Here is a 144,179-nt window from a genome sequence, read left to right on the forward strand (position 1 = left end):
TTAAAAAGGAAATTCTTAAATCAGCAGAAGCAAACTTAGGCGGAATAAAGAGAACTGGTAGAAAACCTTGGGTTTCAGAAGATATATTGCAGCTGATGGATGAACGTAGAAAATATAAGAATGCTAATGATGAAGAAAGTAAAAGGAACTATCGGCAATTAAGAAATGCTATAAACAGGAAGTGCAAACTGGCGAAAGAAGAGTGGATTAAAGAAAAGTGTTCAGAAGTGGAAAGAGAAATGAACATTGGTAAAATAGACGGAGCATACAGGAAAGTTAAGGAAAATTTTGGGGTACATAAATTAAAATCTAATAATGTGTTAAACAAAGATGGTACACCTATATATAATACGAAAGGTAAAGTCGATAGATGGGTGGAATATATTGAAGAGTTATACGGAGGAAATGAATTAGAAAATGGTTTTATAGAGGAAGAAGAGGAAGTTGAGGAGGATGAAATGGGAGAAACAATACTGAGATCTGAATTTAAGAGAGCATTAAAAGATTTAAATGGCAGAAAGGCTCCTGGAATAGACGGAATATCTGTAGAATTACTGCGCAGTGCAGGGGAGGAGGCGATTGATAGATTATACAAACTGGTGTGTAATATTTATGAAAAAGGGGAATTTCCGTCAGACTTCAAAAAAAGGGTTATAGTAATGATACCAAAGAAATCAGGGGCAGATAAATGTGAAGAATACAGAACAATTAGTTTAACTAGTCATGCATCAAAAATCTTAACTAGAATTCTATACAGAAGAATTGAGAGGAGAGTAGAGGAAGTGTTAGGAGAAGACCAATTTGGTTTCAGGAAAAGTATAGGGACAAGGGAAGCAATTTTAGGCCTCAGATTAATAGTAGAAGGAAGATTAAAGAAAAACAAACCAACATACTTGGCGTTTATAGACCTAGAAAAGGCATTCGATAACGTAGACTGGAATAAAATGTTCAGCATTTTAAAAAAATTAGGGTTCAAATACAGAGATAGAAGAACAATTGCTAACATGTACAGGAACTAAACAGCAACAGTAGCAATTGAAGAACATAAGAAAGAAGCCATAATAAGAAAGGGAGTCCGACAAGGATGTTCTCTATCCCCGTTACTTTTTAATCTTTACATGGAACTAGCAGTTAATGATGTTAAAGAACAATTTAGATTCGGAGTAACAGTACAAGGTGAAAAGATAAAGATGCTACGATTTGCTGATGATATAGTAATTCTAGCCGAGAGTAAAAAGGATTTAAAAGAAACAATGAACGGCATAGATGAAGTCCTACGCAAGAACTATCGCATGAAAATAAACAAGAACAAAACAAAAGTAATGAAATGTAGTAGAAATAACAAAGATGGACCACTGAATGTGAAAATAGGAGGAGAAAAGATTATGGAGGTAGAAGAATTTTGTTATTTGGGAAGTAGAATTACTAAAGATGGACGAAGCAGGAGCGATATAAAATGCCGAATAGCACAAGCTAAACGAGCCTTCAGTAAGAAATATAAGTTGTTTACATCAAAAATTAATTTAAATGTCAGGAAAAGATTTTTGAAAGTGTATGTTTGGAGTGTCGCTTTATATGGAAGTGAAACTTGGACAATCGGAGTATCTGAGAAGAAAAGGTTAGAAGCTTTTGAAATGTGGTGCTATAGGAGAATGTTAAAAATCAGATGGGTGGATAAAGTGACAAATGAGGAGGTATTGCGGCAAATAGATGAAGAAAGAAGCATTTGGAAAATTATAGTTAAAAGAAGAGACAGACTTATAGGCCACATACTAAGGCATCCTGGAATAGTCGCTTTATGTGTTTTAATACATATAAACAAAAGTAATACATCACGTAACATTCAAAGAACTTGACAATCTCAGAAGGTGCTGCGTAATTTTCTTAAAATGAATTGAATTGTAAATTAAAAGGAAATTCTCTTCATAATACAAACAGTTGTTGGTCATAAGATTCGATCTGACATTGAATAGCGTTTTACTTCATCATCTGTAATAATAAAAAAAAAAAACCATTAACTGGTTAGTTACAGTCCATTTGTTTTTTATAGAATTTCTATAAAAGGTCTGAAAAAAACAAAAAAACAATAAAGCTGTTGCGGTATGCTGAAAACTGTTTTAAATTCAATTATTTCAGTGAATTTAAGATTAGAATATTTTTATATACTGACAAGGTACTTTTTTCTTACTGTTCTTACTGATAACAGATTTTTGAAAGAATGGTCTTTAGTAATGCCAATAAAAATATATTTAAAAAAAATAAATTTAATGTAAAATTAAGTTTAACAAAATTAAATAAATATGAGCTAGAGCAGTGCAGGTGAGGAAGCGATTGATAGATTATACAAACTGGTGTGTAATATTTATGAAAATGGGGAATTTCCATCAGACTTCAAAAAAAGTGTTATAATTATGATACCAAAGAAAGCAGGGGCAGATAAATGTGAAGAATACAGAACAATTAGTTTAACTAGTCATGCATCAAAAATCTTAACTAGAATTTTATACAGAAGAATTGAGAGGAGAGTGGAAGAAGTGTTAGGAGAAGACCAATTTGGTTTCAGGAAAAGTATAGGGACAAGGGAAGCAATTTTAGGCCTCAGATTAATAGTAGAAGGAAGATTAAAGAAAAACAAACCAACATACTTGGCGTTTATAGACCTAGAAAAGGCTTTCGATAACGTAGACTGGAATAAAATGTTCAGCATTTTAAAAAAATTAGGGTTCAAATACAGAGATAGAAGAACAATTGATAACATGTACAGGAACCAAACAGCAACAATAACAATTGAAGAACATAAGAAAGAAGCCCTAATAAGAAAGAAAGTCCGACAAGGATGTTCCCTAACTCCGTTACTTTTTAATCTTTACATGGAACTAGCAGTTAATGATGTTAAAGAACAATTTAGATTCGGAGTAACAGTACAAGGTGAAAAGATAAAGATGCTACGATTTGCTGATGATATAGTAATTCTAGCCGAGAGTAAAAAGGATTTAAAAGAAACAATGAACGGCATAGATGAAGTCCTACGCAAGAACTATCGCATGAAAATAAACAAGAACAAAACAAAAGTAATGAAATGTAGTAGAAATAACAGTCGTTTCATTTCAGTATACCCTCTACATCCTACATCCCTAACAATTTGTTTTACATATTCCAAACGTGGCCTGCCTACACAATTTTTCCCTTCTACCTGTCCTTCCAAAATTAAAGCGACTATTCCAGGATGCCTTAGTATGTGGCCTATAAGTCTGTCTCTTCTTTTAACTATAATTTTCCAAATGCTTCTTTCTTCATCTATTTGCCGCAATACCTCCTCATTTGTCACTTTATCCACCCATCTGATTTTTAACATTCTCCTATAGCACCGCATTTCAAAAGCTTCTAATCTTTTCTTCTCAGATACTCCGATTGTCCAAGTTTCACTTCCATATAAAGCGACACTCCAAACATACACTTTCAAAAATCTTTTCCTGACATTTAAATTAATTTTTGATGTAAACAACTTATATTTCTTACTGAAGGCTCGTTTAGCTTGTGCTATTCGGCATTTTATATCGCTCCTGCTTCGTCCATCTTTAGTAATTCTACTTCCCAAATAACAAAATTCTTCTACCTCCATAATCTTTTCTCCTCCTATTTTCACATTCAGTGGTCCATCTTTGTTATTTCTACTACATTTCATTACTTTTGTTTTGTTCTTGTTTATTTTCATGCGATAGTTCTTGCGTAGGACTTCATCTATGCCGTTCATTGTTTCTTTTAAATCCTTTTTACTCTCGGCTAGAATTACTATGTCATCAGCAAATCGTAGCATCTTTATCTTTTCACCTTGTACTGTTACTCCGAATCTAAATTGTTCTTTAACATCATTAACTGCTAGTTCCATGTAAAGATTAAAAAGTAACGGAGTTAGGGAACATCCTTGTCGGACTTTCTTTCTTATTAGGGCTTCTTTCTTATGTTCTTCAATTGTTATTGTTGCTGTTTGGTTCCTGTACATGTTATCAATTGTTCTTCTATCTCTGTATTTGAACCCTAATTTTTTTAAAATGCTGAACATTTTATTCCAGTCTACGTTATCGAAAGCCTTTTCTAGGTCTATAAACGCCAAGTATGTTGGTTTGTTTTTCTTTAATCTTCCTTCTACTATTAATCTGAGGCCTAAAATTGCTTCCCTTGTCCCTATACTTTTCCTGAAACCAAATTGGTCTTCTCCTAACACTTCTTCCACTCTCCTCTCAATTCTTCTGTATAAAATTCTAGTTAAGATTTTTGATGCATGACTAGTTAAACTAATTGTTCTGTATTCTTCACATTTATCTGCCCCTGCTTTCTTTGGTATCATAATTATAACACTTTTTTTGAAGTCTGATGGAAATTCCCCATTTTCATAAATATTACACACCAGTTTGTATAATCTATCAATCGCTTCCTCACCTGCACTGCTCTAGCTCATATTTATTTAATTTTGTTAAACTTAATTTTACATTAAATTTATTTTTTTTAAATATATTTTTATTGGCATTACTAAAGACCATTCTTTCAAAAATCTGTTATCAGTAAGAACAGTAAGAAAAAAGTACCTTGTCAGTATATAAAAATATTCTAATCTTAAATTCACTGAAATAATTGAATTTAAAACAGTTTTCAGCATACCGCAACAGCTTTATTGTTTTTTTGTTTTTTTCAGACCTTTTATAGAAATTCTATAAAAAACAAATGGACTGTAACTAACCAGTTAATGGTTTTTTTTTTTTATTATTACAGATGATGAAGTAAAACGCTATTCAATGTCAGATCGAATCTTATGACCAACTAGTTTCATAACTGTTTGTATTATGAAGAGAATTTCCTTTTAATTTACAATTCAATTCATTTTAAGAAAATTACGCAGCACCTTCTGAGATTGTCAAGTTCTTTGAATGTTACGTGATGTATTACTTTTGTTTATATGTATTAAAACACATCAAATTGTGATTATTTTTTATTTATCATTGATAAAAATTATAGTGGAGCAAATGCTATCAGGAATAACCTGGTTCAAATCCTGTGTCTGTAACGCAATTTTAATGGAAGTTATAAATTTTGGTTTATTTTTATAAATTTTAATATATTCATTATCATTCATAAAAAGTGTTAATCTTTATCAATAATAGTTAAATTTTATTTTTCTTGTTTATTTTTATTAGTATGATTATATTCTATTTATATATGGTTTTTAACAGTTTATGTTACAAAAATTACATAGTTATCAACACATACTTATATTATTATTTTTAATAATATTGAAAGAAAATGAGATAAATTTTTCAACGTAATCAAAACTAATTAAAAATAACTCAAAAACATCAAAACAAATTCACTTTTCGTAAATAAACAAAAAATGGAAAAAATTAAATGTTATATATGTTGATAAGACTTTTTTACCAGATTTTTTCTAGTTAGTTCAAGCTTAAGTTTTCTGTTTTTACTTGATTCTTAACTGCTGTACAAATTATATTTTTCAAAAAAACAAATTATAAAAGAGAATATATTATTTTTCTGTCGAATATAACTAAATGTGCATTAAAGGGGAAACTATGGTGAACATGTCAAAAATTCGGTATCAGATTTTTCCAAATCTTCATTTTTTAAGGTTTAACTAGTTCATCGAGACCAGAAAGAAACATATCTATTTACGTATGTATGTCGCACTACTTTTGAACTTATATCTCAGGATTGACCAAATTGATTTTCTTCAAATTTAGTACAAATATTTCTATATATGAGGCATTGATCATATTAACTGTGTTTTGTCTTCAATCATTTGACTGGTTTGATACAGTTCTCCAAGATTCCCTATCAAATGCTAGTCGTTTCATTTCGGTATAACTCCTACATCCTACATCCCTAACAAATTGTTTTACATCTCCAAACATTGCCTACCTCCACAATTTTTCCCTTCTACCTGTCCCTCCAATATTAAAGCGATTATTCTCGGATGCCTTAATATGTGGCCTATATGTCTGTCTCTTCTTTTAACTATATTTTTCCAAATGCTTCATTCTTCATCGATTTGTCCCAACACCTCTTCATTTGTCACTTTATCCACCCGTCTGATTTTTAATATTTTCCTGTAGCACCGCATTTCAAAAGCTTCTAATCTTTTCTTTTCAGGTACTCTGATCGTACAAGTTTCACTTCTATATAAAGCTACGCTCCAAACATATACCTTCAAAAATCTTTTTCTGATGTTTAAATTAATTTTTGATGTAAACTAATTATTATTTTATTATTATTATTTTAGAAGGCTCGTTTCACCTGTGCTATTTGGCATTTTATATCGCTCCTGCTTCGTCCATGTTTAGTAATTCTACTTCCCAAATAACAAAATACTTCTACTTCCATAATCTTTTCTCTTCCTATTTTTACATTCAGTGGTTCATATTCGTTATTTCTACTGCATTTCATTACTTTCATTTTGTTCTTGTTTATTTTCATGCGGTAGTTCTTGCATAGGACCTCATCCATGCCGTTCATTGTTCCTGCTAAATCTTTTTTACACTCGGCTAGAATTACTAAATTACCAGAAAATCGTAGCATCTTTATCTTTTCACCTTGTACTGTTACTCCCGATCTAAATTGTTTTTTAACAACATTAACTGCTAGTTCTATGTAAAGATTAAAAAATAACGGGGATAGGGAACATCCTTGTCGGACTTCCTTTCTCATTACAGCTTCTTTCTTATGTTCTTCAATTATTACTGTTGCTGTTTAGTTCCTGTAAAAGCATACACTGATAACAAAAAAAAATTAAAAATGAACCCCACAACTTGAAATTAAACTATATATATTTATTTTTTTTTATGAATTTTGTCCCTTCAGTTTTAAAATTTTTAAACAATTTTTTTAAAGTTTATAACTTCTTACACAGAGCTATCAAGAAATGTTTACAATTATTTTTTTAAAATTATATACCACGAATCTAAAATGCAATTTTTTTTTCTTTTTAGTCTTTATTGAATGAGGGTGTTAGATTAAGAGATAACTTTACTTAAGCAAATTTATTAATCTTAACCTTATATATGAATATTTTTAGAAAAAAATTCTTATAATTATTGTAACATATATTATATTGTAATTATTGTAAATTATTGTAACAGGACCAGGATAACGGATTTCTTCCAATTCAGAAGAAAAGAAAGTAAAAATAATAATGAAAAGTAGAATCCAGAAGGAACTAAAAGGAATTCTTTTCTCAGAGGTCCGTTTAACAATTTATTCTTTGTAATAGAAACAATATTTCCAAAAGCTGTTTGACCAGATGGGTTATCGGATCGGAAAAAGAAGTTATAGAACGTAAGGGCGCGGACGATGAAAATTATTATAACTCAACAATTAAAAAGACAAGTCGAGTAGATAAAAAACTCGGAAGTTTTTTTTATTTTTTCGATCTCAAAGTTTATAAAACTAATTCTGGTAATATTAGCTTATTTAAAAGATTATTTTAGTATTTTTAATGCGACCAAAACTATGCTAAACATATGACATTTTAAGGGTATTTTATTTTACAATTTCGTATAATTTTTTGACGATTTTATTTTTTTACTAGTTTGTTTTATATGTTTTTTTTTTTTTATTATTCTTTTTATAAATATGTAAATTTTTATTTTACACTATTTTAACATTTTTATGATTTTATAGAATAGAAATCATGATATACTTTGCCATCTTTTTTTAAATACTTTTATTACATAAAAGGGTAAACTTTTTGTAGAAAAACAAAACCTACTTGTTTTTTAGAGTTCTACTGAATCGATTTTCTATTTTATCGATTTCTCTGTTGTTCGAAACCTTTCTTGAGTATAATTCAGAAATGTTTAAAATGCAGTTTTTCTTGGAAAATCCATTGGAAAATCTACCTGAATTCTTAACCGTCGAAGATATCGAATAAAGATCTTTTTTGATCGCTTCTTCGAATCACAAACTAGACTACATTACATAAAAAGCATATTTAAAAAAAAAACTTTTTAAAAATTATCTTAAATATTGATGAAGGCCGAAAATAATAAATCTTCGACCTAAGTAGAAACAATGGAAAATTAAATGCCTTTCTTAAAATGTATTCATCTACTTCTCAATTTAATCAATTCCCAACAATTCAAATGTGGTTCATTTTCAAATCAAGCCAATGCTACCTTAGAAGACAAGTTTTACAGAGTTTATTCATTTACTTCCTTCTTTATAAAAGATATTCTATATTAAAAAAATCTTTCAATATGTATGTTAGATTGAAAACAACTATACAAAATGAATGTTGTATGCTAAAAAAAATATATTTTTTAAAACTTTTAAACTCTTAACAATAACAAAAAATCGAAAATAATTTTTAAAAATACAAGAAAAAGTGTATAAAAAAACCATATGAAAGAGGATTCACGACCACTTCCCTGGAAGAATTATCATCTTTCAAACGATCGTGCATATTAAATTGTAATGTTAAGAAATTGTTAACATTTTTCTAGAGCCTTAATGAGCTTTTTAGAGCTTTAATGTTAGTCAAAACACGATTCATATGAACGGTCTATGTACAGTTTTAGGTAGATTTCATAAGAAAGCTACCTATTGTAACGGGTACCATGATTCGAGTTCAGGAAAATTTCGATATATCTTTGCGTTTCACATCCCCCAGACACCAAAACCACCGTCAGTTCAAAACTTTATATATAAAAATATTTCACTTTTTTGTGGACAAGATAACTGCCGTAATTTTGCGCTTATCACTTTCAAATTTAAATATAAAATATATAACGATCCAAAACCTCGGTCTCAGTTTGTTAATGGGCAAAATCGGACCATGAGGTGGAAATGAGGGCTTTTTCGAAAAATATCGCTATAACGTTCTTAAGTAAAATATCGAATTTGTTTAAAGTTCCTATCATTCTTTGGATAAGAGCCTAAAATTTATCTAAGTAATGTTTTTTGATATCACTAACCATTGGTCCAACGAGGTGGAAAAAATGGGGTCTCGAAGACGAAAAAAATCATACCTTCAATAAGCACAGTATCGAATCGGTTTAAAGTGATCGTTAGTCCTCTAATCATTACCTAAAACTTTTGTTTGTAAGAATTTTTGATATGACCAACCCTTACGGCAAGGGATGACCAAAATTTTGGTAGAATTGTAAGAAGATCGGGCTTATCGTATGTTAAACATGTGAAACTTTTTTCACAAGCAACCATTGTTGTATTGAGTAAATTTGAAGTTTTTCTTAGTTTTAAGATGGAAATCTTTTTTATCCCCTACTTAGCACCGGTAAAATCTACCTCCGCCTTCCGGCGTGCCGTAAGGGATTTTTTTTTTTTGATTAATTCTCGTTCAAAAATCTATGAGTTATTTAAATATATTTTTTTTACGGCAAAAATCTTCTTTTTTTAAATATTAAAAATGCAAAGTTGTACTGAAGTAGTGTTTACAATTATAATTAAATTGACTTAAGAACTGTAAACACTATTTAAGTATCCTCAAATTATAATAAATAAAAATAAAAATTTCCTGTTTTTGGTTTGTTTAGTTTATAAAAATCGTAATGTATAAATGATAAGAAACAAATTTTTCTACAGAAAATTAAGAGGTCTATCCTTTTTTATTGGTGCATTATTATTATTATTATTATTATAATTATTATTATTATTATTATTCTCTTGGGCAAGCCCAGTAAAAAGCATCCTGGCCGGCCCATAGGCAAGGCGCAGGAACTATAACTATTGTTCTGACGTGCATTGTATATGGTAACATGAACTATTGAAAACTATGGGTAAAATGTATGAATGAAAGACAAAATACCAGACATAAAAATTTATGAACTGCCAGATGTTAACGGCCATTGTCCCCCGTCTGCAGCTCCATCTGATGACGATCAGGTGGCCCCTCAAGAACAGGCGTTATCCTATCGCTCGAGCTTGTGATGTACCGACGGACCAAGCGGCATGTATCCAGCAACACAGCCTTCTGCACTGGTCGGAACAGATTTGCTGGTGCTCAACAGATCTTAATGAACCATGCAGAGAACGTGGAATCTCTCCCATCGCGCCCAAAACCACCGGGACCACCGTTACGCTCTCCTGGTCCCAAATCTCCCTGACTTGTTCTGCAAGATCCCTATACTTCACTAGTTTTTCCGTGTACTTCTTCACTATGTTGGTGGTCAATGGGATTGTGACATCAATCAGGAAGGTGATTTTTTCCTGCTTCTTGGTCAGAACGATGTCTGGCCTATTATGCTCCACTGTCCTGTCCGTCAGAACAGTACGATCGTAGTACAGTTTATACTGATCGTCCTCTAATACAGGCTGAGGAGCATACTTAAAATACGGGACTGAAACGGAGAGGAGACCCAGGTCCAAAGCGAGTCTCTGATGAAGTATCTTCGCCAGGTTGTTATGTCGGACTGTATATTCCTTTGGAGCTAAAAACTGACACCCGCTAACGACATGTTCGATGGACTCGCTGGTCGATCCACAAAGACGGCACAGGTCAATGGTTACAGCAGGATCCTTGACGACATGCTTTCTGTAGCTGAGTGTGCTGATGACCCTATCCTGTATAGCAAATACAAGGCCCTCCGTCTCAGCAAACAACTCGGCATACTCCAGCCAGGGCACAGACGCATCTCGATCAACCGCTTCATCCATAAGCGCCGCATAGTACCTCCCATGCAACTCCCTCGAACGCCACCTATCCATCACACTGATTTCGGTGAAGGTATCCTCAAGGGGCTGAAATTTCTCATCGCTGAGGCACAGTGGGGTTAGATTACTGTCACTTTTTACTATAACCCCGTGGAGCAAGCTGGATTATTATTATTATTATTTATTCTTTTGCAATAAAGTTCTGTTATATGCCACCAAAATACATAAATAAAAATAAAATTTATGATTTACAACGAAGAGTAAAAAAATTATTCATAAATTTATTTCAAACAAGCTTGCTACTTTTTGATAAATTTTTACTTCACTTATTACTTATACACTTCATTCATTACTTTTTACTTTAGATTTTTTTACTTATTTATTTTTTTTTATTATTACTGAATTATTATTTATGGTAAAACTTTAAAAAAAAATCAAACATTAATAATTATTACTAAATCAGTATATTTAAATTTAAAAAAAAATGTTAAAAAAAGAAGATAAAATCAGATTGAACCGATGTGCCCTCGCCGTGTAAGATCCAAATATTTCATTAATTAAACTTTTATTTGGGTATAACTCTGGAACCAATGAAAATAAGTACCGCTTATCATATTTCGTTGAAAAGCTCTCAATGAGGGCAAGAAAAAGGTCAAAATCCAAATGCATTTGGTGGACTCTTTTGGTTCAGTAGATTGTAATAAAAAAAGGAGGTGCACTATTATATTTTACAACACTCCTAAATCCACAATTTCAATATCCTACGGTTTTTTAGTTATCCGAGATGCAGATGTACGCACAGACGTCACGCCAAAACTAGTCAAAATGGATATTTACAGTGAAATCTGAAAAACGAGATTTTTCGCGATCACAATACTTACTTCGTACAAGGAAGTAAAATATGTACTTACGTAGTAAAGGTATTAAATGTTATTATAAATATTCCTTTAACTATTTAAATGTTTCCTTTTGGAGTACATGCTGACCAATTGGATGGCGAAGCGATGCGTGATGTACGGGCGCGGATAATAAGAACCTTTATCGATAATGCGCTTACCCAATATCGGTTTATCGCTACAATCGGTTTTCCTAAGAGATTTATTGTCAAAGGAAACTGCGTGATTGCCGGTCACGCAACTGATAACATCCGATTGCAAATAATTTATGCAGCATTCACTGACATTAGTATATCATTAACTTATGCGATGGAGGACATCACAAAACAAATAAATATAATAGCCTTTCTTATATTTGTAGTTTTTTAGTGGTCATTTGACTGCAAAGCGATATAATTTACAAACAAAAACTAAAACGCATGCGCATAAATTTCCCTGCGTTATGTTGTAAAGGGCCGTATGCGGTTCAGGAAAAGAAAATATCACAAACTGTGTCAATTGATAGCGAGACGGAAAAAATAAAAACAAAGTAAAAAATCAACATAGAATATCAAATTGTAAAGGAGTTGATTAACCTAAACGGGTAATGTTATTATAAAGAGAGAGGATAATTTTACTTTGAGTGTGATTAAATTCATAGGAAACTCTATCTCGACAAGATGTTTAATCTTGCAACAAACTTTAGCTAAACATTTTCTTCTTCTTAGTTGTGGTCCAGTTACTTTGTGGCTCAGGATCTGAATTGAGATTCTACCAAGAAATCATCAGTACCTTTATCTGAAATTGACACAATGACTGATATCTCCAATATTCCTTCCTCTTCTTGTCCATATTGGTATTTGGTTAACAACCCAGCTTCTTGTAGTTTTAGCATTACCGCTGAAGTTTGTTGTTTACTTGACAACGGTGATGAAAGAGGATTTTTAAGAAACTTCTTTAGAAGCCTCGCACTGTCGAAGTACAATTCCAGCCTTCGACTGTTGACTTGTGCCTTGAATTCTTCTCCAATCACCAGATTGACCAGAAATGGCACAAAAGAAATCTTAGGTCTTTATGTAGCACCTTTCCTTATGTTCAATTTTATTTTATTGTCCTGAAGTTTTAGACTGCAGTCATTTTCTCCCCAAATCTATTTTTTCTTTGTTAGGCTTCTTTGTTGATTACAATTCTTTATTGTCTCCTGGTTTTTCATCGACAATCTTTTCATTCATCATCTGAAATGCTGATTGCAAATATTCATGGCATGAATTGTTTGACAATTTCATCAGTTAGGGTGACAGTACTCTCTGTAGATGTTGCAACCTTGCACAAAAGACTTTTTATGTAGTTCTGCACCGCATAAATTCTTCGCTTCTGAGTAGCTTATCTTTTTTTATTTTTTTCATTTCTTATATTACCACTAATTTTTTATACATTGAGTGAGTCCTTGATCTAGATGAATACTGTTCTGTTCAGTTAATGCTTGTTGGATCCTCATCGCATGGTTTCCCATTATGAGCAATCTTTTCACACACATACAGCTGTGTATCCTGCAAACAAATGATTGTATGATCAGAATACTGCCAATTAAATGAGTCCAATGGAGGTAGAACAAATTCCCTGACATCTAATCTATGAATGCCAGTTCAGATTTTTTTCAGGAGTATCGGCTTTTTAAGCATCACCTCATTCAAGGAGAAGATTCTCCGTTTCTGCTAGTCATCAAACATTTACAGGTAAACTCGCTTTATCCAATTATTTACCCAAAGATTTTTCTTGAGAACAATCCATAAGATTCTGACATGCAATAATATTCTTCGAGAAATTCATGGTCATGTGGGGAAATTTTCATCCAATAATCAATTTTTTGTATATCCAATAATAATTGACGAGTTTGAGTATCGTTAAAGGATTAAAAAATAGTCCGTTTCGCATGTTTTGATGCTCTTAACAGAACTACTGACTGCAGCAGTTATCTTTTTCTGTATGAGAAACAGACTGACATACTGAAATCAACACTTTCTCCTGAAATAATGGATAAAATGCTTTCAATAGGACTCTCTAGAGTCTCCTCAAAGTTTTCAGTATGACCATGAAATGAAATTTTACATTGGTCTTCCATAGTGTAAAATAATATTGCTTTCATCTCCTCAGCTTTTCACTCTCTAAACGTAGCAAAGAGCTGAAAAGACTACTAAGAAGACACAGTATACAGAAAATAACTGAAGGTTGAACCAGATCCAACCCACCTTGAAATACTGTGAGATACCACCTCAGTATTCAGACCTAAACTAACTAGACAGGTACCTGTCTATCTCAAATAAGGAGCAAAGTTGTGTTTGGGTACCCACCAGTAATTTCTAGATCTCTCTTAAACACCGGTATCCCGTTTTCAAATCCAGTGAATTGAAGATGAAATTCAAGAAAATGCAGCACACAGTAAACATGACAGAGAGCTGACTCAATATGTTACTTGGCCATAATCATTACTTTCATTTACCACACTTCCATCATCTGAAACGGCAAAATATAATCTCCTTAGTCTGCTTAAATAAAAGTACATGATGCTAAGCACCAAAAATAGTCATTACACCTTAAACTTGAAACTTACATGTTCTGCTCTGGAAGTGGGAATGGAATTTTGAAGGGTAAGAGGTAAATATGTAATAACTCAGTTTCATTGAAACAGAGTTGTTGAATTGTATCAAAATAAAAAGCAGAATAAATTATACCAGAAAAATTAAAGAAATCTTAAAGTGATATAAATTATTTCAGAAAGCAAAGATTCATTGATAGACTTGTTCTACCCAAATCATTTAGAGGGAGACAGATTAGAAATTAGTGAAGTGTTTTCTGAATTATATGCTTATATAAAACATTATTACAGCCTCCGGAACCACCATAAGGTATTACTTCAGAGGATGAATGAAGATAATAAGAGTGAATGTAAATAAAGTGTAGTCTTGTACAGTCTCAGGTAGACCATTCTTGAAATGTGTAATTAATTGAAACCCAAACACCAAAGGAGACTGGTATCCACAATCTAAAATTCAAATTCATATAAAAGTAATTTTGCCTTTACTAGAATTTGAACCTGACAACTCTCAACTTCGAAATCAGCTGATTACTGATTAGCGATGATGACTTCACCACTAGACCAACCCAGAGGGTAGTAATCAAATCTGCATAAAAGAAACTGCCTTTACTAGGATTTGAACCTTAGAACTCTCAACTTTGATATCAGCTGATTTGCGATGACAAATTCATCGCTAGATGGGTTTCCTTGTCATTACTGTCATACATTGCTACTTGGTTCAATCTCTCTCTCTCTCTCTCTCTCTCTCTCTCTCTCTCTCTCTCTCTCTCTCTCTCTCTCTCTCTCTCTCTCTCTCTCTCTGTGTGTGCGTGTGTGTGTGTGTGTGTGTGTGCGTGTGCGCGTGCGTGCGTGCGTGTGTGTGTGTGTGTGTGTGTGTGCGTGTGTGTGTGTGTGTGTGTGTGTGTGTGTGTGTGTGTGTGTGTGTGTGTGTGTGTGTGTGTGTGTGTGTAGAGATAATACAAGTGGTATACAAATTCAATATTTATTTATAAATAATTTAATCAAAAAGTTAAGGAACAACTTAGTCCCTAGTTTTTTTTTTTTGGAACGTTTTGTTAGAAAGAAGCTAACAAGCAGACTTCAGCCCACTGAGCCTCAATAAAAAACCAATCAACTATTACTGGAAGATACAAATGTGGAACCATGACAGACAATTCTGATGGTACCTGACTGCCTCTGATTGGGGTTGGGATCAATTGAAATAAAAAAATCACTTTTTTTCTTAAACAACAAAGTAATAGTAGCTAACACATTTCTATTTGAACACATTTTCATAAAACTGATTACAATTGACATAATATAAAACCATCCCTATGTTCTTGTTTTTTTTTTCTTGTGATTAAATGTATATCTAACTTATTTGAAAAAAGTTTAATCTTCTCTCAATTGCAACTAATCTTATTTTTATGATTTTCAAATCTCTTCTTTTTTGAAAAGAAAAATATAATAGCAATAACTTTTAATTATATTGAATTAAATCAAAATGAATGAAAATTGATGTTGCATTATATTTTAAACTTAACTCTATTAAATATTTACAAACATTAGCATTAACACTGGTACCACTACCAATTTTTCACCAATCACAATTTTCCATTCTGTTTTTTTTCTCTTTTTTTTATGTAATTTGTTAATTTCAATTTTTATAATGAAATTTATATAGTTTGTTTAAATTAATAAATAAAAAGCTAAACATATAAAAATAAAATCAGAAATATTCTGAATGTTACAAATGTTGAAATTGTTGCAATATGCTAAAAGAAAACAAACTGACCAGACAGTAATTTACAATCTTGCTACACAACCAGTTTTACCTCTTTAAAGCTTAATGAATTAATATATACATTAATTGTTGGCAAAATTCCAGTAAACATTTTTTTTCGTTATTTAAGTAAATCAATAATAATATATCTTATATTAGATCATTGATCTGATTATAGAAAATAAAAAGATCTTTTGAAAATCAGCCTAAAAATATCATAATTGTATGATTTTTCAAAATCAGCTTGTGCATGTGGTAGTAGAATCCCAATTTCATAAACTTCTACGCGTTTTCATTTTAGGTGTTCTCTTAAATTTGAAGTTTTATTGGAAATTTTGAGTTCTTTTTTATATACTTTATATATTACTGTTGTTGGAGAATAATTCTCAAAAAAATTCAAATGCCAGATCGTTTATTCACTTTAAAAAAAAAAAACAGGACGGACAGCAACTTCCAACCCCGTAGGGGGAAGATACCAACCTTGTGACCTTACCGGTCGCCACACCTCCCCCTTCGTTCCAAGCCCTGAGGGGCTTTACCGGAGGTTGTCTTTAGACACTCTAACTGATTATACCTCACAGTCATCAGCCAGGCCTCGGTCGGGATGCCACCGATATAAATGCCTCGGCAGACAATTGCATCAGTAAAATACAAATCAAATTTCACCTTCACGTAGGTCTCAAACAGACATTTTCACATTCAACTTATCATAATTCCCTCAAACCAACGGACCGAAACCGCGGAAGCGTGAACCCCGCGCCTAGTCCAGATTTGACAGCACCGTTCGTGACTGTATATGCTTCAGAAAACCAACGAGTTGAAAGTTAAATCAGTGTTACACTCATACCAATCAAAATTGTGTTTTACGCAACATAGAAAAATTCAGACCTGCACCCAAATAAGTCGACCAATTTAGGTCACCTAACAAGGGGAACGTAACCTCATTCCGGTCCACGCAGGAGCCGGATAAAAACCCCGTATCCCCACCCGGTCCCACATGTAGTCTCGCGCGGCATTTTAAAGTCCAGGACTGCCATCGGCGAAACGAAGCCACGCCCCCGGTTGCACGGGCTACCATACCCCGGCAGCGCGGCCACCCCCACCAGCAGGAGCCCCAAATCGAATCACAAACAACACCAATTTAACAGTGGCACGATGCCAATGCGCCTACCTCCAACCAATCCAATGCCTAGGCCGGAACGCTAGCCATTCACGATCCTACCACGATCGAGTATCTTGATTAAACTCCCTCTGCAGACCTACACATCGCAAAGGCGCGAAGAAACCAGCCACTATAGACCACTCCTCGCGGATCATCCAGTTAATACGGAGATCCAGAAAGGAATGTATTCTCTCAAGTTCCCTAACAGCTCATAAACGTTCGACCTTGTATCGGGAACAGACGTAAAGGACGTGGTCCACTGTATCATCAGTTCCACAATCTGGACATTGACTCAAATTTACCAAACGAAACCTAGCCAAACTCGCCCGAAAGGCTCCATTCCCAGAGAAAAACTGTGTGCTATACCGATTGGGGGAGACCCATCCAATCGTATGTAAATCAGACACTATAGGAAATACACCATGCGTGTAGCATCCTGTGGCGGATTCGTCCCACCTGACCTAAGACGCAAGGCCCCGATCTTCAATCTTCTGCTTTCCTTCTGACGTCAATAGTTTATTTACCTTGGAAATGTAGCGTTCCCTACGCTCATTAGCCAAGATATCTATTGGTTTGACTCCGGCTATAACACAGACTGCCTTGCGTTACTATAACAGCAAGGAAAAGGAGTCGCTGGATCCGCAACAAAATGACGGACAGCAACTACAAACAACTATAACGGAACAGACCAACAAACTTATGATTACGAAAATCAATCGTTTTACTTAAGTATCAGACCTAGTAAACTATGCCAAAAGATAATTATAAAATAAAAAAATAAGAATTAATTGAGTTTTTATTAACGTCCAGCAGACATAAAGAGAGAGCCGGCCTCCGTGGCGCGAGTGGTAGCGTCTCCACTTTTAACCCGGAGGTCCTGGGTTCGAATCCCGGTCAGGCATGGCATTTTTCATACACTACAGATTTCCATCCGGGCTAAATGATCTTAGCAGTCGATTCCCGCACATTTCATTATAAAAGAGCAGAAATTATAATAAACACATCGTACAGTATAAGTTGCAGTAAATAAGGAAATACATCTTTTTTATTTATGCGGATAAAAAGAAACTGTGATGGAATATTAACAGGGGAAGGGAACGATTTATTTGTAATTAATTGCACAATAACGAACAGAGCCAGTGTCAGCTGAGTTGCGGCGCGCCTTTATTTATCTTTTTTTTTTATCCTTTTTTAGCCACACTAGGGCAACCGATAATCGCCTGAGAGACGTTGCCTCGGTTGACGTAATGTGACACGGCGATGTCTAACCACCACCCGTCAGCATTCTCCAGCCATTGAACTATTTATTTTTTATTTACTGTTCCCGACTAACAACTAATATTATTCGAATAACGGTATTATTTACATTAGTTGTGTGTTCCATTAGTGTGTGGACTTGGACATGCCGTCCGATTAATATTAGTAGTCAAAGAGTCGATTATAGAAATTAGTCCCCGATTAATTAGTCGATTAAAAAAATTAGTCTATGGTCCCATATCTACTGTGGAGAGCACACCGACACAATTTGCGATTCTTATAAAGAACAGTTCATGAAGAGAAATAATAATGAGACGCAATAAAAATGTAATATCTTGTTATTGAAATTAATTTATAATCGATTACTTTGTTTCATTTTCCTCTACTTTCATTTTTATTGTAAATTATACTTGGCGTGAAGCAAATCAAATTTCTCTTTGCATCATTTTGGATTATTTGTTTCACAGCCGAATAATAAATAATGAACATTAAAAAAAGCTAGTAATAATAAATTAAATTAAGTAATAAATATATTAACCCACCGGGTTGTTTTAGTGGTGAACGCGTCTTCCCAAATCAGCTGATTAGGTAGCAAGACGAGAGTTCCAGCGTTCAAGTCCTAGTAAAGGCTATCTATCGATCTAATATTCAAACGGATTTGAATATTAGATCGTGGATTCCGGTGTCCTTTGTTGGTTGGGTTTCAATTAATTACACATCTTAGGAATGGTCGAACTGAGACTGTACAAGACTACACTTCATTTACACTAATACATATATCCTCATTCATCCTCTACAGTAATACCTAAACGGTAATTCCTGGAGGCTAAACAGGTAAAAAGTAATAAATATTTAGTAATAGTGTAATATGTTTTTATTATGTAGACAAATAATTTAATATAATTTGTTTACATCAAAAATTAATTTAAATGTCAGGAAAAGATTTTTGAAAGTGTATGTTTGGAGTGTCGCTTTATATGGAAGTGAAACTTGGACAATCGGAGTATCTGAGAAGAAAAGATTAGAAGTTTTTGAAATGTGGTGCTATAGGAGAATGTTAAAAATCAGATGGGTGGATAAAGTGACAAATGAAGAGGTATTGCGGCAAATAGATGAAGAAAGAAGCATTTGGAAAAATATAGTTAAAAGAAGAGACAGACTTATAGGCAACATACTAAGGCATCCTGGAATAGTCGCTTTAATATTGGAAGGACAGGTAGAAGGGAAAAATTGTGTAAGCAGGCCACGTTTGGAGTATGTAAAACAAATTGTTGGGGATGTAGGATGTAGAGGGTATACTGAAATGAAACGACTAGCACTAGATAGGGAATCTTGGAGAGCTGCATCAAACCAGTCAAATGACTGAAGACAAAAAGAATGTAGACAAATTTATTATAGTGATATGTAAATATAATCAGTATTAATGTAAGGGAATTATACTTAGGTAAACCAGTTTCTTCTTTTTGTTCTTTTTTAATAAACAGATAATTTGTTAATAAAAAGTAAAAAATAAAACCTGAATATCGGTATAAAAAAAATAAAAATCAATTAAATATGGATAATTAAACGAAAATCGATGCATGAGCTCACTCGTCGAGTAACGGCGGGTTAATGGAAAAGCCAAATCTAAATCCATCAAAATGCAATTGTCCGCAATTTTTCTTAAGTTTATATTTCCTGGCTTTTCCTATGTGTGAACGAACCGTGTTGTAACGAGTTGAAACAATCGCATAAAATTCATGAAAGACAACGGAAAACAAAAATAATACTGGACGCACATAGTATGGGCGTGTACGAACATGCATAATATGTACAACAATGATTATTTATGATGACATCATATGAATGAAATAACAAGTATTATTAAAACAACTATTATAATGTAGATAAATTAATAACATCAATATTACTACTAGATTTCAGTTAGATAATTAGTAACAGAAACGTATTGAAAATTGTTTTTTATGACGTTTTTTTTAATTTTGATTTTATTTTTTAGATTTTGAGAAAATTTTTTTTCTCTTTATTTATAAAAAATTAAAATACGCTATAATTCTGCGCAATTTTACTTATAAAATATTTATTTCAGTACTTAAAAAATGTATAAATTTAATTTAACATTCCAATTCTGCCCAACAGTAGAAATTCAGTAAGACTTTTCTGTTACTATATTGCACGAAATAAAGGACGCATTGTAATCGCGAAAAATTTCGGTTTTCAAATTTCGACGGAAATATCCATTTTGACCATCCCAGAATCCATTTTGACAAATTTCGCCGTGACGTCTTTTTTTCTTTTTTCTGTTTAGCCTCCGGTAATTACCGTTCAGATAATACTTCAGAGGATGATATGTATGAGTGTAAATGAAGTGTAGTCTTCTACAATCTCAGTTCGATCATTCCTGGAGAAGTGTGCTTAATTGAAACCCAACCACCAAAGAACACCGGTATCCACGATCTAGTAATCAAATCCGTGTAAAAATAACTGACATTACTAGGACTTGAACGCAGGAACTCTCGACTTCCAAATCAGCTGATTTGGGAAAATGCGTTCACCACTAGACCAACCCGGTGTTCGGTGTGACGTATGTGTGTACATAAGTATCTCGCATAACTCAAAAACAATTAGCCGTAGGATGTTGAAATTTTGGATTTAAGACTGTTGTAACATCTAGTTCTGCATCTCTCCTTTTGATTGCAATCGACTGGACCAAAAGTGTCCAAAAAACTTCAAAATCCAAAAAGTTTGAACTTTTTGTTAACTGCAGTAATAAGCCCTGATTGAGAGCTTTTCAACGATATATCATAAGTGGTACTTATTTTCATTGGTTCAAGAGTTGTAGCCTAATAAACTTTTAATCAATGAATGATTTGGATCTTACAAGGGGAAGGCGCATAGGTTCGAATCCGACATCATGTACATTTTTATTTATTTATTTATTTTTTTTTAATTTAAATTATTGATTTATTAATAATTATTAACTTCTGATTGTAAAAAAAAAATTACGATAAATAATAATTCAATAATAACAAAAAAAGAAAAACTATGAAAAAGATGATAAGTTATTAGTGAAATAAAATTTTATATACTTTTCATTTTAATTCAAAACTCTTTACAGCGGTTAATAATTATTAATAAATCAATATATTTCAATTTTTTTAAATATATGTATGATGTCGGGTTCGAACTGATGAGTGCATGGTTACGGATCCGACACATTCTTATTTAAACCACATAACTACATGAGCGACGTGAAACAAAATTGATACATAAACTAATATAAAATGCTGATACGGACACCACAAAAAAATGGGATGCGATGTGACAGGACCGGATGAACACTTCGATAGTCCGTGCCCGGCACGGAGTAAAAAAAAAATGACGCAAAATTGCCACAACAAAATGAAAAAAAAATCACAAAAGTTTCTGAATTAATTAGAAAATATTTTGAAAAAATTCTTAAAAGCAATAAAACAATCTAATTATTATTATGTACTAATGACCACAAAACTTTCAATGCACTACTTCAGTAATCTATATTTATATAAAAAGCAATCTCTCTCTCTCTCTCTCTTTGTGTGTGTGTGTGTGTGTGTGTGTGTGTGCGTTCGTGCGTTGTACCTATAGGTACGAAATTTGACACGAAAATGGCCCAGGACAGGAGTCGAAACACCTCGAAGCTATTTTTTCGATGTTCGAAGTAGGTTTTTCGTTATTCAATGATGTTTTTGTCTTTTTCAGCGAAATTCCTTACTAAAATCGTTGAAAGTCCGGAAGTTAAACAGGTACAGAAGAATTTTTTATACCACCTGAAACGTTATTTAATACCTTCCACAACGAGATTAATTACAAATCTGTATGGTAATTAGACGCTTGTCGGTAATTAATTAAGATAAGATCACTTTTCGGACGAAACGCTATTTTCCCGTAAATTTTATTTGTAAATCGCGGTAAAACCTTCACTATCTGTCATACAAAAACGAATTCTGAAGCTAATTTTTCAGATTACCGTCAAAATGTAATAACTTTGGACAAGATTTCTAAATTTAATTTTTATTTTTAATCTTATTAATCCTTAAAGGTCACCTCGGTGCAAATTTGAACCATCAAAGAATTAAAACTTGAGTTATTTTATTACAGATAAGTATATACATATATTAAACAACCTCATTAAACAAAAAATATATTTTAAAATACAGCAAATGTCTATAAATACTTATTCGAAAAGATTGTTATAAAAACTGCGCCACGCTTTTATTTAACGAAATATTTTCATTAGTTTTAATTTTAAAATTTAATAATTATTACATTTATTTATCGGTTATTTATTTGATATTTATATAATTTATTTTTTTACTTTTCAGTGCATTTTTATATTTGATAATATATTATATTTTTTTGTTTAAAATTCTCAATTTGATTTAATTTTTATTTTATACTTTTTAGAGGGTTTTTCTAATTTGTTTCCTTTTTTTATTAATGTTAATATTAATATTAGTTAAATAAAAGCTTTTTTAAAAAATAATTTTTATATGTAATCAAATATATTTTTGTATTTTTTTTTTGTATTATTTTTTACTTTTTAGTCTTAATGAACAATAAACTTTTTACATCCAAAAAAGATATTCTTAATAATATTTATATCTGAATATTATTGTTTGTTCAAGTTTGTTTGTTTATTAAGACTAAAAAAAAACTAAAAATATTTATTTCTACACATCGAAGTTGTACCTAATTTCAGTCATTTTCGTACGATAGTTCATGAGAAATGAAAATTTTAAGCAACATGCATGAATTTAGCATAGTGGTAATGAGTGGGGGGGGGGGGTCATATAAAAATGCCGACACTGTAGCATTGTATTGTCATCGAAGTTACATACGTGTACCAAATTTCATTGATTTTCATACGATAGATCAAAAGATATAGCAGTTGCAAGATTTGATTATAACTAAAGCAAGTTAAATAAAAGCTTATAATAAAAAGTTCACATATACCTGTTTTTTAGAATGCTTACAGTTTAGTTCCAAAGGGGCGCAATTTTCTACTTTTGCACTGAGCGGCTCAAAGGCTAAATCCGACCCTGAATATGATATCCACCACAATGCTGTTGTGTAATTGTCCACTTTACTAAAGATTGTAGGATCGTATCTCACTTTCAAATGAAATAAGTTTAAATGAAGTGCAGCACAAAAAGTGTATATGTAATTTAATACCCGTACCAGGAGTTATATGGTGTCTACATCAGATTTTTTTTGTGTAGAAGGCCGAAAGTAAATAAAACTTTTATTTTTATCGGTCCATAATAATAAATTATATGTCACATCATTATGAAATAAATATAAAAACATAAATTATAAGACAAAAACAGATATGATTAAAGCTCATATTAATTATTATTTAAATATAAACATATGAAATAATCTTAAGGTAAATATAATAAACAAAAAAAGTATTACAAAAAAATTAACACATTTGAAAACATTAATGAAAATTGTTTTGAGTACATATGTTTGTTCTTGTTGAACGTGATAAGAAAAATCAGATGTTTTTGATATTTTTTTAATTAATATTATTTAAAAATTAAACAGAGTTTCCGGGTACTTTTTCGAAATCCGAAAGCCACTTTTTTCAATTTTTTTTAAACTTAATGTTTGTAAAGAGGACCAATATAGGCATTATTGCTTATAATTATTAATTATAAATATAATCTTTCTTCTTTCTTTTTCCTGTTTTAGCCTCCGGTAATTATCGTTCAGATAATACTTCAGAAGATGAATCAGCGTAAATGAAATGTAGTCGTACAATCTCAGACCATTCCTGAGAAGTGTAGTTAATTGAAACCGAACCCACCAAAGAACACTGGTATCCACGATCTAGTATTCACATCCGTGTAAAAATAACTGACTTTACTAGGACTTGAACGCTGGAACTCTTGACTTTCAAATTAGCTGATTTGGGAAGACGCGTTCACCACTAGACCAACCCGGTAGGTTTATAAATATAATTTTTTTTTTTTAACCTCCGGGTTTACCGTTAGGCATGCTTCAGAGGATGAAATGAATGATTTGTAGCGTGTATCAAAATGCCATGCCTGACCGGGATTCGAACCCGAGACCTCCGGATGAAAGGTCGAGACGCTATCACTCGCGCCACGGAGGCCGGCTTTATAAATATAATTTAACCAAACGTAAACCTATACTCATTAACCTTGATTAGTGAGCGAAGGTTAGCGAGCAAAGCAAGCGTAGGTTAAGTTTGGTTGGATTATTTTTACAATTTTTCTGCAAAAGGTAAAATTTTAGAATTCTTAAAAAATGAAAAATACGTAAGCGTACTTTAAAATGTACGCTAGTCAAGGTTAGCGAGTAAAGGGAGTGTAGGTTAAGTTTTGTTAGATTATATTTATAATTATAAACAATAATGTATTTATTGGACCTCTTACAAGTATTACGTTAAAAAAAAGATTGAAAAAAGTAGCTGTCAGATTCAAAAAAATTACCGATTTCCGTAAAAGAAAATCATTTAATTGTATTTTAAATAAATTCCTGAAAGATTTTTAAACGGTTCGTTAGTTTATTATTAAAAATAGCAACAGAACTAAAATAAAGCCCTTTCGCGTTAAGACGAAATATTGTGTTAAATTATACGAAAAGAGTTTCGTTGTATAGTTTGTAAAGGTGTATAATTGTTATTTTTAAAAATAAATAAATTATTCTTTTTAGAGAAGAAAGCACATTCGTAAATATAAACACACAGGAATTATTTTCTGAATATCGATCTACACGTCGGTTTAATTAAATAATAATTTTTGTAAATTATCAAATAAATTAGGAATTTTTCCAGTCAATAGTCGCTTCTGTGTCTACTTTTAAGCAAAGTTTTTTTATCTATTGCTCTCTGTGTGTGTGTGTGTGTGTGTGCGTGTATATATATATATATATATATATATATATATATGTACGTGATTATTTCATGTTATAATTAATCATTCCTCTGTTTGTATTTAGCTTATATGAGAACTGCGTATTCATTTCTGACGCGTGTGTACGTGGTATGTGCGTGCGAGGGATGAACAAAAAAGAAAGGCAGCTGTTCTTAAAAATTATTTTTATATACATGCAGAAAAAACTCATGTCCTGTATATCGTCTATAAAGAATAAATCTATGTTGTGTCGATGTTAACAATTTAAAACAAAGAACGCCGGTTAGTTAATTTTCAAGGACAAAAATGAGTACGTGCCGTAAGAAATAAGACACATATACTATAGCTTGCAATAAACAACAACATAATGAAAGGGATGAGGGGGTAAAATGAAAATGAATAAAGTGGGGCTAGAAAGACAAGATTATAAAAAATATATATAAGTTTAATCTCTTTAACTGTTTTACAGTAGCAATTGTTCAACTGTGCAATGAAGAAATCAAAATCAACCCTTGTATATTATTTTAAAAGTTTCTAATACATGGATACATGCAAGAGCACTCGAATGCGTATAAAATTATATTTTTGATCAGAAATAAATAATATTTTAAACATAATTAAATATCTGTGATTATATTATATTGAAAAACAGTGGTTTTTTTTTAAATAAAAAGTTATGTTTATAGTGTTTTTTTTTTTAAATAGTAATGTGATCATCATTAACGTTCCGCTGATTTTCGTGGGGAAGTGGTAACGTAAGCCTTTCACCCACAAATTCCCAGGATCGAATCTTATCCAGGAATAGTACTTATTACATATACTAAAACTTTCTATCTCATATTCCCACACACAAACATCTAACTAATGTGGTGCATTAATCATATTAAAAAATATTAATAAATAAATAAATAAAAAGGTGTCTGTTATTACAAGAACTTTCGAAATCGTTCTATTACGTTAGAATGTCCGAATATTTAAATTATCATAATTACAGATACTGAAGCTGTAATATTTAAATAATCCATATTAAAATACACAAAATTATAAACTGCAGTATTTCTTTTCTTAGAATTGTTATTCATGTTTTTATTATAATAGGGAATTAAAATTTATCCAACATTAAACTTATGACAGATTAAAATTTATTCTTAACCTAACTAAATTTAGATTAATCTATTAACATGATTTTTATTAGACATAAATAGTTAAATAATATTAAAAAATAAAATAAAACTAAAAAAATTAAATATAATCTTGGCTATAAACTGTACCTTTATAAAAAAAGAAGATTACTGGTAAATCAAGTAAAAAAAAAATCAGAAAACAACTTCTTCGTGCATATTTCACGTTTTTCTTTTAGAGGAGATTAACAGCTGATTGCTTAAACCATATTAATCCAATTTGAATTTTTTAACGTAAATGTTTTAATAAAATTTATTTTATGAATAATTTAATCTTAAAATATTCAGTTAAAAATAAAAAAGTTATTTTGTCTGGAAAATAATTTATAACCAAATTCATTTTATGTTTACCAATTTTCTTTTATATTAATTAAATAAATTTTTCCGTCTTAGAGGACATAAAATAATATTCTCTTTATTATCAAATTTATTTTCTTACTTTTCCTAATTCAAAAAATAAGTACCGGGTACACAAAACAAAAATTCGCTTCTGTAAAAGATTATTAAAAAAAATGTCTGTTAATTTTTAACTACATTGGCAGTTCTGATGACGTAATGATTTTATTTAATAACATTTTAATACAGGTGAAAAGTAAATAAAATCATTTTGAAATTAGATTCTACTTTTTATTTTAAAATATATAATTCAAATTTATATTTTAAAGTAATCATTTATTTAGGTTTACTTACATTACGTTACCACAGGGTTGTTAAAGTAAGTCAACCACTGTAATACCATTGACCAATCAGAGACACTGAAAAGTAATAGTTATTTGGAAGTTTTTCTAACTCGTACCAATTAGAGATATCGTTCAGTCTCGTCGAAATCGCTTACGTGTTTGTGCGTTATTTCTGTGGTAATTTTGAAGAATTTTCTAGAAAGGAAAACCACACAATTAGGACATTATTTTAAAGTTAGGAACGTTTGATTTAGTTTATTGTATACAACATAGATTTTTTTTTAATACATTGGTATTAGATTAAATTTTTTTTTTTAATTTACGTAGTTTAATGAAATTTGTAAATTAAGATTTCAATGTGGTTTTTTAAAAGCAGGTTGTTAGAGTTGGTATGATGCAACTTTTTACATAGATTGGTTTTTTAAATTTAAATAGCTGTTAAATAATAATTTTACGGTTTATAAAATATGTTTTATTCAAAATACGAAAGATGATGCAATTTTTTGTTTTATGTGGACAATTCAATATGGCGGAAATTTTTACTAAATTAATTGCTGATTAATTTGAAATATGGAACTAAAATGAATTTTATTCAGGAGAAACAAATATAAAATATCTTAATATTTTTTAGTAATTTTATAGGAATTGAGTAATTTTTCTATTATATTTGGTTAGTGCTTGTATAAATATTTAATGTAATTCATAGGTATTGAATAGACATGTTTTTTCTTGCTTTTGGCTACCTTTTTAATGGCTTACTGAAAAGAAGTACCTTAGTACTGTGAATATCTTAGGAACTGTCTGATCTTTCTGTTTGATGTATCTGAATACTTTATTACAGCTGAAACAGGAAATACTTTTCTATTTTCAGTTATTTTTTAGAAACTGTAATAAAAGAAAAAATTACATTATTTTAATTGCTTTTGAATTAGGAAAATTATAATACATAGTTCTTTATCAGAATTTAATACATTTATTTTTTTTTAATTAGTATGTTTTATTTGTATTGTATTTTACTAGAATTTTTGGACTAACCAGATGGTTTAGTGGTTAAATTCATCATTGCAAATTGCCTGATTTTGAAGTTGAGATTTCTAAGGTACAAATCCTTGTAAAAGCAGTTACTTTTATACGGATTTGAATACTAGATCGTGGTTACCGGTGTTCTTTGGTGGTTGGGTTTCAATTAACCACACAACTCAGGAATGGTCGACCTGAGACTGTACAAGACTACACTTTATTTACATTCATACATATCGTCCTCATTCATCCTCTGAAGTAAAACCCTACAGTGGTTCTGGAGGCTAAACAGAAAAATAACTAGTATTTTTAGAAAATTCCACTAAATTTCCAAAAAAAGTAAATGAATTTGCAATGCTAGTTGCTGATCATAAAAGCAATAAATAGAATGTTGTCTAATCTAGCACCTGAGAATGTGGGTGTCATTTATTATATTAACAGATTACTTGAAATCTATTAAAGTTACTTAAAATTACTAAATTATATTATAATTTAAGTTTTAATTATTTTTAACTTTTTTATTTATTTATATAATTTCTCTCATTTTACCTTTCTTTTAAGACTATAATAATTGTGTTATCTCACCACTAGAACAATCAGAATCTTTTTCAATACAGAATCATTGAACCAAATTTTACTCAACAACCCCACATTTTGAGAACTATGTTGTGTCTAATTCTTTGTTAATTCTTTTTTCTTGTGCAATTTTTTTTCAGTAATTTTCTAGAAAAACAACCCAGTGATTATAATTTATTTCCTGCTGCAAATATTTTTCATTATTGCAAATATGTTTTTCATTTATTTCTCAAGAGTTCATAAAAATAATTTTTTTAATTTTAATTAATTATATTAAACTGATTAATTTTAATTAAAGATAATTTTTTAAATTTATTTTTGTTTCCTATATTTCTAATTTTTTCCTGGACATCAGTTGTAGTTAACTGCATTCATTTCCAGATCTCCTGGTTGTACCCACCAAGTTGGTCTAGTGATAGTCTTCCCAAATCAGCCGATTTGGAAGTCAAGAGTTTCAGTGTTCAAGTCCTAGTAAAATCAGTTATTTTTACATGGATTTGAAAACTAGATCGTGGATATCAGTGTTCTTTGGTGGTTGGGTTTCAATTAATCACACACCTCAGGAATGGTAGAACTAAGACTGTACAAGATTACATTTCATTTACACTCATAAATATCATCCTCATTCATCCTCTGAAGTATTATCTGAAAGGTAATTACCGGAGGCTAAACTGGAGAAAGAAATGGTCACTCGATTGTAACCTGGTATAGAATCTTTTGTAAAGTGTTTTATTGCATAATCAACCAAAACTGTTTTAGTTATTTCCCCTAAATTTATTTTATTTTTGCAGTTCACTAATAGATATCAATAGAATATAATACACAAATACATTAAAATTCAAATAAAAATGATTCTAATCCATTTTTAATATTCTGTTTTGATCCATTATTATCAGATTAAATCTTTAATAAATTACCCACCCTACAAATTTCTGAATATTTTAATACAATTAAAAAGATATAAACCATATTTTTTAATTATTTAATCTTACAAGAGAATCTAGATTAAAAGAAAAACACACATCTTTTTTTAATTACCATTTTCATTTTCTTCTCTATTTTTTTCCAAAAAAAAAAATATTTTTGGAAATATTTTTTTAATTTTTGTTGTAGTTTGTAACATTTATAGATAAGGTTTTTGGTGGTTAAGGTTTTTAATGGTATGTGCAATACCTCATCACTTGACTGATATCATTGGTTAGTTAATTATTTTTTTTTAAATCTTTCATTGAAACTATTTATATTTGTTCACTCCAATTTTACATTCTCATTACAATAATTTTATGGAGTTTACTTTAATATCTTTATAGCTATTTGTGGAATGTCTCATTAAACATTATACAGGAAGAAATATACAACTCCATTTTATATTCATTCCTTTAAGCAAGTAATCAAATGACCATATATTAATAGTTCCATTTATTTTCATTTTTTTTTGTCTTCAGTCATTTGACTGGTTTGATGCAGCTCCAAGATTTCCTATTTAATGCCAGTCATTTTATTTTGGTATACCACCTACATCCCTAACAATTTGTTTTACATGCCTGCACAATTTTTCCCGTCTACCTATCCCTCCAATATCAAAGCAATTATTCCAGGATACCTTAAGATGTAGCCTATAAGTCTGTCTCTTCTTTTAGCTATATTTTGCCAAATGCTTCTTTCTTTATCAATTTGCCACAACAACTCTTCATTTGTCACTTTATCCAACCATTTGATTTTTAATATTCTCCTGTACCACCACATTTCAAAAACTTGTAATCTTTTCTTCTCAGGTACTCCGGTCATCCAAGTTTCACTTCCATATAAAGCTACGCTCCAAACATATATATTCAAGAAAGTTTTCCTGACATTTAAATTAATTTTTGATGTTAGAAAATTATATTTTTGATTGAAAGCTCGTTTCGCCTGTGGTATTTGGTATTTTATATTGTACTTCTGCTTCATCCATTTTTAGGAATTCTACTTCCCAAATAGAAAAATTCTTCCATCTCCATAGTCTTTTCTCGTCCTATTTTTATATTCAGTGATCCATCTACATTATTTCTACTGCATTTCATTTAGTTCTTGTTTATTTTCATGTGGTAGTTCTTGCGTAGAACTTCATCCATGCCATTCATTGTTTCTTCTAATACTTTTTTTACTCGGCTAGAATTACTATATCATCAGCAAATCGTAGCATCTTTATCTTTTCATCTTGTACAGTTACTCCAGATCTAAATTGTTTTTTACCTGATTAACTGTAATTTCTATGTAAAGATTAAAAAGTATTGGGATAGGGAACATCCTTGTCTGTAATTATGACAAAAGTAATGTTACGAAAAAGTTATTTTCATAATATTATTTAAATTTTTTATTGTCATACATGAATACTTTCAATATGCCTTTAAAAAAGTTCTACGTGTAATGATAGTATCAAACGGTACTATACTAAACGATACTATAGTGCTTTAGTGTGCTTTAGAATTTTAAATTCTTTAAAACTATTAAGTATTAAAAAATCACTTTGAAAATATTGAAACTTTTTCATTCAAAGGATCTTCACAGTTCACCAGATGACCATTTATCACTAACAATGTTTTAATTTTGTCCTTTGTATGAATTCTCAGTTGCTTTTAATTTACCGTAAACAGTTTTTTTAACAATAATAATAATAATTGTTATTTTCCTAATCTTTTAATCAGATATTTAAATTTAACTTCTTTGGAGAGACAAACATTTTTACTTTATATTACATGTACATATTACATTTACATGCTTTTTATTTGTGCTTATACAGTAATATTATTAATATACATGAAATAATTGTGTAGCTTAACTACATATTATACATATTAAGCTATTATGTTGCATGTTAACCTTTTATGTGGCTTAAAAATATTGCTTACATGTAACTGCTTCATCATAAAAAAAACAAAATGGTTTTAATAACATTAACTAACATTAATTCTAACTTGGTTAACTCAACACTAACTTACTAAATAGTTCATGCATTAAATTAATAACAGGTATTTTATATATATATATATCATTTATTCTGCTGTGTTTAAGTTAAATATTTGCATTTAAGTTTAATGAATTGTCAAGAAACAAGTTAGAATTGTCTCTTCAAAGAGTTAAAATAAAAATATAATTGATTTTAAGGAAAAAGATTATAATAATTTATTGTTAAATGTTTATAAACTATTTAACAGGCTGTTTATATAATTTCACCAGATTCCTTTAAGTTTTTTTTACAAGTTTACATAAATAAGAGGAAACGTGTGATTTGTTTAATTTGTAGTATTGGCTTTTTTAAACATATTACACCAGATTCTGTAAAACATGAAAATAGCCTCTCATATTATTTTTCTTTGCAGTCACTTCCATTTGTTTAATAATAATTTACATAATTGCTTAATTCAAGAATCAAGTTTATCTACAAAATTAAATCCAATTTTTTTCTTTTTTTACAAATTTATTAAAACCTTAAAGGTTTATAAAGGTTTTTATTAAAACCCTTTTTAACAAATTTAAGGATACAACATTCTATCAGATTTTTTAGCTTCCATATAAAAAGAGCTTCAATCCTGCCCTAAATACTTCAAAACATTTGGCATTATGTAAATCTATTTTTGACAGCATCAAATGTTAAGCTAAACAGTATTTGAAAGTATTCTGGTCTCCTGCCTAGAAATATCAAGGAACTCTACAGTCAATAATTTTAGTTACATTTTTCATTTACTTTACTGTTATCTTTTACAGGAATGTTAAAACTAAAAATACACTACATTAAACCTTTTGTACTTGCAACTACAGATACAACCCCAGTCCTCACATTTAAGTTCTCTAAGGCCTTATTATGTTGCCTGCTGTCGATCCACTGAAATTATTAGTTTATTTCTGTAAATTTAGATGTTTTATAAATAATTTTCCCAATTCATGTAAAACTTATTTCAGGTACCTTCTCTTTTATTGTAAGAAATTGGAATTTGTATTTTAATCAGTACCTGTCTCCTAATGTTAATTATACCGCACCTACCACTGATCTCATATATAATTTTCTTATAATTTTACTTCATAACTTTGTTGAATAAGTACTTCTCCATGTATAATTGCATAATATTTAATTTTTTTTTTCTACAATCATACACATAAAAATAATTCCAATAGATATTTAGTATTTATATTATTTAATAATCCATTTTTACTTGGATTGCTTAAATGTATTATTTTCCTATTAAAATTTTATATTCTAGTTCATCAGTCACATATTGTTTGTACTTTCTATCAATAACTTGTATTTATTTATCGTTTACAAATTTTTCAGATAATGATTTTAAATCATTTATGTCAAAAAATATTTTTCTTCATCTTTAAATAGTATAATTTATAGAGTTTTTTTTTTTAATTCCTAACTGGATTGGTCATGTTATGCTGTGAAAATGCATTCTAAAGTCTATCATAAAAGTGATAATTAAGAGGCTTAGATAATAATGCAAACTAGCTGCATAAAAAGAAAAAGGAAAAAAGAAATGTGGAAAATAGAAGTATATTCCTTAAATGTTGAAAACTCTCTGAATATTTATTCCATTGAAAAATTTGTTTTATTATACTGTTGTTCCTAATATAAGGAATAATAGAAAAATTTCCTGTATGTTACATCTATTCCAATTCTTTAATACATTTCTGTTTTCATTGTGAAATAATAAAATCTTCTGGATTAATATATATATTTCCCTGGTTCTGTGTTCTAATTAGGTTTAATTTTTAGGATAACAGTAAAAACAACAAAGATTAGGTGTATTATACAGATAGCAAATTTGATATGCTCTGATACAGTTCAAGGTGTATTATTTTTTTTGTCATCAGGTACCAGATATGATACTATTTTTATTTTTAATATAATTTTCAATTTGGTAATGACATTATAAATACCTATGTTGTATGCAATGAACAGTTCTCGGGAGTGCTGGGTATATAAAATATTTGTTCCGCAACAACCGCGTCGCGTCCGTCTTTCACCATCCCGATATCATTCATCGGGGATCGGTCAGTATTATGGGGGGGGGGGGGAGTGTGATATATGTGTATATTTGTGTGATATATAAATATGTAAATGCTACAAATAGAAGTTGTGTTCATTTTATTAATATTTTCTTTATTTTTGTATTCTACTTTTATGTTTATTTGTGTTTGTCTTTTCAGTTCAACACCTCACAGCCAGTGGCGTAAGTCCTCCTCTTATCTTATAAATCAATTTATAATTTTTTATTTTTTTATTTTTTTTTTAGTATTAAATATTGGGTTTCCAAAATTACCTCACTTTAAAAATTATTTACATCTTATTAAATAAATTATTCATTTAATTAAATTTAATTTTGGAAATATAAAAAATAAGTAATGATATAGTTTCAATTTTTTGAATAGTGGTATATTTAAAAAAAGTAAAATCATGACCTTTAAATCTTGTTCACATAAGATATAATATATATTTATAAAAATATTGATTTTTTATCAATAAAAGAACTTCTGACAGTTTTTATATTAAATTTTATTCAATAAATTTTTTACTTTGATATTTTATTTCACATATTTTTTTTTTAAATTCTTTTTGTAGGTAGTAAACCAAATTAAAGGTCAGAGCATACCTATATTTAATTAATTACAATCTTAAAAGTTTTTCTATTTAATTTTCTTTTATTTAAAATATTTTAAATTTTCAATGCCCCTTTGCTTTTTCTAGTCAGCGTTCAGCCATCTGCCAACTGCTTCAAAGAAGATGCATGCTTGCATGTTAATTTAATTTTTTCAAAATCAGGGTCAGTTGATTCTAGAGGTGCCAAAATAAATTATCTCATTTTACATACTTTTTTTAATTGAAAAAAAAATAACTTACTTGCAATGTGCTTTGTTTGCTATCATTTTATTAACAAAACTTAAACTAAAATGATAATTTGAAAAATGCTTCTAGCATAACAAAAATCTAAATCATTTCAAAATTTAATTATCTTTAGATGTAATATATTTGCCTTGCATATTAAAAAGGCATGAACTGATCCTGGTTTTTTTACAATATAATTATTTTACCTCATTGTACATATTTTTAAATTGGTGAAATTTAAGTGTGATCAATATATAAGTGTGAAATTAAAATGTTATCAAGTTCAAAGTTGAAATTAAAAATTAAAGTTATCTTCAACATCAAAATTTATAAACTACGAATAAAAATGTGACATTTAAAACTGTATAGTTTATCTACCTCGTTACATTCAAGATCTCGTCTACTTTTCACTTGATGCATCCTGCTAGCTTCAGAGTACCAGATTGACTGATTCTTTCAACTGCTCAATGGATTTCATCTTTGGATTAGCTGTGGTGATAAGTGTAAAGTTGTGGAGCCAAATCATAATAAAATTAAGGTACTATTCATATTTTACAACATTCTATATGTATATATATATATATATATATATATATATGTGTATGTGTGTATGTTTATATGTATATATATATATATATATATTTAATGATAATAATGGTATTCATTAAAAGACACTCCATCCATTTATGTAATGATTCCATGACTTATTGTAACACGTTCTGCTTCATCAAAAAAAGCTTAAGCCTTCATACATTCAATGCTCATCAAGATGTCCTCACAACATTCTTTTTATATGCTCACTCAACTGATAGAAAAAAAACATTGGGCTACCTTGATAACAACTGATATTTCAGAGAGTAGATCTATTATGGGTTCATCATGGACCTTAGGCAGAGCCAATCTCTACCATGGTGCACACACTAGCCACCAATCAACTTGTAGTAAAAGTTTAGCTTCAATTAGACAACCAACTAATGGAGCTACTCACTCTGTGGCTTCAATCAGCCAGTATCACTTGTCTTATACCAAGAGTTAGGTCAGGGCATTAGATTAGACCCCAATTTACATCATTGGTAGGTAACTTTCTCTTTTGATACTGCAGTTACTTTTATTTCTAAATTTTAGGCAGGCCAGATCTGCCTAATACCAATTAAATGGCAATTAACATTTGACATTTAATACCAATTAAACGTCATATATGCCACAAAATTTTGTGTGGCAAATTATAATATCAGTATAATAAAGAGAAGCATCAATACAATAAAGAGAAGAAATTTGGTAGTTAAATATCAAGAAATGCCAGTATTTGTTCAGTGCCTAACTTATCTCTGACATATTAATTTCCAATAACTGGTTTTATATTCAATTTGATTTGCTCTGATGCAACCCAGGGTGTATAGTTTTTAATTCTTGTTAACAGGTAGAAAATTTGATAAGCTCTGATGAAATTCAGGGTGTATTATTCTATTTAGATTCTTGCTTAAGATGTAGCAAGTATGCTCTGACACAGTTTAGGGTGTATTAATTTAAATTCTTTATTCTTTTTAATGATTTATCATCTTTTTTTTGGAAATTATAATGTTTTCTGTTGAGAAATTTTAAATGGTATTATAAACTTAAATGTACTTATGCTGTCCAGTATGGACAAACTGGTATATTTAAATTCTGTTTAATACAAGTCCATTTAATTAAAAAAAATAGATATTAAAAAGAATTAAACTTTAATGCAATAAAATAAAATTTAATGCCAACTGAAGTATTGCAAAAACTGGTAATTGGAAATAAGGCAATTTTAACTTATCTAATTACTATGTTTAGGTGTTTTATATTTCATATAATATTACATTTTATTAGCACAGTATATATATATATGAGTACACATATTTATTTTTCTAATATCAGTTTTTTTAAGAATCATAATCCTCTTTACTAATATACAAAATTATATTTATTTGATCAGCTTAAGCACAGAACAATAAATAAAGTAAGATGGTACCTCATTCCATTACACATGGAAAAACGTTTTTGCAAATTTCTTACATCATCAGTTGCATTACATTTTTTCAAATTGTTCACATTAAATTGCATATTACACATAAATATTATAAAATAAAACAATTTTTTTTTTTTTATAAAAAAAAATATATATATATATATATTAACAATAACAAAGTTTTATTCTTTTATCAGAAATAAAAAAAATTAAAATATATATATATATAGTTATATATGTACGTAAATTTGTATGAATTTATTAGATACTGCAGTGAAACTAAACTTAAGTTGTGCATTTCTGAGCTTATGATATTTCAAAAAGATTGTAAATATTCATATTTTTAATAATTCATTAATTTTAACTTTTCTAATAATAGTTTTTGTACTTATCAGTTATTATATCACCTGATTTTTTACATACGTTAATAAAATTGAAATGTAACATAAAAATTATTATTTAACTACATTTTTCTGTTTGCCACCCAATTCATTTACAATGTAAAGAATAGTCATGAAAAGTTACTGAACTTGTGAGATTTCATCATGTAAAGTAAATGAAATAATCAAATTATTGGTACGTCAGGGTCTTAGAAACTTCCAATCTTTTAATTATAGTAAAAATGAATTCTATTTACCAACTTTTATTGATAGTTAATGAGTTTTAACAGATGAAACAAAACAATATTTTCATCTAATATATGGTTAATAGAAGATATAATAAATGCAAATTTAGAAATGGTTTCAGTTGTGTTTTTTTTTTTTGTTTTTGTATAGATTGAAGTTTTGTTTAGGCTTCTGTTGCAACAAAGCAACTGGAAGCCCATATGTCATTGTAAATTTTAAAAATTCCATAAAAGTATACAATGCAGTTTATACTACAAAAAATTTAAATATGACCTAAGAATATGGAAGACTAGTAAACAGAAGATCAGGTGGTGTACCGATATCCAGTAAATTTTGATTTTTGCTATCTTTCAGCAATGACCTTAGTTGAATATTTTACAGCTCAGCTGGGTACATTCATTTACCACACATTCCTGGGGATAAGGAATAGTTTTACTCTTGTCACCTCTCCCGTCTAAGATCAGGAAAAGTTGTTGCTATTCTATGTTACTCTAGTATCTGGAAGTAAAGCAATCTGTTACCATCCACATCTGAAGTGCTTAATTCAAACTAATTTCAGTAATTTTTCTGCTGCTATTCCCAATAAAAGTATTAGTTGATTTCCCAAGGGTCTCTGTGTGAAATAGATCCCCATTGCTTTAAAAAGAGTTTAGCAACATTTCATTGATATCCACTTAGTTTGGAGGAGGGGATGGCTTTTCTTACGAACCTTTCTAGTAAGCGATTCTGTTTCCGAATAAAAAGGTCCATCTCGGGCTGGAGTCTTTAACAAGTAAAGATGGACCATCTAATCATTCTTGACACAATATAAGTAAATATTTTTGTCAGAAAAAGTTCAATATTATCATAATTAAAATGAATTTCCTAATTTAAATAAAAGATTATTAATGTCATAGCCACTAATAGAATTTGTCTTATTTTTGTTTGTTTCAGGTAACTCAACGGTTCATTTAATAATCTAAGGGAGAGCTGCTATGTAAGTGGCCCTCCTTACATTGTGGTACTCCCTTTTACAATAGGATAAGTTTATACTAAAGGTACTTACTTTTGTTATTATTGTTTAATATTATAAAATTTCATATTACAATTAAGTTGTGCAGTTTTAAGTTGATTGTATAATATTAGATAAAATCGCGATATTCCCAGTTCCAGTAGGGTCCACTGATAGGAATTTCCCTGTAGGGATATTTTTGAATATTTGTGTATGTTTCTGTTTCAGGTTCAAATAAATTTTACATTATGATTACTTAGATTAAGCAGTATAGATTAAGTTTTATGAAAGTAGATGTAAAATTTTGTATTCTGTGTATGTTTTTTCAGGTTCAACAGAAATTTTATTTCATAAATACTTAGTTACATTTCATCCGCGGTCCCAATCTCTTATAGGGCCTCAGTAACTTTCTCCATCGATAGTGTATGAAAAGTTTTATGAAAGTAGACATAGTTTTGTATATTGTGTATGTTATTTTTTCGGATTTAACATAAATTTTACATTAAGAGTTCTTAAATTAAGCAGTGTAGATTAAGTTTTATGAAAGTAGATGTAAAGTTTTGTATATTGTGTGTGTTTTTTTCAGGTTAAACATAAATTTTATTTTACTAATACTTAGTAGAGTCATGATCACGTCTTCAATCTCTAATAGGGCCCCAGTAGGTTTCCCCATTGATAGAATATCATTTTCTTTAAATGCGTTTTATATGTTTTTCTTTTTCAACATATATATATATATATATATATATATATATATATATATATATTAAGATTGTTGTATATTAACCCATTTCTCCAACCCCTACCCCAATATGTTCATTTGGCTATGTTTTTGTTTGTTTTTTTATTTATTTCAGGTTTATTAGTGATGTTATATTTAAGATTTCTTAGTTTGAAGCATATTATGTAGGTTAACTTTTTACCATATTAAGAATCCATATTTTCATATATTTTTTTATCCTTTTTATATCATGTTGGTACCAATCTGTTTGCAGGGTGATTTTGAGTTGTAGGTGCAGTACTGGCAACACTTAAATTCATGAAAGTTAGCAAAAAAAAAATGGTTACTGATTACTCAAATGTAATGTTGAAAGTGGAGAATGATTATGGATGCTAAAGAAGATTTTAATTGAAATGATTATATCACAATCATTTCAAATCTGGATTGAATAAAAAGTGAGTGAGTAGCATGCCTATCTCAGTTAAAAAAATATTTAGATGAATTAAATTCTTTTAACAAAACAAATTATCCCAACAAAAAAAATATAATTTTTAAAACTCAGCATATCAAAAATATTTTTTCATCATATATGAGGTCTGGCTATTAAATAACAAAACTAATGCTATAAAATATTTTATTTTAAATTTATACATATTTAATTATTATCACCTTCAATATACCTCCCACCTCTATCCCTACAACACTCCATGCGAATTTTCCATTGTTCAAAATAGTATTGGAAGTCTTCTTCTGTGAGCTCTTTCATGACACATGCCACTTTTTCGTTCACGGTTTCAACGGTCTGAAATCTTGTTCCTTTTAATGTAGATTTGATCTTGGGGAACAGATAAAAGTCACATGGTGCAAGGTCAGGCGAATAAGTCGGATGGCCTAACACTGGAATATTATACTTGGCTAGAAACATTTTGACAAACAATGCAGTGTCAGTTGGTACGTTGTCCTGATGAAGAAACCATGACTTGTTCTTCCATAATTTGGGTTGTTTTTTCTTATTTTCTCATGGAGTTGAGCGACGACCTTGAATAAAGACAAGAATAGTTAAGATGTTCAGATTGGATTAGATTACCAATTTTTTTCAATATTTTTATCCGGTTTTGTGATTAATATTGAAAAGTATGAAATGATCTGTTGTCATAAACTAAAATTTCGTGAACAATTTTAATGAAAAAAATGTTAAATAAGTGTAAATATACTAGTTTTTAAATAAATTCATATTATTGAGAAAAATAATCCATAAACAAAATAAATTAGATTTCTTGATAGATAACAGAAAAGTACAAAAACACATTTGACAGAACACTTTTCAAGGCTATTTAGAACTATTTTAAACGCGATTCCATTATTTCGTTGTTCAATAGTTTATAGCAGTTTATGAAATATGGATTTACTATTACTAGCCAGAGACCCAACAGTAGTAGGGAAAAGGTGAAAGTGCACCGAAGAAACTTATAATGGTTCCATCTACGGAAAGTTCATGGCTATGGTTTTTTGGGAGCTCAGACTATAATTAAGCTAACTTTGTAATTAAAGTCATATATAGATTTTAATTCAACTCTCTTAGATATGTATCGGTTCTCAGTGTAATTAGTTTTTGGTGTGGTTTGCTGGATGGCGGTTTTTTAAAGATATGTTGAAAAAATCCGATGTGGACATCACATGACTTCCTTGTATTTCAGTTAAATTACATATATGCACATTTTTAGAAATACAAAATTTTTATAGGCAGGACTAACAAAGGGAAGTATTATTTATGCTTCACTACTAAAAAGTGCTATTCAGGCTAAATTACCACATATAACTGTAAAACAAGTGCGTTTTTACCAATAATGCTCTTGCACAAAAATCTAGGGTTGTTGCTGCAAAACTCCCTGACCTATACTTTAAAGTGCTTTCAAATGAGCTAGATTTAGTTCCTAGCGATTACTTCTCAAACTTGAAGAAAACTTGCCGGATGAGGATTCACTTCAAACGATGAGGTCAAACATGAGACAACGGCTTATTTTACAAAGTTGGATAAATCATATTATATTGAGGGTATTTAAAATTTGGAAAGTCATTTATGTAAATGTATTAAACTGCAATATTACTTTATTGAAAAATAAAAATTTCTGAAAAATCTTATGGTTTCTTTGTACTCTGCCTTTGTCTAATTTTGAGTGTACTGTAAGCTACTTTTGAGACTAATTGGGAAATTATTAAATGGCAACCATTACCGTTAGCTTATATATACATTAATTTTTCAAATGTATATTACTTTTACATGAGAAGACTTTATAATCAATTATTTAATGAAATATGTAAAGAATGATTGATTATACAATATTATTAAATATCCTTATATTTAATGTTTTACAAGTTTCTTTCTCTGTGATAAAAACTGATCGAGAAGTTGTTAAATATCTTGTATTATTTTTTATTCTAGAAGTAAACTATTATTTATTATTATTATTCTTTAATTATAAGTAATCTATTTTGAAATTTACTGTTACAATTAAACTGATGTGTCTTCCAATTGTATAATGTAAATTTGATTTTCTCCACTATGATCTCCATTATAACTTTAAACTGATAATGATTTATCAGTCAACTAGTGAGCACAGACTTAATTTAATTTTTACTGTAATACCTTGAATCATGGTACAATGCCTTGAAACAAGATGGAATTGCAGGAAAAAATACGACTACGAAGTAAATGAATTTGAGTAAATGAACATGCTAACCATTAAATTACATGATCAATAAATTTTCTTTGTTAGAACGAAGTGGATTTCAAATATCAAAAATCTTAATTAAATGTTAATGTAACACTTTTTTTTCTAATTTTTACTTTTTTGTAGTATTTAATTGTGATTGTTATTTTTTGGACCAATACTGTTTTGCTTTGAAGCGTCTTTATAAAACACTACACCTGTCATTATTATTAAATATTTATTATGATTATATATTTATATATATATATATATCCATTCCTACCTGGAGTATATCATTTCTTGTGGGCTTTGTCAAAAAATTAGAATGAGTTATCGCAATATAAAAATTGGTTGTTACATCATTATTTCATGCTCATAAATAAAAACCATGAATACTTAAATATTTTAACTGATCCATTCATTTATATTTATGAATATGTGCAATCTTTGCAAAAAAGTATAGTTATTTAAAAAATAACAATATCCATCAATATCAAATTGGACAACTGTTTTTATAGAATTAAGTATAATATTTCCATATATCAGAAAGAGCCTTATTATACAACCGTTAGGTTACCATTTTTAATAATAACAGAACTGTTTAAAAGATCCTCACACTAGTTTATATAAAAAATAAATTTTTACAGAATTAAAGTAGTTCTATTGATGAGTTTTTGAATAATTTTTATTAACTAAAGATAAAAAAATCTCCTGAATTGTTACTTGTTTAGTATTCTGTTTCTTATTTGTTTCTTATTTCTGTTTCTTATTTAGTGTTTTCATAAAAACATATTATTTTTCACATACTTATATTTAAAATTATTAATATGGACTTAATCACTTTTATTTTTATTTCATAATTAATTGTGGAACTTCAACAAAATTGATTTTAAGTCCATGTTGAGAAAGGAAGAGGATAAATGGCTGGTTGTTTCTGAGTCTTGATGGAATGCTAAGAAATGTTCTAATTTGCAGATTTATCCACTTATATGACCAGGAAATTCTATTTCAATAAGGGAAGGTAGTGATGAGCACCTAGAAATGTAAAGTTCAATTCTTTCAAAATCAAAGGCTACTTGATAGTAATCAAATAATTGTATGAAATAAAACATTATTTTTTTTTACATGAACTTTTAATGACAAACAAACATATATAAATATACAAAACAGATTTAATATAACTATATTTAAATGGCACACAATTTTTAAAAAATAATTTAAACATTTTTAAATCGTATTATATTAGCCCATACACAAGATAATGATTTGTAATAAAAAAACTCTCATTTGCAGTTTTAGTAGCATTAAAAGACAATTAAAAGGCAATTAATTGCTACAATTGGTAGCATTAATCATTCAGAGAAATATTGCTTTTAGACTGAAATTTGAAGTACTAAAATTAAGCAGAAGTTCTACAATAAATTGCTGTTAAAGGTAGCCTAACTTGCTGAAGGTTTTCAGGGGTGTATTATTTGTTGAGATGAAAAAATTAAATATATCTCATGACTATTTAACAAATAAATAATTATACAAAAAAGCCTAATGATTCTTGTTGAAAATATTCTGCAGCTGAAGATATTCTTGAATTGGATAATATAATTTTTTTCCTTTTTTTTATATTTTAGGTATTTATAACACTTCTTAGTTGTCTTTCCTCTTGAGCCTCTCATAAAGTCAGGATGTTGCCAACATTGCAATTGCTGTTCTCCCATTCTGCCGTCTTCCTAAACTCTTATTTGCTTTTCTTTTTTTTTTTTAATTTTAATCCATTTATCACATCCACCTGCTTTCTTCTCTTATACTGGATAAATTTACAATTAGTATTTATAACTTTTGTATATTTAGTCTAAAATGGCAATTAATAATCAAAAAAAGAAGTTATTTATAACATCCAAACCGAACTAAATATTAAATTTAAATGAAATATAATTAACAACCTTTTGTTTTATTCATTTACATTATGATTCATAATTTGTTGAACCTATCGTTAAAGAAGAAAAATAATTCTATTTTCACTGATGCTACTAAGAAAAAATATGACATGTAAATATAATCTACTAAATACATTTGCATTAGAATAATTCAAGAAATAATTTTATTAGTAAAAAAAGAACTTAAATAATAACAAAATTAAAAAAGTAACACAACTTCTTGGCATTGCATAAAACTGAAAATTTTAGAATTCAATTATTTTGTATTAATGGAAGAAAAAAGTATTTTAAAAAAGTAAATAATTACAACAATTAAAATAAGTTTTAGTAGCATTAAAATGATGTGAAATGATCTTTGAAGGTAGGAGGAAATGACTAAAAACAACAACCCTCAAAGACATCAAAGGATGATCTACATTATGAAATCAAACATTTGTCTAGGGAGAAGAAACCCTAGAACGATCATACTGTCCACCAAAATTTGGGTTTATGTGAGGATTAGAGAACATATCAAAAGACATAGGTAAAAATATTTCAAATAACAATATTGTACACTAATTAAAAACAATTACTTTTAAATAACTTGTTCATGAATCTCTCCTCCTACAACTATGATAAAGTTTAAAGCCATTTTAAATTCTGATATTTTTTCCTGTCTTTGATAGTCAACAATGAGAATTATTTAAAATTTCTCAATAACAAAACAAATTTAATAAAAAAAAATTTTTTTTGTAGCATTTGATGCCATCTTCAGTGACAGGTACAGCTGCTCTTATCCTGGTAACATAAATGATATTTATGGCAGTTTTTTGAGTTAGGCATACTTTTTGAATGTGTTGAAAAATGTAATTGAAATTAAATTGTACCTGTTCATTTATTATAATGGTGTATATTCGTTTGAAGCTTATTTTGATTGATTGATGTTGAACAGTGGGCAATCAAACATTTCCCAAATATTCTGAAAATATGGCTTTATAAAAGTATTTTAGGAATTAAATTGTCACATCTCTTATAATCAAGAAAACACACACACAAACTGTTTTTACTTATTACTACATAAGAAATCTCTTATTATTTCATTTATTTATTTCTAAAGGAAACAAATGGCCAGTGATCTATTACAGTCACTTTAGCATCTTTGATATTCTATTTTTATAATTATAAAATGAAATACGATGTAAACATACATTTTTGAATCAAATGTTTGATTGCAAAATGTAGGCACCATCCTTTGATGTCTCCATGAATGTTGTTCTTAGCATTTTCTTCTTTCTCCCATTCCTAATTTCCAGTTGTTCCATTTTCTTTCTTTTCAAGTTGGCAAAGTGTTAGAAAATTAGCCATTAATTAAGTTAAATTAAATATAAAGCTAAAAATATAGTTTAATTTTATAAATAAATTAAAGATTTGCCTAACTTAATATCAAGATGATAACAACTACTTCAAAAAACTAAAATTAAAATCTAAAAAATGTAAGAATTAGCCAATTCTTTTAAACTACTTGATGAACAATGTAACTAGTTTTATCCTGACAACTTTGTTTTTTAAACAAAATACCTTAACATGATACCAAAACACGAGAACCATTTAGAATAACTCGAGTTAGAATATGTATTAAGGTCCAACTATGTAAATAATAAGCTGATACAAGATACAAATTAGTTTTAGAAACTAAATTATAATAAATATTTAACTTCATGTTTAATTTATAGTTAATTAAATCTAAATTTAATAATTTAAATTATGTTTTTTGAAAATAGTCCTGCCAACTTGATATACACTGAATTTTTCAGTAAATAAAAAATGCCAATCGTAAACAGTATTTTAATCTAGAACCTTCAGGTTAAAAGAAGAAATTCTACAGTTCTACTATGAAGACTTAGCATAAGGGAGGTGTCTCATTTACGGGCTAATGCAATATAAAAAAATTAATCTACTTATAAATAAAATAAATAAACATAGCAAATTAATGTACATATTGTAATATCATTTAAAGATTTCCTAAGATTATTATTAACTAGATTACAAAATAAATTATAAGAAAACATGAATATTTTTAAATAGAATAATCTCAAGGCCTCCTGTCTGTTTATCAAAGAATTCTTTTTCAAAATAACTCTTTTTCTTTATTTAATGGTGATAAGGCAAGCAAAAAAATAACCCAAAAACCGCAAGGAATTTAACAAATATAGTTCATGATTTCTTTTTTAATAATTAAATTGAAGGTATATTCCCACAAAAAAAAAAAATTGCCCAGTGCTAGTGAATATATGGTATTTCTTCAATGTGTACTTAGTGAACAGAAATTGATAAAATTAATAGATAATAATTAAATAAGTAAATTGGACAATACTTAATACTACCAGCATATACTCTTCATTATTTTTTAAAGTTTGGTTCTGATTATCAAAAGAATATTTTTTTATGTTAACAGTAGTATCTAAACTATTACAAAGATTGTTATGTTAACACTATAGATCTCTACAAAGTTGCACTAATGAACACATTGGCTCTCATGAGGATTACCGGTGATTCTCTGAAAAAATAACTCGTAGCTCGTGAGAAACTAAGCTGATCACTCAACCATGTATTTTATTATTCATTATAGCAATTCACAGCCTCTCACTGTTTAATGGCATACTAGTAATACAAATTAATGTCTTCTCGTGGCATTCTCTGGGATCCTCAGATCATTGTTGTTGTAGATGCATCATTTTTAGGTTTTATATATTTTTTAAAATTATTTTTAGTTCATAATTGTAAGTTTTGAATATAATTAGTTAAATTATGAGTTTTTAACTGTAGTTTTAAATTATTTATATAAATAAATAATTTAATTTATAATGAAAAAACAGGCCTATTAATTGAAAACCATGCTTCAAAAAACCATTACATCTGATAATAATGCCACTTTTATTTGAACCACACCTTCTGTCAACAGATGAGTAATAATCGGTCATTCGTATCCATAGTTCACCTATGCTTTGTTGATTGTATTGTTTGTGAGATTATATCGGGATAATTTATAATTATTAAGTTCTATATATTTAAAAATTGGTTTTACTTCCAAGTTATTTTATTTTATATAGTAAATATACTAAACATGTATTTAAAAAAACCATTGTCAACAACAGAATTGCTGACGATTAGTTATATTACAAAAAAAAAAAATTATAGATTCACGGCCAGGAAGTAGTTGGTACTTGGTCTAATAAACGAAATTGTCAAGCAATGAATTGTTCTACAATTCTACAAAATGATTCTGAAGGTAAATGATCTATTTTAATCTTCTGATTTTGAACATGAATATAAAACAGCTAGTTTATTATCCAATAATGATAAAGACTTGCACCAAATAGAAACAGAATTAGAAATAACCTTGATCAAGAAGATAAATGGAATGTGGTACATGTGGTAAAATTACCATTCCACATTTAGTTTACTGTTTTAAGAATTTTATAATAATGAAGATTACCCTGATAATAAAGATGAAACTATTCCTCTTGAAGTATACAAAAGATTTGTGGATGATAATATTCTTTAACTAGTTGTGACAGAAATACATAAAAATTATACAAATTCCGTTTCAACAAACGCAAAAAAACGCATATACAGAACAAGTAAATGGGTTGATACAATTAAAAATTAATTAAAATAGTTTTTTACATAAATTATTTATATGGGTAGTGTGAAGTACCCAAACATGTTACTATTGGAATATAAATATTCATTTAGAAAAGAATTTTCGCGTGAAACCTTCAGAGTTAGAGAAAAGCGCATAGATAGTGCTTCTATGCGCACTATCAATTTATTTGATAGTTGAGGGTTGTAAGTTATGTTAGGTGGTTGTGGGTAGGAGAGGCCATACAAGGGCAATAGTAAGTTATGAAACTACATTGCAGAAATGTCTGCTGAAGCATTTGCATAAGTGGCATCCTGACAAAAGACAAACTGAAGACTGTGTTATCAAGTTTGGAGGCTCTAAAAGATGACCTCTGGTAAAGCCCATCAGGAGTGGAGGCAGTGGTTTGACAATCAGGATTGTCACAAGTGGGTGTCTTCCCTTAAGGGGGTCAGGTTGTATAAAATTAGAAACCTAATTGAATCGATCCAAGAAAAGTTTGTTACACAACATAATCCAGTAGATGAATCCATGATACCTTTATGCAAAAGTTTATTCTTCAGACATTACTTATGTAATAAAAGTCAACAAATATCGTTTAAAAACTTTCATACTGTGTAACTTGATTGATTTATAGGTTTTATGTTGCAATTAACTGTACTCTGTGAAGCTTAAAGGCAGAGTAACAGAGAATGTAGTATTATAATTAACTGAAAGATTCCTACAAGGAGGAGTTCTAATAGTTGAAATTTGTTATACATCTGTAACATTAGCCACTTCATTGTCACAACAAAATACATATTTTAATGCTCATTACATAAAAATCGTAAAGATATAATTTAAAAGGTAAATATTACTAAACAGAACTCTAATGAGATAATAATGCCAAAACAAAAAGACAATAAAAGGGGTGAAATTTCTTTCTAAAAAACATACCATCTAGATGGCTGAAACTGGACATGACAGCTAATGTAATGAACAAGGAAGTAAAGTATTGATCTCTTTGATTAAATAATAGTTAATTTAGTCCACTAAGAAAAACAATATGATCATATTATATTTAAAATACTATTTATATATACAGATATGTTGTGTGGCTTATTTACCATCAGCTTATAAAAAAAAGAAGAGTAACAAACAATGACCCAGTTTTATTGGTTGGTAGTATAATTAGCAGATTAATAAGAGATTTTGATGCTACAAGCATAAAACCCAATCAACTCAATGAAATTATATTCTGCAACAGTAATTAAATGTAATGCATATTTAAAAATATTCTATTAGATTAATGCATTATTTTCTCTTTCTTGATGTAAGTACTTTAACAGAGCAATATAAAATTTCATCGAGCAATAGTTGAATAAATTATTTGTTAAAAAATTAAAATAGTATAAAATAGCACATAACATTTAACAACCTCTTTCAGTCAATTTTGATTAAAAAAATTATATTTTATGATTTGTAATTTTAAAGTAGACAAGACCTGATTGAAAAATGAGTGAGACAAGGATATAGTCAGTTTCCACCTGGCATTTCAATATGGGAATTAAAAATAAATTTGAGAGCTGAGAAATAACTACCCAAAACAAAAATAAGATTTTAAAATTCTATGATGGCATTTTTCATTAAACAAAAAAAAGGTATTACATTAGAAATTGTAATGGATTTATTGGAACAAGAAATTCAGTTTGAACATTTAAAAAAAAAACAAAACAAACATAATGAAATATGCAACAGAAGTTTAAAGCTAAGGTTAAAAGAATACCACAGAAAGAAAGGAATGGAAAGTAAAATAAAACCGCTCAAATACTGATGACAAAAAACAAATAAAATAAATTTTTTTATGATCTGTTTTAAATAATATATTGAATGTATTCTAATAAGCATTAATACAGTGCATTACAAATATATTTGTACAGGGAAAATAAAATAATTGGAGATTACAAAAAGTATTTAAAAATATCTATTATTAACTTATTTCACTGCGAGGATGAATTTTGATAAAATCTTTATGCATTACTAAATATCTAAGGAAAGAAAAACTTAAAAAATGAGTCATGCAACCTGATGGTAGTGCTATTGGAACACCATACATTAATAAACCATTAAAGTTGAACTATGGATGCAGTGAACCTGTATCTAGCATTTACTAGTAGCTAATGAGACTAAGCGGCTAATGCCACATAAAATTAATATTAAAAAAAAACTTAGAGAAAGATTTTTTGTAAAATGAAGCATTATAAAATCTGACTGAAAATTATATTTCAGTGGTTAGTACTAGTAATTAAATTAATCGGTGAGACAATTACGGATTATACAAGGTCTGTTCACAAAATAACCAAGCATTTTTAATTACACGCCAACAGAGAAATTTAGTGACATGCGGTTGGCAGCAGTGTGTTCCGCATAACCTCTTCTAACCACATGTTCTTGGGTTGTTGATATCTTGTTTAATTTTTGTATTATTGTTATGCGAGTCTAATATGTTTTAAGCGTTAGTAGCGATTTTTGTAATGTGTGATTTTCAGGAGCAACATACAACGTAAAATTTTGTGTGAAACTGGGGAAAACTCGCAGAAACGTTCAAATCTTGAAACAAGCTTACAGAGATGATGCTCTGGGTCATACAAAATTTTACGAATGGTTTTCGCAATTTAAAAGTGGTCTTCAGTCAATTGAAGATGACCCTTGACCAGGAAGACTTTTGACTTCAACTGATGACACTTGCATTCAGAAAATCAACAATCCGGTATGTACAAATCGCGGATTGACTGTCAAAGAACTTGCAGTAGAGGTTAGCATCTCAAATGGATCATGCCATGACATTTTGACTGAAAAATTCAACATGTATAGAGTTATAACAAAGTTGTTCCTCGTTTGATGACTGAACAGCAGAAAGAACATCGAGTGAATGTTTGTTGCTATAACTATCGACACATAAGTTGGAACAAAAACTACTAGCATTCAGCAAACAACTGGCATGATACTAGGCCAACAGAAAACATTGTCAGTTTAATATAGATAATATTTATAACTAAAAATACATACAATGCTATTTAATTAAAACTAGTTTAGAATCCCAATTAATATTATTATTTTAAAGTACTTTAAATAATTATTTTCTTTAATAATTTTATTGCTGTAACTTGCAAATTCCAAAGTCGCTGTCGTTAGTGGATTCTAAAAAGCTTGTGTCTGATTCTGAATTCATATTTATCACAAAATTGTTGATGTGTACATTATGTAAACGTTCATTTTCAATGTATTTTTTTTTAACGATGACAATATGCTCATAGACATTGCTCCACTCAGCTTCAGACACTTTATGAAATTCCTCTTCAGCAACTTAAGAACGTCTGACATGTTAAAAGTTGTATTTTTTTTTTTTTAGCTACTTGCCCTTTCACTTGACTCCATATCATTTCAATGGCATTTAAGTCAGGGTGATATGGTGGAAACTGTAGAACTATGTGACCATAATTTTCGAAAATGTCGTTATTAGAAATTTCTTTTGATTTTCTTTGTTAGTTTTATATCATATATGCAGTCTTTGTCATAGCAGGAGACCGTTAATTTGTTGTTCAGCTAACCATTTTACCATATCGTGTTTTAAAAAATTAGAATTTGGCTACTTTTGTAGCAGAACATTGTGATACGATGTGTTATTTATATTTAATACAATGACTGACCCAGGTGACAAGTTGGGAATACACTTTTCCCATAACCATTTTGTGTACTTTTTGATTTGTGAAAATCTCCTTTCTTATTTGACTCATACATAAGTAAAGCATTGTTAATGAATCCTTATTACAGTTGACATGAACAAGTACTAATAGTGAGTCCTTGGATACTGGTGTTTTCAGTCCCTCATGAAGGTTTGTTGTGTCTATCCATAACTTTGGTGTTGCATGACTACTGTGAATGTAGGTTTCATCTCTGTATAAAATCAGTCTTCCTTCTTCACGGAACAGGGAAATTTGTTGTGGAAATTTCATTCTTTGCATTTTAATAATGTCAAGCCATTTTATCAGTATTCTCCGGTTGTCTTCTGCTTTTTCCGATCTAAATCCCATTTTACATAATATTCTCTTTAAAGACTTTCACTCCCTTTGAAATTAATTATACTTTCGTGGGCTTTTTGCATAATTCTCTTCACAGTAGGAATACATTTTTCTGTTACATAAAATTTATTTATTAAACACCTCAAAGCATACATGTCAAACAAATCTAAATTGCACATAGTACTGGAGCGATTTACATGTTTACGTGATGAAATGAACACAGATGGCTTCTCAGTTTCATTTGATTTCCCTTCTGCTATAATTATTTGGACCGTTTGTCTTGATACTTTTGTCGCTTAAACAATCATATTCAGTACTTCAGTTTTCCTCACTATTCCAGTTCCGGCACTGTTTTGTAAAAAGAAATTGTAAACATTGAATACAATTTCCCTCTCTTGACTATGAACTATTGTACCTTTTCCTCCTAACTTGGGCATTTTAAAAGAAAATAACGGTATTGAAATATTAAAAATTTACATGACTGAATTTATGACAAAGCCTTAAATGAAAACAATGCAACAAATAGTAAAAATAAATCACAGCTATTCACTTCATTAAATAAAATATACATCGCAATAAATGTTTCTGTAATATCCACTTCTAGAACATAATTAAAAGCAATGTGTGACATATGATTCTTCACAGTGCAATGATTAGAGTAGATTAAAAATAAGTAAATAAAATTCTTAGAATTCCATGTTGTGTTTACAACAATTCATAAACAGCACATTAGTCATGTTCGAATCATGAATGAGTTTACTATTATTAGTTGCAATACAACAGGAAGTATCACATCAATATATAATTTAGAGTAAAACTCAACAATTATATATATAATAAGTTTATGAAACCTGTTTTTTATATAATACCACAAAAGACATATATAAAATAACAATGTTTTTATTCAGCTAATAGCAGAGGCCAATGCATGCAAAATGGTAATACATAGGCTTTCAGTCCCTGCGCCAACATATGTGCCGGTGAATCTTAAATACTTGAACAAACCAATGACGATGAAACATTCATGCAGAGGATCATAACCTGAGGCTAAAATTGGGTTTACGGCTATGATATTGAGACAGATGTTCAATCATCACAATGGAAGATAAAGGATCTCCACACCCCAAAAAAGCATGTTAGTCTCGATCCAATGTCAAAGTGATGCCCTCTGTTTTTTAAATTATTGTGCATTTTGAAGTCTTGCCTCAAGGTGAAATAGTGAACCGTGCTTACTACCAAGGCATTTTACAACGGTTATGTGAAAAAATCTGCAAAAGAGACCAGAGTTGTGGTGAGACAACTCGTAGTTCCTTCACCACGACAGTGGGCCTGCACACTCAGCTTTGTTAATTCATCAGTCTTGTGCCAAAAATCAGATGACTGTCCTCTATTAGCCTCGCTACTCACCAGATCTATCTCCTTGTGATTTTTTCTTATTTCCAAATCAAAATCAGTGATGAAAGCACGCCTTTTTGAGACTATTGATTGTATTAAAGCAAATTCGTCACAGACTTTAAAGGTCATTTCAAATGAAGCTGCCGAGGACTGCTTCTTGAAGTGGAAATACCGCTAGGAAAATTGTGTGAATAGGGGAAGGGAGTACTTTGAAGGAGACAAGGACCAATAATCTGTAAAATTAATAAAAAACATTAAAAAAATAAAGTTCGGTTATTTTCTGAACAGACCTCGTATAACAACATTAATTGTTTCTGTCATCACTGTAATAATGAGCCGCTAGGCAGCCAAACCATATTTATTAATTTAATTTATAATACATGATGTTTCTCCTTTTATTTTTTAAGTAAATTAAAAGTTTCAAAGGATTACATTTTAATTAATTAAATGATAAAATTTGGAAAAATTTAACAATTATTTTTCCATGCATAATATTTTCTAAAACCGTATCATTATATAATATATATATATATTATGGTTCAAAATGTTGATTTTTTATTTAAGGATGCATCCTATTTTTATTATATATATATATATATATATATATTTATAATGAACAACCTCATTGCTTTTTAAATTTATTTTGTTTGTCCTCTTCCATAATTAAATAAAAATGATTGGTTTTTTAACATTCTTATTTATTATCTTATTAATGCAGAACCAATTATACAAAATATGACTGAAAGAAAACAGATATGTCTTCTCTTTCCTATATTTACAATTAATAATTTTTTAATAAGTAGCCAAAAAATGTGTTTATAACTCTTTTAATGAAGCCATCCATGATTGTTATTAACATACTTATTACATATATTGTAATGAAAGTCTGACTCTCTTTAAGAGCCCCAAAGAATTTTTATAATTTTTTTTGTTAACTCCCGGATTTTTTTGTTAATTTATTTCTCTTTTGGGTTTTTAGTTTTTGTTAACTTATTTTTGGGTGGGAAGCCACCCATCTCTTAACAAATAAATCTATCTTTTATTTTTAATTTCCATCGATGTATGTCTAATTTTTGTTTTTCTTTCAATTTAACTTCTTATATTTATAATTTATTTTACTGCTACAATAAACTTGTAGTAATTAATATTTTATATCATTAGCATAACAGTTTCTTTTTTTTAATTAACATTTTTACCTCAAATCCTATCATTATTTATCAATATAAATGTGAATGAAATTTATTTTTAACAAACTTCATACTTTATAATATATATATATAAATTAAGCAAAGCATTCAGTTTATTTTTTTACTGATTATATCAATATAGATGAATTTCGTAGTTAGAGAAATATAAAGAACCCACCAACTGAGAAGTCTTTTAGTACCTAGTTGTCTTCAGTTTGATCTCAAATTATAAATGATATTTAAAAAAGTAAAATAAATTATTAATGCAGTAATAATATAATGTAAAAATAAAGAAGAAAATGAAAAAATGCACTTGATCATGATTATCCATGAAACCTTTTTCAAATTAAATATTATTGGATTATATTAATAAGTTCAGCTTACCAACTTATAAAAGTTAAATCATTCAAGCGCTTTCAGATTATTATCCATCTTCAGGAATATCCAGTTAATTATATGATGTGTCAAAAATTAATTTAAAATAGTAGAAACAAAATAAATTGAAATGTAATATTGAAAATTAAGTAAAATCTTATATACATATAACAATTGATCGTCATGGTAATAAAATAAGTCATACGTTAAAGTAAAATACGTCTCGTCAATAATGTAATCTCAGTTTTTATGATAATATAAAATAAAAGCAGTTTGGCCAACCCGATAATCATTAATTATTGTTAACAATTTGTTTAAATAATATGTCGTTCTCAAATTAATTTGTTTGTTCATCAGTTTATTGTTATTTAAATAAATGTAAAATTTCTTCAAAATATTAGTTTTATAAAACAGTTAGTATATTCTAATATATGAAGATTGTAATTATGTTTATATTCCAATATATCTTTACCAAAATTAAAATGGTGTTTATATCTTTTACTTATGCAGTTAATATGTTCTTTGATCCTAACTGAAAATGATCGATTAGTCATACCGATATATTTTAAATCACAGTTTTTGTATTTTAAGCTACATACCCCTTGTTTGTCTATATTATATATGTTGTTATATTTTACTGTATTGGAAGGATATTATTATTTATATACTTTATTATTAGTTGTAGTGCTGTATTTAATTCAAACGATTTAAAAATTTTATTAAATTTCTTATAATTTATATTATATTCAATTTTAACATATAATTATTTGTTAATTTTATTTTATCTTTTATATATAATCTATTTTTTAGTTTGGTGCATACTTTATTTATTAAATTTGCATGTCTCCATTTTTTCATTTTTTCGAAAATTCATAAAACTCACATGCCCATGAGACCTCATAAATTATATTAACTCACCTATTTATCAGTTAAGTAAATTCTTATCAAATATGTTAAAAGAATACATTAAAATTGAGAACAAATGTAATTTAAAAAATAGCTATGAAGTAATGAATATAATTGATAATACAAATATAGATAATACAATTAAGTTTGTAACACTGGGCATAAAAGATATGTATACAAATATCAATATCAATAAAACTATAAATATAATTAATAATACTTTAACCAAATGAAAAACAGATAATATAATATATGAAATAATAAATTTTTAAAAATTATATAAAATATAATTGTTTGAAATTTAATAAATGTCAACAAGCATAAAGTCTAGCTATGGGATATCTGCTATTATGGCTAATACCTTTATCAATGAATTAGAAAACACATTTCTATCTGATATAATAATCAAAAAACACCAGATTATTTTACATAAAAGATATATAGATTATATAATAATCATATATGATCAGCAATTTAATAATGAAGATGATACAATAATTAAAGAAATTAACTCTTTAAATGACAATATTAAATTTACTTTAAACAAGGAAAATAACAATTATTTAGATATAGAAATTAACAAAATTTATATCAATAATAAAATTGACATAAATATATACAGAAAACCAAACAAACAAGATACTATAATACATCTCAACTTCTTTGATCTTTGGAATCAAAGAACTGCAACTTCTAATTCTTTAATCTATAGAACAATAAAATATATAAAACTAAATAACATTAAACATATTGCTGTAAAAAATGGATACAATGCAAATTTAATAAAAAAATTATACACCAAACTAAAAAATAAATGATATACAAAAGATGAAAGAAAACTAACAAATAATATTACAAGAAAAGAATATGATAAAAGTGAATGTAATATAAATTATACGAAATTTAATAAAATATCTAAATCATTTGAATTAAATACAGCACTATAACTAATAATAAAGTATATAAATAATAATATCCTTCCAATACAGTAAAATAAAATGACATATATAATTTAGACAAACAAAGTATGTAGCTTAAAATACAAAAACTGTGATTTAAAATATATCGGTATGACTAATCGATCATTTTCAGTTAGGATCAAAGAACATATTAACTGCATAAATAAAGGAAATAAAGACCATTCTAATTTTGCTAAACATATATTAAAATACATCCTTAAAAATGATATAAAACATAATTACAATCTTTGATATATTAGAATATACTAACAATTTTACATTTATTTAAATAATAACAAACTGATGAACAAACAAATTAATTTGAGAACGACATATTATTAAAACAAATTGCTAACAATAATTAATGATTATCGGGTTGGCCAAACTGCTTTTATTTTATATTATCATAACAATTGAGATTACATTATTGACAAGATGTATTTTACTTTAACGTATGACTTGTTTTAATTTCATTATCATGACAATCAATTGTTATATATATAAAATTTTACTTAATTTACAGCATTTTATTTCAATTTATTCTATTTCCACTATTTTAAATGAATTTTTGACACATCTTATAATTAATTGGATATTCCTGAAGATGGATAATAATCTGAAAGCGCTTGAATGATTTAAACTTTTATAAGTTGGTAAGCTGAACTTTATTATTTATATATTACATATAATATACTAACGATGCCTTGTTGAGAAAACTTAATTGTTGGATTAATAAATTAAATTAATATTTTTATTTTTTTTTGTGAGATTACAGCCATTGACTGCTATGGTCATTTGGCCCTAATGGAAATTTGTTGTGTATGAAAAATGCCATACCTGACTGGGATTTGAATCCAAGACTTCCAGATGAAAGGCCAAGACACTACACTACTCTGCCACAGAGATCGGCAGAATTTAATCAAAATTTAAAACTATAACTGGGAATCAAGACTGAAGGTTATCTAAGGATCAAAAGACATATCTCAGTTGTTAAATTCTACTTTATTAATCTACTTTATTAATCTTAGTTTTTAAATATATATATATATATAATAATAATAAATAAAACATTTACAAGACAGAAACACACAATGTTGGTGGTAATGATTTACTACTAGTTTGAAGCACAATAACCCAATCTGAATAGAAATACCAGGAAAAGGTTAAATTAAATATAATCAACTAACTTACATAATCTTAAAAATAAAATAATATAATTTAATCTAAATGATAATAATCAAGAGTATCCGTCATATAAGGAATATGAAATATATTGGAAAAATAATCTTTTTCAAGTTTGGAATTAACGGTCCATGCAATAACACGTATGTCCCGATTCTGCCACTTTGTTATAACACCACTGTAAAAAATAAAAAAAACTATTTCATTTTTTGTAATCTTAAAAGGATTAGAGAGCTGACACCAATATATATATATATATATATATATATATTAACTCTTATCATGCATGCACTTTGTTAGGAATTGTTTTCTGTATTATATTTACTCAAATCAAAACAATAAGACTAAAAGTTTTGATCTCGAGTTCATTGAATCTATATATGTTAAATGTTAAAACTAAAAGAAGCAATACAAATTTTAATAAAAAATAAAAATAAACTTTGAAATCCAATCGGCAATGAAATTGGAAAATTCTTTCTATAAATCTGCTTTATAATATTTACTTATTTCGAATTTTGTTACTTATTAATGGATTTGTTGGCAACGGTCGACCTTGTAGGAATAACACATAGATAATAATCAAGTAATCTCTTCCTGTTTTGTCTGTCAGTGGCAGGTTATGGTATAAAAAAATTACCATGCATTTTACACAGACTATGTGCATTTATTCTTGAGAGTTATTTTAAACCGCAATCGTTTTTAACGGGCCACAAGACTTTGATGTAGCTTCAAATGAAGGCCATTCAAATGTTTATTATAACAAAATTACTGTTAGTTGCAAAATTATTTATAATTTCTTTCTTTCTTAAAATTTAATAGTTTTTTTCATATATTTGTTTCTATGTTTTTTTTTCAAAATGGATTGCATAACTTTTTGCTCATCCTGAATTATATATTATTTATGTGAAAATAAGTAAAAATCAATATAATAAATTTGTTTACACTTTATTGAAGCAGACTGTTGTTTGTTGTTAATTATTTTCATTCTTTTTCCTAAGATATCTTCATTTAGACTGTCCTAAAAGATACACTTCAAGGCAGCGGACAATGGTTTAAAATTTAAACAAAAATTAACAAATGAATAAAATGATAAGCAATCATGGTGATAGTGGAAATGGTTTTAATCTATTTTCTTGGAATGTAAAATCTTTACATAATAAAGTTAATTTTTGGAATCTATTACTGAACCATTAGATATAGACATCTTGATCATATGTGAACACTTGCTTTCTTAAGGTGATGTTTATTGTTGTATTCCTGATGGTTTTGTTTTAGGATGCTCTTTTTGTTGGATTGAAGAGTACTATGATTTGTGATCGCACTTTCAATTCTTTTGTAGAGATTGACATTGTTGAGCAGTTTTTAGTGAGATGTGTACTGTAGGGCTGTTAGACTTGAATATAACTGTTGTATACAGAACTCCTGATGGCAGCATTGATATTTTTTGTGATACGATTGAAAAGGTTTTGGATGTCTTGAACAGAAATCAAAAAATTACTGTTGCTGATGACTTTAATGTGTTTCCTATAACTAATGATCATAATTTTAATATAGTCAATGACACATTTTACTTCATTGGTTTTTTTTTTTGTTAATTTGAGTGCTACTAGATTGAGCCGATGTTTGAATAATTAATTTGTTAATTATAATATGGATATATGTAAATCTACAATTATTGATTCCAGTTTTTCTGATCGTGTTTGTTACTAAAAGTAAATTTAACTAAAAGTTTCAGCGAGTCAGCTGAAAAATCATTTCAATCTATAACAAGTAAGAGTATGTATAACCTTTTTATTTCTGTTTTAAACATTGACTGGGATTTTTGTTATGATCTGAATGCTAAATACAATCTTTTCCACCAGAGGGTAAACCATGCGTCTGAATGTTCTTTCCCTTTAAATGGTAGAAAGGTAATATTCAATTGAGAAGTAAATCAAATAACTTACAAAACGTTATGTGGATTCTAATAAGTTAAAAAAAGGGACAACCAGAATTTAGCTAAGTTTTCTGATAAACTGACTTGTGATCACTTTAATCAATTTTTTGTTGACTTACCTGGAAAACTCGCTTCTTATTTACCACGTAATACTGAAAAGTATTTTAATTTTAAACGAACAAGTTGTGGCACCGAGTCTTCCTTTTCCTTAAATCTATTGGAGATTACAGAATTAAATTTAATTAATTTCTTAAAGAATAGTAATCGCCTGGATCTTTATTTGTTAAAAAGTATGTTGATTAAATATATAGTTCTAGTTATTTCAAAACATTTAATGTTTTTAATGAATCAATTACATTCTCAGTTTTCCTGATGTATTGAAAATGGCAATTATTCTGCCCTTGTTGATCGCTCAAATTACCCACCCATTTCAATTTTGCCAATTTTTGGAAAATTTTTGATAGGCCTTAAAACTAGAATGGTTTTTTATTTTGAAAATAACCATTTTTCTTAGACTGTGTTTCGCTTCTGGTAGAACTTAAGTACTAGTGATGCTATTTTGAGCTTTATCAATTAAGACTATTATTTTGAGGAACAATTATTTTTATACATTATTTTGAGGAACATCTTTTCAATAAGGTAACATTTTTTAATCTCAGTAAAGCTAATGTTAATGGAAGATTTGATAATTAAATATCATTCTGAAAAATCTGTTCCTCAATAAAAATACTAAATTCTGTACAGCATTACTACATATCTGCATATTAGACTGACAGAAATTTATTCTAATTAAAAACAATTCTGAATTGCACATTTTCTGGAGAAAAAAAATTACAAAAATTTTGTGGAATGTAACTGAAGTATATTGTAACGATTTTACCGATAAAACCCCAGTTAAGAATATAGTTTTGCTTTTCTTCAAATATCTTGTTTTTACATTTATACAAGAGAGATTTGGTTTGTTTTTGTACCTAAGTTACACTATTATTTTGCAATTAGAACGATTAATTATGAATCAATTAATAAAGTTGCAGTCAGTAAAATAATTGTTAAAACTACTTATAAGCTAATAGCTGCATTTAACAAAATCCTTCTAATAAGAGAACATTTTTTCAGACTAGTAAAATTTTGTAAATGAATAGTTTCATTGAATTAAAAAAGCACAATAAAAACTTCATAGAGAAATACAGGTAATCAATATAATATGAGGGTTATTTTTTTTTCAAGGTCCGATTGGTCACAAAATTAGAACCAGTGAAAATAAAAAATTTTTTATTTGTAACAAGTACTTATATAGTTACACTATTTCTCTACATAGTCGCCACTCCGATTTAGACATCTGTCGTAGCGTGGTACCAACTTTCCAATACCCTCATCATAGAACAGAGCCGCCTGTGTTTTCAGCCATGTTTCTACGCTGGTTTGCAGCTCGATGTCTGTGCCAAAATGTTGTCCTCCTAGCCAACATTTCATGTGAGCAAATAGGTAAAAATCGGATGGAGCAAAGTCCATGCTGTATGGTGGGTGATCAAACACTTCCCAATGAAAACGCTGCAGGAGCTTCTTTGTTACAGCTGCAGTGTGCGGCCGAGCATTGTCATGGAGAAAGACAATGCCTGATGACAACATTCCTCTCCACTTATTCTGAATTGTCCTTCATAGACGTTGAAGAGTCACGCAGTATGAGTCTGCAGTGATGGTCGTGCCGCATTCCATGAATTCCACAAAGAAAACTCCAGAACACAGTAGCCATATGCTTTCTGTTGGAGAAGGTTCGCTTGAACTTCTATGGTTAACTGGGAGAATGAGAATGCATCCAATATTTGGATTATTCTTTTGTTTCTTCAGTTTTGAAATGGACCTGTATCTCGTCCCCGGTGACAATTTTGTTCAAAAAATCTTCTCCTTCATTGTGGTAGCACTGGAAAAACGTTAGGCGTACATTCTCATTGTTTTGTGATGGTTGGACAGCATCTTGGGAACCCATCTCGCACGCAGTTTGCGGTATTGAAGTTTCTCACTCACAATAGTGTAGAGAGCTGACCTTGAAATTTCAGGAAACGAATCGCTCAATAGAGAAATTGTGAACCGACGATTTTCGAATGCCTCATATACTCGCTTCCTTCCCTGACCACCTGCATCATGATCATCTACACGTCCTGCTTTAAAGTTCCTGCACCATTGTCGCACTTTGCTGTCACTCATTGAAGTTTCACCGTACACATTACTTATTTGTCGATGAATTTCAGCTGCATTACACCACTTAGCCTGAAGAAATCAAATTACCGCACGCACTTCACACTTGGCGGGAGATGCTATTGTTGTAGGCATGTTTACGTGCTAGCTACGTGTTCAGAATGAAACGAAGTGACGTGGCATGATTGAAGGCTACACTAGAGACGCTGCACAACACATATGCGCAAAGATTCATCCGATGTTTGCACGGGTTTTTATTTGACGAACGATTGGACCTTGAAAAAAAAAATAACCCTCGTAATATGAGTATGATTAAAAAAAGTATTATTCCATTTCAAATGTAATACTACTATTGAAACATAGTATGTTTTCATCAAATCTGTATTAAGTATTCATCCATAGAGCTTTATCCTGAAATATCCATATATATATCCATAGAGCTTTATAGGGCTTTATCCTGAAATTCTTATTCATACTTAAAAAATAACAATAAATGAATATATAATTATTCAACTACAACAACCTTTTATCTTTCCCCATATATTTATAACCAATCACTCATTTAAGCAATTCCAGATTAAGATATTACTGGTGTCATCTCTATCTATTTATTAAGTAAGCAAATGCAAGCATGCCAGCCAGTTGCAATCAAGAACATGCAGGAATATTCAAATAATGAAACACAGACATCAGTTAACAAATAAATTTACTTAATTTTTTTAATTTATTATGTTACCTTATTAATCTTAATAAAAAATATCTGTTAACATATAATTTCTAACCTAATCTAAAAATCTTTACATTAATCTTAACAATGATTATATAAATGGAAAAAATGATAAAAAAATTTGCACAAAAAGGAATTTAAAAAAAAAAATTGCGCAGCTTTATCTGATTGGTTCACTGAAAGATGACTAGTAATGTATTCTTATGGTAAGCCCGATTTGGAGTCACTGAATTTAATACATTTTTAGAAATTTTCATAAAAAAATTGTTTTATTTTGCTCTAATTAATTACAAAAAACTAATTCTTGAAATAATCTAAATCTAAAAACGTCTGTTAAAATTGACAGTGAAATTGAATAGCATCAATAAAATAACAGTTTTTCATTTACAGAAAATGTTTCTCATACAACCTTGTGATAATAAAAAGAAATGAAAATTAAAATAGAAATGTATTCAAATACTATGTTATACTACAAAAAAAAAACGAGGTAAGAGCTATCAAACATCTGAAATATTTGTATCAAATTAGAATATGTATATATTGCATAAAATTGAAAAATAAATCTGATTTTACTAATATAAATGTTAAAACAATAGAAATAAAATGAATATACAAAAAGCTAATTTTAGTTCTAAAAAGATGTCGTGACTTTTTAAAAAGTAAAAAACTATATAAAAAGCTCTTCATTTTATGATATAGTGAGTAATAGTGGTCATATAGAATACAATATGCCGCCTTGATAATGAAATAGACTGAAAACAACATATCAACAGATTTGAACCAAAAGTGATACGTGCCAGATCATATGAATCCATGTAACCTGGCAGGAATACTTATACGAGAGGGTATTTACAAATAACTGGAAAATGTATCTGCTGCATAATCTAGATATAATTGTGAATTTCAGTGTTAGATTAGCAAGCTTACAGTATTTTGTGACAGTCTACCGAGTAGTATTGCTCGGTATTGTTTGTAAGGCATTCCATGATAGTATTACTTGGTGCTTGTTAAATGTATACTGAGATAACTGTAATGGGTGATCATAAAGAGCAGAGAGTCTGCATTAAGTTTTATTTCTTCTTAGGAAACATGACTGCTGAAATAGTATTAATGCTTCAAAATACTTTTAAAGAGGAAACTTTTAAATAAAACACAGGTCTACTAGTGATTTTTGCCTTTTAAACGAAGGAAAAGTCACTTGAAAAGAATGACTAAGATCTGACCAACCTTCCACACTAGAATGACAAGTCTTGAAAAAATTTGTACTACAAATTACAAAGATCATATCAAACAATCAAAAGAAATTTCTGAATTGACTTGTTTATCTTACAGTTCTTACCCACAAATTTTAACACATGATTTGAACATGAAACCGCTGCTATACAATTTATGCTTAGATTGCTCTCAGAAGATCAAAAAACAGTTGTGTTAATGTGTGCCATGATTTGAAGGACCAATTTCAAAATCATCTAGACTTTCTTTCTAAACCTGAATGGTGGTGAGAGTACGTGATATGGTTATGACGAAAAAATAAACAGGCCAATCAATAGAAATCAGGAACTTCACAGAGACAAAAAAAACCTGGCAAATTTGATCAAATGTGAAGAAAGGTTGATTTACTTTATTTTTATGTAAATGAGATTGTTCACAGAAAACTTGTTCCTCCTGAACAAATGCAAATCAGCATTTCTATCAGGATGTGTTGAGAAGATTGTGCGAATGTGGGATGAAAATGCTGAACGATGTGGAAGAGTGGTGGTGATTGGTTTCTGTATCATGCAATGCCCCCATTCATATCGCTCCCCCCTATCAAATAGATTTTGTTGAAAGACAAGATGACTATTGTCTCTCACTGTTCCTGCTTGGCTGATCTTGTTCCATGTGACTTTTTCTTATTTCTGCATATGAAAAAATACTTGAAGCATTTTTGTACCACACGGACAAAATTAGATATAAATTGCAACAAGCCTTGGATAACATTCTTCTTAAGGGAATTCCACAAAGTCTCCAGCAATGGGAAAACCACTGAGACAAGTGCATTCAATCACATGGAAAGTACTTTGAAAAATATTAAAGTTTTAATAAGAAAAATTATTAATACAATGAATAATATGAATCAAAACACACTTAATAACATCTTGTAAGTTACTAAAATCAAACAACAAACAAAATAAAGTTAAGGATATCAAGGTGTCTAGACAATTGTGAAAGAATGCATTAATATACATGGCAACAATGGTTCCAAATGATACTAATGAATAAATCAAACGTAAGATTCAAAACTGCACAATATACATGATCTTGAAAATTAGGAACGTAAAATGTATAAGTCTATAATCATTGGGAGATCTAGTATACATAAATTATTTATTGGACAATAAATATTATCCAGTTTTTAAAAAACCTTTACATTCATTTTAAAAAATACAAATATAAATTAAATTATAACAATTTTATTCAATCTTTCAAATATATTGCACATGCAAAAAAAATAAACCACGTTAAAGAAAGAAGAATCTTTTCAAAAATAAAAAATATATAAAATAAAAATGGTAATTTTCCATTATAACAGTAGCACTCCAATTTTTTTTCTATATTTACTTTTTTATTTTTAAATTTTTAGCCTCATAATCTAAAATTACCTCGCTGTCAAGTTTATCAATATTTACAAATTTATTTTTTTATTACTTTTACCATGAAGTTATTACCTCATAAAGCTTAAAATACTGAACAGTTAATTTAAATTACTAACAAATTAGTACCATGGACCATATTTTGGACAAATAAATTTATTAAACATAATTATCAGCAAATGTACTTATAAGTAATGGATAAACACTACAAAAAAGCTAAAATTAAAAATAATTGTACATAAAATGAAAACTCATAATAAAAACCACATGCTATGAGTCATACAGAGAGCACACACACTGAATATAAGTGAATAGCTTTAGTTAAAGAATCAAACAATCATAGTTTTATAAAATAATAAAACTAAAACAGGAACAAAATAAAAACAAATAACTTGTCAAATATTTACAGTATTGGGAAAGAATGTAAATAAAACAAAAAAGAAAAGGAATCACTGGGAAAGGAGAGTACAGCGGTGACAAAAGTCTATGAACATATACAGTTTACTCATTTAAAGTAATAAAAGGATAAACACAACATGAAAACAAAAACTAAACAGAATTAAACAATTACTAAAATCTTACATTCATTTTCAAAGGCCAGAAATAATTTTTTTTTTGCTGTTTGTGGGACGAAAAACGCCTGGGCGTTATCATCGCCCGACCAGAAATAATGAATGGGAACTATATTCATTTTTAAACCAATCTTATTGTCAAGTAATTAATATGAATTCTACAATGAATAGTGATTCAAACATTTTTCTTACTATACCATTTTTCTGATATTCACTAAATTAGATTAAATGTTATTAAGAACGGGATGCCTGGTTTTACACAGTAGGGGCACTTCAGACAATAGTTTGACTATTTTTGTGATCTCTCTATAGGAAATATAATCTTTGGACAATTATTCAGGCATAAGGGTCACAAACCATAATGTACTTTAATAAAGCACTGCCCAGTCAGCTATTAAAAGGCATGACATGATAGATCAAACTAGAGCAACAGCTGACCCAATTCCCACAGTACTCATCCAAGGGAAAAAAAAGGTTAAGGAAAGGCAAATGGAACAAACAAACCACAGACAACTGTTGCTGACTGAACCTGTTCCTTTTTGTGGGAGATGATCACAGATGATGAAGTATAACAATGATTAACTTTAAACATTCAACTTCTATCTTATAAGATCTGATATCGGTATGATGTTCAATATCCAGAATAAATGCCAAGCAATCCAGAAAGATATATAATATTACAGCTTCTACAAAGGTAAAAAGGAATTTCCAATAAGAAGCACGTTTGTCACAAGAAGCCACTTAAAATCCATAATATGGATCTCCCACTATTCATCTGTTTAGCGAGTAGGCTTTATTTACTTCAAAATAATCATTCTTTTAACCTTTAATTTTCCCATAATTATTATATTACAATCCAATGAGGTAATTTGTTTTCAGCCCACAGTTGTTACATAAATATAATTTAAATATTTTTAAACAAAAAGAGTGGAAGTGGTACTATAGTAATGGTAAAATTATCAAGATGTGTGGTGTTTTTTTTTTTTTACTTACGATGATACAGCATCTTTATGAATTAAAACAGCAGATAGTCCAACAATATAATAAATAATATTGTTAAACAACCATGTTGAGATAATGTCAAAAATAACAGCTCCAGAGTGCATAAATATTGATGAGTAACGTTTTTCTACTCTTTGAAATGGATTATATGTTTTTTGAGAGAAATAATATGGTCTCCATGCCATAGAACAGACTATCTTTGGATTACTTCTACGAATCTGTAAAAAAAATAAAAAATAAATAAAAATAATAATAAAGGAATGTAATCGAAACAAAATTACAAAGAAAACTTAATAATTTTATAAAAACCATCTATAAGCTTTTTAAGCTGTCAACAACAAAAGATAACCACAAAACAGTATAGGTAAATTATTATTTCTAGAAGAATATAATCACTTGGAATGAAGTATGGGAATTAAATTAATATCCTGAGATAAAATCCTAATTCATAATATAACATCTTTAGTTTTACATTTCAAAAAGTTTGAGATAGATCAAGAAGACCTCACCTCACTTTTTATCTACAATATTTTTATTGGTATATTTCCAGCAGAAAAAGTTCATCAGCTGATTAGAAAATTATTTTATAAAACAGACATTAATTGTCTGGGAATTTAACTTTTTAACAACGTAAAAATTTCAAATAAATTTAATATTCTTTAATAACTATTTGCATAATTAGTAAATAAATTACTTTGCCAACAAAAGCAAAGTGAAAATCCACTTTATTGTTCGTTTATTGATTGATTATTCCTTCTGTAATTTTACCAAAAATTTTGAAATTTTTACATCTATAACTTCATTAGAAGTTGTATACTGTATACTAAATTTAATAAACATTTTTTTTTCAAGTTTTTTTTACTTAAATAATTCACATCATCATAAAATACAATAATTTGTAATCCAAAATTCCCAAATTACATTTCTAGTTAAAAAATATAAAATTAAGTTTCTCTAAACTTAAAAGGTTTGTTTTCTTTTGTAAATAACAAAAAACTTCTTATTCTTTATAACGTTACAGTAAAGGGGAAAAAATAGCAATTCTTTCCTCAACTTAAAAGTTTTATTTACATTCTGGTGTAAATGAAGCAATCTTGATTCTAATTTTAATTTATAGAGGAAGTTCCCCTGGTACTCCTACTGTAATAGTTTCTACATAACTTAAGAGGCAGATTATTTAAAATAAAAATTATACTGCTGTTAAAGATGATTTGAAGATAATTTTTATTTTTGTTATTCACTGATGCTTAGCTTACTGGATTTTTAAAGTATGTTATATGGTCTGTCCATTCTATGTTCAAAATACATGGTGGGCTAAAAGTTAGTTTCCCCGCATGCAGATTCAAATTCCCTAACATTCAGTAATAGGTTGGAAATTTTGGTTTTGCAGTTGTAGTAATCAGCTGGTATAACCATTCAATTGTTTGATTCATTTTTGTATCTCTGTTGAAAGTGATGGTATCTATCAAAACATCTTTTAAAAAGTTTATCAAACAAGAATGAGTTTTATGCTTTAGTATTATTAAAAAAATAATAAAGATATTGCTGCCATACATGAAAAATTCTGTGCAAGATTTCCTAGTTCTTCATTACCAATCTACCAACAATTGTGTAAACTGAGTTCAAAATATTAAATTACAGGGAGATGCTCCAAACAGGTTAGCCTTGAACATTTTAGACTTTAGAAAACAAACAACCTATTACAGACTTTGGTAAACATCAACATATTGTGGAGTCCTATACCTATTATAGCGTAAATGTTCTATTATCTTTAGAACACCCAAACATCAACCAGCAAAGCACAGTTAGACTGGTGTACCCAGAAAGAGTCTATGAAAGATTCCAAAGAAAGTTTATGAGTTTATAAGCAAAGGTTACTTCATACAATTTTTGAAGATAATTTTGACAAAAGCGTAGAAATTGTAGCTGCCATCTTGTAGTTTCATTCACCTACTACTAACATTTCAAAAATTGTTGACTCACACCTTCTTATTTTCTATCAGTCATTATTGATATGGAGTTAAGTATACCTGCTGTGTCAATGTATCAATATGCGGTGACTGCATTTTTAACAGTAGAAAAAGGGAACGTTAGTGACATTCATTGTTGTCTAAAACCCATTTATAGGTATGAAACTGTCGAATGAAGCAATGCGAGAGGTAGGCAATAAAATTGTGTGCATCAGAAGCTGGTTGACAGTTTCTGTGAGTGATAAGATGCATCAAAAGGAAGTGAATGAATCGATTCAAAACGTCTATCATACCACACAATAATGCACTGCCACCCAGATAGGCATATCAAAAGAACGAGAACATTATTACAAACTGGGCTACAATAAAATTTGTTTATCTTGGTGCCATGCAAACTCACAGAAAAACATACTACAACAAAAGAAATGTTGTGAACAGCTTCTGAAATTATTACTATGATGAATTAGATGATTTCCTTTTCAAGACTGGGACGAGAAATAAAAACTTGGATCCATCATTATAACCCAGAAGAAAAACTGCAGAGGATGGGATACTACCATTATAAAAAATACATCAACATATACCCTTTCTGAAAACAATTCTCTTAGCAATAATCTGAGATTCTAAATAAATTGACTGACTAACTACCTAGAAGCCAGGTTGATTGTAAAATCTGTGCGATACACAAATATCTTAACAACACTATGGGAGATGTGTGCGTCATATTTAGCAATCCATGGAGTCAGCAATTCTGCAACACGATAATGTGTGGCCACATACGAGGTGCTACCCAAAGGTTTGGGGAATTTGAATTTCACGCGCGAACCATTGCTGGTACCACCTGCTGCCGCTAGATGTGGCTAACAGTACTCTTTTTTTCAGTGTTCCAATAGCTGTGATGGTGAGACGCTGCATTGTTGACTTTCGTGCGGTTATGTAACGTTGTGTTTTACTGCTTCGGCGAAGTTGTAAATGGCAGATTTTAAAGAGCAAAGAACCTACATCAAATTTTGCTTCATGCTTAAAAAAACTGGTGCAGAAACCCATCGCATGTTTGTGGAAGCATTTGGTGACAATGCTATGAGTAAAAGTAAAACTTTTGTCGTACAAACAATTCAAAGATGGATGAACGACAGTTGATGTCGATGAGCATTCAGGAAGACCATCAACAAGTGCAACACCGGAAAATATCGCAAAAGTGTGAGAGGCTATTGTTGCAGGTCGTAGACAAACAATCCATGATGTTTGTGCAATCGTACAAATGTCATGTGGGTCTGTGCAATGCATCTTGTCACACAATTTGAACATGAGACGCATTGCTGCAAAATTCATACCGAGACTCTTGAACAGCAATCAGATACAAAATTCCGTAGCTGTCTGTAGTGAATTGAAAAATTCAGCAAGAAATGATCCTAACTTCATTTCCAACATCATAACCGGTGATGAGACATGGGTGTACGGGTATGACCCTGAAACAAAGCAGCAGTCGTCGCAGTGGAAGTCGCCAAGTTCACTGTGACCAAAAAAAGCACGCCAAGTTCGCAGCAATGTGAAGTCCATGATGATTGTTTTTTCCGACATCAAAGGCATTATCCATAAGGAATTTGTTCCTCTTGGTCAAACTGTCAATGGGATGTTCTATTGTGAAGTTTTGAAGCGGTTACGTGAAAGCATTAGGCGGAAATGTTCAGACCTGTGGAATAACAACAGCTGGGTTCTGCACCATGACAATGTGCCCGCATACACATCACTAGCCGTTCTGAATTTCTTGGCTTCCAAAAAGACGGTAGCAATTCCCCACCCACCCTATTCGCCTGACCTTGCCCTATGCAGCTTTTTTTTCTTTCCGAAAATAAAATTTCAATTGAAAGGCCGTCGTTTTAACACAATTGAGGAGATTCAGGAAGAAACGCAGAACGTGCTTCGAACATTTACATCTGTAGACTTCCAGGGATGCATGGAATCATGGGAAAAACGCTGGGATCACTATATCAATGCCCAAGGGGATTACCTTGAAGGAGACAGTGGAAATTATAAGTTATGGTAAGCTATTTTATTTTTATGGTAAAATTCCCCGATCTTTTGGGTAGCAACTCGTATATCATGTGCAACCGCCAAGAGTCTTGTGAAGTTGAAATCTTAACCTATTCCACATCCTACAAATCGACAAGATTTGACTCCTTACTATCTTACATCTTTCTGCAATTTTTAAAGAGATATATTAAGGACAATCATTTCATCACAGATAAACTGAAGGATGATGGGAAATTGTGGACCAAGGAAAGAAGCCCAACATTCTTCAATTCTGGTTCATTACTGGAAGGAATGTGCAACAGTAAATGGTGAATATGTGAAAAAATAAATACAAGATTTTGTATTAAATAGAATATATGTATTTTATGGTATATGTGTTTCATTTGATCTTTTTCATTTGCGAGTTATGTGCAACTGTGCATTATATTTCAAACACCTCTTGTATTTTTATATTAGTATAAGGAGAAAAAAAAAATGTATGTGTCCCGCGAGTTGGGACATACTCTCCAGCAGTGGTGTAATATTTATTACAAAATGGGTTACTCATAATTAAGAAACTGAATAAAGTAAAATAGTTAGGAAAATTGTGTGACTTTCCTTTATGTAAATTTTAATTAGATTATATAATTTCATTTTGTAATAATATTTTATATTTTAACAATTATTTTGTAGCCTTCTTAATATATTTCGGCCGAAAGAGATTCAATAAGGTATGGGAAATTTAATTAAATATATTATATTCAAAGATTTTTCACAAATAATAATTCCACATTTTTCAGGCTTTTTGAAATGCTTTCTTCATTTTCTGATTTCCGGCACTTTGTAAACCAATATCTTAAATAAAGATATATTGTTCTACTTGTAAGTTAATAGAAAAAATATTTTAACTTTAGATACACACACCAATATGTTTAAAATTATTCCTTTTCTAGATTTGGTTTTAAAAAAAAAATATTAATATTTCTAGAGAACAACCAAACATCTACTTAAGTCAAAATTATCGGCATCAACTAATACTGAATTGAAAATCAGGTTAAAAATTAAACAGCAGCAAATTTATAAAATAAAATAGCAGTATTAAATAATTTATCAATAATTATCAACTTACTTTATATATAATAAAAGGATTAAATGAAGTGACTAGAGAGGTTTTACATAAGTCGGGATGCCTTTTATATGTTTGAAGTATTATGTTAACCACCTGAAAAAGACAACAGTCAATAAAAGTAATTTGCACAATCATTATAAAATATGCCTATAGTAATGGATATTCCTTTGTTAAAGATAATAAAAAAAAAACAGTATTAAAATATATATGTACTAATGGTAAATGTTTTAGAAGTAGGCAACAACTAACAAAATTACCACTTAATTGTTCGTGGGAAAAGTTACCTTATTTTCACCTGGATCAAAAGTGAATTTATCATTACATTCTAGACAATTTGTGATGAAAAATTGTATTTTTAGGTTTTTTTATTACAAATAATCAAAAATTAATGAATAAATTTATAAAAATAATAATACTTTTTAACAGACATAAAAAAAAGATGGTTCTAAATTAAACCCATACTACAAGTATTTCAGTTCTACTTTTAATCAAATGCATATATATCTGACATTTTAATAATATTTATAACGTGTGGATAAGTGATTGTTTTCCACTACAATAAAATTGTTATGACTCGGAGAACAGAGAATAAGGTTAACAAAAGCTAAATGAAATTACCATCATTATTGTTACAATTTCTATAATTAATTTCTTTTATTAAAAAAAAAAAGTTGGCAAAAGTGTTGCATGACTTTCCTAGCTATTAAAAATAAAAATTAAGATTTAGAGCCAAAAAATAAAATGCAGAAAATATATACTTCTTAGTGGTGGGGATAAATTTAAAAAAATTCTTCTAAAAAATATTCATATGAAGTTAAGCTTAACAAATTTGCTTAAGTAAAATTTTCTCTAAATCTAACACTCCTTCAATAGAGGCTAAAATAAGAAAAAGAAAATTTTCAAAAAAACTTTCTGCATTTCAGGTCCTAGGTCTAAATTAAAAAAAAATGATATTTCTTGATAGCTCTATATATAAAGTATAAACTTTCAAAAAATCTTTATAAAATATTTAACCTGAAGGGAGACAGAACAGAAGAACAAAAAACATATATTTCAATTTTTAAAAGTGAGGGTTAATTTTTTGGAATTTTTTTTATTTTTATTATATTAATTGTAGTTAACAAATTCGCTTTATAAATGTTTTTCTAAAATGCCTTTCAAGAAAATTGAAATTGGTGTTTTGCAATATCCCCCATCAAAAATTGGGCAGTCATCATCCTCATCAAAATCATTGTCACTACTATCAGACTCTAAAATTTTTAGTTTATCATCTGTCATAAATTTTTGTGCCGATAAATATGTTTCCTTCGGTTGTGAAGAAACCACAATTTGATCATCAGTCATACTCAAACAATAAGAAAAAAATCAGACCAAGAACAAATACACATTCTCTATAAACACAACTAACATGCCGTGAAAAGAAACAAAGCTTAACTGTATAACTAACTGAATGACTACTCCTTGGCGCCGAATGTGTTAAGTAGCTATTCTAGCTATGTTGGAAACATAAAAAGACAGTAGGCTAACTATAACTGGATGTAGGGGTGCACTGTAGTTACCAAAGAATGAGTAATAAATAAATAATGTACAATGCTATTATATTTTATTTATATTTAATAAATTATTAAAAATTAACTATTTTTTTATATGCTGATTATTTTTCTCTTATTTACTTGTTATTTAATAAGCCTATTACGCAGTTAAGCACAACCATTAAATTCTTTTTCCATTAAATTCGAATGGTTATGTGAATTTATATGGTGGCCATGGAAGAAGATCATGAATAAAAAATATCCAATCATTAGCAGATTTATTCACTGTAACAACCAAAACGGCTGTTTAGGTAGGCCTATTAAAAAACTTTATCGCAACCTATCAAGATTTTTATACGAGGACTTTAAACCTCCAACAGCAGTTTTCAATTTATAGTATTTATAGTATTTTTTTAGTTTTATTTTTTCTATAGTATTTTAAATATCTGGTTTTTTAGCTTTATATAACCATTATTTTGTTAATGATTGTTGTTTTTTGATATTTGTAATCGTAAATTCATTTTCAGAAGAAACTAAATCATTTAAATCTATAATTATTGATCGTTCAATAATTTCTTCCTTACAGTGATGATCCTTCTACCAGTAATTTTATTTTATTTTTTAATACAGTCAGTTACAAAATACAAAAAATTCTTCATAGTGATGAATTGTAGCATTGGCACTGCTTCCTTTTCCATGCATATTAGGTAAATTTATTTTTGCTGATTTATTTTGTATACAACCCGAAACTAATTTTATAAAATTCAGTTCATTATCAGTCATTAATTTTACATCTTATCGAACAGTTTTCCATAAAATGTGGTTTTTTAACGTTTTTCTGTAGGATTTTGCAAGGTTTATCAAAAAAGCTTTTATTAAAATCTCAAACTCAAGTATATTTTTTAGGAACTTCAATGCTCGAAGCAACTGGATTATTTCAGACTTTTTTCATGCCATTGTTGGATTTTTGTGTACAGGAGTCGTTTTTGTGTAATAGTCATCTAATCTAGTACAATTAGAATGATTACGACCAGAATTTTTAGGAATCAAAGACTTTTCTAAATCATTCTTTATAGTTCTGCTCTACAAATCCATCTTCATCAAGTATCTGACACATTATAGCTCACTATTCTACTCCTGATGTTTTAAAACTACCACACCATCCACAATTTTCTTGAATGCAACAAATTTTCTCAATAACTGTCAAAGACAGTCTGAAATGATTCAACAATTTTCCTGCAAAACAAACTTCAAGTAGTGATTCTTTAGATATCACACACAGAATTTATTCCTCTGAGAACTTGAAATTTGGATCATCTGCAGGAATTTATAATCTTTAGCTGCATTATTGACAGACTCCAAAAAAATTAGCTTCTTGTTCAAAATTCTGTTCACTTCCTTGGAAGTATGCAGAAAATCTGTCAAAATCTATTGAAGTTTTTTCTTACTTTTTCATAAAAGAAATTTTCTGATATAAAAATCATAAATTATCCAAAGAAGTACACCAAGCAAAAAATCAAGGAAAATCCTGAGATAGTTGGGATTTAGAAGTCACTTGTTTAATCTCAGAGAGTAGTTGCACTGTTATTTTCTATATCAGATTTTCCATCTTCTTTACTTACCTTTCCATATAGATAAGCACTGAAACATCTATTCATAAGCCAATAATGCTTATCTCCACACTTTTCCTTTTCAGTTCAAAAAATTATTGCACTCAAAATCATTAAAATTAATTACTTGGAAAATCTAGCATGAGGAAATATTGAAATCAGTCACTGATATTCATAACTACTAAGAGCTATCACATTTATAAAATTAGGTTTACGGATAATCTTTTCAGAAAACCACAATTTCAACCACATAATGAAGAGAAAGCTGGGGAAAACCTACATGCTAATTATTAATCAGCACTAAAGATAAGGAAATATCAAGAAAAGAGTAGCTACTCAATTACACCTACTGAAAAAATTTACTTTAATGTACATGAATGTAGGAATCTCTGCTTTTTATCTAGAAATTTCTAAGTTCAAATTCCATTTTAAATTAACATTGTTTACAGACACTACTAGTTCAGATTATAATCTTATACAGATTCTACAAGTTTATTTGATGAATTAAAATAATTTTAAAAACAAAAATACTATAGTATTACAGAACAGTATTAAGATAGAACATTATTACAGAAGATTAAATAAGATAAACAAAATTATCTCATATATATCTGAATATATAAAAGAGAGAATATAATCAACAAAACTTACCTCGTCCCTTCTATCTTTGATATCAATAAATATTCTCACACCCAATTCAACACATAGATCAATATATTCATCAAACAAAGCAATTTTTTCACCATTAAAAGCTTTTCTGCAACAGATTAAATTAATTGTTTTTTTTTTTTAATAATATAAATGCAATTTTTTAAACAACAATCATGTTTTGTAATAAATTTTCTTTTTCCTGTTTAGCCTCCAGTAATTACCTTTCAGATAATACTTCAGAGGATGAATGAGGATGATATGTATGATTGTAAATGAAGTGTAATCTTGTACAGTCTCAGTTCAACCATTACTGAGACATGTAGTTAATTGAAACCCAACCACCAAAGAACACCGGTATTCATGATCTAGCATTCAAATCTGTGTAAAAAGAACTGCCTTTACTAGGAGTTGAACGCTGGAACTCTCGCATTCCAAATCAGCAACTAACTGTTTATGAATTTCAGCTTGAGTAGTTTTCTAGTTAAAAAATGAATCATTGATCACACCTTACAACTGGTAGGACGCATCTCACAACGTACTACTGGTAGGATCACATCTTACAATTAATTGGCATGACTTACGTAATACTACTGAAAAATAATGTCTGAAGCACTCAAATTCTTGGAGCTAGCCAACAGTGTTACAGATAAACAAGCCACATTTTCAACCAGATTGCATTCTAAGAGTCAAATTTTGTAATTAACATATGCAAACAATTCTCACTTTAAAATGACCCCATAAATGGGCTTAATTTCAAAGCCACATAAATCTAGCTGATTCTCTATTACAGTTCATAACTTCACTGTTGCTGTTTATTATGTGACTTTTGAAACTAAGCCTACTGTTTCAATAAAAGACTGCTTTAGTGAAATATACCTGAAGTACATAAAATATTGATTGAACGTCTATCTTAATGAATAACTGCTCAGCTTCAAAGTTATTATCACAAACGATGCTAACTTTTTTTATACAATCTCCGGGTAATGCACTATTGAGCATAAATTGAGTAAAACTGAACATTATCTTATCCTAAATCAACTATGTAACTTGTTGCATGCAATGCAATTTAAATGTTGCTGAAGAGAGAAAAGAATACTTCATTGAGGTACAAATATTACTCAATTAAATACTGCTTTAGTTTTTTAACAAAAATGTTCCTATCATACAGGAACAAATGCCATTTCTCAATGAACTTTCCCCTATGTAAATAATTAAATAAAATGAATTTTAAAATAATTAAAACTCATTTTAAACAAACAAATTCAATTACTGCATACGGATTATATGTACAAGATGCTCCCAAATAAGTAAATACACACAAAGACCCTATACACAAGGATACTACATAAATATAAATAAAACCCACCGGGATAGTGTAGTGGTTAAACTTGTCATCATAAAACCACCTTATTTTCAAAGTCGAGAGTTCAGTACTTGTAAAGGCAGTTGCTTTTACATGGATTTGAATGTTAAGACTGTGGATACTGGTGTTCTTGGTACTTAGGTTGCAATTACTACACGGCTCAGAAGGGGTTGACCCGAGTCTGTTCCAGACTACATAGTCACTGATACATTTACACTAACATTGCAGCTACATCAGGCCTGGCAACTCAGTAGCAATAATTGCATTTGTCAATACACACACACCCAGACCTGGCATAGTTGGAGATAAAAAACACACACATGTATATATATATACGAGGTGCGACAATAATGTAATGAGACTGATGTGAAAAAAAATGTTGCTTACTGTTTTAGTCATGTTTAGTGTTGTCTCCTTCACAGTAGTTCCCCTCTGATTGCACACAGTTATTCCAGGGCTTCTGCCATTGATGGTAACACTTCTGGAACTTATCTTCTGTAATATCCTCCAAGACCCTCGTCACTTTTTGGATATCTTGTGTTCTTTGAAAATGGTGTCCCTTGACCGCCATTTTGACTCTTCAAAATAGAAAAAAGTCGCACGGAGTGATATCTGGTGAATAAGGTGGCTGTGATAGTACTGAAATTTGTTTTGAGGTTAAAGATTGCTGTACTGACAGAGCAGTATGGGATGGCGCATTATCGTGATGCAGAATCCAAATATCAGCAATGTTGGCGCAGACACGAAGAACTCGTTTATGAAGTCTTTCTAAAATTTCTTTGTAGAAATATCGGTTAAATGTTTGTCCAGGAGGCACCCACTCTTTATGAACAATTCCCTTGGAATCAAAGAAGCAAACAAGCATGCATTTCACTTTTGACTTTGACATGCAAGCTTTTTTTGGTCTAGGTGATCCCTTTGAGCACCATTGCAAACTTTGGCCTTTTGTCTCTGGATCGTATTGAAAAAACCAACCTTCATCACCAGTGATAACACAGCTCAACAAATCTGGACTGATTTCCATTTGCTCGAACAGATTGGCTGCCACATTTTTCCATGTTTCTCGCTGGTGTTGTGTGAGATTTTTGGGGACCATTTTTGCACAAATCTTTCTCATACCAAGATCTTCAGTTAATATTAGACGAACCGTTTCTCGATCGATGTTGAGTTCTTCTGCAATCATTTTCACAGATAATCTTCGATCAGATCGTACGATTTCACGCACCCTGGTCAAGTTGACATCTGTCCGTGAGGTTGATGGTCGTCCACTGCAGTCTTCATCTTCAACATTCGTACTGCCTTCACTAAAAATTTTATGCCACCAAAAAACTTGAGCTCTTGACATAACCTCCTCTCCAAAAGCCTTCTGAAGCTTACCGTAAGTTGTCGTCGCGTTTTCATCCAATTTAACGCAAAAAGAAATGGCATACTGTTGCGCAATATTTTGCGGTTTCATTTCTGTGACGAGAGACACAAACACGTGTTCACTTATTACAGCACAACTCACGACTGAGCAGTTGCATCAATATGCCGCTTGGACTAGACATAGCTTATAGACCAAGGTCAAAGATGGTGTGCCTACGCAAGCTGCAGGGTTGCTACATCTTGCAAAGAAAAATCAGTCTCATTACTTTATTGTCGCACCTCGTATGTATATACCACCATACAGCATGGCTTCACCCGCGCTGTATGGTTACTTTCATTTCCTGTCATGGTCAGATGATATTTAACCAGTCATGACTAGCTTTGTTCACCCTTCCCATCTAATCAGAGAGCTCTGCCCCTTGGACCCTTTGTATGTTCATTAAACTCATGCTCGTGAGAATAATAATGATAAATAAAATTAAAGCCAGTTCAATTTACACAAAATATAGTGTAATTTCTTCAAAACAACAGTTTGGTCAATACAAGACCGGAAACTAAGAAGGTGGGTTTCAAAACAGTTGGCCTCCATCTTAAAAATATTAGTTTTATCTAGTTACCTGTACCTTCATATGGGTAAAATGTATTTTGTCTGATTCTTAGCATTACCTGATAAACACCACTAAGAGGTGACCGTACCTTCTTTCTCTTCTTTTTTTTTTATTACGTTTATTTTATGTTTTTTAATTAAGTAACTAGAGGCAGGTGCAACCAGTCGCATAACACATAGAGTAACAATGGTTGTAGAGGTTGAGCCGCTGTATTGTACACCATCACACCTTTTAAAGAATCAAAATTCAAAAAACCCGAACATAGTTTTTAGATATTTATCTAAAGAATATTTGCAAGCCCCAGTCTAGTGAATATCTTATTTAGTATAGTCGGAAAAGTGAAAAATTTGTAATCATTGTTAAATTGTTTTTACCTTTCTTCACTCCTTTCACGATCAAATTTTGAAAAATCTAGAAATTGGTTTTAGGATATTTACAAGAAAATTACACACACCAAAAATGAAGTTGATAGCTTCATTTATTACCACGAAATTAAAAGAATAGTAAATTTCATTTTTACTCCATTTTATTCCTTCAAACTTGGAATTTCATAAAATCCTTTCTTAGTGTGCACTTACACCATAAGAGGAAAATATAATATATCGGCAATTTTAATCAATTTATCTTCAGTAGTTTTTACTGACTAGCACTAGATAGGGAATCTTGGAGAGCTGCATCAAACCAGTCAAATGACTGACGACAAAAAAAAAAAAGTTTTTACTGGGCATTGGTGAATCAATCAGTCAGTCATATTCCTCTGAGCTACTAAATTCTACCAACGTAAACGACCTAGTACAGACTATTGAGGAAACACATTTCTTATCTTACCTCAATAGTCTGTTCTAGGTGGTTTATGCTGGTAGAATTTAATATATATATATAAATATATACAGGAATTATCATGAAGAAACAGAAAGAATTTGAGGGTACGTCCTGAAAGAAAAACATTAATACAAACATGGTCCAGAAACAATTCGTTTTTGTGTTGTTGGGTTTCTTTTCTTGTTAGTAGTGAAAAATCTTCTAAAAGAGGTGCCAAATTATACTCTAAGAAATTTAAGTACTTTTATATAGTGATAATCAAGCACTGCAATTTTCTTCAATATTAGAAGCATACAAAACTACTCCAATCCAATTCACAATTTCATTCTTTGATAATGCCAAATAATAAAATAAAAAATTTTTCAATCTATTTTTTCAAAACTATTTCTAAATGAATGTTTGTTTCTTAATATTTTTAACATTAAGGCAATTAAATTTTTATAATCCTGTTAAACTATATTTTATTTCATTTTTCATTTTAATAACTAATTTTGTTACTACATATTTTCCAATACTGAAATGAAAAATGAATCTTGTTTCGGTTTAAAATTTTTATACAATATTTTTCTTCCATGCTTCATTCCATTTGGTTTTTAATAAAAGTAAATTTCTTAAACCTTTTTACAGAAAAAAAAGTAATTGATATTTTGAGTTTTTACAGCTAAAGATTTCATTTCCTATTTATAACAGGTAATTATTTAATGAAATGTATTCATTCATATTGTAAATCATCATCCTCATCGCAAACCACTAAACCTTTTTCCATAGTCTAACCATGTTTAAATTTTCCCATATCATAACAGCATTGTAAAGTGGATAAATAACAGCAAAACTTTTATAAAATGACTTCAGATCAATTAATTATTGAATGTTTTTTGCAACAAATTTGAAATCTTCAAAAACAAAATCATTTTTTGTTTAATAACTGTATTTAAATAGATACATTAAATGGTAAAAATAATACAATATTTCCATCACTGGGCAGATTATGTATTTGATTACGTATGAAAATGCATTATCTAAAAATATGTGGCTTTTCAGGTATGCCAAATATAAAAAAGCTAAGGTAATTCAATATCTAAGCATACTTAAAATTTAGTTTTAATTTCTTAAAAATATTTTTTTTTAAATTTTAGAAGACCATTGACATTTGGTACAGTTTGTGGGAAAGAGTAACACAAATAAATGTTTAAAGCATAATCCATAACAATATGAGAAAACCACTGTAAGCAATTTCAACATGATTTTTTTATGACCTCTTTGAATCTCACATATTCATTAAAAAAACAGTTAACAGGCAAATGAATGATATTAACAACACAATATAGTTTATTTCATGTTTTATAACAAATATCAGACTTCAAAATTTGACACCACATTACAAAACTTTATCAGCAAATATCCAGAATCATTGATTTGTATTAATCCTTTTTAACTGATCGCTACATTAATTTGTCAGCCTCTTGCCATATTGCTATACCACTACAGCATTTCTACACTGGCTTGTACAAAGTTTTTCATAGACATACTTCAAAATAATGTCAAACTCTCAAACTATGGAACTTTTAAAGACACCATTTTCTTTTACTTTTAAAAATTTTTATTTTTATTAATTAATACTTAGGGTGTGAATATATGAATATTATTTAATCTTTCAACATAAAAAGTAATAATATTATTTAAAGTTATTTAATACAGCAAGCTGTAAAATCTTGTTTAATTAAACTTGAATACACTTAACTTGAATTAATATATAAACACACACATACACATACCCACAGACACATAATTAATTGCATTAGATATTTGCACAATACTAAAAAGATTATATTATGTCATTAAAACATGCATACACACACACATGTGCATTCACAAACACACATATAAAAAGATAGATAACCCTGTAACAAAATGTTATCATTACATAATTGAAATGTCTTTTAAATTATAAACAGCAATAAAAATAATATAATTGCACACAAAAATAAAACAAGAGATAAATGTCAAAAATTAAAAAACACGACTGCCAAACATTGTTCTTTAATATAGGATAATTAAAGAGCATGCAAATGACAATTCTGTATATAGTATAATTTTTTTTTTAATTTTTAAAATCTATTTAAACAATTAATTGTTTATTTATTAGCCTATGACAAACATATGGATTCAAACATGGGGTCATACATCTAAATCAATTCAGCGATTAGAACTGTGTACATATTCATACATACAGCCCAATTATACACTTCTTTTTGGTCAGTCGAGTAAAATAAACAGTAATAAGACAACACGTGTATTATATATGAGGTTTCCAAATCATTCAGAATGAAGTTTGAAATACAAGTTATTCAAAAACAACTCATTCATCTGATAGATTTAAAATTTTTTAAAAATCTATTTACCATATATACTTATAAATATAGTCTATGATACTCTTGCTAACATAACGATTCCAGCGCAGGGTCATACATCTACATTGGTTCAGTTGTTCAGCTGCTATGGTGGAACAAACATACATATACCCTAAATACATTACAACCCTATTTGGTCAGTCGTGTAATAACAGACAAGTTTACATGTATAAAATTAAGTTTTAAATAAGATTTTGAGAGAAAATACTATTCTGTAGTCAGTGTTAGTGGATTTTTAATGCACAATATATATGTATATATATTTATTTTATTAGATCAACTAAAATGCAGAATAAAGTAAGATGACTTACCTTATTCCAATATATATGCAGGAGCGCTTTCGCAATTTACTTCCATCATCAGCTGTATTATGTATTCATCTCAAATTACATTACAAACTTTGTAAAATATAATAACATATCAGGCATTTATTTATTTACTTATTTTAAAATTTAAAACCTTTATTTTTTTATAGTAAAAAATAGTAGTTTTTTATAGTAGTAGTAGTTTTTTTGAGAATAGTAGTTCAGCTAAATGGACAGCATGCATAATGCATAATTACTTTACTTAAAATTATTTTTATTTGATTTTATGCCTTGACATCATATTTTACATATGTAAAAATGTTTACAGTTTAATTTTTAATGTTAATTTGAATTATTTTTTCATATTTTTAAATTTTGTTTTAATTTTTAATTTAACTGAATAAAAGTTTAAAATAAAAAAATACATAGATTAAAGGTTTACATTTTAAATAAAATAAATAAATGCATGACATGTTATTTTACAGAGTTTGTAATGTAATTTGAGATGAATATATAATGCAGCTGATGATGCGAGTAAATCGCAAAAATGCTCCTGCATATATAGTGGAAAAAGGTAAGTCATCCTAGTTTATTTATTCTGCACTTTGGTAGATCTAATAAAATAAATATATTTGTTTATAGTAGACAGGAGTATGATTCTTAAAAGAATTGATTAAAAAATATATATATAATTTATATCTTTTGATATACCTTAAGATACATCTTAAAGTTTAAGATACAGTTGAAACTGCATCCTGTTTGGCAAACACAGAACATTGTGCAGTCTAAATAATTCAGTTTGCATACTCCAGGGGAAACTGTTTGTTAGGAGATTACGTTCATGAATGATCTATTTTGTTTTTTTGTTGTAAATGTCACACTGCACCCAGACTTTTTAAATCTACTAGATAATTTTTCAGTCTTTATTTATGTATATTAGTGTGGTATATTTTAAGTTTTTTTTTTTTTATTTTTGTTTTTGTTTACTGTGAACAGGACTGTGCTGATGTATTTGTTTGAATGAAGTATTTAATAGGGTTAAGATCCCCAATGTGGACTTTAGGCAATTAGTTAATTAGTCCGGTACTGTTTATACACACATTTATGTATGTGACGTTAGGTGATTTGAAATGTAGTGAATAAAGAATGCCTGCCTGTCACTGCGGGTTTTCTGAATTTGAAAACGTGCTTTTATTATTTTTATTTTTTATCATAATGTAAAAAAAAAATATTTGTTTACTTGGTTCATATTCTGCCATAATGTTTCATTGGCAGTGAGTACTGTTGATGTATATTAATAATTATTCACATTGTCTAATGTTGCTTTGGTACAATAAGATTGTCATCAATGAATAAGTCAGTATATTATTTTTTAGGCATGTTTGTTGTTGGTGAGAATTATGTTTGTTTCTGAAAGATTTCAACAAAGATGTTAGAAATAGTTAAATCCATAAGAAGGCCATCAGGTTATATGTAATATTTGTTTTGGAATTATGCTCAGTATCAAATAAAAAAAAGTATTATATGAATTAAATTAAACACAGTATTAATGCTATAAATTTTATTAGCAAAGAATAGTTTTTTCTATATATTTCATTTGTTTCTCTTTTTTAACAACTTTTCAAAAAAAATATTGTATTACTTTCAGTTCCATGATGGGAGTGGTGGGGTGAAAATGAATTTTCATTATGTTTTTAAATATGAGGAGTACGAAAACACCATTTACTTAAATTGCAATTTCCTTATACATTTATTTACAGGCCTATGTATAAAATCTTGTGGCTTGAAAATCTCCGAAGCTACTAGATCTAGTAGCGTGTCTGAAGTTGTGCATGTGAAAATTTGATAATGATTTGTTGAGTAGTTGTTCAGTTTGCTCAATTTAAGGTCAAAAAAATTTAAACAGGACAAGTTAGAAATGTGGTTCATTATGATGCTGCAATTTGGAACATTGATGTTTCTTTATCTGCAATATTGTTCAGTATATTCTGGTAGCATTACCTATTTTGAAGGTCATGATCACTGGGTATGCAGTTTTTACTTAAGTGTTATTTATATTGACTGTGTAGTGGTGTATTTTTCATCTCTCTTATCCAATGAATTACATCATAAAGTGATAAGCAAGTTGAAACTTTATGCTTTTGTATAGGGTTCAAAGGTTGTTTTTTTTTTTAATTTTTGATTAAAATAAGTTGTTACTTCTTCAAAAGGAAAGAAAATAATATAATAAAAAGTCAATCTTCTTGTGCAGAATTACGCAAGAGCTTTTTTCAACGTAAAAAGTAAATTAACTACTGGACTGTGTCAATGAAAAATTTATGCAGTGTGATATCACAAAATACTACCAGGAGCAATTTAATAAATTTATGTTAGTTGGGTTAGTCATGAGCTTTTACTGCGTCTTTACAAAAAAAAGTGAGTAGTATACAAACATTTGCTTTTTATGGCTGAAACAGATTAATCAAATATAGCGGATAAATTTATTCATCATGTACTATGAACTTTCTTTACATCTTACAATGTAAATACTTACTTACAATTTATTTATAAACATAAATATAAAAAGAAAATTTCAGAGAATAATACAGGTGTGCAACTTAAAACTGAACTGGGTCAGCTTAAACTTTAGTTGTTTGAGTATCACCTTTAACATTGTTACAGTTGCTGCTACTGCTAGTATCATTGTTGGTTATGTAAATATGTTACTATTATCTTCTATTATTGTCAGTAAAATGTCTAATGGAAATTATGAATACATCTTGCACTTTATGATAACATACTTAACTAACATAACTTAGTGCTCCTGCCATTTTTTATGGAATAGAACTGATAAGTGCTCATTCACCTTTGATGTAATGTTGTGTCCTCTTCCAGTAGTTAATAGAAAAACTTCTGCAGGCGTGAGAATCTTTAAAATATTTTCTAGTGGAACCCATGTTTGATTATCCCTCAATGATTCCTTGAGTGAAGTGCCAGGAACCTGCGAATGGAAAAAGTCTCCTCTTCATTTTCATGTATTTTGCCTTCAATGACTCTGCCTAACCACCATTTGCCATCGTACACGCAGCAGACATAATTTTTACATTTTGGCTTTGGTATATCTATAAAGCAATCAGAAACACTAATGTCCTTGTGTACCGATGCTAATGTAAATGTTTCTGATTGAGATCGACCCAGACTTTCAGAATTCATTTCTGACTTTCCAGATTGAGACTGGACCCGCTTTTTAAGTTTAACTGTCCCCACCTCTGCAACAAACACAAGCAAACATGCAGGGGGATGAACAGGGATCAGACAACCTCTCCTCAACCTCGTCCATCACCCTACCATGAACAATGGCCTCCACCATAGCAGGTACGGCTTTTCACACAGCCTCCGACTCAAGTATCTTGGTAACCACGCTTCCAGCCACCAACTCTTCAAACTCCTCGACTACTGGGCGCCATACATCATACCAGCGTCCACACCAGAACACCACGTGTTCCAGGGAGTCGACAACTGCACAATACCTACATAGAGAGAAAGCTCTTTTCCCAATCCTATGCAGCTAAGTGCCAAAGCAACTGTGGCCACTCAGAAACTGAGTGAGTTCGTACGACAGGTTTCCAGACTTCCTCCCTATCCAGGTCTTGATGTCTGGGATGAGGGATCTCGTCCATCCACCTGTCTGCGACACCTGCCACCTCTCTTGCCACTGCCCAATAAGCCAATCGCGAGCGACACTTGGCAAAGCACCCCGTTGTCTCATCACCTTCTCCTCCGCCATGAGACTCAGGAGTGGCGATGACAAACACGGCCTCGCTGGAAACCGTCCTATAGGCACGTGCGATCTGCAAAGCCAGCACCCGCTGCAAGCCGTCCAGGAGCTCCCTAGCCCACCTAATAGTAAGAGGCCTAGCCCAAACCGGTACCCCATACAGGCAGACCGACCATGCCACCGAAGCAAGAAGTCTTCTTCTTCAGGTGGATGGGCCACTCCAATTCCACATCAGCTTGGCTAGGGCATCAGCGATTCTCCTAGCTTTGCTTCGTGCTTCTCGGACATGCTCCTGGAACGACCTTTGTTGGTCAAGCCACACTCCAAGGTATTTTACCTTACGTGAGGTCAGGACTTCGATCGCACCCGTAACGTGATAGGGTCAAGTTTACATTACCTGGCCATGACCATCGCCTCAGTCTTCCTCTCTGCCAGCTTCAGTCCTCTCGTAGCGAGCCAGTCGCTCACCATATGGATCGCCCTTATCTACAACTTCCAGCTCTGTTTTGCCGACAATAACCAGTGCCAGATCATCAACAAAACAGACTGCAGTGACCCCTTCCGGGTACTTGATCCTCAGCACACCATCATATTCCAGTGTAAAGGACCGAGTACGATCCCTGTGGGACACCACACACCACCTCATATGTAACTGACAGCCCCTTCGCGCTGGCAACCACAAACCTGTCGTTCAAGTACTGGCCGACCAACCGCCTGAGGTACGTGCTCACGCCACGCACCTCAAGCTCATCCATAATAACAAGCCAGGGCAGACTATTAAGGGCATTTTCAACGTCGACTGCCCACAGCAGCCTCGTCGAAAAGCTGCATCACTCGGTTGATAGCATTCACCGTGGACCACCTTTTCGGAACCCGAACTGGTTCGCACTTAATCCTACCCCAGCTTCCAACTCGGCTGTCAATCTACCTACAAGGAGGCGCTCGAAAAGCTTGTCGAGCATGGTTAACAAACACAACGGGCGATATCCAGTAGCATTACCAAATTTGTCACGCCCCTTCTCAATCAGAGCTAGCTGAGCAAATAAAAAACTTTTTCAATATTTGTAACAGGAGCATTTAGTAAAATTCAACCAATCCTAAATTACATTACAATAATTGAATAAAATATAATTTTTTTTTTATTATGAGAGCTGTAAAACCAGCAATTGGAAAACATTTATCACAATTTGAAAATACGTCCTGAAACTACTTTTTTATGTAGTAACCAAATAAATTAAGACATCTGTCTTACTTTTACAGGTACATTTTGTACCTGTGGATGAATTTTTGTATCCCTTCATCAAAAAATTCTGCTGCTTGGTTTTTCACCACTTTTTGGAATCCATACTGAGCATAAAACTTAAGGTAACCCAACTTTTCCAATGCAACTTTATGCAAAAGTATGCATGAAATTTTCAGAAACTGAAATGAAAGCTCTGTAACGGTAAAGTACCAATTAGCATGAACCTTTTCATATCAGTTCATCAGATAGAACGCTAGGCTGGCCACATGAATTTTCATTGTGAACTTTTAAGCAGCCTTTTTTTTTTTTTTTAGGTTCCTTATCGCACCTTCACTCATTACATCTTTCTCATAAAATTTATGTACAAGGGTTATTTTTTTTTCAAGGTGTGATCGGTCGTGAAATAAAAACCTGCGCAAAAATTGGATAAACCTTTGCGCATGTGTTGAGCAGCATCTCTAGTATGGCCTTCAATCATGCCGTGTCACTTCATTTAGTTCTGAACACGCAGCTAGCACGTAAACATGTCTACAACAATAGCATCTCCCGCCAAGTGTGAAGTGCGTGTGGTAATTTGATTTCTTCAGGCTAAGTGGTGTAATGCAGCTGAAATTCATTGACAAATAAGTAATGTGTACGGTGAAACTTCAATGAGTGACAGCAAAGTGCGACAATGGTGCAGGAACTTTAGAGCAGGACGTGCAGATGATCATGATGCAGGTGGTCAGGGAAGGAACCGAGTGGATGAGGCATTCGAGAAAATCGTCGGTTCACAATTTCTCTATTGAGCGATTCGTTTCCTGAAATTTCAAGGTCAGCTCTCTACACTATTGTGAGTGAGAAACTTCAATACCGCAAACTGCGTGCGAGATGGGTTCCCAAGATGCTGTCCAACCATCACAAAACAATGAGAATGGACGCCTCCCTAACGTTTTTCCAGCGCTACCACAATGAAGGAGACGATTTTTTGAACAAAATTATCACAGGGGACGAGATACTGGTCCATTTCAAAACTGAAGAAACAAAAGAACAATCCAAACATTGGATGCATTCTCATTCTCCCAGTAAACCATAGAAGTTCAAGCGAACCTTCTCCAACAGAGAGAAGTGTATGGCTACTGTGTTCGTCAATTCAGAATAAGCGGAGAGGAATGTTGTCATCAGGCATTGTCTTTCTCCATGAAAATGCTCGGCGCACACTGCAGCTGTAACAAAGAAGCTCCTGCAGCGTTTTCGTTGGGAAGTGTTTGATCACCCACCATACAGCCCAGACTTGGCTCCATCCGATTTTCACCTCTTTGCTCACATGAAATGCAAAACAACATTTTGGCACAGACATCGAGCTGCAGACCAGCGTAGAAACATGGCTGAAAACACAGGCGGCTCTGTTCTATGACGAGGGTATTGGAAAGTTGGTACTGTGCTATGACAAATGTCTAAATCGGAGTGGCAACTATGTAGAGAAATAGCGTAACTATGTAAGTACTTGTTACAAATAAAAAATTGTTTATTTTCACTGTGGTTTTAATTTCGTGACCAATCGGACCTTGAAAAAAAAAATAACCCTCGTAGTTCCCAACAAAATCTCAATGAATTTTTGGTTTTTTACCAAAACAAATCTAACAACCAATATTGCTTCAAACCGGCACAATTTTCTACAACAATTCATATATTTAACATTTGTAAACAGTCAATAAGATGTGTAGATATTCATGTAGTGCAGCTCGACTCATACTGTGTATGTTTTATTTCAACTTAACACCTTTTTTCATAAAGATGCATCAACGATAAGAACATCAAATAATTTCTGTAATTTTAGACATTATTCTTACTATTGCTCATTACATGTACAAATATTTGAAGAAGTTTGAAATGGATAAACTATAGTGATAATATGCAACACACTGTCAGTAATCGTAAACTGTAACTGCCAGTAATCATACTAAATGACATATTATTTAATCTAAATATTTATCAACATGAACTAAGAAAAACAGGACTTTATTGTATTTGGAAAAAGATATTACTTTTTTAATATATGTATTTTGTTACATGTTAAGTATACATATACCTACTTGTCTTTGCAAGGCTGAAAAATTAAATCATAATTCTTTAACTCGTCCCATAGAAAATCTTGAACATTACCCGAAACACCAACCATACGATCTAAAGTTGCATCATGAAAAACTATTGGTACACCATCTCTTGTTAATGATAGATCAATTTCTACAAACTTGCAGCCTTTTTCCTTACACTATAAAAAAAAATATTACAATTAGCATTTTGTAGCATACAGCTACATTTTTAAGTCTAGAAATAAATAAATTTCATTTACACACACACAAAAAAATCATAATTCAACACACTAGGGTCATTTGGAAAGTTCTCTGTCTGACACAGAGATGACATAAGTAAGACCACCAAATGACTGTTATTTGTCAAAGCATAATCCTTTGGCATGCTGAAAGGTTTCAGACGTGTGCTTTTAGTTGCTTGTATTTGGTGATCGAATAAAACAAACAAGTTTTGACATTTTCTGAAAAACAGATAAAATTTTAGTTTGAACTGTTATGAAATACTTTGTTTTAAAAGGTATCCAATGTACATACAGAAAGTCAGACTCCAATTTAAAGGATTCTTCCTCTGGACTTTCAATAGTAAAAAGTGGGCTACTGAATTTAAATATGGTTGTACATCCATTCCATAAGATAAAATACTTGGGACATCCAAAAACTGCTAGGACTAATGAAATCATCACAAAAATCCACAAAGCCATATTAAATGATCACTGACTGATAAGTGAGCTTCTGACTTCACAAACATCTTAATTATTTGGATATGAAAAAGCTTTCGCTCAATGGGTGCTGCATTTTTTTAACAGTCGACAGAAAACACATTTCATGGAACACTTCTCAAGGGCGTTACTTATTTAAACACAATCTTGCTGAGTTTCTTTGATGTTTTATACAGTAGATAAAACGTGGGTTCTGTTTACATCCCATAGACCAAACAGTGAGCATTTAGTATAGCATTTAGTGCACAGTAATGCATTTAAATCAAGCAAATATAATATTAATAATAACTGAATTTTTTGTCACAATTACTTCTATTTTATTTTAAGGCCAACATAATATCTGGATTTTTCAGAGTGGTTAACTGTCATTAAGATTTAGAAGTCATCATACATAAAGGTAAAACCAGTAATTAGCATAAGTACCTGTATGTAGAAATAAAGATACTTGTATTTACTCCTACATCTATAATTTATCCAGCTAATATGGTATATAGTATCATACATAATATTACTTATAAATCAAAATGAGAAAAGAGTAGTTTTAAATTTTTTTAAACATTTCAGTTTGATTTTATTTCAATAACCACATAGCATAGATTAATTCATTGTCTGTAATATTATTTGTACATAAAAATAGATATTAACATACTAGTAGAAAGAATAAATTTAATACTTACAAAAAAAAAAAAAATAAGCCATGGATGCAGTAATAATAACAGCTATAAACTACCAAAAACATATTACTAATATGAAATTAACAATATTTTCATCATAATTAGCGTTTAACGGTTTTGTAGAAAAATATATATCCAACAAAAAATTGGTTTTCATTTTTTTAAACCTCTTATCAAGTACACAAAAAGTTAAAAAAACAACATAATTATTAAAATACACTACTTCAGGTCAGTAATATCCAAAAATAAAAGGTAATAGTACAATTCTTATAACTATTCTTTTCAATTACAATCAGTTCATTAACACTGACAAAATTAAGAGATAAAATCAAATGCTTTCAGTTTTTATCCAAAAATTTAGAGTAGTCAATTTAATAAACAATAAAATAAATATTTTTTTTTTTTTTATAAGAATTAAGTTCTGTTGATTATTTATAATTTAATATTGCTAAGTGAAAGAAAATTTATTCAGAACATTTCTTACCACTATCAGTTTAATAAACACAAACTTACTGCTTTTACGGCAGAAATGCTGTTTTCTGGTGCGTCCAAACCAGCACCTCTATGAGCAATAGTTTTAAAAGTTAAATCACCATTTCCATCATCGAAATCTCTGAGGTCAGCATTTATTTCGTCTGTATTTCTTTCTTTAAACTGTCGCCAGATATCAACTCCAAGAACTTCTTTGATTTCCGATTTACTTGGTTTCGGAATAGCAATAATTTTAAAGGCACAATACATAATTAAAGGGATAGTAATTAAACAAATTCCTTGTCCAAAACTAGTTGCTTCTACAGCTACTATAAAAATGCCATATAACAAAATGTACAGTGTATAACAACAATAAATAAGGTTTAATTCTTGTATAAATTCCATTTTATACTAACTTATCACAATTGACATAAAAAGTTACGTTAAAAATGTATAAAAGACTTCACCAATCATTAGAAATAAACATTTCTAGTCAACTTATATTTTAACCAAATAAAACGTCTAATTCAGACGCTTCGAAATACAATACTAATTACCTGCAAATATTGTTTATACTACAACAGGTTAGCCAAATACAGAGTAACATATTCCCTGTAATAAAAATGATTCACCATTTAAAATCCGTTGTCATTATAGAATAACAAAGTACAATAAAAAGTATAAATACTTAATAAACCTCTGCAAGTATATATATTTTTTTTTATATCGGAAATTACTTACACAATTATTAATATCTTTGTAAAAGATTACTCGCAATCAGCTGGGAATCAGCTGCATTTATTTTTGTGAAAACATAATCAGCGTTGAGAATTTTATTTTGGAAGCGTGATCACTTCGGGTTAATCTGAAAAAGTTATTTGTGTATCTTCGATATTGAAGTATGAGTTATAACTTTTTTCGGAATAGCATTGTCTGTTTAAAAGTTTTACAGGTAAGATATTACCTTTAATTATTTAAACAACTTAATAGTTAAGGTTATCTTAGGCTATTCCTATAACCTAACTTGGCTGAGTTAAATTAGTATTTTAGCATCGTGTTTACTGTTTCTTAATGTTTTGTAAAGATTAATGTGTGCTCCTTGTTTCAACGTTTATTTAAGTAATTTTTATTTTACTAGAAATAATTATTAATTGAAAATTCTATTTACGTTTTATTCATATTTACTGACCTATTAAAGCTAAAGGTAGTGATGTTTTATTTTAGGAATAATTATCTTGACTGAGTTTGATATTTATTGTTTGTATAATTTTCTTTAGCCTATAAATAACACACAGTTAATAATACAAAAACATTTAGTAGTATTTATTACTTTATTGAGTGCAGATGTTTAAAACTGTTGGCACCATCAGCTAAAATATTTTACTTGTTTTAATCATTGTGAAATAGAGTTAATGAAATAAAAATAATTTTAAGTTAATACTAAAATTAGAGTAGATTTCAAAATACTGTTTCTTGTGCAGTACTGGAATATATTTAACTCATCCTTAAAATAAAGCAGCTGATAGTTTCTGATATCAGTAAAACTTTCTCCATTTTCAGTTGAAAGATATAGTTCTAATTAAAAATATTAAATGTTAGAAATAATTTTGTGAGGAAATTTTGAATAAAAATTTGTTTGGAAGAGTAAAGTTTTATAAATGGAAATAAATTTAAGTAGGAATACATTCTTTTGAGATTTAGTATAATTTCTACCATTTGCTTTATAAAAAAAAAGGAATTTGATTAAGTTACAATTTTTTATAAAGTCAATTAAAACAATCATTGTCTTATTATAAAATGTACCCTTACATACAGTATTACAAAAAATTACTCAAACTCTGTTAAAAGTGATTATATCTATTAGAATATACAAGTTGTTTAATGATACTGTCATTTAACTTATATATTGATATTCTCCCAATTCCACCAGAAATACAGGAAAAATGAATACTTTATTTCATTTTAAGTACAAGATTTTAAATTATTCATTAAAAAAATATTTTAATTATACTTAAAGTTGAAATGGTTTTTAGTGGTATCTCACAAAATGTTTTATTTATGGCTTTACAAATTAAATGTCAATGTTACTACAAACTTAAGAAAAATAAAAAAACTCGTGGTGATGTGATGAGTGCATGACTACACAGAAGCCATTAATTAATTTAAAAAAAAAAAAACTAAAATTAGCTGTGTATTTTGAATGTTAATTGTCATCAATACTAACAGGGTTAATTCCTTGTCTAACTATTGAAATTGACATCTATGTTTAGATTCTTACTGTATCTTTACTTTTATAGATAGTTTTTGAGCTTTTTCAGTGCATGAATTTATTTTAACAACTGTTCAGCATAGCTCTTTTATGTTTTTCCATAAGTAGATTATAATATCTACAACTTGCTAAGATACATTTGAAATGTAGGCTGATAAGTTCCACGAAGCTGATGCATTAGCCCTTTCTATAACTTGATGTAACAGAAATTGGAGTTTTTGGTTTTATAACATGTAAAGACATACATTTTAAAATGTATGTCTTTTACCTGTTAATGTAAGGAATAATTCTAAAGCATATTGTATTGTACAGTTGACCTTTTCTCTTTATATCATTGAGTCTAGTTCACCAAACCATTTTTTTCTGTTTTTCATTTATATTGCTTTAATCTATTTTGTTATTTCTGTAATAGTTTGTACTTAACAAGTTTTAAATCCATTAAAAACTAAAAAGACAACACCACCAAAAAAAAAAAAAATGTTTTAATTTGATGTCCGGCCATTACAGATCATTATACGACAGTGTAATGTAGAAATGTAGAGCCCCTAAATTTCATACCACTGCTATTAGATCCATGAAGGCGATATGCTAATATGACTAAGTCCCTTGAATATTGCACATCCCAAGGTGAATATTTTGAACAACATTATTAGGCCCGACTCCATTTTGACATAAGAGACCAGAAACAGAAACATTTTGCTAAGCTTTATATAACTCAGTTGAGAGGGCACAAAACAGATACTCTTTGGTTTGTAATATCTTTTCATTACTCTTACCCTTGATTGGAAGTATCCAAATGGAGTTATGGGCACTGACCGATATTCTCTGAACCCATTCCTATCATCTAGAAACAGGTTGACCCATGCCAGTTCCTCTGCCCTTTGTTCTCTCATAATGCTGTTGAGAGGAGTTGTTTTAAGCTTCAACTGATAAATAGGTATCGGACAGTCATCGGTAACATCAGGTAAAATAGAGTTTATATTTAATATATTGGTATCAATTGGCATTATACTAGTTAGTGGTAATGATTTCACCATCATACATATTATCAAGTAAATTGCCTCATTCATTTTCATAATCCTCATCGTTTGCAACAACTTGCGCTTGCATTTCTTGAACAATTGAAACAGGCTGTTTGCAGTCACCAATGAAGCAGACCCTGCACTGATGGAAAATTGCGTATCTCTTGTGTTCCACACTTGTAAAATAATCAGCAAGTCTGTTGCAAAACGCTTACTATTGACATTCCTTTTACACCCGCTACAAATTCTCTTAACCCCTTCAAATGGGAGTCAAAGATATAAAAGTAAGCATTATTCTTAAATGTAGCGACTGTGTATTGGTTTTAACAGGTCATAATCCTGCTCTCATGGCTCTGGAAGAAATGCTTGATGCCAGATTCAATATTGCTAAAGTAGCCCTCTGGTAATTATTCAGACACAGTGGGTTTGATAAGTCCATCAACTACATATAGTTGAACTTGCATGTCACCAACAGTCACACAGGGCAACAATTCTTCGGTATTCAGGTAATCTGGCCTGTCTGCCAAGTGCACCAAGCATTGCAAGAAGTAACTGTCACCAGCTAGCTAAACTTTTGCCTTTTCTGATGATGACCATTCAGGCAGATGCTTTAACACTAAATATGCAATGGCGTTCGTAGCATTTGCTGTACACTGGCGACCGTGTGATTCTGGTCCAGATCGATTGATTAAAATGCCCATGCACTATAAACTTCCCATTACCATATCTTGAAAATGACATTTTTCATTTTGTTCGATGTATTGATTTTGCTGTGTGGTGACTGACTGCAAGTTGGCTTTGTTTATTTCATCACTATTCATTTAAAAATTAACTATTACATTAACATTCAAGTGAGTGTTATCCAAGAGCCATTCAAGTGCCTATTTATATTTTATTAGTATTGATGTAAATACAGTTCACCACCTAGCAGTTGAAATCAGATACTTCTGGGCAAATTTTTGAAACTTGATTTAAGTAAAATTTATAGTCACTTTGTTGCGATACCAGGTGTGTAGGATTAGTGCAATTGGAACATAAACAAGACAGACATATTATACTTCATAACACTTAAGTAGTTCTATCAATGACTGATACATAGTGTTAGAAGAGATAAAAGCTAACAAAATATGGGAGTATTTATGTTTCCACGCTGTGGAAACATAAATACTGGACAGTGGGAACTTGTAACAAATGAAAATCACCACAAATTAAAAAAAAATACCACAGCCAGCATGTTAAATTAATATCATCAATAGACATTAAGGAAGTAGTATACATAAGAAAAAATCTGATGTGAACACTACATGACTTCCTTGTACGCCTATTAAATTACATATACACCTTTTTTTAAAATGAAAATATTTAGAATTTTGTTTCATTATTAACTTTTGTCATAGTTTTTTTTAAAATTGTTATTGAATTATTATTTATCATAAAAAATTGTTTACAATCAAAGGTTAATAATTATTCATAAATTAATGTATTTAAATTTTTAAAAAAAGATGAAGTCTGATTCGAACCGATGTGCCTTCACCTTGATCCAAATATTACATTAATTAAAATTTTATTTGGCTCTGGAACCAGTGAAAATAAGTACCACTTATGTTATATCGTTGAAAAGCTGTCAATGAGGGCTCATTACTGCAGTTAAGAAAAATTTCAAAATCTAAATTTTTTTGGATTTTGAGCCTTTTGGACACTTTTGGTTTAGTCAATTGCAATCAAAAGGGGAGCACCTCCCCTTTGTTGTGCACCACAACTAGATGTTATAACAGTCCTAAACCCAAAATTTTGACATCCTACAGTTAATCGTTTTTCGAGATACATACGTACGTACAGATGACATGACGAAACTAGTCAAAGTGTATATTTCCATTGAAAACAGAATTTTTTCACAGTCACAATACTTCCTTTACTTCCTACAAGGAAGTAAAAAGTAAATTAATAACTCATTACATATGAAACTTTATAATGTATTTTCTAACAGTGATATTAGAAAAAGTATTTTCATAAAAGTTTTTATTATTAAAAGTAGAAAAAAAAGAAAAGAAAACAGCTGTTTTTTTTTTTAGACATTCCTAATCAAAAGCATAAATAAGTATACCTTAAAAATGTCTAAACTACTGAAATTTGAAGATTAGTTTGTCCACTACATCTTATTGAACATCTCTTATTAATTAATTAAGATAACTACATCTATATCCATTTGCATTAAATCGTAATTAATGTTCATACTACATATATGAACATAATAGCTTGTTCATTTTTAACCAGATACCTGTTTCAGCAACAAGTAATGATGGGTATTGGAAGATTGACATATTAAAGTATAAGGAAAGAAGACAATTTTATATCTTCTTCTTCTTTGATTAGAGCTTTTTATATCTCGTTGCATTTTCTTTCTTCTTTTCCTCTTCTTTCCATTGTTTCAGCACTTTTTCATTCTTTCTGGGAGTGCTTGTTTTTGCTTCTCCGTAAATTTTCTGGAGTTGTTCTTTGGTTTTTCCTTTTCATCTAGTTTAAAATCCTTAATTGTTTTTTGAAACTCTATTTTATCTGTTATTATTTTTTTCCAATCTTTAGTTTTTCTAGGTCTTCCTTTACTTCCCATTGCCACCCTATTTTTCTTTATCTTTGTAAAAGTTAAATAATTGTTTTTTAAGTCTATTGTCACTCCTTATTCTCTTTTCAGCATTTCCGTTTTGAAATATTTTTATTTCTTGGTAAATCTCTTTATTAGATTTTAGCATGTAACCTTCCTCAGTTATGCTGGGTACAAAAAATCTTCCTAAAGATTTTTTTTTTAGATTTCTTGCATTAAACTTGCCTTAAACACTCACTTGCATATAAGGCTTCTGGGAAAATTACTGTTTTGTAGTGTCTTAGTTTAGCTTTATAGCTTAAGAATTTCGTACTGTAGTCATCTACTGTCAGACTTTAAGCTGATTTCATTTAATGGATCCTATTTTTAATTCCTTCTTTTTCGAGTAAAGTTGGTGTTATTATCTCCACAAGATACTTAAATTTGTCTACTTTATGTATTTTTTTGACCCTTTTCAAAGATTATTTCTTCTACATAGTTGTTATTGGTTATAAATTCTGTCTTTTCATTGGACAGATCTATCATTTTGCTGTTCTCTGCCAATAGATGTACTTTTAATTTTGCTTCTGTATTTGTAACAAGGATAACTATGTTATCTGCAAAAGCTAAATGATTAATGGCCTATTACTTTTTTCACATTCCTAAAAAAACTGATTCTAAGATTCAATGTTTAACCATTTCTTTATTCCATACTCCAATTATTTTTCCTAAGGCAGTTTTGAATAGAATTAAGGAGATTCCATCACCCTGTCATAGGCCTGTTTTTATCTCAAATGCTTCTAACAGTTCTCCACATAGTTAATTTTAAATTTGTTGTCTATTAATGTTTGTTTAATTACTGCTATATTTTTCTTATCTACTTGTGCTCTTAATAATCTACTTTAAATATTGATTCGCGTTATATGGAATCAGGCTTTTTTAAAATGTTCAACATGTTTTTTACCATTTTTGTTAATATAATTTATGATAGTTTTTAAATTTAGAATTTCTTCAGTACAGGGTCTTCTGCGCAAAAACTACCCTTATATTCTATTAAATAATTCTCAGACTTTGTTGATTAATATGTTTAGTAGTGCCTTTCTTAAAATTTTATAAGAAACTGGTAAAAGTAGTATTCCTGTATAATTGTTTGGGTTTCTTCCATTCCTCTGGGATTTGTTCCATTAGCCGAATTTCTTCACAGTTTTAATCTTATTTATTAACTTGGGGAAATTGATTTTTAAAATTACTGCTATTATGTTGTCTTCCCCAGAAGTTTTATTATTTTTAATTGTTTTATAATTTCTTTGATTTCATTTTCATTAGGAAGTAGTGTCTTATTACATGGTTAGGTTTTTAAAACTAAATAGTTCTGGTTCTGAGCAACTTACTAGTTTGTCAAAGTATTAAGGTTTTCGTGGTTGTTTATTTGTAGATTACTATTTTAATTTTATCTCATTTGTAAAGTTTTTATATTAATTTTGAATTACTGTACACTTCATTATTTTTTATAGGAAGCTGTTAAAATTTTTCATTATTTTATTTTTCAAAAAAAAGAGTATAAAATACTTGCAATATTCTCATTTTTTAAATTTAAAATTCCAAATTGAAAAACTGTATAAAGTTTAATATTATATAACCTATAGCTACAAAATAACTACCGCAAATATTAATAAATAATTCATAACTACAAAACAACTTGTACAAATATTTATCTTCAAAAAGAACCAATAATTCTGACAATTCTTCTTAATAACTAATAAGTCAATTTTTTAGCCTGTGTAGGATTATTTAGCATTTAATAGTTAATTTTAAATCTGCTAATTTTATTTATTATATACAGTAAATCTTTCTTTTGTAAATTGACCTACCACATTACATGAACTTCATATTGAAAAGTATTTGGAAATTAAAGATGATCTGCCATACAATTCAAGTTCAAATGTAAATTATTGGGACAATAATTTTTCTGGCAATTACACTTATTTATCAAGGCTTTGATGGCTTTGTAAAGAGCAATTCAACATTTAAACAAACCTAATGAATATTCTGAGAGGTTGTAAATCATAATAGCATTTTTTAATATATTTTTTTAGTTTAAAAGTTATAACAATAAGTGTTGTATGTGAAATATGATTATTTATTTAAGGATTCTAATTAACAGTGAAGGAATTGGTATCATGTAATTGTAGATGGCTGAACATGAATGATGAATATGTATTTGCAATGATAGTAGAAACCTGTGATATTATGCCATAAATGGGACAAACCGTGGACAACCAGTTTAAGAAATGAGTTCAGGTATCTTGATACATGGTTGGGAATACTTGAAGAGATTTTTATTGCAAATACATGGATCATAAACCTAAAAAATAAGGTAAGATATTTGGGTATTGTATTAACATCACATGGTCATAAGAACACTGGTATTAGATGGGAAATCAGGTTTTTATAAGAAAGTTGCAGCTGCTGTTGTGAAGTACAGCAGTAAAACATGATATGGAAAGAATAATGTACAAGTTATTATTCTGATGGAGAATTTTGTGAAATGGAACTGAAGAATGGATGTTAAAAGAGGAATGAATAAATATATATATTTATTTTTTCATGTGACCATTTTAGCCATCTATCAGGCATGCATACTTATGCCACAAAAATTAAATAGTAGAAAGAAAAAAGTTGATAAAGATTGTAATGGTTGGAGGTTGGAAAGCCTGATTTTGTAACAACATATAATAGTAGTTCTCCGAATTTTTTACATTTCACATTTAAAAAGAAAACTCAGTTGAATAATAATGTAGTATTTTAGTGTGAAGTATGTTAAACTGTACTTTTATATTATTTAATGTTAATAGAAGATTATGATTAATAAGCTTACCACCAAGAAGATGAATTACTGGTTCCAGAGTTAAAAAATAATGCAATTAGATAAGGTGCATATTGAGGATGTATAAAATAGAATGAACATTAACATGATGCTAACCAAGATAGTCTAAAGGAGATTACTGAAATGATGTGACCACCTGATAATGATAAGTGAGAGCAGACTCACATACATAATTTGTGTGGAATCTGCCAGAACATACATGGAAGGGGGGCCTATAATCAGATGGAAACAGAAAGTACTCTCAGCTATAAGAAGAAGAGAAATTCATGAAAAGATTCTAAAAATTGATTGCAGATTTTAAGAAATTGGCCACAGTTGTAAATATTATTTGCTAAAGAGAAAGGTTATAAAAATTATAACCAGTAGGGAAAAATGAATGAATCATTTGGGTAGGGAAGAGGGGTGTGCAGAGTTATTGAAAACTTTCTGTGATTGGCAGAAAAATGATTGCATGGTACCTTATTAAAAATATGTTGTAAGTAAAACATTTTGGTCTGATTTAGTGAACTATGAAGCAAAATTTTTGTCAGAAATTGACTGAAGGCCAGTCTTATTGTACAAGTAGTTGCTTAACATATGATTTTGTTGGGCAATTTTCTCAGCACCAAAATATACTAGAGATAATCTTCACCACTCAAAAAACTTATAATGTGAATAGCAATAGTATATGTTCATATATATTTTCTTCTTAAGAATAAAATATATCTTCTTATATTATTAACTTAATTTGATTTGTTCATGAAAGTCACTGATGAATATTTGTTGAAACTGTTATTTTTTTTAAATAACACATTGAGTTAGTATTGCTGAATAGTCTCCTGAGCGATAAAAATTTTTATGTTTTTCTAATGTTATTAAAAACATTTATTTGTAAGTTTAGTTAGGCAAATTGTTTTAAAGTTTAATAGATGTAAATAATAAATTCTTATGAAATATATATATATTTCATACTAGAAAAAAGATAAAAAAAAAAAGAAAAAAGATACTAGAAAAAAAGATGTGGCTGCTGCGAAAATGTTACATGGTGTTTATGTTTCATTACACATGATTTTGTTAAATATTTTTGCCAATTGTAACTAAACACAAGAGGTGGATCAAAAAATAAGTTACACCGTTGCCGTGTTCTTCAACTGAAAGGTATATATCTTGTGGTGACAGCACTGGTTATGTTGTTGTCTTCATACTACTCCGGCAGCAATTCTGTACAACATTCAATATATGTGCAGTGTCGTTGTGGCATGTCTTCTAAAGTTTTGTCCAGCATAGAAGTGTGTTCAGTAGTCCTATTTTTGTGGACAAAAAATTACAATTGTTGTGAAATTCATCCCCGAATTATTGAGGTGTATGGTGAGAATGCAATGTCACGCTCCATGATCACAAAATGGTGTCAAATGTTCAGAAATGGAAGAACAAATGTGAGTGACGAACTGCGTGCTGGGCGGTTCTTCAACTCCAAACACGACGGGTGACACGGAACTTATGAATGAAATGATCTTGAGTAACTGACGCATGAAAATTAGAGAGATTGCAAGTGAACTTAACATCAGTTATGGTAGTATGTTTGCAATTATTCATAATCAGCTTGGTTACCATAAGATGTGTGCATGATGGGTGCCACATCTATTGACCGACAACCATAAACATCAATGTTTTGCATCTGCTCTTTGTTTTTCTTCAATGTTATTTCAGGACTGGTCCACAATCTTTGAAACAAATTATTACAGGGGATAAGAGCTGGATGCTTCATTAAACTTCTGAGACTAAATGAGCATCACATGAATGGAGACATAAAAATTCGCCACCGCAAAAAAAGAAGAAAACATCTCCACATGTTCGAAAGGTTATGCTGTCATTCTTTTTAGATTTGGAGGGAGTTGTTTGCAGTGTTATCCCTGGAAGAACAACAATCAATGCTGAATCTTACAACTTTATAAAAATTGCGTAATTCATTAAAGCTCAAAGACCTGGAAGATTGATGATGGGGTTGTTTTTCTTCATGACAATGCTACTCCTCATTCAGCTCATCTGACAAGGGAGTTACTCCAAAAATTCAATTGGGAAGTGTGGTCTCATCTACCTTACAGCCCTGACCTAGCACCCTGCGACTTCTGCCTGTTCCTGGTCCTCTGAAGTTAGACCTGGGAGGGGAGCATTCCGCTAATGATGTTGAACTGAAGGAAGCAGTTCTTAAATGGTTGAAGGAAATTGGACAAAATTTTTATGAGAGTGGAATTGAAAAACTTGTCACAAGGTATGAAAAGTGATTAGAAAAACTTTGTGATTAGAATGAAAAATTGATAAAAATATGCAGTTTTTTGTTCAATAAAAAAAATTGTCTTATAACTATGTGTTTGTTTCATATAGGAGATGTAACTTACTTTCTGATCATCCCTTGTAAAATTCATTAATTTAGCATACTACCAACAACAAAAACTTTTACAATGAAAAGTTTCAAAATCCTGAAAATTTGTAGCTGTTTCTTGAGTTATTTTTTAACACAGGTCTAACCACAATGTTTTCCTTTTTATCCCCAAAACAGAAATATAATTTTAGATAAATTGTTCGTATCAAGAAGTATAAATCGTTCAAACGATAGAATCATTCGAGAAGTATAAATCGTTAAACGAATGAATCGTTTGTGCCCTTCATTCAAAATAAAAATATGAGTGCATACAGTAAACAGTTCAATTCATCGGGCCTTTTTATTGGAGAGATATATTTTTTTTACTCAAATAACCTTAGTGTAGTAATATTATAAGATCTTAATAAAACATTTTTGAAATACTGTACGTATACCCATTTCTTTTCTACTGCAAGTTCAGAAATCACAGCTTTTACACCGAAATTAATGGAAAGTATGAGATTATTAACTATGGCTTTGATAAAATGAAAAATGTTCATGTATGGATATTATTTTTTCCCCCAAGACAATACACTACGTCAGTTGGAGGTGATCGCAGTGTGGGTCAATTATCCATTTCTTCTAGCCTCTACTTTGAATTCATCACTTCTTCCTTGAGTAGATACCTAAAGAACAGTCTTGGCCTCTGTCCAAGCTTCATCATTGCCACTTGCTAGCAGCTGGTCGGCGGCAACTTCTTTATTACAAGGTGGCAACGGTTTCTGTTTCCTCTAGATATTTTACAAAAAAATCAGACTAATAGTTGTAATGATTTTCAGGTAAATCTGGGTTGTTTTTTGTTCAAAAATTAATCATACAGCATTACAGAGTGATAAGTATGCTTATCTACTGACAGATTTTTTTAATTACATATAATTTCTTTTGTTTTTCAGATATGATTAAATTATTCAGTGATATAAAGATTTAGTTATAAATAAATACACCAACCAATGTGATAACAACAAAAAGGTAATTTTATTTTTATTTATTATAGTAAATTTTCAGCTTGTTCAAAAAGTTTATTAAGTGCACACATTGAATTCCAATTATTTAATACTAATATTGATTCTCATATATATATTTTAAATAATCTATTTTCTTTAAAATTAAAGAATCATTTTTAGATGGATATTTCCATGTATAGATTAATAAATTAAGATATTGTAAAATCTCATTCATCCAGATTTCTGTATTTCCAGATTTTCTGGATCATAGATTTTTTTTTCTTAGAATAACTTGAAAAATAATTAAGTATAAAATTTAGCTTGTTTTTGATGAATAATAAGATAACTTTTGCATGATAAAACTAGTAATTTATTAGTGCATTTAGTTAATTATAAAAAAATTCAATAAATTATTACAAATTTCATTACACTCTATTTTAAAAACTGCATAAAAATTAATTAGGACAATTTAATACACCTTATTTTTGCTAGTAATTATTTAAATCATCATTATAATGTATTGTAAGTACATCCCACATATCAATTACATTTACTTCTAATATTATTTTACTATTAACTGGAATTTCATAATCCTAATTATTTTCAGTCTCATTTGATATGGATTTAACAATAACTAAATTTGGTTAAAATAGTTTAAATTATCCTTTACACATTCATGGTCTATAACAATGGATGTATGTATCAAAAGTGTCATGAATTTATAATTTGTATAATTCATTTCTATATCAGTTGTGGATTGCAATTATACTCATTAGAGTTGGTTTCTTTTGGAGTAATGCTGCTCATTATTGCAGCATGTCTCTATGGTAAACAGAATAAATGTGAATGCAGCAAGAAAGTACTTAATTCCATTCTTTTCTTAGTAAGCATAGCATGGAATGATGGTGATTCTTTTCAATGCCTGTGCTCTTTTTAGAAGTGATGAGCACATTGTTCTAGTTGCTCATTGTTCAGGTAGTGAACAATAAGCAACCCTCCCCCCTATGGCCCAAAGAGATGAGGATGATATGTATGACATGTAAATAGATGTAGGTACTGACTCAGGCCAATAACTATCCTGAGACATCTGGTTAATTGAAACCCAACCTCCAAAAAGCACACAAATATCCACTATCTATTATATTCAAATCCATATAAAAGCAACTAACTTTTACTGGAATATGAACCTTAGAAGTAATAATAAATCTTTATAAGAATTAAATAATAACTTTTTATATGCGATAATTTTTTTTTGTTCATTTATACCATCTATTGCAAAACAAAAGAATGATTTCATTCAGTTTTGTTGGTCACTCCTAATTTATTACTTCTAAGAAAAATTTATCTACAACTATTTTTCAATGTATTTTATATAAACTATATTTTTCAGTTCTGGTTGATTCAAAAAGGACTTCACAACTTTAAAAACATATAAAAATTTATTGAGATAACTTACAGAGTCAGTTGAGGTCTCATTTCATAGAAAAACACATCAAGTTTGTCACCCAACATTCACTTTGGTTCGATAACCAAAATTCACTTTCACTCACTTTTTCATTCACTTTTGGTGGTTTCCATTTGTAATGCGACTTACATCCCACTTGATTTAATTCCAGACTGTAGCCAGCAAGTCAGGTGTTTCCTCTGTGGCTGAATTGAGTATCAAGAAAATCTCGGACTTCTAGGCAGTAGTGAGGTGGTGCCCCGTCTTGCTGATAGTAATGGCATCCATCTTGTTCATCATCTAATTGAGGAATTAAAAACTTTTGAAGCATGTCCAAATAAATGATATACCATTTACAGTTGCCTCCTGGAAGAAGAACAACCTGTCTCAATAAAAATTTGGTGCTAGGCATAAATTTTTATGCCTATTAAGAGGCTCACTACTATACTCTACAAAAATTACATTGAACTGCAGTTGCCGACTGCAAATCGTGAAACCAAAACACAGTGACCACGTTCCACAACAATAAATATATACCTATTTTTAACAACACTGGTGGGCAAATTCAGTACTAATGAGCTCAAAAGTGAGTCAAAATTTGACGTGTTTTGGTATGAAATTAGACCTTAATGGAATCTGTAAGTTATCTCAATATATTTTTAGATAGTTTTAAAGTTGTAAAGTCCTTTTCAAATCACCTGGTATAAATATTATGATAAAATAATTTTATAATATGTGTAAGTATATTAATTTACAAGAAAGTATTTAAAAGAGTGCACTCTATAGCTTTGATCATTGAAAGAATATTTTTAGATCAAATAATTTATTTTTATTTTCCACTTAAATTTTTCATGTAAAATTTAAATGTTTTCATTTTAAAAAACATATTTTAGAACCAAAAGAGTCACTATGTTAAAAAGAATTCACCACTTCAATTGTATGATAAATTAGATTTATCTGTTTTCCCCCCATTTTTTCCCTACTGTATTTAGAACAGAATAGTAAAGCATGCTGTTCTTAGAATTTGTTAAAATTTTGAATAATTTAAATAATTTATTCTGAACAGTTTGATTTGTTTTATGAACATGACATATGCAAATCTACTTGTCTTGGCATTAAAATTGTTAGAAAGCAATTTCTTTAGAAGTAAAAAAATGAAGAAATTTTATAAAAAGGATAGAGAATTATTTAACATTTGCGTATGTTTGAAACTAGATGTTAGTTTAAAATTATGCTAAAAGAAATTTAATGTTTCATTATAAGAACATGTTTATTTAAATTCCCTATTTTTTAAGGTAAAAAGAAAAAAAATATTAACATACATTTAAGACTTATGAGCTCCAGATCATATTTATTATCCATCCAGCTTATTATTATCAAATCATGTATAAGATGTATCAAAAAAGTATGCCTGACTAATTATTTTTGTATTCTGCGTATCAAAATTAACAATAAGCACCTGGTTTTTTTTTTTTGTATGTCTTAAGATCAGATAAAGGAATTATTATAATATTTTTTTACACAGGCATTCTACAATAAATAAAAATATTTGGTGTAAACACCAAATATGGAAGCTACATCAATTTTAAATCGTTTTATATTTCAGTATTTATTAGTTTTAACAGAATGTGTTATTTTAGTTAAATGTTAAGTCATTCATTGTAAACAATGCACCTTTTTTTTTTTTTTTAAATTCAGTCTAAAAGCAATTGAATAATTGATGATATAATTTTCAGCTGGGGTTTATTTCACCTCTATTTAAATTAATTTGAAAAAACGTTGAATTTTTTTTCATACATTTGATGCTAAATAATGATTAATTAAATGTACTATAAATAATCAAATTGTGAAACATTGTTTACATAGCAAAATGGTGGTCTTTTTAAACAAAAAAGGCCAATAATTAAATAAATAAAATTATTATTTATTAATGTACAATTTTACATAATTTTACTTGATTAGCCCATGTGTTAACCATATTTTTTAGATATCTCCACATATCGAAATCTATTGGCTGTAGATCGGGTGATCTTGTGGGCGAGTTATTGTTCCTGCATATCCAGTCTATCTTGCAAAGAAGTAATGATCCAAGTAATGGTGGACTTTAATACTGAAGTGTGGTTGGATATGCCATCATTATGCATAAACCACTTGTTATTTCTAGTTACCAGAGGAATTTCATCTAAATGATTCAGTAGTTTTCTAGGAAATCATAATTCTCGCTGGCAGGAAACTAGTTATCACTGATGATACAACTTCAAACATGTATTGAAAATATTTCTTGTGCCCAAAGATGATTATTGTGGAAATTTATGATACCATTTTAGTTGCATTGATCTTAATCAGTGAATGTTATTGTGGTGAGAAATTGCGAGTTAGTTGTCACTTTTTGTAAAATTACTTCATAAAATGTTTGTTTTGGCAGATGGCTATTTTCATTAATCGCCTTACTCTCTTTGTACATGATACAGTTACAGCTGTTGGCTTTGCAGAATTTTCCAATTAATCCTCTAATTAACAATTATGTAACTAACTTGTTCACATAATGCAATCCTTCATTTATTGACCTTTGTTTTGTTATGATATCCATTCTTCCAATTTCAACATTTTTGTGTTTCATGATCATCCTTGATTATGAGCTCTAGGAGAACATTTTCTGGTTTCTTGTAAATTTTTATAAAGAATTACAAAGAGATTTTTAGTTGGCAAATAGCAATTAGAAAAATGTTCTACATACAAGCAGTACGCTTCAGCTTGATTCCAGTCTGCTACTTTATACATAGATGCTTATATACCATTTTAATATTGGAATAAAATTCACTTTTTTTAAATTATACAGAATTAAAGAAAAACTGTTATCAAAACAATTTAACTAATAAATTTTCAAAAGCACGAAAAATGATAACTTAGAAATAAAAATATTAGAAATCACTAGAATAAAAATAACTGATTGTTTTTACATTTAATCTAATTAATTTTTTTGCATGTTAAATATAAATCATAAATAAACAATTATAATTTAAATTATCTTAGTTTAGTTACTTTATATTAGTAATGAAATTAAATCCGGCTAAAATTATATAATCAATATTTCCAGTAGGTTGGTTCTTTGTCAGTCAGTTTATAAAAATAAGTTGTCAATGTATTTACAAAGAAAGCCTTAATATTTAGCTATTAAAACATATTTTGATAAAACTAAGGTTACTGAAATATAAAATATTGTAAAATTGACGTCGTTGCCATTTTGAAATTTATAAATATATTTACATCATCAATTGAGTTTACCAATAGATTTTTCTGGAAATTTACTGAATTTCTACTGACCGTTTTAAAATAAAAATATATTCAAATTATTTTTAACATTATTAAGTAACTTATACAGTGTTAAAGTCCCTGAGATTCAAGAAGCACCATTCAGTTTTGCTTTCTCTAAGATTAATGATATTCAATAACCAGTCCTTGTGTTAATGGAGTGAACGTGCCTCTTGTAGCCAAACATCTTCTACCGTTTAATAGTTTGGCATGCTGTCATCCAACAGTACTTTGGATTTGTAAAAAAGACAACAGAAAACCACTTCATTCCTCATTTTTTTCTTTATAAACCTGCTGCAGACTCTTGAAAATGGCAGTGTTAGTTTTGAGTGTATCAATCCGGTTGCTTATAACCACTTCGGTTAACTTACTTGACACAGCTGTATATATATATATATATATATATATAATATTATGACAGTTATATTATGCTGAAATATGAAAACGTGTAGATAGTAAGAATGTATGTAGGGAAAACCTAATATAAAGTGTCATAATTTACAGTAATTATGACATATTTATAATTTACAGTTTTTATTACAAAGCAAATAGTTGTGTTAAAGAAACAACAGGCAACTAACTATAAAAAGTACTGTGAACGAGTATCATTGATTTTAAATAAATTTTATACCAAACAAATTAATTAGTGTAAGTTTAAGTTATTGTAATAATTTAAATAGTATATACTTTTAAGATAGTTTTCTCATTACCAATAAAAATGTGATTAAAAAATCCAGTACCCTCTTATTTGTATTATCTGAGAAATATCAAGGCAATTCTTTTTCAGTTTTTTCAGATATTATCTAAGAAATTCATCCAGTACTGAATTTTTTTTGTACTCAGAATATTAACCAAAAATATTTATAGAAAAGACCTTGCAATTGGATGAATTGTGGGTGTAATATTATCTATCGTGAATTGTGTACACTTATAAATTTCATTGTCAGCTTTTTTTTTTCAGTTCCTCAACCAAAGTGAATAATCTTCATCCTGAACATCCAGTAACATTGTACATCATTTTATAATTTAATACATTTTAATCTCAACAAAATACCATTCCCTTATTTGTATAATCATTTCTGCACTTAAAAACTGGAATGAACTTTATTTCATTTTAAGCCAGTTCTTCTACAGCAGCTGGTTTTATTCAGTTTCTGTCCAATTTTGTTAAGGTAGTGTTATTAATTAAATACTAGTGATAAAGGTAAAATTTAATCAGGAATTTGAATTAAATGTATACCTTTAGCTAAATTCAGACTTTATTCTGCAATTTTATAACATTACCATCATAATAGAAATTTCTAAATATACAAGGCTTATTTTTTAAGTGAGGACCATTCCCACTTTGCCACTGATTTACATTTTTGAAACAAATAGCCCTTGCACAGCACATTTACTTGTATCAGTAGTTATTTGTTGGCAGTAATATTACAATCTTATTTACGTTAGTTACCATCAATAAGTTGGTTGTATGTCCTAAAATTATTAGTGCCGCAAAGCATCAGGCTCAAGCCATAATTCGTTTCTTAATGGTGATGAATAAATTTGCAGCTGAAATTCACAAAAGATTTTACTACATTAATGGACCAAGTGTTATATGTGAGGTAAATTGTGAAAATGGTGTGTTGTTTGTTTTGAGAAGGCATATGTAAATTCATAAGAAGAAGATAGATTTGTCTCTCTGTTTTCCAAACCATTTGTAGTTTCACAATTATCAAATGCATTTCTAAACGTTTTCCATTCAGTGGTTTATGAAATTAAATGGAAAAACTGGGTTATTGAAAGTTGTGGGCCAGGTAATGTCAAAGATATTAATAGACACGAACAAAATAAAAATGTCTTGCTATAGCTCAACCATTTTTCCATCATTACTTTGGTAGCACAAACCAAAATAGTTATGAGGGAAATGAACCACATTGTGACTCGAGATGAAATTTGGTATTGTACAGTAATGTTGAAACAAAGGAGCAGTCAATATTGAAACAGCATTTATCATCTCTGAGTCACAAGAACAATAAGGCAAGAAGCTGCTGGGCACTAGTTTTTGAGGTAAAAAAAAGGATATTACTTATTAAGTTCCTTGATGATGAAATCACTGTAAATGTGCAGATGAACAGGGGTCTAAGAAAATAAACATTTTTAATTACATGTCAATTGAGATATTTAGTAATGTTCGGTTGGCAGTATTGTGTTCTGCATAACCTTCTCTGTAACCGTGTGTTCTTGGATTGATTTTTATTACATGCGATTTTCAGGAGCAACAATATAATGTAAAATTTTGCATGAAACTGAGAAAAACGTTCACAGAAACATTTCAACTTTTGAAAAAAGTTTACGGAAATGATGCTCTGAGTCGTACTCAATGTTACAAATGGTTTTCATGATTTAAAAGTTTTGTTAGGCAATTGAAGATTTGGAAGACTCGACCTGGAAGGCCGTCAACTTCAACTATGACTTTCACATTCAGAAAATCAATGATCTGGTGTGTGCAAATTGCTATTGACTGTCGGAGAACTTGTAGAAGAGGTTAATATCTCAATTGTATCATGCCATGATATTTTGACTGAAAAACTGAACATGCATTGAGGTGCAGCAAAGTTTGTTCCTCATTTGATGACCGAACAGCAGAAAGAACATTGATTGGAGGTTTGTCGGCAACTTCTTGAACAAGCCAATCACATTGAAACATTCATGCAAAGGATTATAACAGGAGATGAAAGTTGGGTTTACGGCTACAACATTGAGACAAATGTTCAATCATCAAAATGAATCGGCAAAGGATCTCCACACCCCAAGAAAGTACATGAGTATTGAATCAATGTCAAAGTGATAAAAGGACACTGTTTTGAGACTATTGATGACAAACAAATTCATCACGGACCTTAAAGGCCATTTCAAATGAAGCTATCAAGGATTGCTTCATGAAGTGAAAACACCACTGGGAAAAGTGTTTGATTAGGGGAGGGAAGAAGGACCAATAATATGTAAAATTAATAGTAAAGATTAAAAAAATAGTTTGGTTATTTCTGAACTGACCTCGTTTATTATGAAACTTCAAAATTCTCAACATTTTATTTAGAACAAACAATATGGAAAGCTGTCCAATGAAATTTTATACCTACACACTTGACTGCTAGTATTTCTTGACAGTTCAAAAATTATGTGATTCTTTCTCCTAGAAAATCGTTGAACATTCATCTCACAGTCTTAACTACTCAAGGGACAACCCTTTTACTCCATTTAAAATAGTATCTTGAATTGCAGAGATTTGAAAATATAAAATTAAAAAAGCCCTTAATTAAAAATAAAAAGCATGCCTAATCTTGGTATTTAAATTAAGTTTTTTATTAATTTTATTATTATGAATACTGTTAAATTAAGTCTAGTTGTTGCATTGTTATTAATATGTATATTTTGTGTTTAATTTTGTTGTTAGATTCTTAACATGGCTACAAAGAATCATGTTGATAACAGCGTAGCTGAGCGCAGATTACGTCCAATATATGATTGGTTAGATTGTGGAAATAATAAAAGAGCGCTTCAAGAAGCTGATAAACTGTTGAAAAAACAACCAGCATTTCAATGTGCAAAAGTTCTCAAAGGTTTAGCACTTCTTAGATTAGGTAAAGAAAAGGAATGTGAAGAACTTATAAGTGCTGTCCATGCTGAAGTGCCTTATAATGATGCAACATTACAAGCAATGACTATTTGTTATAGAGAACTCCATAAACCTGAATTAATATGTGATCTTTATGCGGCTGCTGCGAAAAAAGATCCGGCGAATGAAGAACTTTTAACTCATCTTTTTATGTCATATGTTCGTATCGGTGATTACAAAAAGCAGCAGATGACCGCAATGACTTTATATAAATTAGCTCCAAAAAATCCATATTATTTTTGGGCTGTAATGAGTATTGTTATGCAAGTACACACATCAAAACCCGAATTAAAATGTTCTGTTGTTCTGCCTCTTGCTGAAAGAATGGTATATAAGTTTGTACAAGAAGATAAAATTGAAGCTGAACAAGAAGTACAACTTTATTTAATGATATTAGAAATGCAAAATAAACTTGAAGAAGCTTTAAATGTTATTGAAGGACCATTAAATGAAAAGTTACAAGCTTGTGTCTCATTACCTGTTAAAAAAGTTGAACTTTTAATGAAATTAAAAAGATGGCATGAAGCAAATGTTATGTTAAAGCAGTTATTAAAGGAAGATATTGATTGTTGGTCCCATTACAAAGATTATTTGGATTCAGTTTTTCATATAATAGATAATCCTGACGACAATAAAAATAATATCGAAGGAGCAGATAGAAGTATTGCAGAATGTGCTGGATTTTTAAGTAATCTTCAGGAAGATAATCAACGATTAACGCATCGTTTACGAGGACCGTATTTGGCACATTTAGAATTTTATTCACGCCTTACATCACGCGGAGATAAAACAGATATTCATTTAGGCGATCTTGTAGAGTTATTTATGTTATATTTTCATGAGTTTGGTGCAAAACAGTGTTGTTTAAGTGATCTAAAACCATATCTTAAGTTAATGAGTCTGAATCAAATGAAAGATTTTTTGGATCAGGTTTTTAAATTAGTTCAGTTAAATGATGGTGAGACTCCATCGACCATGCAACAGATGTTAAGGTACATATCAAATTTACAATTGAGCCGCTACCTTGGATTTCATGAAACACTCAATGTCGAAAGTAAATTGAAACTTATTACATGTTTAATACAATTTTATGAAAGTGGAATGCAGTTTAATGAAGGTCAGTTACCGACAGACCTTTGTCATAATGATCCGTATGCGTTACTTACAGCGCATATATGTTATGATATATGGATAGAAACAAACGATAAACTTTATATAAGGGATGCAATAGTTGTTCTTGAGAATGCATTATTGTATAGCACTTCAAATTATCAATTAAAGTTATTGCTTTTGAAATTTTATAATTTGATTGGAGGAAGTAAGGAGGGTCATAGAACTTACGAATTATTGGATATAAAACATATGCAGCTCGATACACTTGGTTATTTTCAATTATGGCCATTATTAAGTACAGGACAGTATACGATAGCATGTCAAATTTTTAATTTGACTTTGAAGTTTTTTACAGCAAGTTGTAGAGAAAGTGCAGATCATTTAACATTTTCTTATAAGTACGGATCATTTTTAAAGATATCTGAATTTGTTGAATTTAGAGACCGTTTAAATAATTCACTTCATTATGCGTTTGTACAAGTTGAAAAATCATTAATGGATATATTCCATTCGACATCGTACCAAAATACTGTGCAAATCGCTAACCAAGTTATTATAACACCATATTTTAAAATGGACTGGAATAAATTAGAAGATAATCGTGATTTTACTACAGTTTGGTCAGCAAATCCACCCGATCGAAGAATAACACCAGAATTGATACAACAATCTTATAAAACCGAAGTCGATTTATTACGTTTAAGAATGTTAATATTGCAGATTATTATTTGTACTGTAAACTTGAATAACAGTGATAAAGTAATCAGATTAAGTAATGGCAATAAAAAATCAAATGAAAATACCGCTCATGACAATTGTAATAATTTATCCGATTTAAATAATATTGTCGATGAATTAATTCAGCTTTATGACAGACTTGTTAAATCACCGCATCCAAAATTTCCACGCAATATTATCGAAGGACCACCAGAATCAAGGTTACATGATTATATTAGTTCGTTAATGGTACCGATTATTTTTAATTTATATAAAATTGTTAATGGAATTTTTAATTGTAGAAAAGATTCCAGTTTAAAAAATAAGCATAACAGTGATGATAAAAAAATGTTAAATGGATGTCAAAATCCCGGTAATAATAGTGATATCACATCATCAGGTTGTAAAAATTGTAATAACGATAATGAAGACTATAGTAATGAAATAAACTGGAAAGAATGTGATGTAAACGATTATGTTATGGCTTCAAAAATTGTTTCATCTTGCCTTTTGCAAGCAACTAATGTTGTAAAGAAACGTAGTAAAGAGATAGCAAATGGCGAAAGTCTAAATGGTAGATTAGAAATCATGCAAGATATTACACTTACTGTAGAAATAATATGTTTTACTTCTATCATTTGTGGTGTTATCCACAGTATGGTAAAAGATATTAAAACCCCTCTAGTCAAAAAAGGTAAAAAGAAAAAAGAACCGATTAATGTCAATAATGATTTGGAAACTACTGGTGAACATAAAAGACAATTAGATTGTGTTGAATGGTTAATAACCGATTGTATAAAAGCTGTTGAAGGATTAGATTCAGTCATAAATTATTTAGAAGATATTTGGGTTTGTGATTCTGCTGTTAATGAAATGTCATCATTAAATTTAGAAGAAATGGTAGGACCCTCTTTAAATCAACGAATTGGTAATAGTTTTACAAATTCTTTACAAGAGATTATTTTTGTTTTGAGACGTAAACATAGATATCTTGATGAACTTAAACTGTAGTAAATAATTTTATTTTCCTTTTAAAATTAAATTAAAAATATATTATGGTATGTAAGTTTTATTAAATAAAATTATTATTGTCACATAATATTCATAATACTCAGAGTAATACATTTCATTTGTTATTATTTTTATTGTTTTTTGTATTGATAAATATTTTAAAAAACTTTATAACAAAAATTTTGTCTAAAATGCAATACTATTGTACAAATTTTAATAAAAACACCATTATTTGCATAATATCGTGATTATTAGTACTATCATGTTTATAATTTCTTTTTGGTTTTGTTTTCTCTACTTGCCTTATTTTAAATGGTGTGTATACGTGTGTCAAAGAATTTTTTTATTATTTTTTGTAAAAAAAATAATTTTTATCGTCTATTCATATTTTGCATAAAATAATTATTTGTGATCATTAAAGTTTATTGTTTTATTACCATAATTAATTAATGTATAAGTACTTTCAGTGTACAGAATTTATTTTTATTTTATTTTTAAATATGTTGCATAATAATTAGTTCTGTTTTATTATAACTAATTAAGTAAGTCATAATCAATTATGTTTTTTTTTTGTGGATTTATTATTAAAAAATTGTTTTACTTTATTATTGTTAAAAGTATAAAAAAAAAATTGTTTACTTTATTATAATTATTATGAATAATTATATGAAATACAAGGACATACACTGATGTAGTTTAATTATATTATTATTAATTAGTTATTATGTATTTCAGTGAATTAATTACTGTTTGTTTGAGCAAATGTAATTAATTTTGATTTTATCATATTAGAATTAAAATTTAAAAAAAGGAAGTTTACAGGTGTCTCATATTATTATTGATATTATTATTATTGATATACAGTGTGTTTTAATTTAATTTAAAAAATATTTATGCCTTATTATTTTTTATTACACTTGCAATTACAGGCTGATGCTCAATTTCAATTGTGATACTTTTTTTATGAGAAATGAATTTTATAGTAGTTGAAAATTGCCATGCTTCTTCAATACTTGAACCCAGAATCTTTACAGATGAAAGACAGAAACGCTATCACTCTACCATGGCTTAATAATAATAATTATGTTTATTTATTGTTTGTCATGGTTATAGTATACTAAAAGAGGGGACTATGCACCTTATTTTATGATGTAAAGTTTTTTCACTATTATTTGTTATTTTAATTTAAAAAATAAATAATAAAAATATATATTTATGTAAAATTAATAATTTTTAAAAAATATACATGTATTTCTTATACTGCAAAATTTATATGTGATATATGGCCTATCCATCAATCAGCAGTTATATCCTTTTCAAACAGTAAAATGTTTCATATTATTAATTTAATATGAACTTGATGGTCAGTTGATATAGTGGTTATTTATTTAATACATTGGATTCTAGATGAGCTGAACTGTGATTCAGTTTTCAGTAATATTTTTTTCACCTATCATTTCATACATCTCATCATGTTAAAATATGTTACTACATCCAAAGTCATAATATAACTAGAAAAAAGGCAGGCCTATCGCAGCCCGCTGTGAAAGTGTTACATAGTTTATGTTTCATTACACATGATACTGTTAAACATTTTTGCCAACTATAACTGAATTACATTCAAGAATTTAGCATATCTATAAGTATAAATCATTCAGTGTACTGCATGCAGCCACCCAGCACACCACTATTGGTCCATTCACGTTAAAGTTTTTATTTTAACACTCCAATAGTGTTAAAATAAAAATGTGAGCACACATGACAAACAAATCTACACACCATGCTATTTTGTGGAGTGTGATAAATTAAAAACTACCTTGTTTTTCTGCAACTATCTTGGTCTTTTTAATATAAATTACAGTTTTACTCTCCAACACAGTTTTAATAGATTTCTCATAAATATTATTGTGTAAAATTATAAATGGAGAGATATTTGGCATGTCAAAAATAACATAATTTGTACCAAGAGGAATAAGGTATTTTTTTTTAAATAAAAAATCACATTGTTAGTGTATTATTTCAATAAATTATTAGAAAATTGCATATAAAAATAGTAATATTACTTGCATAACAGTGTTTCTGATTTATTTTTTGTTAAAAAAAAACTATGATGAATTGTAACATTATTAATTTTAAAAAATTGCAAAATCTCTTATGTTTAGAAATTACTATTGAGCAAAAATTTGGAGGAAGTTGTTAATTTTTTTAATCTAAAATGATTAGCAAAGTTTGATTTTAAATTTATTGTTCATATATTAGGGGTTGAGGAAATGGTTCTTTGTATTCTCCCAGTAGATAGCGTTAGGATCACATAACTATAATATTAATCAAATCTGCCAACATGTGTGCTTTGAATGATGACATATCGATGAATAGTTTTAGAAAGGTTATGATTATATTATTTTATTTATTTTAAAGTTGTTCCATGTTTAAAATGAATAAAAATAAAGAAGAAATTTGACAGATTTTAAAATTTTTTGCAACTCGGGCTATTAAAAAAATTTGTGATGTTTAAAGACATGATGCATATAAGTATGTGTAGCGCGAAGTTGATTGAAGCATCTTCCAGTCTGGAAATTTCTGTTGATGCACCTCGCTTGATTCTTTTCTTTTTTAATGATGAGTTAAAGAAATACCATTTACATACCTCCACACACGTAGGGGGTGTGTCAAACTTGCACGGGTTTTGCTAGATCTTGTTAAAAGCCGATGTGTACCGCACCCTACCGACTAAAACTCCTGACTCCCCACCCTTCCTGATACAGCTTAAGCAAGCATTTTGTCTGGAAGGGTGGAGTAATATGCCTATACACCATATGTACCCATTAATGCGTACGTTACTCACAAAATGAACAGTATAGTATACTACATCAAATAAAACAAGACTAAAGATTGTACATCAACCCATACTCAGATTAATACATAAAATGTATTTATTTAAAGCAGCTAATCATGTACAACAGAGTCACGCCATCATACATACACAGTAATGTATAGGTCAGACACATTAAATAAATAGTTAAACAAACTAACCTAACAAGTTAATTGTCAATACATATCTTAAATTGCACAGAATGCACTCAAAAAAAGTAAAATCATATTTGTAGTAACACATTAGCCAAATCAATTAAGAGTCAGAGTACAATATAATCATACCACAAGAGATCAAATAATACAAGTATACATTATAGTAAAAAGAATACATCAAAGTCAGAACATAAGTTACAGAATTTTATATATATATATATATTTTTTTTTTTTTTTTTTTTCAATACAATACAAATTACACTATGCACAACTCGTTCTGCTACCATCAGGCACAAAGACAGTACCCCTGTCCTCATTGCACCCAGGCGACCGCCACAGGTTTGAGGGACCCTATGTGCTCAAATGAGGGGCTGTCTGTCCATTCACCCTCCAGCACCATGCTCTGTTTCTGTTCTCCTCGTATGCATGTAGCTTTCTCATCACTGTCTTGACAAAGCCTTCCACTTCCCTCCATTGTGCCTCATCCTGCATGAGAATCCTTTGTGTCTCCTCAGGGTGAAATATGGGATCTATGTTTAATTTTTCAAAGCATTTCAGTCCTTTCATTGGTGAATCAAGTATACATAGAATACATGAAGGGGGGTCCTCTATGTTATATTCGGGGCAGGTATCAGTGTGGTCAAGCCTAAACCTGTATAGGTAAGATCTAAAACCTCCATCACCCACCAGGAACTGTGTTATTTACACCAATCTTTAACATTGCTTATAAATCAATGGGTCCATCTGCCCTTCATAGTCTGGTCCCACCGTTCTTGCCACATATCCATCATCTCATCTTGAAGTTACCGTTTCATTCTTTTCTTTTCAGCTGCAGATGGTGGTCCAAGTTCCAGGAGCCTGCAGCGCTGTATGATTTCTAAATCTATAGGCAGGAGTTTGGCTAGAACCTCTACTGCTTCTCATGATATCGTCCTATAAGCCAATGCCACCCAGAGGCAACACATCCTATGGACAGACTCAGGTTTACGTCTACATTTGGCATACTTTAATATGCCTGACCACAGCTGGAATCATACAAAGGGGTTGAATACACCACCCCCCCAGTTAACAGCTTTCTCCTCTGTAAAGATGCCCTTTATTTGGCAGAAGGCAAGCAATCAGTTTCCTCAATCTTTCAGCCCTTCCACATGCCTGGAGTGCATGGGCTCCAAACCTCAGCTTAGAATCCACCCATACACTCAGGTATTTGATCACTGGCTGTGATACTACCTGTTTTCGGTCCAGGGTCAATCCAGAATTGTTGGTCCTCTCCAGTGCCAGAACAAATCCAGCTTTAGCCATCCAGTCTCTGATGTTCTTGTATGACTTTTGTACTTTGTTGGCAGCATCCCATTGATTGTCTGCCTTGATAACCAGTGCGACATCTCACTTGGTCTGGCAATTACTAAAAAAGTTGATAAAATCATGGAAAAAAAATTAAGCAAGACCAGTATATTAACGGTCATGATATCAGTAACAAAGTAAAATCAACCACAAAAAATTTTACATCATTTGAAGAACGCTGGATACAAAAAAAAATACTACTGTTTGGGTGCTGCATCACGGTTCCCACAGGCAGAAATTTAAGAGAATTGCATTTTCAGAGGTGGCTTTTCCATTAACAAATTTTTTGTTGTGCAGAATTTGCACGAAGAGACAATAATTTATTAATGAAAAGTTTTTATACAATGGCAGATGCTGGGAGCAAGAGAATGTTTTCATTACCAAAAAAAAAATGTTCACTGCAATGAGAAGTTCTAGAAGAAGATATAAAGAATTTCTTGTAGAAAAAATTAAAAATTCTTTCAAGAAGAAAAAATAGAGCCCTGAAAAGGAAAATGGAAGCAGAGATTAAAAAACTGGAGGAAAAAGGAAAACGTTGAGAGCTACAATGTTGTAGAAGAACAAATAGCCACCAAAATTAAACTTTTAGAAAAGGGTAAACCATTAGTTACTGAAGAATACATAAGTCTAAAGATATTGAAGAAAATTTGCCTTATGTTTTTTTGCATACTTAAAATGAATATGTAATGAGACCTCATTATTATTTTTTTTTTTTTTATGTTAGATTAATAATGACAAAATATTTTTCTAGTAATGTTAATGTTTGTTTTCTGTTCAAGATAAGGTGTTCTGTTCTACTTTTCTTATCTGTATTTTAGTCACAGTGATTTAGTTTTCCTTTAAGTTGTGATCATACATAATTATATTCTTTATTAAATTGAAATCTGTATTTCTTCTCATTTTTATGCAAACCAGGTTATTAAATATTGTGTTTTGTTTACTTTGCAAAATGATGTAGGCTAGTTTTTGTGAAAAACTTTTAAGCAATCTTAGGTGCCAATAAAGAAGCCAATTATTTAAAAAAATTGCTTTAGATAGTTTTTATTTCTTATCTATGTTACCTTCAGTTACCATGATGTTCATTTTTACGCAAGAAACTTATTAAATTTTTTTTTTTACTTTGCAATGTAAAAGTGAATGTAATAATTATTAAGACATGAGTTTGACAGCAATGGGAATGGTGGAAATTACAAAAAAAATTTATATGTATTTTGCAGGGTAAACGGCAGTAGCATATCATTATAACAGTCAGGAAATCATCACTAAATTGATCAGGAAAATTCAGAAAAAACGAATCTTAAAATTCAGTGGAAACCCTGTATACAGTGGAAATTTTTCATTTAACAATGAAAAATTTAACAGATCGAATTTCCATCTGCTAATTGTTAATGTGGAATAAAATTGAACCAATTTTAAAACTGCTCATTACAGGCAATAAAAAGGGATAATTTGTGATGATAATGTACTGAAATGATCATAGTCAAACTGAGGTGATACTCTGCAAAAGGACTGAAGCCAAGAATGATGATTTTGTGAGATCGGAAAGGTATTGTTCATTACAAGCTTTTGCCACCTGGTTGAATGATTGATTATAACTTCTATCATCAACAACTGAGAAAATTATGACTATAATCAACTGATCATTAAGAAAGGTGTTGTCTTCAATCATAACATCAGACCCTACACACGTCCAAAATTGAGAATGGCCACAAAGTTTTGATGCATCCACTGTATAGTCTTGATCTTGCATTGCCAGATTACCATTTGTTTTGAACTCTACAGAACTCTCATAATTGCAAAAAGTTAGCTTCAAAAGAGACCTGTGAAAATTAATTATAGTTTTTCTTCAGGTAGCAAAGGTTCTACAGTGATGAGATTGAGATTGACCATCTTTGTCACTTTTTAGGTAAAATCATAATCTCAAAGGCACATATCTGGTATAATAAACTTCATTTAAAGTGTTAAAAAAAAAGTTGTTTTACTTTTGTATTAAAATACAAAGAAACCTTTTCACCAACCCACTAATTGTATATCTAATATTGTAAATATTTCTATGATTTTTTTTTTTTTTTAATTTTTGTAAAAATATAAAGAGAACGTTTCAGCAAATGAAATTTAATGCCACTGATTTATAATTTCAATACATGTTAGCTGACATACAAGAAATTGAACTCTATAAAGCACCTGGTTGAATTTTTTTTATTATAAATTTGTTTATTTCACATTACATATTAGAGTGCTGCTCCCATTTTTAGGAGATAAAGAACAAATGTATACGAATATAAAGTAATTTTATATCTAAATATTTTTCGATATAAAGTCGTATAAAATAGCAATTATTTAATTTTTATCCACATTTTATTTTTGTTATGAAATGATAAGACATTTTTTTATATCATAGACTTTTCAAATTATTGTTTTAATTTTTTTTATCGCAAATTTATAATTACAAAAATAAATTTTCCTTACAAATAACACTGGTCAACATAAAATTTGGAACTGGAAAGGGAGTAGGTATTCCATATAGTACTTTACATGCTGAATCTGATTATGTATTCTAAAACAACCCATCACATAATGTTCTTAAGTTACAACTCCTTAAATTTATTTGTTCCATCATTCATGGAACAAACAATACAAATAAATTAGTATGTCTGTACATTTGCTTATTCCCATATGATTTATATTGTGATGCATGCTGTAGACCTATATTTGATACATAGCAGTCGAATGATGTCATTTCACATTAAACCAGACATGTAAGTAAAATAATGAGTAATTCAACATGATGAAATTTTCTTCAGTATGAGTTCAGATCTTGATATGACTTGTTGTATTCTTTAGTTTTGTTAGTGGTTTTATCATACATATATTATAAAAAATGTTTCATAAGTGATGCCATAGATTTAGTGAAAGATTTTTGTGACAGAACAACTTCTGGTATTATTTTATGGAGCAGCAAGATTTGTTAAATTGTGTGTGTATGTTTCATGCTGTTTTATTGCACTCCATGGTGAAACAATTTTATGAAGTATTTTAAGTAATTAAGTATTTATAAATTAAAATTTAATTATTTCTGTAATATTTCAATTTACTTTTTCATTCATTAAAATATTTTGAATTTTACAGTGAATAAAAATCAGGCTTATAAAAATTCTCCTAATATTTTTTGTTACATTTGCGGAGAATTCATCTCGAAGAATCAATGAAAACCAGCTATTGGATGTGCTGAAAACTACTTACAAACATTTTTTTGACTGTCCCTTGGGAGACCAAAATAAATCCTGGGCTCCGCATGTAGCACGCATCAAGTGTTACGTTAAACTAATCCAGTGGTTAAAAAGAAAAAAAGAGCATTTGCCTTATGGCATACCTATGATTTGGCAAAAGCCTACTAACTATTATGATGACTGCTATTTTTGCGTAACAAATGTTATTGGTTTCAGTTCAAACAATAAAAGCAATATCCCTTACCCTATTTTTCATTCAGCTATGAGACCAGTACACCATAGTATACTGCAATTCCAATTGCTCCAACTTCTTAGAAAGAAATCTCTGATTCCTCAGAAGGCCAACCAATGAAATCTCAACTTCAATAGATATTAATTACATTTCAGAAGAATCAAATACTGGACCTCACCTCATCACACAAGCAGAACTAAGTGACGTTATTCATGCTTAGGATTTGTCGAAGCAACATGCAGAACTCCTAGGTTCACATCTTAAAGAATGAAATTTATTAAACAAGGATAGTAAAATTTCAGTATATAGAAATCAAAATGAAAATATACTTTAAAAGAGATGGTTTAATTTGTTCTTGCCATGATGTTAAGGGGCTAATGTCTGAATTTGACATTGAATATGTTATTCATGATTGACATTTATTTAGACTCATCAAAAAGAAGCTTAAAGGTAGTGTTGTTGCATAACTTGAATAAGGTTTCTTCTATACCAGTAGAGCCTTAGTAATGAAAGTATGCCAAAAAATGTAAAAGCTATTAAGTATGATGAACACTTATGGTGAATCATTGCTGACCTGAAAGTGATAGGGCTTCTCAGTTTCCTGACTGGCTTTACAAAATATGTGTTTGTGGGATAGTTGGGCTACAGATACTACACAGTTACGGACTGGCCAAAAATAAATCTGTTTACTCCAGGAAAGGGAAATGTTGTCAACATCCCCCTTGCTGAAGCAGATCGTATTATTTTATCTCCTGTACACATAAAACTAGGCCTGTTGAACCTGTAGAGCCTGATGAACAACTTTCTAAAAGCATTAAATAAAGGTGGAGACGGCATTAAATATTTTAGCTGAGGTTTTCTCACAGTTAAGTGAAGCCAAATAAAATGAGGGAATATTCATCGGGCCACAAATAAGAAAATTATGGGTGTTCGTGTTTTAGGATAACACTATCACCTTGAAGTGCTATAAATAAAGTCTTTGCCCACCCTTTCTTGCTCCTATCTAAGGAGCATATCCGTCCGGATCCCTCGCCCTACATTTAAACACGCCGACCTCCATTTCCACATTACTGGCGTGTTAATCTGTTGAAGGGTTAACCTTCCCGGGGACAGCCTATCAGGTCCAGACTCGCTTAGCACATGTCCTTCCCGCACTCCTCACAGGTTCATTATATGTAGAGGGTCACCATTGCCACCATTTTTAAGCCCTGATTCCACACTGATGTGTGTGGGTAAAGAGAAAACAATAGCCATACGGTGAACCCCCCACGACTTACACGGTGCCAACTTTCATCCCAAGTTCACTTTTTTACGCATCACTTAACTGAAAACACGATGCGTTAATCGGAAACCGTGAATGATATTATAATGAGTAACCGGCACATTAACGACAGCCATAACACATTCACGATCTGCTTGGTTACCCCAACATGGGTGCACAAATTGTGCCACATCTGATGACCGACAACCACAAACGTCAACTTTTTGCATCAGCTCTTTTATTTTCATCAACAATATTCCATGACTGGTCCACATGTTTTCAAAGAAATCCGCATAGGGAATGAGAGCTAGGTGCTACATTACAGTATTTAAACTGAATGAGCAACACATAAATGGAGACACAAAAATACAGACAGTCAAAAAATTAATATAAATATGTAGGTTTGGCTTATAAATATATGTTACTTTCATAGACCGGGTGTAACTTACTTTCTGATCGTCCCTCGTATTTTACTCACTGTCATCAGTATTGAAAGCATCCATTTTTTAAAAATGAGTAGCGTGTTAAATGATAACAATTAGATCTGAAACAAAAAAAAATAATAATTTTAAAAGTATTTTAATAGTCTTAAACAAAAATGTATGATTTTATTATTAATCTATGTGCTTATTATCCAATAAAATCTAATAATCGTATAATAAGTAAAAACTGTTAGTTAATATGACGATGCTAACAAAACCGTACATTACCGCTATTTAAATTATACAGAACATGATACATTACTCAGCTCGAAAGTCTTGAAAGTGGCATAATACTAAAATAAGTACAGTACTTAAATGACAACTCATGCACCTGAAACACAAATAAACATATTTTTTAAATCTCAAACAGTAATCAATTATAATATTAATTCACTACATGGATGTTTTCCAATAAAATCTTATAATTATAAATCAACATATAAAAAAACAAAATAAAATATAGCACTAAGTTACTGAGAAAAATGTTTACGACCGTTATCGAATTAATACTGAACATCATGTATTAGTCACACCGAACAGCTCTTTGAAATAGGATGAATTTAATATTAAGCAAAAATTTTTAAATGTAACACACGTACGTGAAAAAAAAAATTGTATTTATCAGAAAAATTATGTTTGACGATATCAATGAAACAATAGTAATATTATCTAATAATAATCATAAAAAAATTATTATTACCTGTTAGAAAGAATGGTGATAAGAGTGACTAATTATCACAAGCATGTTCTTGAATTTGCATTAGAATCAGGCTATATTGTTGAAGAGCTGATCGTATATTTGTATCCCAGCAACGTTCTTTTCAACAATGCACTCTTTTCGAGGCACTTCAACTAAACACACACAGAACATGCGCAATACATATGTAAAAACCAAACGTCTCCACAACTCGCCTATTTTAAAGGTAATGAACAACAAAACCAAGGCAATACAGTAACACAAACATTTATTAATGAATAAAGTTTTTCAAACAGTTAAAAATAGCAAACACGATATTACAAAACTATCAGAATTAAAGAAAAAAACCCCTAAAAATTATTTAAAGCGAGAAGTAAATTGTATGATCCTGAATTGGAATTTTTAAAAAAACATGCAAGAAAAAAAGTTTTTTTTTCCACATCTTTTCAAGATGTCATGTTTTACGTACCTTTTGTACAGCTAATTCTACAATATAATAATCAATAAAACAAATTAATATCCAGTTTCTAATAACTTTTACCAAAGTGTACTGGGTGGGATACGAACACAACGCAAAACTAAAACATAACCGAATGAATAATATGCTTACAAAACCTGACAAAAAACACATGTATAAAAATATATGAATAAAAAATAAACAAAACCTACAGAGGGACTTACCTGGGCGAACACGATATTTTTCTTAAAATACCATGCATATATTTATTATCCGAATATTCATATATTTACATAATAAATATAAAAAAGTTTGTTGATGAAACAGTAAAATAATTAGTTTAACATACGGGAAAAAGGACCACCTGCTACAAAATAAATATTCCTCCTTCCAGTCGTTAGTATTACATTAACAGAGATAAATATTTAAGTAAAGTTAACGCTGTTCAAATAATCCACAGTCTTTAACCTATGAAGTAAATTACCTGTAACAATAGAACAAAGAAATTTTGTTAAAAAAATATTTTATGTAACTTTTTTAATAGCTTAATAAAAACAACACATATGCAGTACTATTCAAAACATAATAGTATACAGAATCACTACAAATTATAATCATGAGAAAAAATTCAAAACCCTATTTACAATTGAAATAAAAAGAAAATTACTATAAGTCAAAAATAAATATTTCCTAACTATTAAATATACAAGCAACAATTACACAGTATTGTTCAAAATCTCAAATGCAGAATTCAATTAAAAATATACTATCTAATAGAACTGCAGATTTAAATCGTGAACTGATAAAAGGAACTACTTATGACAGTATTTATACCGCAATAAGAGTAGTATTTACTAAAGGTTTTTTTTGTTATTTAATTAGTTTGACGCAATTCTACATTCCTTTATGTTATTAAATATCTTCTAATTAATTTACCATAGAACTATTATCCAATAAAATCTATATAGTAATCACACAACTATAAACAGTTAGAACACCAGATGATTCTGAAAAAACTATACGTTACAACTAGGTAAATAATATTATACATGATACTTTACCTAGAGTCCAGACGTTTTTAAAGTGAGATAATTATACAAAAGCAGATAGTATAAATGATAAATCATACATTTGAAAAAAAAAAAAAAAATTTTAATTGTCTAAAACAAAAGTTAATGAATTACATTAATTAAACTATATGGGTATCATCCAATAAAATCCTATAATCATATAATAAGTAATATGTGTTAGAAAATATTACGATGCTGAAAAAACTGTACGTTACCACATTGTAATCACCACTGTACATGATTCAACAAGTGCATCAAAAAATTAGTTACACCTTTGCCGAGTTAAACTGATAGGAATACATTAATGTGTTCTAATGCAGCAGTGGCTTAGTTGTTGCTTTCACCGTCCCCCAACAGCAGTTCTTTACATCATTCAGTATATATGCATTATCGTGTTCAACACGCCGTTACCTCTAGAGGTTTCGTCGATTACAGAACTGCGTTCGGTAGTCCGATTTTTGTAAGCAAATAATTACACTTGTTGTGAAATTCCTCAGCAAATTGTTGCGATATACGATGAGAATGAATATCATACCCCGCCATTATAAAAACCTGCAAATTGTTCGAAAACGGGAAAACAAATGTGAGTGACGAGCTGGTTGATAGGCGTACATAAATTTTTCTCTTTTTTAAAGATGGCCTCCTCTCACCCCTTATAGCCATTCCCAACCTCCATGAATATTTTTAGCATCCACAAGGAGGGTGTTCTTCGTGTTTTAGGATAACACTATCACCTTGAAGTGCTATGAATAAAGTCTTTGCCCACCCTTTCTTGCTCCTATCTAAGGAGCGCATCCGTAAGGATCCCTCACCCTGCATATAAACACGCCGACCTCCATTTCCACATTACCGGCGTGTTAATCTGTTGAAGGGTTAACCTTCCCGGGGACAGCCTATCAGATCCAGACTCGCTTAGCACATATCCTTCCCGCACTCGTCACAGGTTCATTATATGTCGAGGGTCACCATTGCCACCATTTTTAAGCCCTGATTCCCCACCGATGTGTGTGGGTAAAGAGAAAACAATAGCCATACGGTGAACCCCCCACGACTTACACGGTGCCAACTTTCATCCCAAGTTCACTTTTTTAGGCATCACTTAACTGAAAACACGATGCGTTAATCGGAAACCGTGAATGATATTATAATGAGTAACCGGCACATTAACGACAGCCATAACACATTCACGATCTGCTTGGTTACCCCAACATGGGTACACAAATTGTGCCACATCTGATGACCGACAACCACAAACGTCAACTTTTTGCATCAGCTCTTTTATTTTCATCAACAATATTCCATGACTGGTCCACATGTTTTCAAAGAAATCCGCATAGGGAATGAGAGCTAGGTGCTACATTACAGTATTTAAACTGAATGAGCAACACATAAATGGAGACACAAAAATACAGACAGTCAAAAAATTAATATAAATATGTAGGTTTGGCTTATAAATATATGTTACTTTCATAGACCGGGTGTAACTTACTTTCTGATCGTCCCTCGTATTTTACTCACTGTCATCAGTATTGAAAGCATCCATTTTTTAAAAATGAGTAGGGTGTTAAATGATAACAATTAGATCTGAAACAAAAAAAAATAATAATTTTAAAAGTATTTTAATAGTCTTAAACAAAAATGTATGATTTTATTATTAATCTATGTGCTTATTATCCAATAAAATCTAATAATCGTATAATAAGTAAAAACTGTTAGTTAATATGACGATGCTAACAAAACCGTACATTACCGCTATTTAAATTATACAGAACATGATATATTACTCAGCTCGAAAGTCTTGAAAGTGGCATAATACTAAAATAAGTACAGTACTTAAATGACAACTCATGCACCTGAAACACAAATAAACATATTTTTTAAATCTCAAACAGTAATCAATTATAATATTAATTCACTACATGGATGTTTTCCAATAAAATCTTATAATTATAAATCAACATATAAAAAAACAAAATAAAATATAGCACTAAGTTACTGAGAAAAATGTTTACTACCGTTATCGAATTAATACTGAACATCATGTATTAGTCACACCGAACAGCTCTTTGAAATAGGATGAATTTAATATTAAGCAAAAATTTTTAAATGTAACACACGTACCTGAAAAAAAAAATTGTATTTATCAGAAAAATTATGTTTGACGATATCAATGAAACAATAGTAATATTATCTAATAATAATCATAAAAAAATTATTATTACCTGTTAGAAAGAATGGTGATAAGAGTGACTAATTATCACAAGCATGTTCTTGAATTTGCATTAGAATCAGGCTATATTGTTGAAGAGCTGATCGTATATTTGTATCCCAGCAACGTTCTTTTCAACAATGCACTCTTTTCGAGGCACTTCAACTAAACACACACAGAACATGCGCAATACATATGTAAAAACCAAACGTCTCCACAACTCGCCTATTTTAAAGGTAATGAACAACAAAACCAAGGCAATACAGTAACACAAACATTTATTAATGAATAAAGTTTTTCAAACAGTTAAAAATAGCAAACACGATATTACAAAACTATCAGAATTAAAGAAAAAAACCCCTAAAAATTATTTAAAGCGAGAAGTAAATTGTATGATCCTGAATTGGAATTTTTAAAAAAACATGCAAGAAAAAAAGTTTTTTTTTCCACATCTTTTCAAGATGTCATGTTTTACGTACCTTTTGTACAGCTAATTCTACAATATAATAATCAATAAAACAAATTAATATCCAGTTTCTAATAACTTTTACCAAAGTGTACTGGGTGGGATACGAACACAACGCAAAACTAAAACATAACCGAATGAATAATATGCTTACAAAACCTGACAAAAAACACATGTATAAAAATATATGAATAAAAAATAAACAAAACCTACAGAGGGACTTACCTGGGCGAACACGATATTTTTCTTAAAATACCATGCATATATTTATTATCCGAATATTCATATATTTACATAATAAATATAAAAAAGTTTGTTGATGAAACAGTAAAATAATTAGTTTAACATACGGGAAAAAGGACCACCTGCTACAAAATAAATATTCCTCCTTCCAGCCGTTAGTATTACATTAACAGAGATAAATATTTAAGTAAAGTTAACGCTGTTCAAATAATCCACAGTCTTTAACCTATGAAGTAAATTACCTGTAACAATAGAACAAAGAAATTTTGTTAAAAAAATATTTTATGTAACTTTTTTAATAGCTTAATAAAAACAACACATATGCAGTACTATTCAAAACATAATAGTATACAGAATCACTACAAATTATAATCATGAGAAAAAATTCAAAACCCTATTTACAATTGAAATAAAAAGAAAATTACTATAAGTCAAAAATAAATATTTCCTAACTATTAAATATACAAGCAACAATTACACAGTATTGTTCAAAATCTCAAATGCAGAATTCAATTAAAAATATACTATCTAATAGAACTGCAGATTTAAATCGTGAACTGATAAAAGGAACTACTTATGACAGTATTTATACCGCAATAAGAGTAGTATTTACTAATGGTTTTTTTTGTTATTTAATTAGTTTGACGCAATTCTACATTCCTTTATGTTATTAAATATCTTCTAATTAATTTACCATAGAACTATTATCCAATAAAATCTATATAGTAATCACACAACTATAAACAGTTAGAACACCAGATGATTCTGAAAAAACTATACGTTACAACTAGGTAAATAATATTATACATGATACTTTACCTAGAGTCCAGACGTTTTTAAAGTGAGATAATTATACAAAAGCAGATAGTATAAATGATAAATCATACATTTGAAAAAAAAAAAAAAATTTTAATTGTCTAAAACAAAAGTTAATGAATTACATTAATTAAACTATATGGGTATCATCCAATAAAATCCTATAATCATATAATAAGTAATATGTGTTAGAAAATATTACGATGCTGAAAAAACTGTACGTTACCACATTGTAATCACCACTGTACATGATTCAACAAGTGCATCAAAAAATTAGTTACACCTTTGCCGAGTTAAACTGAAAGGAATACATTAATGTGTTCTAATGCAGCAGTGGCTTAGTTGTTGCTTTCACCGTCCCCCAACAGCAGTTCTTTACATCATTCAGTATATATGCATTATCGTGTTCAACACGCCGTTACCTCTAGAGGTTTCGTCGATTACAGAACTGCGTTCGGTAGTCCGATTTTTGTAAGCAAATAATTACACTTGTTGTGAAATTCCTCAGCAAATTGTTGCGATATACGATGAGAATGAATATCATACCCCGCCATTATAAAAACCTGCAAATTGTTCGAAAACGGGAAAACAAATGTGAGTGACGAGCTGGTTGATAGGCGTACATAAATTTTTCTCTTTTTTAAAGATGGCCTCCTCTCACCCCTTATAGCCATTCCCAACCTCCATGAATATTTTTAGCATCCACAAGGAGGGTGTTCTTCGTGTTTTAGGATAACACTATCACCTTGAAGTGCTATGAATAAAGTCTTTGCCCACCCTTTCTTGCTCCTATCTAAGGAGCGCATCCGTAAGGATCCCTCACCCTGCATATAAACACGCCGACCTCCATTTCCACATTACCGGCGTGTTAATCTGTTGAAGGGTTAACCTTCCCGGGGACAGCCTATCAGATCCAGACTCGCTTAGCACATATCCTTCCCGCACTCGTCACAGGTTCATTATATGTCGAGGGTCACCATTGCCACCATTTTTAAGCCCTGATTCCCCACCGATGTGTGTGGGTAAAGAGAAAACAATAGCCATACGGTGAACCCCCCACGACTTACACGGTGCCAACTTTCATCCCAAGTTCACTTTTTTAGGCATCACTTAACTGAAAACACGATGCGTTAATCGGAAACCGTGAATGATATTATAATGAGTAACCGGCACATTAACGACAGCCATAACACATTCACGATCTGCTTGGTTACCCCAACATGGGTACACAAATTGTGCCACATCTGATGACCGACAACCACAAACGTCAACTTTTTGCATCAGCTCTTTTATTTTCATCAACAATATTCCATGACTGGTCCACATGTTTTCAAAGAAATCCGCATAGGGAATGAGAGCTAGGTGCTACATTACAGTATTTAAACTGAATGAGCAACACATAAATGGAGACACAAAAATACAGACAGTCAAAAAATTAATATAAATATGTAGGTTTGGCTTATAAATATATGTTACTTTCATAGACCGGGTGTAACTTACTTTCTGATCGTCCCTCGTATTTTACTCACTGTCATCAGTATTGAAAGCATCCATTTTTTAAAAATGAGTAGGGTGTTAAATGATAACAATTAGATCTGAAACAAAAAAAAATAATAATTTTAAAAGTATTTTAATAGTCTTAAACAAAAATGTATGATTTTATTATTAATCTATGTGCTTATTATCCAATAAAATCTAATAATCGTATAATAAGTAAAAACTGTTAGTTAATATGACGATGCTAACAAAACCGTACATTACCGCTATTTAAATTATACAGAACATGATATATTACTCAGCTCGAAAGTCTTGAAAGTGGCATAATACTAAAATAAGTACAGTACTTAAATGACAACTCATGCACCTGAAACACAAATAAACATATTTTTTAAATCTCAAACAGTAATCAATTATAATATTAATTCACTACATGGATGTTTTCCAATAAAATCTTATAATTATAAATCAACATATAAAAAAACAAAATAAAATATAGCACTAAGTTACTGAGAAAAATGTTTACTACCGTTATCGAATTAATACTGAACATCATGTATTAGTCACACCGAACAGCTCTTTGAAATAGGATGAATTTAATATTAAGCAAAAATTTTTAAATGTAACACACGTACCTGAAAAAAAAAATTGTATTTATCAGAAAAATTATGTTTGACGATATCAATGAAACAATAGTAATATTATCTAATAATAATCATAAAAAAATTATTATTACCTGTTAGAAAGAATGGTGATAAGAGTGACTAATTATCACAAGCATGTTCTTGAATTTGCATTAGAATCAGGCTATATTGTTGAAGAGCTGATCGTATATTTGTATCCCAGCAACGTTCTTTTCAACAATGCACTCTTTTCGAGGCACTTCAACTAAACACACACAGAACATGCGCAATACATATGTAAAAACCAAACGTCTCCACAACTCGCCTATTTTAAAGGTAATGAACAACAAAACCAAGGCAATACAGTAACACAAACATTTATTAATGAATAAAGTTTTTCAAACAGTTAAAAATAGCAAACACGATATTACAAAACTATCAGAATTAAAGAAAAAAACCCCTAAAAATTATTTAAAGCGAGAAGTAAATTGTATGATCCTGAATTGGAATTTTTAAAAAAACATGCAAGAAAAAAAGTTTTTTTTTCCACATCTTTTCAAGATGTCATGTTTTACGTACCTTTTGTACAGCTAATTCTACAATATAATAATCAATAAAACAAATTAATATCCAGTTTCTAATAACTTTTACCAAAGTGTACTGGGTGGGATACGAACACAACGCAAAACTAAAACATAACCGAATGAATAATATGCTTACAAAACCTGACAAAAAACACATGTATAAAAATATATGAATAAAAAATAAACAAAACCTACAGAGGGACTTACCTGGGCGAACACGATATTTTTCTTAAAATACCATGCATATATTTATTATCCGAATATTCATATATTTACATAATAAATATAAAAAAGTTTGTTGATGAAACAGTAAAATAATTAGTTTAACATACGGGAAAAAGGACCACCTGCTACAAAATAAATATTCCTCCTTCCAGTCGTTAGTATTACATTAACAGAGATAAATATTTAAGTAAAGTTAACGCTGTTCAAATAATCCACAGTCTTTAACCTATGAAGTAAATTACCTGTAACAATAGAACAAAGAAATTTTGTTAAAAAAATATTTTATGTAACTTTTTTAATAGCTTAATAAAAACAACACATATGCAGTACTATTCAAAACATAATAGTATACAGAATCACTACAAATTATAATCATGAGAAAAAATTCAAAACCCTATTTACAATTGAAATAAAAAGAAAATTACTATAAGTCAAAAATAAATATTTCCTAACTATTAAATATACAAGCAACAATTACACAGTATTGTTCAAAATCTCAAATGCAGAATTCAATTAAAAATATACTATCTAATAGAACTGCAGATTTAAATCGTGAACTGATAAAAGGAACTACTTATGACAGTATTTATACCGCAATAAGAGTAGTATTTACTAAAGGTTTTTTTTGTTATTTAATTAGTTTGACGCAATTCTACATTCCTTTATGTTATTAAATTTCTTCTAATTAATTTACCATAGAACTATTATCCAATAAAATCTATATAGTAATCACACAACTATAAACAGTTAGAACACCAGATGATTCTGAAAAAACTATACGTTACAACTAGGTAAATAATATTATACATGATACTTTACCTAGAGTCCAGACGTTTTTAAAGTGAGATAATTATACAAAAGCAGATAGTATAAATGATAAATCATACATTTGAAAAATAAAAAAAAATTTTAATTGTCTAAAACAAAAGTTAATGAATTACATTAATTAAACTATATGGGTATCATCCAATAAAATCCTATAATAAGTAATATGTGTTAGAAAATATTACGATGCTGAAAAAACTGTACGTTACCACATTGTAATCACCACTGTACATGATTCAACAAGTGCATCAAAAAATTAGTTACACCTTTGCCGAGTTAAACTGAAAGGAATACATTAATGTGTTCTAATGCAGCAGTGGCTTAGTTGTTGCTTTCACCGTCCCCCAACAGCAGTTCTTTACATCATTCAGTATATATGCATTATCGTGTTCAACCCGCCTTTACCTCTAGAGGTTTCGTCGATTACAGAACTGCGTTCGGTAGTCCGATTTTTGTAAGCAAATAATTACACTTGTTGTGAAATTCCTCAGCAAATTGTTGCGATATACGATGAGAATGAATATCATACCCCGCCATTATAAAAACCTGCAAATTGTTCGAAAACGGGAAAACAAATGTGAGTGACGAGCTGGTTGATAGGCGTACATAAATTTTTCTCTTTTTTAAAGATGGCCTCCTCTCACCCCTTATAGCCATTCCCAACCTCCATGAATATTTTTAGCATCCACAAGGAGGGTGTTCTTCGTGTTTTAGGATAACACTATCACCTTGAAGTGCTATGAATAAAGTCTTTGCCCACCCTTTCTTGCTCCTATCTAAGGAGCGCATCCGTAAGGATCCCTCACCCTGCATATAAACACGCCGACCTCCATTTCCACATTACCGGCGTGTTAATCTGTTGAAGGGTTAACCTTCCCGGGGACAGCCTATCAGATCCAGACTCGCTTAGCACATGTCCTTCCCGCACTCGTCACAGGTTCATTATATGTCGAGGGTCACCATTGCCACCATTTTTAAGCCCTGATTCCCCACCGATGTGTGTGGGTAAAGAGAAAACAATAGCCATACGGTGAACCCCCCACGACTTACACGGTGCCAACTTTCATCCCAAGTTCACTTTTTTAGGCATCACTTAACTGAAAACACGATGCGTTAATCGGAAACCGTGAATGATATTATAATGAGTAACCGGCACATTAACGACAGCCATAACACATTCACGATCTGCTTGGTTACCCCAACATGGGTGCACAAATTGTGCCACATCTGATGACCGACAACCACAAACGTCAACTTTTTGCATCAGCTCTTTTATTTTCATCAACAATTTCCATGACTGGTCCACATGTTTTCAAAGAAATCCGCATAGGGAATGAGAGCTAGGTGCTACATTACAGTATTTAAACTGAATGAGCAACACATAAATGGAGACACAAAAATACAGACAGTCAAAAAATTAATATAAATATGTAGGTTTGGCTTATAAATATATGTTACTTTCATAGACCGGGTGTAACTTACTTTCTGATCGTCCCTCGTATTTTACTCACTGTCATCAGTATTGAAAGCATCCATTTTTTAAAAATGAGTAGCGTGTTAAATGATAACAATTAGATCTGAAACAAAAAAAAATAATAATTTTAAAAGTATTTTAATAGTCTTAAACAAAAATGTATGATTTTATTATTAATCTATGTGCTTATTATCCAATAAAATCTAATAATCGTATAATAAGTAAAAACTGTTAGTTAATATGACGATGCTAACAAAACCGTACATTACCGCTATTTAAATTATACAGAACATGATACATTACTCAGCTCGAAAGTCTTGAAAGTGGCATAATACTAAAATAAGTACAGTACTTAAATGACAACTCATGCACCTGAAACACAAATAAACATATTTTTTAAATCTCAAACAGTAATCAATTATAATATTAATTCACTACATGGATGTTTTCCAATAAAATCTTATAATTATAAATCAACATATAAAAAAACAAAATAAAATATAGCACTAAGTTACTGAGAAAAATGTTTACGACCGTTATCGAATTAATACTGAACATCATGTATTAGTCACACCGAACAGCTCTTTGAAATAGGATGAATTTAATATTAAGCAAAAATTTTTAAATGTAACACACGTACGTGAAAAAAAAAATTGTATTTATCAGAAAAATTATGTTTGACGATATCAATGAAACAATAGTAATATTATCTAATAATAATCATAAAAAAATTATTATTACCTGTTAGAAAGAATGGTGATAAGAGTGACTAATTATCACAAGCATGTTCTTGAATTTGCATTAGAATCAGGCTATATTGTTGAAGAGCTGATCGTATATTTGTATCCCAGCAACGTTCTTTTCAACAATGCACTCTTTTCGAGGCACTTCAACTAAACACACACAGAACATGCGCAATACATATGTAAAAACCAAACGTCTCCACAACTCGCCTATTTTAAAGGTAATGAACAACAAAACCAAGGCAATACAGTAACACAAACATTTATTAATGAATAAAGTTTTTCAAACAGTTAAAAATAGCAAACACGATATTACAAAACTATCAGAATTAAAGAAAAAAACCCCTAAAAATTATTTAAAGCGAGAAGTAAATTGTATGATCCTGAATTGGAATTTTTAAAAAAACATGCAAGAAAAAAAGTTTTTTTTTCCACATCTTTTCAAGATGTCATGTTTTACGTACCTTTTGTACAGCTAATTCTACAATATAATAATCAATAAAACAAATTAATATCCAGTTTCTAATAACTTTTACCAAAGTGTACTGGGTGGGATACGAACACAACGCAAAACTAAAACATAACCGAATGAATAATATGCTTACAAAACCTGACAAAAAACACATGTATAAAAATATATGAATAAAAAATAAACAAAACCTACAGAGGGACTTACCTGGGCGAACACGATATTTTTCTTAAAATACCATGCATATATTTATTATCCGAATATTCATATATTTACATAATAAATATAAAAAAGTTTGTTGATGAAACAGTAAAATAATTAGTTTAACATACGGGAAAAAGGACCACCTGCTACAAAATAAATATTCCTCCTTCCAGTCGTTAGTATTACATTAACAGAGATAAATATTTAAGTAAAGTTAACGCTGTTCAAATAATCCACAGTCTTTAACCTATGAAGTAAATTACCTGTAACAATAGAACAAAGAAATTTTGTTAAAAAAATATTTTATGTAACTTTTTTAATAGCTTAATAAAAACAACACATATGCAGTACTATTCAAAACATAATAGTATACAGAATCACTACAAATTATAATCATGAGAAAAAATTCAAAACCCTATTTACAATTGAAATAAAAAGAAAATTACTATAAGTCAAAAATAAATATTTCCTAACTATTAAATATACAAGCAACAATTACACAGTATTGTTCAAAATCTCAAATGCAGAATTCAATTAAAAATATACTATCTAATAGAACTGCAGATTTAAATCGTGAACTGATAAAAGGAACTACTTATGACAGTATTTATACCGCAATAAGAGTAGTATTTACTAAAGGTTTTTTTTGTTATTTAATTAGTTTGACGCAATTCTACATTCCTTTATGTTATTAAATATCTTCTAATTAATTTACCATAGAACTATTATCCAATAAAATCTATATAGTAATCACACAACTATAAACAGTTAGAACACCAGATGATTCTGAAAAAACTATACGTTACAACTAGGTAAATAATATTATACATGATACTTTACCTAGAGTCCAGACGTTTTTAAAGTGAGATAATTATACAAAAGCAGATAGTATAAATGATAAATCATACATTTGAAAAAAAAAAAAAAAATTTTAATTGTCTAAAACAAAAGTTAATGAATTACATTAATTAAACTATATGGGTATCATCCAATAAAATCCTATAATCATATAATAAGTAATATGTGTTAGAAAATATTACGATGCTGAAAAAACTGTACGTTACCACATTGTAATCACCACTGTACATGATTCAACAAGTGCATCAAAAAATTAGTTACACCTTTGCCGAGTTAAACTGATAGGAATACATTAATGTGTTCTAATGCAGCAGTGGCTTAGTTGTTGCTTTCACCGTCCCCCAACAGCAGTTCTTTACATCATTCAGTATATATGCATTATCGTGTTCAACACGCCGTTACCTCTAGAGGTTTCGTCGATTACAGAACTGCGTTCGGTAGTCCGATTTTTGTAAGCAAATAATTACACTTGTTGTGAAATTCCTCAGCAAATTGTTGCGATATACGATGAGAATGAATATCATACCCCGCCATTATAAAAACCTGCAAATTGTTCGAAAACGGGAAAACAAATGTGAGTGACGAGCTGGTTGATAGGCGTACATAAATTTTTCTCTTTTTTAAAGATGGCCTCCTCTCACCCCTTATAGCCATTCCCAATCTCCATGAATATTTTTAGCATCCACAAGGAGGGTGTTCTTCGTGTTTTAGGATAACACTATCACCTTGAAGTGCTATGAATAAAGTCTTTGCCCACCCTTTCTTGCTCCTATCTAAGGAGCGCATCCGTAAGGATCCCTCACCCTGCATATAAACACGCCGACCTCCATTTCCACATTACCGGCGTGTTAATCTGTTGAAGGGTTAACCTTCCCGGGGACAGCCTATCAGATCCAGACTCGCTTAGCACATATCCTTCCCGCACTCGTCACAGGTTCATTATATGTCGAGGGTCACCATTGCCACCATTTTTAAGCCCTGATTCCCCACCGATGTGTGTGGGTAAAGAGAAAACAATAGCCATACGGTGAACCCCCCACGACTTACACGGTGCCAACTTTCATCCCAAGTTCACTTTTTTAGGCATCACTTAACTGAAAACACGATGCGTTAATCGGAAACCGTGAATGATATTATAATGAGTAACCGGCACATTAACGACAGCCATAACACATTCACGATCTGCTTGGTTACCCCAACATGGGTACACAAATTGTGCCACATCTGATGACCGACAACCACAAACGTCAACTTTTTGCATCAGCTCTTTTATTTTCATCAACAATATTCCATGACTGGTCCACATGTTTTCAAAGAAATCCGCATAGGGAATGAGAGCTAGGTGCTACATTACAGTATTTAAACTGAATGAGCAACACATAAATGGAGACACAAAAATACAGACAGTCAAAAAATTAATATAAATATGTAGGTTTGGCTTATAAATATATGTTACTTTCATAGACCGGGTGTAACTTACTTTCTGATCGTCCCTCGTATTTTACTCACTGTCATCAGTATTGAAAGCATCCATTTTTTAAAAATGAGTAGGGTGTTAAATGATAACAATTAGATCTGAAACAAAAAAAAATAATAATTTTAAAAGTATTTTAATAGTCTTAAACAAAAATGTATGATTTTATTATTAATCTATGTGCTTATTATCCAATAAAATCTAATAATCGTATAATAAGTAAAAACTGTTAGTTAATATGACGATGCTAACAAAACCGTACATTACCGCTATTTAAATTATACAGAACATGATATATTACTCAGCTCGAAAGTCTTGAAAGTGGCATAATTCTAATATAAGTACAGTACTTAAATGACAACTCATGCACCTGAAACACAAATAAACATATTTTTTAAATCTCAAACAGTAATCAATTATAATATTAATTCACTACATGGATGTTTTCCAATAAAATCTTATAATTATAAATCAACATATAAAAAAACAAAATAAAATATAGCACTAAGTTACTGAGAAAAATGTTTACTACCGTTATCGAATTAATACTGAACATCATGTATTAGTCACACCGAACAGCTCTTTGAAATAGGATGAATTTAATATTAAGCAAAAATTTTCAAATGTAATACACGTACTTGAAAAAAAAAATTGTATTTATCAGAAAAATTATGTTTGACGATATCAATGAAACAATAGTAATATTATCTAATAATAATCATAAAAAAATTATTATTACCTGTTAGAAAGAATGGTGATAAGAGTGACTAATTATCACAAGCATGTTCTTGAATTTGCATTAGAATCAGGCTATATTGTTGAAGAGCTGATCGTATATTTGTATCCTAGCAACGTTCTTTTCAACAACGCACTCTTTTCGAGGCACTTCAACTAAACACACACAGAACATGCGCAATACATATGTAAAAACCAAACGTCTCCACAACTCGCCTATTTTAAAGGTAATGAACAACAAAACCAAGGCAATACAGTAACACAAACATTTATTAATGAATAAAGTTTTTCAAACAGTTAAAAATAGCAAACACGATATTACAAAACTATCAGAATTAAAGAAAAAAACCCCTAAAAATTATTTAAAGCGAGAAGTAAATTGTATGATCCTGAATTGGAATTTTTAAAAAAACATGCAAGAAAAAAAGTTTTTTTTTCCACATCTTTTCAAGATGTCATGTTTTACGTACCTTTTGTACAGCTAATTCTACAATATAATAATCAATAAAACAAATTAAAATCCAGTTTCTAATAACTTTTACCAAAGTGTACTGGGTAGGATACGAACACAACGCAAAACTAAAACATAACCGAATGAATAATATGCTTACAAAACCTGACAAAAAACACATGTATAAAAATATATGAATAAAAAATAAACAAAACCTACAGAGGGACTTACCTGGGCAAACACGATATTTTTCTTAAAATACCATGCATATATTTATTATCCGAATATTCATATATTTACATAATAAATATAAAAAAGTTTGTTGATGAAACAGTAAAATAATTAGTTTAACATACGGGAAAAAGGACCACCTGCTACAAAATAAATATTCCTCCTTCCAGTCGTTAGTATTACATTAACAGAGATAAATATTTAAGTAAAGTTAACGCTGTTCAAATAATCCACAGTCTTTAACCTATGAAGTAAATTACCTGTAACAATAGAACAAAGAAATTTTGTTAAAAAAATATTTTATGTAACTTTTTTAATAGCTTAATAAAAACAACACATATGCAGTACTATTCAAAACATAATAGTATACAGAATCACTACAAATTATAATCATGAGAAAAAATTCAAAACCCTATTTACAATTGAAATAAAAAGAAAATTACTATAAGTCAAAAATAAATATTTCCTAACTATTAAATATACAAGCAACAATTACACAGTATTGTTCAAAATCTCAAATGCAGAATTCAATTAAAAATATACTATCTAATAGAACTGCAGATTTAAATCGTGAACTGATAAAAGGAACTACTTATGACAGTATTTATACCGCAATAAGAGTAGTATTTACTAAAGGTTTTTTTTGTTATTTAATTAGTTTGACGCAATTCTACATTCCTTTATGTTATTAAATTTCTTCTAATTAATTTACCATAGAACTATTATCCAATAAAATCTATATAGTAATCACACAACTATAAACAGTTAGAACACCAGATGATTCTGAAAAAACTATACGTTACAACTAGGTAAATAATATTATACATGATACTTTACCTAGAGTCCAGACGTTTTTAAAGTGAGATAATTATACAAAAGCAGATAGTATAAATGATAAATCATACATTTGAAAAATAAAAAAAAATTTTAATTGTCTAAAACAAAAGTTAATGAATTACATTAATTAAACTATATGGGTATCATCCAATAAAATCTTATAATCATATAATAAGTAATATGTGTTAGAAAATATTACAATGCTGAAAAAACTGTACGTTACCACATTGTAATCACCACTGTACATGATTCAAAGTGCATCAAAAAATTAGTTACACCTTTGCCGAGTTAAACTGAAAGGAATACATTAATGTGTTCTAATGCAGCAGTGGCTTAGTTGTTGCTTTCACCGTCCCCCAACAGCAGTTCTTTACATCATTCAGTATTTATGCATTATCGTGTTCAACACGCCGTTACCTCTAGAGGTTTCGTCGATTACAGAACTGCGTTCGGTAGTCCGATTTTTTGTAAGCAAATAATTACACTTGTTGTGAAATTCCTCAGCAAATTGTTGCGATATACGATGAGAATGATCATCATACCCCGCCATTATAAAAACCTGCAAATTTTTCGAAAACGGGAAAACAAATGTGAGTGACGAGCTGGTTGATAGGCGTACATAAATTTTTCTCTTTTTTAAAGATGGCCTCCTCTCACCCCTTATAGCCATTCCCAACCTCCATGAATATTTTTAGCATCCACAAGGAGGGTGTTCTTCGTGTTTTAGGATAACACTATCACCTTGAAGTGCTATGAATAAAGTCTTTGCCCACCCTTTCTTGCTCCTATCTAAGGAGCGCATCCGTAAGGATCCCTCACCCTGCATATAAACACGCCGACCTCCATTTCCACATTACCGGCGTGTTAATCTGTTGAAGGGTTAACCTTCCCGAGGACAGCCTATCAGATCCAGACTCGCTTAGCCCATGTCCTTCCTGCACTCGTCACAGGTTCATTATATGTCGAGGGTCACCATTGCCACCATTTTTAAGCCCTGTATCCCCACCGATGTGTGTGGGTGGAGAGAAAATAATTAGCCATACGGTGAAGCCCCCATGACTTACACGGTGCCAGCTTTCATCCCAAGTTCACATTTGTTGGGATCACTTAACTGAAAACACGATACGTTAATCGGAAACCGTGAATGATATTATAATGAGTAACCGGCACATTAACGACAGCCATAACACATTCACGATCTGCTTGGTTACCCCAACATGGGTGCACAAATTGTGCTACATCTGATGACCGACAACCACAAACGTCAACTTTTTGCATCAGCTCTTTTATTTTCATCAACAATATTCCATGACTGGTCCACATGTTTTCAAAGGAATCCGCATAGGGAATGAGAGCTAGGTGCTACATTACAGTATTTAAACTGAATGAGCAACACATAAATGGAGACACAAAAATACAGACAGTCAAAAAATTAATATAAATATGTAGGTTTGGCTTATAAATATATGTTACTTTCATAGACCGGGTGTAACTTACTTTCTGATCGTCCCTCGTATTTTACTCACTGTCATCAGTATTGAAAGCATCCATTTTTTAAAAATGAGTAGGGTGTTAAATGATAACAATTAGATCTGAAACAAAAAAAATAATAATTTTAAAAGTATTTTAATAGTCTTAAACAAAAATGTATGATTTTATTATTAATCTATGTGCCTATTATCAAATAAAATCTAATAATCGTATAATAAGTAAAAACTGTTAGTTAATATGACGATGCTAACAAAACCGTACATTACCGCTATTTAAATTATACAGAACATGATATATTACTCAGCTCGAAAGTCTTGAAAGTGGCATAATTCTAATATAAGTACAGTACTTAAATGACAACTCATGCACCTGAAACACAAATAAACATATTTTTTAAATCTCAAACAGTAATCAATTATAATATTAATTCACTACATGGATGTTTTCCAATAAAATCTTATAATTATAAATCAACATATAAAAAAACAAAATAAAATATAGCACTAAGTTACTGAGAAAAATGTTACTACCGTTATGGAATTAATACTGAACATCATGTATTAGTCACACCGAACAGCTCTTTGAAATAGGATGAATTTAATATTAAGCAAAAATTTTTAAATGTAACACACATACCTGAAAAAAAAAATTGTATTAATCAGAAAAATTATGTTTGACGATATTAATGAAACAATAGTAATATTATCTAATAACAATCATAAAAAAAAATATTATTACCTGTTAGAAAATATGGTGATAAGAGTGACTAATTATCACAAGCATGTTCTTGAATTTTAGGATCTGCATTAGAATCAGGCTATATTGTTGAAGAGCTGATCGTATATTTGTATCCTAGCAACGTTCTTTTCAACAACGCACACTTTTCGAGGCACTTCAACTAAACACACACAGAACATGCGCAATACATATGTAAAAACCAAACATCTCCACAACTCGCCTCTTCTAAAGGTAACGAACAACAAAACCAAGGCAATACAGTAACACAAACATTTATTAATGAATAAAGTTTTTCAAACAGTTAAAAATAGCAAACACGATATTACAAAACTATCAGAATTAAAGAAAAAAACCCCTAAAAATTATTTAAAGCGAGAAGTAAATTGTATGATCTGGAATTGGAATTTTTAAAAAAACATGCATGAAAAAAAAGTTTTTTTTTCCACATCTTTTCAAGATGTCATGTTTTACGTACCTTTTGTACAGCTAATTCTACAATATAATAATCAATAAAACAAATTAAAATCCAGTTTCTAATAACTTTTACCAAAGTGTACTGGGTGGGATACGAACACAACGCAAAACTAAAACATAACCGAATGAATAATATGCTTACAAAACCTGACAAAACACACATGTATAAAAATGTATGAATAAAAAATAAACAAAACCTACAGAGGGACTTACCTGGGCGAACACGATATTTTTCTTAAAATACCATGCATATATTTATTATCCGAATATTCATATATTTACATAATAAATATAAAAAAGTTTGTTGATGAAACAGTAAAATAATTAGTTTAACATACGG

The 144,179-nt window shown here is 29.8% G+C and overlaps 2 protein-coding genes across 5 annotated transcripts; one reads left to right on the forward strand and one right to left on the reverse strand.

Moving 5' to 3' along the window:
* Positions 1–39,619: 39,619 nt before the first annotated feature.
* Positions 39,620–91,534, reverse strand: LOC142333185 (glycerophosphodiester phosphodiesterase 1). Of its 2 annotated transcripts, none has more exons than XM_075380142.1 (6): positions 91,056–91,534; positions 89,150–89,328; positions 75,201–75,306; positions 71,408–71,500; positions 66,287–66,513; positions 39,620–39,938 (listed from the first exon to the last, which is right to left on the reverse strand). In XM_075380142.1, exons 1-6 carry the CDS (start codon positions 91,416–91,418, stop codon positions 39,911–39,913), a joined length of 996 nt encoding a protein of 331 aa, XP_075236257.1. In that variant the 5' UTR covers positions 91,419–91,534; the 3' UTR covers positions 39,620–39,910. The 2 variants fall into 2 exon arrangements, with proteins under 2 accessions (XP_075236257.1, XP_075236256.1); XM_075380141.1 differs by lacking the exon at positions 39,620–39,938 and adding an exon at positions 56,461–57,407.
* Positions 91,535–91,737: 203 nt separating this feature from the next.
* On the forward strand, positions 91,738–115,582 carry psidin (phagocyte signaling impaired). 3 transcript variants are annotated; one of them, XM_075380761.1, is made up of 4 exons: positions 91,738–91,965; positions 99,035–99,262; positions 103,067–103,142; positions 111,310–115,582. In XM_075380761.1, the coding sequence occupies exon 4, from the start codon at positions 111,319–111,321 to the stop codon at positions 114,370–114,372; it is 3,054 nt and encodes a 1,017-aa protein (XP_075236876.1). In that variant the 5' UTR covers positions 91,738–91,965; positions 99,035–99,262; positions 103,067–103,142; positions 111,310–111,318; the 3' UTR covers positions 114,373–115,582. The 3 variants fall into 3 exon arrangements, with proteins under 3 accessions (XP_075236876.1, XP_075236877.1, XP_075236875.1); XM_075380762.1 differs by having other exon boundaries at positions 99,078–99,262; XM_075380760.1 differs by lacking the exon at positions 99,035–99,262.
* Positions 115,583–144,179: the final 28,597 nt, after the last annotated feature.

Source organism: Lycorma delicatula, chromosome 12 (assembly GCF_047948215.1).
Source record: "Lycorma delicatula isolate Av1 chromosome 12, ASM4794821v1, whole genome shotgun sequence".
NCBI lineage: Eukaryota > Metazoa > Arthropoda > Insecta > Hemiptera > Fulgoridae > Lycorma > Lycorma delicatula.

What these genes read in the sequence shown, in the direction of transcription:
- psidin (XM_075380761.1), top strand. Translation starts at nt 111,319, where the DNA reads ATGGCTACAAAGAATCATGTTGATAACAGCGTAGCTGAGCGCAGATTA.
- LOC142333185 (XM_075380141.1), bottom strand. Translation starts at nt 91,418, where the DNA reads ATGGAATTTATACAAGAATTAAACCTTATTTATTGTTGTTATACACTG. An exon ending in ATCCTTTTATTATATATAAA is followed by an intron (nt 66,514 to 71,407) that starts GTAAGTTGATAA and finishes TTTTTTTTACAG; the next exon opens with ATTCGTAGAAGTAATCCAAA. An exon ending in CATAAAGATGCTGTATCATC is followed by an intron (nt 57,408 to 66,286) that starts GTAAGTAAAAAA and finishes TATTTTTTACAG; the next exon opens with TGGTGTTATAACAAAGTGGC.